Source organism: Ailuropoda melanoleuca, chromosome 5 (assembly GCF_002007445.2).
Source record: "Ailuropoda melanoleuca isolate Jingjing chromosome 5, ASM200744v2, whole genome shotgun sequence".
In the NCBI taxonomy this organism is placed as follows: Eukaryota; Metazoa; Chordata; class Mammalia; order Carnivora; family Ursidae; genus Ailuropoda; species Ailuropoda melanoleuca.
This window is the reverse complement of record NC_048222.1, coordinates 31,686,028-31,812,592: the sequence shown is the minus strand read 5'-3', so window position 1 is coordinate 31,812,592 and position 126,565 is coordinate 31,686,028. Positions and strand designations below refer to the sequence as shown.

General features: G+C 52.4%; 3 protein-coding genes and 4 long non-coding RNA genes across 16 annotated transcripts; 4 read left to right on the top strand and 3 right to left on the bottom strand.

The window, feature by feature from the left end:
• Positions 1 to 8,071: 8,071 nt before the first annotated feature.
• On the top strand, positions 8,072 to 11,432 carry LOC117802326. Its single transcript, XR_004625472.1, has 2 exons — positions 8,072 to 9,958; positions 10,045 to 11,432. It is a non-coding gene; the product is annotated as an uncharacterized LOC117802326 (long non-coding RNA).
• Positions 11,433 to 14,574: 3,142 nt separating this feature from the next.
• On the top strand, positions 14,575 to 36,117 carry LOC117802325. 3 transcript variants are annotated; one of them, XR_004625470.1, is made up of 4 exons: positions 14,575 to 15,265; positions 25,976 to 26,086; positions 33,314 to 33,397; positions 35,717 to 36,117. It is a non-coding gene; the product is annotated as an uncharacterized LOC117802325 (long non-coding RNA). The 3 variants fall into 3 exon arrangements; XR_004625471.1 differs by lacking the exon at positions 14,575 to 15,265 and adding an exon at positions 22,586 to 22,811; XR_004625469.1 differs by lacking the exons at positions 14,575 to 15,265; positions 25,976 to 26,086 and adding an exon at positions 33,057 to 33,195.
• On the bottom strand, positions 25,744 to 51,788 carry FGD2 (FYVE, RhoGEF and PH domain containing 2). Of its 5 annotated transcripts, none has more exons than XM_034660652.1 (16): positions 51,516 to 51,787; positions 48,002 to 48,236; positions 46,332 to 46,412; positions 45,271 to 45,419; positions 43,403 to 43,559; positions 43,051 to 43,189; positions 42,454 to 42,512; positions 42,058 to 42,204; positions 41,287 to 41,379; positions 35,577 to 35,659; positions 35,461 to 35,491; positions 34,956 to 35,048; positions 34,248 to 34,379; positions 31,478 to 31,624; positions 30,772 to 30,918; positions 25,744 to 26,064 (listed from the first exon to the last, which is right to left on the bottom strand). In XM_034660652.1, the coding sequence occupies exons 1-16, from the start codon at positions 51,581 to 51,583 to the stop codon at positions 26,032 to 26,034; spliced, it is 1,794 nt and encodes a 597-aa protein (XP_034516543.1). In that variant the 5' UTR covers positions 51,584 to 51,787; the 3' UTR covers positions 25,744 to 26,031. The 5 variants fall into 5 exon arrangements, with proteins under 5 accessions (XP_034516543.1, XP_034516542.1, XP_034516541.1 ...); XM_034660651.1 differs by lacking the exon at positions 25,744 to 26,064 and adding an exon at positions 26,095 to 27,373 and having other exon boundaries at positions 51,516 to 51,788; XM_034660650.1 differs by lacking the exon at positions 25,744 to 26,064 and adding an exon at positions 28,287 to 28,501 and having other exon boundaries at positions 51,516 to 51,788.
• Positions 51,789 to 59,595: 7,807 nt separating this feature from the next.
• On the top strand, positions 59,596 to 62,869 carry LOC109488519. Its single transcript, XR_002141511.2, has 3 exons — positions 59,596 to 59,824; positions 60,981 to 61,127; positions 62,531 to 62,869. It is a non-coding gene; the product is annotated as an uncharacterized LOC109488519 (long non-coding RNA).
• LOC117802324 lies at positions 61,481 to 67,374 on the bottom strand. Its single transcript, XR_004625468.1, has 3 exons — positions 67,035 to 67,374; positions 62,222 to 62,457; positions 61,481 to 62,066 (listed from the first exon to the last, which is right to left on the bottom strand). It is a non-coding gene; the product is annotated as an uncharacterized LOC117802324 (long non-coding RNA).
• Positions 67,375 to 67,381: 7 nt separating this feature from the next.
• MTCH1 (mitochondrial carrier 1) lies at positions 67,382 to 84,924 on the top strand. 2 transcript variants are annotated; one of them, XM_034660647.1, is made up of 12 exons: positions 67,382 to 67,726; positions 71,463 to 71,547; positions 75,036 to 75,142; positions 75,654 to 75,731; positions 76,117 to 76,174; positions 76,521 to 76,572; positions 78,059 to 78,118; positions 80,195 to 80,339; positions 82,462 to 82,509; positions 82,686 to 82,753; positions 83,027 to 83,102; positions 84,083 to 84,924. In XM_034660647.1, exons 1-12 carry the CDS (start codon positions 67,406 to 67,408, stop codon positions 84,152 to 84,154), a joined length of 1,170 nt encoding a protein of 389 aa, XP_034516538.1. In that variant the 5' UTR covers positions 67,382 to 67,405; the 3' UTR covers positions 84,155 to 84,924. The 2 variants fall into 2 exon arrangements, with proteins under 2 accessions (XP_034516538.1, XP_034516539.1); XM_034660648.1 differs by having other exon boundaries at positions 67,406 to 67,726; positions 80,195 to 80,288.
• A 3,160-nt stretch (positions 84,925 to 88,084) lies between these two features.
• PI16 (peptidase inhibitor 16) lies at positions 88,085 to 99,812 on the bottom strand. Of its 3 annotated transcripts, XM_034660646.1 has the most exons (7): positions 99,640 to 99,812; positions 95,082 to 95,303; positions 92,856 to 92,965; positions 92,484 to 92,572; positions 91,185 to 91,841; positions 90,827 to 90,966; positions 88,085 to 88,926 (listed from the first exon to the last, which is right to left on the bottom strand). In XM_034660646.1, the coding sequence occupies exons 1-6, from the start codon at positions 99,796 to 99,798 to the stop codon at positions 90,845 to 90,847; spliced, it is 1,359 nt and encodes a 452-aa protein (XP_034516537.1). In that variant the 5' UTR covers positions 99,799 to 99,812; the 3' UTR covers positions 88,085 to 88,926; positions 90,827 to 90,844. The 3 variants fall into 3 exon arrangements, with proteins under 3 accessions (XP_034516537.1, XP_002930583.1, XP_011215674.1); XM_002930537.4 differs by lacking the exon at positions 88,085 to 88,926 and having other exon boundaries at positions 90,065 to 90,966; XM_011217372.3 differs by lacking the exon at positions 88,085 to 88,926 and having other exon boundaries at positions 90,065 to 90,966; positions 91,314 to 91,841.
• Between the last annotated feature and the right edge of the window lie 26,753 nt (positions 99,813 to 126,565).

Sequence of the window (126,565 nt, the reverse complement as noted above, 5' to 3'; positions counted from 1 at the left end):
GGATCACGCCCTGAGCTGAAGGCAGGCGCTTAACCGCTGTGCCACCCAGGCGCCCCAAGACGTTTCTGATTCCAGCACAGCAGAGCTGATGGAGCGGGGACATTGCTTCCAGCCCCCTTCCGATGCCACCAGTTTTTCTGGACTCCTGTTGGAGTTTGGGGCGCGGGAGGAGCCCTGCATTCTTCTTTGTCAGTTCCAGCTTCCCAGTGTCAATGGGAGGAGTGCGAGGGAGCATCCTGAGGCTTTGAAACCATCCCGCTGTCTGTGGCAGCCTGGAGAAGAGGTGCCATAGAACTTGAGAATGGACAGGCCTCCTGGAGAGTTAGCATTATGGAATGAAGATGCCATGGGAGTGAGGGCAGCAGGGGTGGGCCGCGGTACTGGAAGACCTTTGGCCTGGTGTCTGCGGGTCAGGAGGGAGAGCAGACGTCCTGTCGAAAGGGCCTCCCAAGAGACCCGCCACTAATGGTGTGATCCCTTGTTTTCCCTGGAAGAGAGTCCTGCCTCCCAAGTGGCTGAGAGCTGGCGGGAGCAGGCACGTCAGCGCGGGGCCGCGGAGCGCCTTCCACCCACCCGCTCGCGGCCCAGCCCAGGCACACCGCCCGTGGGCCACCAGGCTCCCGGGTTCCCAGGCTGACAGCCTCCTGACCCCAGGTGCAAACAAGGGACTTTCGACACGTGAGCCTGACATGGTGTCTGTGGCCGAGACGGTCTCTTGTCAACCCAGACAGCGGAGGAGAGAGTAAGAGCCGGGATGGGGGCCCTGGCTGAGCCCGCAGGGGCGGGAGACTGGGCCTGGGAGTGTCCCCAACCCCAGCAGCTGGGCCAGCCCTTCTCCCCCTCATCGAGACGGAGGCTCCAGGACTCAGCCGCCTGGTTTCTCCTCCTCCACCAGGCCTGTCACCGTTTCCATACGCAGCCGTGTCTGTGGGGGTGGAGGCTTTTTCCAGACATGTATTTAAGTGAGGAGAGAAAACAAGGCGAGTCACCCAGGATTCGCCAAGTCAGTAGGCAGGAACACAAGCCGGGAAGCCAAAAATAAGACACCGGTGAGGGTCACCCCGTGCTCCTGAGCGGCTGGCAGTTCCCGGCCCGCACGGAACGCTCTGTAATCACACTTTTGTTTGAGGACAGCTCTTGATCCCAGGGCCTCGGTCTCCTGGTCGGAAGGTAGCAGAGCCCTGCTTGTGGGCAGTGAGTAATGGTGACTCAGGAAAATTCACAAGGACACAGGGAACACCCCCGAAGTCATCTGGGGACATGCCCTGGTTCCCCCTGCCGGTCAGGGAGTCAGGAGTTCTGGGCCCCATTGTACAGGAGGAATTTCTAAAGTTTTCTCTGGAACTTTGGCAGAATTCTACAGGATCTTTCAGAGGAAGTATTAGACTTTGGGTGTTTTTCTGGGGGAAATTACTAAAAATTTTTCACCTTTACATCTATTTATGAATTCTCTTTACCCTGATGGAGCATTTGTCACTGGTGCGAACAGTACTCCAGAAAGCAAATGATGACAGTAATAACAGCAGCTAACATTTACTTACTCCTATGACGTGCCAGGTCCTGATCTCTCCGTGCATTCTTGTGTTCCATCATATCTAAGGCCTCGTCGGTCTTCAGCTACAGCGTTATTGATGTACCTACCACTAAAGAATGCTGCCGGCTAGGGGCACCTGGCTGGCTTGGTCGGTGGAGCATGTGACTCTCGGCCTCTGGGTCGTGAGTTCGAGCCCCACGTTGGGTGTAGAGATTACTTAAAAATAAAATCTTAAAAAAAAAAAAAGGATGCTGGCATGCCATTGATTTTAAGATTCCAGAAATGTTAAAATAGGAATCTTAGGATTAATGATATGCAGTAACTAATCTAATTCTCAGCTGTCCTCCTTGCTTTAAAGATGGGTAAACTGAGGAAGAGAGAGGTTGAGTCAACGTGCTCCGACGTCACATAGCAAGTATGTGCTGGAGATGGGATTTGAACCCAGAGTCAGCCTCATAACCACTGTGTTATATTGCATCTGAGGAAGTCGTAATTGTCCGTGGGCAGACGGAGGGAAGGACACATAAAAAGAGGGGAAAAAAGAGGACCCGCCCTCTACTCCCTCCTCCTCATCAGCCCCAGGGCCAGTGTTGATGTCCCTTTTAAAACCTTCTCCTAGAGGCGCCTGGGTGGCTCAGTCAGTTAAGCATCTGCCTTCTGCTCAGGTCATGATCCCAGGGTCCTGGGGTCGAGCCCCATATTGGGCTCCCTGTTCAGCGTGGAGTCTGCTTCTCCCTCTCCCTCTGCCCCTCTCCCTGCTCATGCTCACTCTCTACCCCTCTGAAATTAAAAAAAAAAATCTTAAAAAATATATATATAAACTTCTAGATCTTGATCCTCCTCTCATCCCCAGCAGCTAGCCCTCCTGGTTCTGTCCTTCCTCACCTCTCTCTTACTCCTGCTTGGACTATTGCAGTAGCCTGTAAGCTGTCACCCTCCTCCAATTCCCCCCACCTCCAGCACAAACTGAGTCAGTGTCATCTTCCAAAAATGTGAATCTAATCTTGTCACTCTGTTCCAAAACCTCTAAGGGCTCCAAATCCTGGGGAGCATTGGTCCATTCACTCTTCTGTTTCAGCACCTACTCTGCTGGGCTCAGAGGATATAAAGGTGAGCAAACCCCAGCATGGTCCACGGCCATGGTCTCATGGAGAAGCAAGATCCCTCAGTGGTCAGATATGACCCAGTGTGAAAATGCTTCCTCAGGGGCATGCTGGGCCCACGGCAAGGGGCATCTACTCTGGGGTCTCAGGGACCACTTGGAGGATGAGTGGGAGTTCACTAGGCAAAGATGGCAAGGATTCCCAGGCAGAGAGCACAGCATGTGCAAAGGCCCAGAGGTGAGAGAGGGGTTGTCGCAGAGTATCAGATGGGGTATATTCCAGATTAGTCTAGAAAGACAGGCTTTTGGGGCAGACAGCTGGGCAAGGTTGGCCTCCCCTTTCTTGTTTGGCCTCTACTCCCTTTTCTTCCCTCCCCCACAACATCCCTCTGCAGTAGGTATTTATTTTCCAAACAAGCATCTTCTTCACACATCTTCCACAGGCAAACTCATCCTTCCAGACCCTTCTCAGTAAAACACCTCCCACCCTTCACTTAGCTCTTGGAGCTCTGAGCCAGGCAGGAGAAGCCTGGGGAGCTGGTCTTGGGTTCAACTGGCAGGGGGTGAGGTTGGGGAATTGGAGCATTTTTACAGAATTCAGTTGAGTAAAAGCCAAAGTTCTTATAAAGGCCTACAAACCCCTGCACGGTCTGAACGAGCCCCTACGTCTTTGACCCTATCTTCCATTGCTGTCCCCTCGGCCACCTGCTCCAGCTACACTGGTCTTCCTGCTGTTTTTTCAGTAGGCCCCCCACGCCTACATTCCTACCCCAGGTCCCTTGCACTTGCTGCTCCTGGTATACCTTTTTCCCTTCCTTATCTTCCTCTTCATCAGATTTTGCTAGAATATCACCTTCTCAGAGAGGTCCCCCAGAATCATCTATTTAAAACTTTGACCTCTGTCTCGCACTCCCCCTGCTTTTTTTCCCTGCGTGAGTCACTTATTTATTTGTTTACCGTCTGTCTTTCCCCACAGGATTGTGGATTCCAGGAGGGCAGGAATCTGGGTCTGCCTGGTTTACTCCATACCCCAGCACCTGGCACTGCGCCTGGTATCCAGTAGGCACTCAATCAGTACCTGTTGGTTGAGCGAATGAATTCTGAGCTCTGACTGTGTGCCAGGCAGGCTCCGCCTCGGGTGCTGGGGAGGCCAGCGGGCTGAAGGAACAAGGTCTCTGCCCCTGCGAGGCTGCCGGCCGAGCTGGTTCTGGCGGGCAGTAGGACAGGTCCCTGACAGCCAGGTGAATCCTGGGTGAATCACCACTAATGAGATGGTGAGGGCCACGCCAAGCGGCTTCCCACACGGGCCGCCGACAGGTCGCTGCCTGTTGCCAGGAAACTCCTTAATAAGGATTGAACAGGACCCTGGGCTGGGGCTGGAGGAAGTGCCCGCCCCCCCCCCCCCCAGACCCCACCCATTCCTGAGGCCTGAGTCGCTCACCGGAGCTCCCCCACCCCTAGGCCTTGGCCAGACGCTAGTTTCTCAACCTTGGCTCCGAGATTTCCTTCCTAAAAGGAGTTTCGCTCCTTGGGTCCCACACCCCTCCTGGGCAGGGCCTGTTCGTCAGCGAGCCCTGTCCAGGTCACTGAGCCTGCAGAGGGAAGGCAGCCAGGCCTGGCTGGGCCCCCCGGGCACCTAGGAAGAGTCAACCAACCAACTGCCCAGCGTTGATTCAGCATGTGGTTGGGATCAATGGGGCTTTAAAAATCTGACTGGAGCGTGTGAAGTGATCTTGGTGACCACATCCCAACTGCCCCACCGGAGCCTTGGGCCTACCAGAGTGCCTGCCTGAGCCCAGGCAGGGTGACTGTCCCAGGGCAGGGCATCGATTTCCATGAGGCTCCATTTCCTCATCTGCAAAGTGGGGCAAAGCCTCTTGCCCTGTGGGCGGCTGCAGGGCCAGGATGAGATCACGGGTAGACAGAGAGAGGGATGCAGGTGGGTAGCCAGGCCTCTGCCCCGCAGCCCAGAAGATGTGGCCCGTGTGGCAGATGTCTGAGGCCAAAGCTGGCCAGGCCCTGTCCCAGAGTGAAGGCGGCCTGTCCATCAGTCCCTCCCTCCCTTCGTCTCAGGTCAGGGTCCATGAGGCGCCAGCAGGCCCTCCTGCCCTGAACCCAAAGAGCCCGACCCCAGCCCTCTGTCCAGGTCTGAAAGCCCCGCCCTCACTCGTTCGCTTCACAGTAACACATGTAGCTTGCAGCGAATGTGCTTGTTGGTCAGTTATCAGACGTCCCAGGGGCACTGCTCAGCGGCTGGGCACGGTGCCCGGGGGCTGGGCGCAGAGATGGGGGTACACAGTGCGGGGGACCGGCGGACCCCTCGATACACCGTGTTCGACCACAGCAGCAAGGCACTCATTCACGCCCATCTCTGTGGAGGGCTCCACCAGTGCTCCCAGTGGGGAGTGGCGGCTAGGGGGAGGCTGGGTGTTGGGCAGAGCCTCGCAGGGGAGGGGCAGCCTGCGCAGGGCTGCCTTGTGCCTTGCTGACCCACATTTGTCGTGTAATCCTCACCGCTGCTGTGTGATGCCGGCCACACTGGCATCATCCTGCCCACCTTATAGATGGCACACCCAAGGTCCGAAGAGGCGAAGTAACTTGCCCAAGGCCCCAGTGATTGTGAGTGGCCAGAGCTCATCTGGAAACCCAGTCTCCCAACTCCCGTGCAGAGGTCTCTCATATCCTGTCTCAAATTTCTTCCTCTCCTCACGTATTCATTTGTGTGGCAAACACTGCACAGGGACATGCTATGTGTGGGGCACTGTCCACCAGTTGTCGATGGGGAAGCAGCAAGCAGACAATAATCAAGTAAGTGAGCGGTACCCCATAAAGAACACGACACAGGGTAAAGCAACAAAGAGCGGCCAGGGTGCTATTTCAGGCAGCGTGGTCAGGGAAGGCCCTTCCAAAATAGGTCTTATTTGCTTGTGGTTGTTTTCTGAGATGACATTTGAACAGAGGAGCCCTGAGGGTATCTGAGGAAATATGCTGGGCAGAGAGAACGGCAAGTGCAAAGGCCCTGAGGCAGGAGTGTGTGTGGGGTATTCTGAGGAGCATGAGGGAGCTGAGTAGGTAAGGGAGGGAGTGAGAGGGAGTGAGGTCAGGAAGGTCATGGGAGTGGGGGAGGCGTAGATCCTTAAAGGCCTTTATGGATCATAGTAAGGTCTTTGCTTTTACCCCCAGTGAGATAGGAGCCACTGGGGGGTTTTGAGCAGAGGATTGACCTGGTTTAGGTTAGGTTTTAAAAAGATCTCCCTGGCTGCTGTGCAGAAGAGACTCTAATGAGGCAAGAGGTGGGCATGGGCAGGGGGACACTGACAGGCCAGTGAGATCATCTAGGCAGAGATGGGCCAGGTTGGCAGCAGTGGAGCGGGGAGAACTGGTCACATTCAGGATATTGTGCAAGTAGTTCCACCCGGGGCGCCGGGCGGCTCAGTCGGTGAAGCATCCAATTCTTGATTTCCACTCAGATCATGATCTCAGGGTCGTGAGATTGGCTGTGTTGGGCTCTGCGCTCAGTGGGGAGTCTGCTTGACATTCTCTCTCCCTCTCCCTCTGCTCCCCCCCCCCCGTTCATGTGCACGTTCTCTCTGTAAGATAAATTAATTAATTAAAAAAAAATAAGAAAAATAAAAGGAGTCCCAACAGCCTTTGCAGACAGACTGGACATGAGGTACGGAAGCGAGGGTGCGGCAGCAGCCCTGGCTCGGGGGGCAGGAGCGCAGCTGTGCCCAGGCCGTGTCGGCCAGAGGGGCCCGTCCTTCGCCTGGAGCATGGCACGGGGCACGGCACTGCCTGGACTGACCTCCACATTGGACAGTGCGGGGCCCTTCTTCCCTCCCCACGGCTGCTTGGGCCGCCTCAGTTCATTTCAAATGTTGTGAACTGTGTTCAGCAGGTGCTGTCACCCTCCTGTCTCAGGTCTGTCAACCCTCACACTGGCTTTAGAAAAGCACTTTATCCATATGCGTCAAGAGTCTTAAAACTTTGCATGCCCAGAATGAATGAATGAATAAATAAATAATTAAGTAAATAAATAAAATTTTAAAAAGAAATCTTTTCGTGTTCTTTGACCCAGTGAGTCCCTTTCCAGGAAGTTCCCCCTGGGGAGGTCACCTGAAATGCAGGCAGCGTTTCCTAAGGTCATAAGACCCCCACTTAGACTGTTGTGCAGTCCTTAAATTCACGTTTCCTAAGCGTTTTCGTGGCCAAGGACAAGACGTTGGGTCAGGTGGACATTATGCACGAGACGTGGAAACACGGAGAAGAAATTGGTTGGCAGCGACGGTCTCTGAGTGATCAGATCTTGGATCGCTCTTCCCATTTCTTCTTTCCATGTTTCTGCATTGTACTGATGCTCTAAGATGGACGTGCGTTGCCTTCACGATAATTTGATTAAAAAGCAGTATTTAAAAAAGACAGAGAAAGGAAATGTGGGTTCCTGGAAGCTGAGAAAGCACAGTGGCGGCCGAGCTGGGAACAGAGAACCCATCGACCCATCCCTTGGAGGGAGAGAGGCAGCAGCCACGTGGCGCTGGGCTGTCCTGGTGTCAGCGGCCGGCCTAGGGCTCACCCCCTCCACTGTGACTGCTCAGGGCTGGAGGAGGGAACAGAGCCAGGTTCAGAACCCCCCACTTACCACCCGGTTCACCCTCCCCGCCCCTGCAGCCCTCAGAATTTGCTGCTTCTCCTCTGCTCCCATTACATCTCACCAGAGGCCCGATGCTTTTGTTCCTGGCCTGTCTCCCCTGACTGCCTGTGAGCACCCTCTACCCAGGGGTTCTCAGAGTGTGGTCTCCAGATGGCAGCAGTGCAAATTCAGACCCCACCTTAGACCTGCTGAGCAATCTATGTTTTAACAAGCCTCCCAAGGTTAGTTTGAGAACCGCTTGTGCCTTAGGGCACAACCCCACTGTGGCCTATGTTCTACAGTGATTGAATCACTTCACAAATGGGCTTGATTCCCACTTCACGAAGAAGTGAGTTCAGAGAGGAGAGGGAACTTGCCCAAGGTCACACAGCCAGCCAGAGGCTGAGCTGGAACTTGGAGCCCATGCTTTTATTCTAACCTTCAGGCCTCGCAGTTGCTTGGACTTCGGCCTCTCCTGCGAGGTCGGCCTTGGCATTGGGCATATGGAAGGCCGCCGACGTGGGTTGAACTGGAGTTTGGGCGCTGTGGCGTCAGAGCCCTGGCTGCTCAGTTGAAAGACAAGACTGATTCCCCGTGAGACCCCGGGCAGGCCTGGTCCCCCCGTGGGATAAGGGAGGCTGCTCTGCGCGCCTGCTGCGGCCCCTGCGGTGGTGACAGGCGGAGCCGGACAGGGAGGGCGACACTGCAGCGGAAGGGCGCAGCGCCACCTGCTGGCCCAAAGCGGCCCCTCGCCGATGCCGGCGCTACACGCAGGGCCCCGCAGACACACGTCTCAGGGACACCGTGACAGGCGTGCAGGTGGCTCCTCCCACTGCACGTGGGCGTCCACATCCACACATGGATGCTGGGCCTGTGGGCACGTGGGGCAGATGGCACTGGCAGATAGCCCTGGATTCGCCCATTTATTCATTTCTTCCCCTCACAGAACGTTCACGGAGATGTGCCAAGCCCTCCGTCGCGGTCCCCCAGGCTCCTACAGCCTGGGTGATGGTCAAGAGACTAGACATCACAGGGTGAAGTGGATTAGGGTCCTGGGCGTGGTGCAGCCGGTGAGGTCCCGAGGGCAGCCCCTAGCCCATTTGAACTGGCGTCGGGAGCAGGGAATCCCAGGAAATCCATGCCTGGCGAGGGCTTAGGTGAGCGGGAGACCGCCGGGCGAAGGGGGCCGAGGCTCCTCAGATCAGAGCTCAGAGGAGGAGCCGGAGAGGAGAGCTGGGGCCCTCGGCGAAGGGTCTCGAACCCAGGCCACAGAGCCCGGACTCTGTGCTCCAGGCAGTGGGGAGCCATGCAAGGTGTTCAGCGGGGGCGCTACGGCCAAATTCTGGAGCCTATGATACCGACGCGTTTGCACGAAAGCTTTGGACCTGAGGGTGTCTCGCCTTCTTTTGGGGCTGGGCCGGGGCTGTGATCTGCACCTGGGTACCGCTTCTTGTTGCTGTAGCAGCTGCCCCTGGGAATGTCTGAGAGGGGGATAGGCACCCCAGTCCCCAGAGAGAAGCCCGTGTCCAGGCTAGATATGAATGAAGAAACAGAAGCCGCTGTTAAGTCAGGCATCCCTGTGTGTGCAGCAGATAGATGCCTTTTCTGCACTTGGTAGGCTCCGAGGTGGCGGAGACGGTGTGGCCTCTTCCAGAATATCACTCCCTGTGCCCACTGGGTACCCCAAAGTACCCTCCCACTGGAGAGCCAGTGCCTCTCTGAGGGGTGGGAACTAGATTACATGAGTTTTGACAGGTGGTGAATACAGTGGGGGTTCTAGAACACAGATAAAAGAGCGATTCAGTTAAGAGGCTGGGGAGGGGGCGGACAGTGGGGAGGGAACCTGGCAGCTGAAAGGGAGGGGAGCAGCACAAAGACCCCAAGGAGGGGGTGGCAGGTGGTGCTGGAGAGAAAACGTTGGCGCTCCTCAGTTCTGCTCAGGAGCCTAGCTGAAGGCCATGACTTTGGCAATGGCTCGCTCTCCACCAGCCTGGCCCCCAGCCTGGCCCCCGGCCTGGCCCCCGGCCTGCGGTTTTCCTCAGTAGAGAAGCAGTGGCAGCTTCCGAGAAACCCCACCAAGACTTTCCTGTCAGGGCAACTCCAAGTTCCTCTTACTGAGGAAGGGGAAGTGGTGGAGTTTCTCCTGAGGGCTTTCAGTTTCTTTCTAAGAAGCTGGAGTGACCCAACCCGAGGGCCCTTGGCCGAGCCAGATGTTAAAGGGAGAGACCTTTTGTCTTCAGGGGCTTTCCCACCTCAGTTCCAACCAAAGCGTCTTTGTTGGGGCCTGGTATCAGAAGTTCCAGAAGAGGAAAGCAAGGACGTGTGTTTTGCAGGCCCTTTCCCACGGCCCCTCCTTTCTTCCTCTCCAGGGACGCAACCCCAAGCCCTGTCCTGGCTCCCCCTGACAGGCACAAATGCGGCCTGCCTTCCCTCAGGGACACCAGGGTAGGAAACTTATTTCCTCAACCCTCAAAGCCAACCTCAGCTCTGAGTCCTGCTTCCTCAGGGCTCTGCTGGGCAACTGAAAAAGCTAACGGACACGAAGAACTGACAGACAACTTCAGCTCAACGCTGATTTCTGGCCCAGGGGACGTGCCCACTTTGGAGGCCCACAGCTTCGCGAGGACACACTGTGGGAGCCCAGAGAACTGAGTGCAGCCTTCTCAGGAAGACCCACTGGCTTGGGGGTGAGGTAAAAGGCCTTACGTAGTCGAACAATAGCCACCATTGATGGTAAGCCAAGCGTTTTGCATTAATTTCCTCCTGTATTACCCACAGTGACCCCGCGACGAAGGTACAGTCATGATCCCTGAAAACAAGCCACCCGCCCAGCTCACAGCCCATGAGCCCCGTCTTCCCCGTAGACCTCTTCTCAGAAAGGCGGGGAAGGAAGACTGACCCTCAGAGGAGTTGGCTGGAAAGGTCCAACCGCCCATATCCCGAAGATACTCACAGCAGCGTGTGCCTCTCTGAGAGGCGAAGAACAAGCTGTTGAATGAAAGCCACGTTCCCAGCGCTGGCCTGGCTGGGGCTGTCCCCAGGGTGGTAGGAACTCCCCGGCCCTCTTTTATTTTCCTCTCACGGGCATCGTTCTTTGCCAGCACGTGCGTTATGGGGACAGTGGGGGGACTCCCCCAGACCGTGATGCTGTTCCATTCAAAAACATCTGCCTGGAGGTCCGCTGCTGCGTGACTCACACGCTGTGGAGGTGGCAGGGAGACGCACAGCTGCCGGTCGGAAGGGCCTGACCCAAACGAGAGAGGATGCTCAGAGGGTGGCCAGGTTTAGTAAATAAAAATACAGGATGCCCAGATACATTCGATTTTCAGATAAACAACAACATTTGGGATATCCTTCACTAAAAAAAAAAATGTTGTTTATATGAAATTCGAGTGTAACTGGGCATCCTGTTTTGTATCTGGCAAGCTTAGACACGCAGCACCTGGGGCAAAGCCCCTGCCTTCCCCAGGGTCCCAGCGGGGGTTTGTTGAGAGCGCGAGACAACACAGCTGGGAGAAAACCACTCGCCTGGGATGAAAGCAAACCCCGGACTTGGTCAGAGAAGGGTGGAAACACTCTGCTTCAAGGGTTCCTCCTGAGTAATTGCAAAAGCCCGATCTCAACCTAGGGCAGAGTTCTGCGTTCAAATTCCACAAAAATGCGTGGGTGCTTCTGAAGGAGACTCTCCTTTCTCTGGCCTCCAGTTTGATCATCTCTGTAATGCGGGGAGATTTGGATTCTATGATGGCTGAGGACTTCCTAGCCCTTGGTTTTTCCAGCCCAGGGGAAATCTGCTGGAAGCAAGAGAAGGTGCAAGCTCACCAAGGAGCAAGTTTAACGAGGAGGAAGAAGCCAACTGTGCTGGGAAAAGTGTGGCCGTCTCACCCTACAGCTCCGAAAGGGGACTGGGGCATTGCAACTGGACATTGGGTGCTTGGGGGGGGGCTCCTCTTGGGTCAGGCACACCCGGTGCACCTCGGACCTCCTTGGAAGGGGCCCCAGGGACCAACCACAGCTGTGTCCATCTCTGCGGTGCCCGGGACCAGCCACCTTTTCAAACATCCATGGAAACACTTGAGCCACAGTGGGGATTGTTCCTACCTCCAAAATTAGAAAAGCATATTATAAAGATGAAATGATTAAATGTCTACAAAATGTTAACCAGATAATTGCAACTCAGCTTCTATAGTTTATGCAAATAATGTGTGATGTGACACGTGGATGCATTTGAATATATTTGAGGGATGTGGCCTTTGAGAATAAGAATGCCCAGGGCCTTCACTATTTTTTTTTTTTGAAGATTTATGTCTCTATCTGAAAGAGAGAGAGCAGGGGGAGGGGCAGAAAGAGAGGGAGAGAAGCAGACTGTGCTGAGTGCAGAGCCCAACGTGGGGCTCGATCTCACGACCCTGAGATCATGACCTGAGCTGAAATCCAGAGTCAGATGCTTAACTGACTGAGCACCCCAAGAATACCCAGGGCCTTTAAAGCCCCACAAAGGGCAGTCCCTGGGATGTGCTGACGTCAAGCAAATTCCCTCCAGACCAGCCACTGTATTCCAGGATCTGATGGCCGTGTGGGGTGAACTTTGGCAGCCGGCCTCTCTGGGGAGAGAGGTGGTGGGCAGGTCCAGGAAGACTCCCTCTGGGAGGAGTGTCAGGGTCCCACATGGTCTGAGGAGAGGGAACTGGAAAGATCATGCAGAGGCCTCAGGGCCAGGCTGCCCCTCCATGTAGGGCTGTAGTCTTGGCAGGAAACTGGAGACCACATCTCGAATCCCCAGGCTGGATGGATGCCAGGATTCTTCTGGGCCTCCGCCTGCTGGAAAGGCCAGGGATGCTAACGTGCAGCCAGCAGTGGTGGCACTAAGGGGCGAGGGGTGCCCCCCCTAATCACCATCAGCTTCATACCTCAGAGCTACCAGCAGAAAAGAATAGTCTTCACCGTGGACAATGGGTGTTTTCTCAATCTTACGTGAAAGCGTATCCCTGGGAAACTCGGTGTATCAGTTTGCTAGGGCTGCCGTGACAAAGCAGCACCGCCAGCGTGGCTTCAACAACAGACGTGCATTTTCTTTCTTTTTTTTTTTTTAAAGATTTTATTTATTTATGCGACAGAGATAGAGACAGCCAGCGAGAGAGGGAACACAAGCAGGGGGAGTGGGAGAGGAAGAAGCAGGCTCATAGCGGAGGAGCCTGATGTGGGGCTCGATCCCATAACGCCGGGATCACGCCCTGAGCCGAAGGCAAACGCTAAACCGCTGTGCCGCCCAGGCGCCCCCAGACATGCATTTTCTAACCATCCTGGAGGCTAGAAGTCTTAGATCAGGGTGATAACAGAGCTGGTTTCTACTGAGACCTCTCTCCTCCTCCCTGGGTCTTCATACAGTCCTCCCTCCGTGCCTGTCGGTGTCCTCATCACCTCTTCCTCTAAGGATACCAGTCCTATTGGATTGGGGCCCACCCACAGGACCTCATTTTACCTTAATTACCTCTTTATTTATTTGATTTTAAAGGATTTTATTTATTTTAAAATTTTAAAGATTATTTATTTATTTAGAGCATGCATGCAAGCAGGGGAGGGGCAGAGGGAGAGGGAGAGAGAGAATCTCTAGTGGACTCCTCACTGAGCCTGACGTGGAGCTTGATTTCATAACCCTGAGATCAGGACCTGAGCCGAAACCAAGAGTCGGACGCCCCCTTAATTACCTCTGTAAAGACCTACCTCCAAATATATCATATTTTGAGGTACTGGGTGGTTAGAACTTCAACATACAAAGTTGGGGGGACACCATTCAGTCCATAACACTCAGTGATTTTTAACCTACAAATGGAAGTGAAAACAGTGTGCTGACTTTGTAAATGCAGGCTGGAGACTCGTCCCAAGATCACTCCTTAGTGATGACCACCTTCCTCTAGAAATTCTGGAGCCTCTGCTGCCTACAGTTTTGATCAGGAGTGGTTGGGTGACACAGCACGCTGGACGTGGCCCCCACTGGCCAGCGGGCTGGGATGAGATCAATGTTGTAAACAAAATGCTAGGACTTATCAGGGTGGGCCCTGCTCTCTACCCAATGATTCATTGGTTCAGGTCTAGTGATCTTTGCTCTTGAAGAACTGTCTTCTTTAGGGGCGCCTGGGTGGCACAGCGGTTAAGCGTCTGCCTTCGGCTCAGGGCGTGATCCCGGCGTTCTGGGATCAAGCCCCANCCATGTCTGGCTCTTTTGCTATGAGCCTGCTTCTTCCTCTCCCACCCCCTGCTTGTGTTCCCTCTCTCACTGGCTGTCTCTATCTCTGTCGAATAAATAAAAAATCTACAAAAAAAAAAAAAAAAGAACTGTCTTCTTTAAAAACAAAGTTTCAAATTCTCTACCCAGAGCTGCTATTTATAGGATCATCCATGAAGCTTAAAAAAAAAGTCACAAACTTTTAGCCTTTGTGTTTTTGTAAACGTGGCACATGTTTATTGTTGAACACCGATGAAGCAGGAGAAAACAGAATTAACAAGAATCAGACCTCCCAGAGATAATCACTGTTAACATTTTGGTTTCTTGTCTGTCTCCATGCATGTGTCTTGATCTCCATCTACGTTTATATGGTTAAATTTACTTTAAGATAAGATTAAGCCGCACCATTTCATAACTTCTTGTCAATTGCTATATCATGATCCCTTCACTGGGCACAGAATTGTTCTCTCTGGCACCATTTTCAGTAGTGGCGGATTATGAGAGAGGCCATTCCACAAACTTCCTATCACTGAATGCTTGGGTGCTTTACCATTTTCACAATATTAAAGCTTATTTATTTACCTATTTATTTATTCAAACAATCTCTACACCCAGCGTGGGGCTCGAACTCATGACCTCAAGATCAAGAGTCACACACTCCTCCGGCTGAATCAGCCAGGCGCCCCACCATTCTGATGATATGAAATGACGCGGTGACAACATCCTTGTAGCTAAATCTTTGCCATGATTATTTACTAAGTATAAATTCCTAGAAGTGAAATTTTCACATGGAAGAGAAAGAACTATTTAAAAATTTTACACTTTATTTATTTTTGAATGTATTCACAAGGTTCAAAATTTCAAAGTCATCTCCCCACCTCTGTTCTCAAGTCACCCACCTCCTCCCCAACCAGAGACAATCACTATTACCAAGGTCTTGTGTTCTTCCCAGAGATATTTTTCATGTATATACACACACAAGTATAAAATACCAGGTGTATTCTTGGGGCCCCTGGGTGGCTCAGTTGGTTAAGCGTCTGCCTTTGGCTCAGGTCATGATCCCAGGGTCCTGAGATTGAGCCCTAAGTCGGGCTGCCTGCTCAGTGGGAAGCCTGCTGCTCCCTCTGCCTCTCAGCCCCTGCTCATGCTCTCTCGTTCACTCTCTCTCTCTCAAATAAATAAATAAAATCTTTAGAAATATATAAGTGTATTCTCTATAAATATGCATATGGACATATACATACATTTCTCTCTATGTATACATATATCTATATACATAATTTTTTCACAAATGGTAGCATCCTCTATATATTATTTTGCACTTTGCATTTTTTACCTAACGAATTATCTTGGAGAACTTTCCATGTCAGTGCCTCATTTTTTTAACAGCTGAATGGTGTTTCATGATAGGCAAGTACTGCAATATATTTAAATAGTCCCCTATTGATGGACATACAGGTTGTGTATTGATTCTATATGGCTGTATAATAAATTACTCCAAAACACAGTGACAAAAAAAAAACAATAAAAATTTATCTTCTCTTAGGTTTTCTGTTGATCAGAACTTTGAGTGGGACTGAGCTGGACGGTTCTCACTTGAGGTCTCTCATGAGGCCACAGTCAGATGTTGGCGGGGGCTGCTGTCATCTGAAGACTCAACTGGGACCGGAGGATCCATGTCTAAGGTTACTCATTCTTGTAACTGGCAAGGTGGTGCTGGCCGAAGGCTGGCAGCCTCAGTTCCTCTCTGCATGGACCTTCCTATGGAGCTGCGTGAGTGTCCTTCTGACTTTTACAGTGTGTTTATCCACGAGGCCAAGGTGGAAGCTCCAATGCCTTTAATAACCTTAGCCTTGGAAGTCACTCATCTTCACTCCCACTGTATTCTATCGGTTGTGGCAATGACAAAGGTTTGTCAGATTCATGGGGAGGGAATAGACCCCGCCCTTCAATGGAGGAGTGCTAACATCACATTGTAACAAGAGGGTGGGAAATGAGTTATATTAGTGCTTCCATCTTTAAATATTATTTTTGAGAAGATTTATTTGTTCATTAGAGAGTGAGTGAGCATGGGGGGGGGCGAGGGGAGGAGGCAGAGGGAGAGGAAGAAGAAGACTCCCTACTGAGCAGGGACCCTGACATGGGACTCGATCCCAGGACCCGGGGATCATGACCTGAGCCAAAGGCAGACGCTTAACCGACTGAGCTACCCATTGCCCCAGTGCTTCCATCTTTAGGAGGTTTAATCTGCCATATGCCATTGCCAATATTTTGCTGTTATGAAAAAGTATTGGTAACTACATCTTTTTTTTTTTTTAAAGATTTTATTTATTTGACAGAGGTAGGGACAGCCAGCCATAGAGGGAACACAAGCAGGGGGAGTGGGAGAGGAAGAAGCAGGCTCATAGCCGGAGGAGCCTGATGTGGGGCTCAATCCCACAACGCTGGGATCACGCCCTGAGCCGAAGGCAGACGCTTAACCGCTGTGCCACCCAGGCGCCCCTGGTAACTACATCTTAAAGACCTCTGATAGGTATTACCAGATTCCCTCCAGAAAGTTGTACCAATTTAGACTCCAACCAGTGGTGTTTGAGAAAGTCCATTTCTTCACATCCTTACTACAACTAAGTTTATCTTTTAAAAATCTTTGCCAATTTGATACTCAAGAAATGATATCTCGTTGTAAAAAAAATTCCTACTAAGAAAGTGGAAGACCTGGGGCGCCTGGGTGGCTCAGTTGTTAAGCGTCTGCCTTCGGCTTAGTGCATGATCCCGGGGTTCTGGGATCAAGCCCCACATCAGGCTCTTCTGCTGGGAGCCTGCTTCTTCCTCTCCCACTCCCCCTGCTTGTGTTCCCTCTCTAGCTGGCTGTCTCTCTCTGTGTCAAATAAATAAATAAAATCTTGAAAAAAAAAAAAAAAAGAAAGTGGAAGACCTAAATTTGAGTATCGCTATTTGTTGGGGCGGCCATAACAAAATACCACAAACTGAGTTGCTTAACCATATAAATTTATTTTCTCCTAGTTCTGGAGCTTGGGAGTCCATGATCAAGGTGTCAGTAGGGCTTGGTTCCTCTTGAGGCCTCCCTCCTTGACTTGCAGTCACCTTCTTGCTATGTCCTCCATGGCCTATTCTCCTCGTGCATACATCTCTGGTGTCCCTTCCTCTTTTTATAAATTCTATTGGATTGGGGCTCACTCTTCTGACCTCATTTAACTTTAATTACCTCTTTTAGAGGCCCTGTCTCCAAATATAATCACATGGGGGATTAGGGTTTCAACATATGAATTTGAGGTGGGGAGGGACACAGTTTAGTCCGTAATAGTATCCCTACCAACTTGTTGAGTGATCCTGGGACTGTCGTATAAATCTTTCCTCTGTTTCCTTGTCTGTTTAACGGAGATAGGCCACATTCCTCTTCCTCACTGGATTGCCATGACATTAAATTACATGTGAAGGGATTCAGAGAATATAATTATTAACACATAAGATATTTGTAATTCTGGGTCTCACCATTCTGAGCTTGCCTAACATGAGAGACCCTTTGTAGACTCATGTGGTAACCGTATAAGGGCAAAGGGATAGATAAGTTGTCTGTCGCTGTGTAACAAACCATCCCCCAATGTAATGACTTCAAACAATGATCTGTTATTTCTTGTGGGTCCGTGGGGTGGCTGAGTGGTTCCTCTGCTGGTCTTATTCCCGTAGCGGCAGTCTGCCGACCGCTCAGCTCACTTGGGTGGTCTAGAACAGTCCGGATGCCTAGCCTTTCTCTCCGTGGGGTGTTTCATGCTGGGCTTCTTCACATGGTGATAGAAATATTCAGAAAGAGAGGGGCGCCTGGGTGGCTCAGTCCATTAAGTGTCTGCCTTCAGCTCAGGTCATGATCTCAGGGTCCTGGGATCCAGCCCCAAGTTTGGTTCCCTGCTCAGCGGGGAGTCTGCTTCTCCCTCTCCCTCTCCCTCTGTGTGGTGTGTGTTCACTTTCTCTCTCTCTTTCTCTCTCAAATAAATAAACAAATCTTAAAAAAGAAAAAAGAAAGAAACATCCCAAAAGAAAGAAAGCAGGACCCCCACCTCAGAGGCTGTACAACAGTCCTGCCACATCCTATTGGTCTAAGCAAAGTCCCACCACAAACCCTGGCTCAAGGGGAGGTGAAGTGGATCCCACCTGTGGCCGCGGAAGCAGCCCAATCACGCTGCAAAGGCGCATGCGCACAGGGGTGGGGCTTCTTCTGTTGGGGGCCATTATTGTAACGACGCTCCACAAAGCCCACCTGTGGGGGTCCACACAAGCCACACGTGCATCCAGAGACCAGTGAACTTCGGCTTTGCTCCTGACAACAGCCTGGCACCTGCCAACTTGGTCCTAACTCCATTCTCAGCCAGTCCAGCTCTGCTCTGCCCCTTGGTTGTGTCTTGGTTTGCGGCCATGTTTATGATCGTTGGCCTTGCTGATGCATCTAAAGGCGTTGATTTGGATTATCTCCTAGACTTCCCGCCCCTGACTGCGCCCTACTTTGCTTCCTGGAACTGGCTGCCCAGCCCAGCCCAGCCCCCTCAGCTCCCTCTGGCAGGGCTGACTTGCCCCCCCCGTGGGAAGTTCGTACACCACCGGGAGATTCTCTTGACCAATTTCCCAGGAAAACTGCTTAACGCATCTGAAAGTACAAAATATTTTTTTCCCTTTTATTCACGCCAAACTAATAAGCTCCAGCAATTCAGGCCTTTGAGGTATTCCACAGTTTATGATCCAAGCTTTAGTCACTTTTTGGGGGGGGGGTTTCTCTCACAGAGGTCCTTTAGAGCTCATAAGTTATTGAGAATATAAACCCACGATATTGTTACTGATAAGGGCTATGAAAGGAAAAGCTCATACCAATTAGACAGAACGTCCCAGGATGGTCTATAGGGTCGGCTGTGAAAAGTTCCATGAATCATCTTTGCCTAATTGAATCATGTTTTTTGATGTAGTGGCAGGACTTGCCACCTAAGGACCCTCAGATGGTTAGAAGGCAAAGCATAGAAATATTTGGTAATAAAAATTTGGATTTTATATAAATCCAGTTTTTGTAAGGGGCAGCTTTTTTGGTAAAGATATTAATTTGCTAATTATTAAAGTGATTCTAGTGGTTTTTCTTTTTTAAGATTTTGTTTATTACTTGTCAGAGAGACAGAGAGCACAAGCAGGGGGAGGGGCAGGCAGAGGGAAAGCAGGCTCCCCACTGAGCAGGGAGCCTCCCACAGGGCTCCATCCCAGGGCTCTGGGATCATGACCTGAGCCGAAGGCAGAGGCTTAACCAACTGAGCCATCCAGGCGTCTCTAAAATGATTCTAATGTTTTAAGATGTAGTGTTAAGTAAAAAAAAACCAACCAAACAAACAAAAAACACAAGGTGCACGACAATTGCATAGTTAAGTACTTTTTGTATAAAAAGGAGAGCACACACATACAAGATAACATAATGTAACATAACATAACTTTGTGCATTTGTGTGTGGTGCACCTGTCTCTTTTCTTTGGAAGTATCTATAAGAAACCAGTAATATTGACTCTTCAGAGAAAAAAAAAATGGGTGTCTGACAGCAGGATGGAAGGGAGGTTTTTCAGTTTATCCTTTGTCCCTTTTGAATTTTGTACAAAAATTAATCAATACTGTGAGAGCGTGTCTTGCCTGAGGTGGGGGGCATGAAGCAGCCCTCCAGCGTGCTGGAAAAGTCCTGGGTCTTGGTGTAAGTGGTGGTGATGTGGGCGAGCAAATGTGGAAAGTCCTCCATCAGTACACTTAAGATCTGTGTACTTCCCTTTAAGTTATAGTTTCAAAAGAGTGATGTCTTTTCACGAAAAAATATTAAATATATTTTAAAAAATAATTTTTTAAAAGACAAATCAAGTCAGACCAGGATTTATGGCCGTGTTCCATAAAAGTAGATGTGTTTCTGGAAAGTTTCCTTATTCCAGTTTCTAGAAACTGAAGCATAACTTCCGTTTGGTTCCAACTATAATGTCTAAGATGTATTCGTGGACTTAATTCCCGTGTTAGTCGGATCCAAGCATTCGAAGCCTGCTGGGGGGGGGGGCGCCTGGGTGGTTCAGGTGGTTAAGCATCTGCCTTTGGCTCAATTCATGATCTTGGGGTCCTGGGAACGAGCCCCACTTTGGGCTCCCTGCTCAGTTCTCTGCTCTACCCTCCCCCTGCTCATACTCTCTCTCTCCCTCAAATAAATAAAGAAAGAAATACACACATAAATAAAATCTTTAAAAAAAAGAGGCCTGCGAGGGCACACCCTCCACCCTCTGAGTCTGCGCTTGGTGGTGGGAGATAGGGACAGGTGGTGAGTCTCCCTGGAAAGCTTGGCAAATAGGAGCCCAGGGGAGAGGAGGGGAAGGAGTCACACTTCCCTAGCATGTCCATAACTGGGAAGGAGCCCACTGGGCACCACACGCACAGGCACAACTGAGGCAGAGAAGACTCTGAGAGGCAAGAGAAAATGAAAATTGGAAAACAGAACCGTATGCTAATCATCCATGCGTGTACTCAGCATTTGACTGTTTTGAAGCCCTTTTACACCCATTAGATCCTTTGACCCCGAAACAAGCCTATGAATGGACGGAGCACGTGTTGGTCATTCCATTTTATGAATGAGGAAGGAAGCTGGGGCCTCCGGACTGAAGTCACAAGGGGGTGACAGAACCAGGACTCAAAACCATGGCTTTTTTGTTGGTTTTTTTTTTTTTAAATGATTTTATTTATTTATTTGAGAGAGAGAGAGCAGAAGCAAGGGGAGGGGCAGAGGGAGGGGGAGAAGCAGTCTCCCCGCTGATTAGGGAGCTGGACGCGGGGCTTGATCCAAGGACCCTGAGATCATGACCTGAGCCAAAAGCAGATGCTTAAATGACTGAGCCACCCATATGCCCCCTTTTTAAAGATTTATTTATTCATCTGAGAGACACAGAGAGAACACGAGCACGGGGAGGGGCAGAGGGACAAGCAGACTCTATGCTCAGCAGGGAGCCTGATGTGGGGCTTGATCCCAGGACCCTGGGATCACGACCTGAGCTGAAGTCAGACGCTTCACCGACTGAGCCTCCCAGGTGCCCCTCAACACCACGTTTTAAAATGCTAAGTCTGGGGGCACCTGGGTGGCACAGCGGTTAAGCGTCTGCCTTCAGCTCAGGGCGTGATCCCGGCGTTATGGGATCGAGCCCCACATCAGGCTCCTCCGCTATGAGCCTGCTTCTTCTTCTCCCACTCCCCCTGCCTGTGTTCCCTTTCTCGATGGCTGTCTCTCTGTCAAATAAATAAATAAAATCTTTTTTTTTTAAAGATTTTATTTATTTATTCGACAGAGAGAGAGACAGCCAGCGAGAGAGTCAACACAAGCAGGGGGAGTGAGAGAGGAAGAAGCAGGCTCATAGCAGAGGAGCCTGATGTGGGGCTCGATCCCATAACGCCGGGATCACGCCCTGAGCTGAAGGCAGACGCCCAACCGCTGTGCCACCCAGGCGCCCCAATAAAATCTTTAAAAAATAAAAAATAAAATGCTAAGTCTGATGTGCTTACTGCTGCTTCCCAGAGGGGTCACAGAACATCTAGGAGCAGCTCTGCTTCCCTACTGTGTGATGTGGGGCAAGTTGCTGAATCTCTCTGTGCCTCCTTATTCTCATCTGCACGATGGAGCTGGTGTGAGGATTACATGAGCTGATACGGGGAAAGCACATAGTAAGTGCTCTCTTTAAAAGTTAGCTCTTGGGTGCCTGGGTGGCTCAGTCAGTTAAGCTTCTGACTCTTGGTTCGGGCAGGTCATGGTCTCAGGGTCGTGGGATCGAGCCCCATGTCAGGCTGTGCGCTCAGCGGGGAGCCTACGTCTCCCATTCCCCTTTCCTCCTCCCCACTGCTTGTGCTCCCTCTCTCTCTCTCTCAAATTAATAAACAAATAAAATCTTAAAAAAAAAGTTAGCACTTATATTTATTCCCAAAGATAAAGAGGGGCATGAGGAGAATGGCAAAGATGAGAAATGAGAGAATCGTGGAGAGAAGAGGATGAGAAGAAAACTCAGAGGCACAATGGCAATAGCATGTCCACTCACGGCTCGGACAGTGAGAGCGGGAGGGGGGTGGCCCACAGAGGTGAGGGTCAGGCCAGGAGCACCAGGAGGAAGGTGCCTCCACCCCCACCTTGGCCTCCAACCTGCAGAGGCTCACTGTTTGCATAGGCCTAAGGCCAGCTGGCAGCCGGCCCAGGACAGCGCGGGGCCAGGCAGGGGAGAAAACAGAGATATCGGGCATCTGGGCCACCCTGGAGGGTTGTAAGCTCAAGGCATGGACAAGTGGGCTGGGGTGGCTTCACTCAGTCTTTTCTGGAAGCCAGGCTGGGTGTCCAATGGTAAAAATGAGTTCATTTTTAAGAGGGGCTGATTTGCCAATTTCCATAGTGTGAATACACTCGCCATGACCAGTTTCAAACAGAAGCAGGGTCCGGGGGTCCAGCCACGGGGGAGAGGCAGGCAGCAGTAAGGAAAAGGCCAAGGCATGAGGCCACAGAGTGAGGGGCCCCTCGTCCCGGTCCCTGAGAAAGTCCGCAGAAGTGCCACATGACCCTGCATACACCATTTCACCTCTTTGACCTCCAGTCACTTCAGTGGAAGAAAAACAGCACCTGCCGTGTTGGTGGCCTGACGGAGAGAGTGTGAGTCCAGGCCAGAGAATATTTTTTGAGCGCTCGCTATGTGCTAAGTTCTGGGATACAGAAACGAATAAAAGGGGGTCAGTGGTAGGGAAGGGCAGGCACGAAGGCTCTAGGACCGAATCTGTGTGGCCGTAGCAATGATTCCTAAGGACGGCGACGGCCTTGCAGTATCCAAGCCTCACGGTTCATTCCAACAGTGCCTAGAACTTGACCGAGGACAGACTACGTATGGGCCAGATGCTGGGAAACATGGTGAATGAGAGGCAAAGTCCCTGCCCTCCAGGAACTTACATTTTTATTTTTATTTTTATTTTTATATACTTTTCTAAAAGATTTTATTTGTTCATTTGACAGAGAGGGAGAGAGAGCACAAGCAGGGGGAGCAGCAAGCAGAGGGAGACGGAGAAGCAGACTCCCTGCTGAGCAGGGAGCCCCAGCGTTGGGCTCGATCCCAGGACCCTGGGATCATGACCTGGGCCGAAGGCAGACGCTTAACTGACTGAGCCACCCAGGCGCCCCAGGAACTTACATTTTTACTGGTGGAGGTGCATACTAGTCTTACCGCAAACTAGGTCAAGCAGTATCGTTGCAGTGTGACTGCGGGAGCGAGGCCGTGACGAGGTGCTCCAGGTAAGGCAGGTGGACAGGGAACCATCCTGTGAGGCAGGCACTGAGTGAAGTAGGGCATGTGGCATGCAGATATCTGGGGAAGAGTTTCCTGGTGGGCAGTGGGAGGGAGGCATCAGATGGACTTCAAATCATGATGCCTCTGGAGGGTTGGGACCAGGACCCTGGACAGAGGGGTGGTGGGAGGGTCGGGCCAAATTGCGAAGAACTCCTTTGTCGGCTGTTTGGAGTAGGACCACCAGGGATAAGTGTAGGAGCCTTCCCCACTCCCTAACCCTCGCCCCAGAGAAGGTGGTGGCTCCGACCAGAGTGGTGGTGTGACGTGTGAGGGGGGCCTCCATTTAGAATATGAAGGTAGAAGCAACCAGACTTGCTGGAACAAAACTGTGCGGGTACTTAGCTCCAGAAAGAACCAAGCTTGTAGCAACTCCCAGCTATGGAACCCCTCCTGTGAGCCAGGAGTGTCCCTGCTTTCTCTCCTTTGGTTTTCACACCAAATCTGCAACAGGGCGTTGCTCAATCTAGTTACCATAAGCAAACGGAGGCTCAGAGAGATTGAGTGACAAGCCGATGTTCCACAGCAAGCCCACAACATAGCTGGCATTTGAGCCTTTCAGACCCTCGTGGGCACCCTTCCCATCATACGAGCTGCTGCTGGGACTTTGGAAGGATTAGGATTCTACCTGGCACATAGTAGGTGCTTAAATGATTATGAGTTTGCAAAATGTTTACTATTAATGGCTTATTTTTTTTTTTACATTCATAAACTCACCCCCAACTTTATTGAGGTATAATTGACAAATAAAAATTATATAGATTAAAGGTGTATAACGCGGGGTGCCTGGCTGGCTCAGTCAGTGCAGCAAGTGACTCTTGATCTCGGGGTCATGAGTTCAAGCTCCACGTTGAGTGAAGAGCTTACTTAAAAAAAAAAGGTGTAAAATATATATTTGATACATTCATAAGCTTTAAAAAGACTGTGAGCACAACACACACCCCAGAATGGCTAAAATTAAAAACAAACAAAACCCCTACTGTGCCAAATGCTGGGAAGCGTGCGAGCAAGGGGGGCCCTCATCATGGGTGATGGGAATGCAAAATGGTACAGCTTCCCTGGAAGACAGGCCGGCGGATTCTGAGAACGTTAATCAAATGCTTACCGTGTGGCCCAGTGATCCAATTTTATTTTTATTTTTTAAAAGATTTTATTTATTTATCTGAGAGAGAGAGTGAGCATGAGCAGGGGGGAGGGGCAGAGAGAGAAGCAGGCTGCCCGAAGAGCAGGGAGCCTGATGTGGTGCGGGGCTCGATCCCAGGACCCCAGGATCATGACCTGAGCCGAAGGCAGATGCTTAACCGACTGAGCCACCCAGGAGCCCCCAGCAATCCGACTGTAGATATTTACCCCAGAGAAATGAAAATGTATGCTCACACAAAAGCCTGAGCATGAGCGTGCAGCTCCTAGCAGCGTTTTTTCCTAATTGCCGGAATAAATGGAAATAACCCAAATGTCCTGCAGCTGGTAAATGGGTAAACGAGCTGTAAGGGGGTGCGAGCGAGCAATGAAAAGGACCGCACGGCTGACTCAGGCAGCAACAGGAGTGATCTCAAATCCATGGTTCTGAAGAGAAGCCAGACCCAAAAGGCTACATACCGTACGATCCCGTCTATGTGCCATTCCGAAAAAGACAGTGGTTGCCTGGGACTGGGGGAGAGGGGAAGGGGTGACTGCAAAGGGGGGCAGCACGGGGAAACTTCTGGGGGCTTAGAGCTGTGCTGTGTTTTCATCGTGGTGGTGGTTACATGACTGTACTTTTGTCAAGACTCATAAAACTATACAACGAAGGGTGGATTTTACTGTATGTAAATTACACCTCAATAAGCCTAGNCACCCCCCTCCCCCCCATCCCTTAGGGACCGGAGCCAGAGCTTGCAGGCTCCAGAACTGGTCCAGCCTTTTTCTGAGTGGGCTGTCTCTTGGAATCACCAGCAAGCTTGAAAATTCTGATGCCGCAGCCCCAGCCAAACTCAGGGGCTCTTATTTGGGCTTGGGGTGCAGCCTGGGCATTGGGAGTATTATTGAAAGCTTCCCAGGTGATGTTAATGACCTAGACGCTGAGCAACCTTAGAGCAGGAACTATGAGTTTTTTCTACTTTATATCCCCACGTCCTCCATAAATACGTGCATTGCAGCGCATGTGGGAAAGAGCTGATGGCCGTGAATGCCTGTAATAATCACGTGTGGCCGCCACCGTGCTGAGTGCTGCACACGTATTCATTCAGTTGACACCCCAGTCCCTAGAGAGGTAGGACCATGGTTATCCGTCTTTGACAGATGGGGAAACCCCCACACAGAGTAGTGAAGTCTTGCCCAAGACCACATAGCTGGTCAGTGCGCGAGCAGTGCGGTGGCCCGGACCCACTAAGCTCTGGGAGATACTGCCCCCTAGTGCCAGCTAGGGCCAGGCCGGGGAATCAGATGGGCCTGGGTTTGAATCCGAATTCATTCCTGACTTACAGGCTGGGTGACCATGGACAGGTTATTTGGCCTTGCTCAGCTCCACCTTCCTCATCTGTAAAACGTGTTGCTTGAAATGATGTCAAAAGGCTGTTACGGAATGAAATGAGATGATGGGTGCCAAGTGCTCCCTGCGTAATGAAATACTCCAGCACTGATGAATACAGCAAGAAATAAATGAATGAGGGGCGCCTGGGTCCACTCAGCCCTCCAGAGATGCCCCCACCCTGGCATCTGCTGGCCTCCCCTCCTCTCTCTGAGCTCCCCCTCCAGGGTGGGGGTGCATGGACACCAGAGCCACCAGACTACTAGGGGAGCCCCCGGCTTTTTATAGGTAGGGACCTTTTGTAGAAGAAATCCAAAGTCCTTAGAGTCTTTGCTGCCTGATAGCCAGAGCCCGGGACGCACAGTGTCAGTGAGCGAGTGAGTCCAGGATGAGGAGCTGCTAAGAGAGATCAGGGGCTCCTCTGGGTCACACTGGGCCATTTGAGCTCCCAGGAGAAGATCCTCAAGGACTACACCCTCTCCTTGTCCCTGGCTTTCTGGTGGGACCCCGAGTTCTGCCAAGTGCAGGCCTTCCCCTACCTCTTGGTCACTACACGTTTCCAGGTCTCCACACTCATTCACAGACTAACCTGGGTGTTTCCAGGTGGCGTTTCCCCGTGGCTGCTGGGGCTCGCAGCCTCCGGGCTCTGGTGCTGATGCCTAAGCGTCCCTGCTCAGTAGAATGTCGGGCCCCTGGAGAAGGAGGACAGAACAGGTGAGTCTTCCTTTGTTTCTTTATTTCCCCCTTAACACGGGAAAGCACCTTTGTTCTTGGGATTATAGAAGTAATATATGCTATTGAAAAAAAATTCAAATACTACAGAAGCATCTAAAGAAGAGAGCAAACCAACCCCTCCGGACGTAGGTTGGGAAGCCCCTTAGATGGTGCGGATTTTAACTATCTTCATCCAGGCAGGACCGGAACGTTCCACCGCCCGGTGGTTTGGAATGCTGCCCCTTCTACCCCGTCTCATGTGACCGCAAATAAGTTACTCAACCAGCAGTGCCTCGGTTTCCTCATCTATAGAATAAGGATCTGAATATAGTATCTCCTTCTAATGTTACTAGGAATCAAATGAAATTATCTCCTCCGAGGCCTTAGGACAGTGCCTGGTACATGGTGAGTATTTAGAAGTGTTCAGAATCCTGGGCCGCCTGCGTGGCTCAGTTGGTGAAGCGTCTGCCTTGGGCTCAGGTCATGATCTCAGGGTCCTGGGATCAAGCCCCACGTTGGGTTCTGTGCTTAGTGGGGAGTCGGCTTCTCCCTCTCCCCCTCACCCCGCCCCCACTCGTGCTCTCACTCTCTCAAATATGTATAATCTAAAAAAAAGAAGTGTTAGCTCCTTCTGCTGTTACTCTTCACTTAACACCTCACGCCGTCTTCCCAAGGCAGCACATGAGATTCAAGCCTTCTCGCCCAACGGCCGAGCGGCCCCCCTGCGTCTATGAGTCCCTCTGGATGGGTGTGAGTTTACCGGCCTAGGTCGCCTCATTTGGGTGGGTATTTATGTAGTTCTCAACTTGGGGGAACTATTGTAAGTGATGTCCAGAAGTGTGGTCACACTGGCCAGTCTGTCTCCTTGGGGGAAATTCTCGGAATGAAAACTGTAGGTCAAAAGGTTAGCATGCCGGGACGTGCAAGCTCAGAACTCCGGCGTGTGCACGGCTGGAGAATGTGGGCACGAGCAGGGCTCCGTACTTGGGTCTCCTCCTTCTGTTTCGAGCGTGCTTTGCGCCCCATCTCTGGGATGCCAGCTCCCACGTTTCCATTCCCAGCCCAAACCTGGTGCCGGGGCTCGGATGCCCGATTCCTCACTGGACATGGCCACGAGTGGGCGCCTTAGCGGTCGCTTGTCCACGGCGGAGACCTGATGCGTTGCTGCTCTGCGACCTGGCCTCCCAGGGCCCAGGGCTTCCTCGTCTCGGTCAGCACACGCTCGCGGTTCAGAGCCCCTGCTCAGAGTCTCCTTTGGCTCCTTCCTCCTCTCTTGCCATGTTCACTCTGTAAGGGAGTCTCTGCTCTACCTTCAGAATAAATCCAGAATCCAGTCCCTTCTCGTCACCTCTCTCACCTGGATTGCCACAACAGCCTCAAAACCGTTTCCACTCTCACCCCGCTCAGTCTAATGCAGCAAGCAGCAGGGGGATCTGTCAAACAAATCACATGCCCCCCCACCCCCACCCCAACGACTCTCCGTCTCACTCAGCTCTCAGCAGAGCCTGGTATCTGCCTCCCCCAACCTCACCCCTAGTTAAGCGATTATCTGATGACGTCTCCTTTTATCTCCTTCCTGCCCTCTCTGCTCCAGACACACTGACCTCCTCACGGTTCTTTGCATGTGGCAGGGAGGCTCCCACCTCAGGACCTTTGCACTTGCTGTTCTCTCCTCCCAGAATGCTCTTCCCTCTAATATCTGTGTGGCCCCCTTTCTTACTTCTTTCCTTAAGGTTGTTTTTTATTTTTTTTTTATTTTTATTTATTTATTTTTTTTTTTTAAGGTTGTTTTTTAAACACCAACTTCTCAGTGAGGACTTCCTTAATTTTCCTTTAAAAACAGACACACACACACACAGACCATTCTCGTTTCCTTTCTTGTTCTTTTCTTCCATAAGGGTTTGCCTGGAACTGAGAGGTTTCCTGGGACCCGAGAACTTTCTGTGTGTGTGTGTGTGTGTGTGTGTGTGTATTTTAAATTTTATTTATTTAAGTGATCTTCACACCCAGCATAGGGCTCGAACTCACGACCCCGAGCTTGAGAGCTGGATGCTCCACTGACTGAACCAGCCACATGCCCCTGAGAACTTTCAGTTTTAAAACTAGGAAAATCTGGGATGATTCGTTACTCTATTTAAGCACTTGTCTCATCTGATCGGCTCTACATTTTACGTATTTATTTTGTTATAAAAGAATATAAATTCCAGGAAGGCAGACATTTGTGTCCGTCTCGTTCGCTGCTGTCTCCCCATTATGGGAACTGCGTTTGGCTCCACCAATATTTGTTGAATGAAAGAATGAACTCATGGCCAGCCTGGTTCCAGAGAGATCCCGCCAATGAGGTTTTCTTGGGCTTTTTAAAACACGCTACAGCAGGGAGGAAGCCTCAGGGTGGGGGCAGGCAAACTGCTGGGCCTGGAATGGGGCAAAGATGTATGGCTTGTCCATTTTGCCTTTTTTTTTTTTTTTTAAGATTTATTTATTTGTTTGAGAGAGAGAGAGTGTGTGGGGAGGGGCAGAGCAAAAGAGAACTGTTAGCAGACTCCTCCCTGAGCTCAGAGCCTGACACGGGGGGCAGATCCCAGGACTCTGAGATCGGACTGAGCCCCAGCTGCGCCACCCAGAGGCCCCCGCTTTGCCTTCTTTAAGGGCAGAGCCTGGCGGTGGCCGGCTGCCGGGAGGGAAAGGGCTCAGGGTGTCAGGCCCACACTGGGGCCACTGCCACCCCTAGTGGTCCCTTAAGGAAGAGCAGCCTCAGCGTCGAGCCTGGGGCCAGACAAGCGTGTTCCTGCCCTCTCCTCTCCTCCCATCTTTCCCCTCTTTCCCTCCCCTGTCTGCTTGCCTGATGGAAAGAGTTGTTTGTTTGTTTTTAAAGATTTTATTTATTTATTTGACAGAGAGAGCAAGAAAGCACAAGCAGGGGGGATGGGGGAAGAGTAGAGGGAGAGGGAGAAGCAGGTTCCCTACCTGATGTGGGGCTCGATCCCAGGACCCTGAGATCATGACCTGATCCTAAGGCAGAAGCTTAACCATCTGAGCCACCCAGGCGCCCCTGGAAAGAGCTTTGATGTGGCTCTGACACCCACCAGCTGTAGGACCTCAAGCCAATGACTAAACCTCTTTGGGACTCAGTGTCCTCATCTGGAAAATGGGGATTATAACTCCTGAGGGTGAAATGAGATAATTCACCCAGCACGCTGCCTGGCCCAGCAGGTGTTATTATTTATTATTCTGATTACTATCATGCCTGGCGCTTGACAGGTGCTCAACCGCAGCTAGCGTGCTCGCTCTCTTCTTCATCTGGGTGGCCCACACTGAGACTCGGGATGACACTCCCAAAGCACTCTGTGCCTCCCTCATCCTGGACCAACGAAATCAGAAATCCCTGTAATGGATATGGGCAGTGGTATTTTTTAAATTTTTTGTTGATTTTTTTGGTCTTTTTTTTTAAGATTTTTTTTTTTATTTCCCTGAGACAGAGAGAGAGAGCAAGAGCATGAATGAGGGGGGCGAGCAGCAGAGGCAGAGGGAGAAGCAGGCTCCCCGCAGAGCAGAGAGCCCAGATGCGGGGCTCGATCCCAGGACCCTGAGATCATGCCCTGAGCTGAAGGCAGACACTTAACTGACTGAGCCTCCCAGGCGCCCCTTCATCATTTTTTGTTTTGTTTTGTTTTTCGAAGCTCTCCAGGTCACACTCATATGCAGCCCAGGTGGAAAACCATACCGTGACCAATAGTCCTGGGTTTCTGGGACTTTCCAAGGATTAGCACTGTAAGTCCTACGCCCCAGGAACCCCCTCAGCCCAGGGCAAACAGGGGTGCTTGGTCACCCCCTTCCCAAAGGAAAAGCCCCACGTTTTCTGAATCCCAGATCAAGACACACAGTCTGGGTGCCAATGACTGGAAATTGGTTGCTCGTTTGTTTTTTAAAGTTCATTTTTTTTTAAAGTAATCTCTACACACAACGCGGGGCTCAGACTCATGACCCAGAGATGGAGAGTCACATGCTGTACAGACTGAGCCAGCCAGGTGCCCCTGGAAATCGGCTATTTAAGAGCCCAGCTGGGAGTAGTGGATCACAGGGGCCACAGCTCAGCCTGGGCTCTGAAGGGGAGAGTGGCCCGCCGTGGGGCAGTCAGACAGGTCTCCATCATTGGGCCCCCTGGGGCTCCAGCCACTGGCCGCCCGCTCCATGGCCTTCACCCAGCGGTCCCTCAGCTCCTCGGTCTCAGCCTTGAAGGTGTAAAGCTGGCCTGACTGCTGCAGCTGGAAGACCCGGGGGTCTGCCTGGGTCCCCGCAGTCACCTGGTAGCCCAGCAGGGGGATGGAGGTGTGAGCCCGCATGTCCTGGGGGGAGGAGAGAGCCATGGGCCACTGTCTTTCTGTTCAGCTCCACCGCCTGGGACAGCCAGTTTGAAGCCACATACCCACCCCTCGCTCCCCAAACACCCATGAAGCTGGGCGGACTGGCGGGAGGGCATCAAGGAGGAGGAGGACTGGCTTCCCGCTGGGCAAAGCTGTTGGGACCTGGAGTCTGGGCCCAGCTCTGAGAGCCTCTAACCCTCTGGCTGGAGGGAACCGCATCCTCACTGGGTCTCAGTTTCCTCCTCTGGCATATGGGGCCACCAGTACTCCCCCCACACACATACCGCAAGAAGGCCAAGGTCTGGGAGGCACGGACATTACCTGAGGGGCAGCGTAGACATAGAGGACGAGGGGGTCGTCCCGGGGGATCACACACCAGCCCCGGGGGCCGCTCTTGCCCCACTTGTCCCCGACCAGCTGCAGAAAGCTGCACATGAGGCTCTGCTCGGACCCTGTCATGGACTTTTTCTAAAATCCAGAGACAGACAGACTGTCAGGGAATGGAGCACCCGCTGTGTGACCGACACTGGACCGAGCGTTGGACAATCACTCCTTCTAATCCTCGCGGCACCCCTACAAGTGTTGTCCCTGAGCCTCAGGAGGTCCCATCAGGGGCCTGTGGTCATGTAGCTGGTCGGTGGCAGAGCTGTAGTCAAGCCCCAGCCAGCCCGAGCTTGAGCTTGTGGCAGGTGCTGAGGGGGGGCTTACCACCTGTGAATTGCCCCAGGGAACAAGACTGGGGCCTGAGAAGGGAGCGGGCTGTGTGGCCTGGTGGGCCCGGAAGGCATGAGCAGGGAATGCGGAAGACTGGACAGCGGGCAGAGGTCTGGGGAAGGGAACCACCTTGAAACCTTGGAGCTGCATTCAGCTGGACCGTGCGGGCATCTTCCCGCACCTCCCCGGGGCCGCGGGCAGAGAGAAGGATGGGAAGTGGGACCCCGGCTGGCTGGTCGCTCAGCACCGAGGGCGGGGCCAGCAAGCGGTGGGCGCCCGCACACCTTTGCCAGGGGAGGCCTTGCGCCCTCACCTCCAGGATGCCCCGCCTCTTGTCCTCCTTGTTCTCGGGGAGCACGTTTCCAGTGAGGAAGGTGAAGCAGCGGAAGCAGACGCGGTTGGGCCTGTTGCCGTCGTATCTGAGCTCAGCCCGGTAGTCGGAGCACTTGGCACACACCACCTGGGGGACGACGGGCAGGAGGGGTTGCAGCCTGCGGTGAGGCAGGGGAGGGCCGCACTGGTGCCTTGGCCTGGGAGGTGGGGAGCAGGAGAGCACCCACAGACAGGAGGAAGACAAAGCAAACTTCGGGAGAGGAATGGAGGCCGAGACAGGTGGTCCCCCGTGCTGGCAGAGGCCCAGCCTGGAGACCGTGGCATGGGGGGGGAGAGCTCAGGCTCTGCGCTCCCCCAGCCAGGGGCTCAAGAGCTGGCCCCCCTGCAGGTGCCTCTCGATTCCCCTTTTGTGAGGGTGGCTCTTAATCCTAGGGGCTTCCCTGCACATCCCTGCATCTAATTCACTTCTCCAAGCTCTCTCTGCCCTCAGCCATCCCCACGATCGTCCCAGCCTCCCCACCAGGTGACAGCTCTGGGGCCTTTCATCCTCACCTGACAGCAAGGGGGCAGTGACCTGCCCAGGGCCACTCCACTCACTGGCAGTCGCTGGCCCTCCACTAACAGGACAGGTATTTAAAATTCATGGTTTAGCTTTAAGATTCATGCAAATTCTGTATTCCACTCAAGACTAGAGTCAAGTGTGTTCTAATATAAAAATGATGGGCTGGTTATTTTTTCCAGGAAGACCTGTCATGTATATTTGGTAGAGTGCCCCCCACCCCAGCCCAGCGTGGAGAAAGCCTCCAGGCAGGCCAACATGGATCATGCTGGGGCAGGGGGGTGCAGGAGAAAGAGGCATGGCAAGACTCAGAGAGAAGCATGGGGTCTGCAGGATATAACTTCCGGGGAGACTGGGGTGTCACCATAAGCCCAGGATGTGGGGTTGGAAATGGGGGGACCAGACACAGACCAGGGGGCCCATCTGGGTGGTGGCCAGCACAGCACGTGGCCTGGGAGGGACCCACAGGAGAAGGCCTGGCCTGCCCCACCCTCACCAGGATTCCCGTTTGGCAGGTGGGGAGACAGAAACTGGGCACCCAACCACTGAAAAGATGACTCACAGAACACAAAGGTCTGAGCAGGCATGAGAAACCCTGAAATTGGGCCAGGGATATCTCACAGAGCCCCACACAGGGGGCTTCCACTACCTTGGGAATATTTTACTTCACTGAGACTTGAATATTTTTATATTGCTAGTGTGTATTTATTTTCTCCTCCACCAGCTTTTTAGTTGGAAAAACTTCAAACCTACGACAAGTTGAAAGAATAATACAAGGATACCACTCCCAGCAAACTCACCAAGTGTTAACATTTCTGCCACATTTGCTTTATCTCTCTCTCTCTGTATTTTTTTTCTGAATCATTTGAGTATAAATTACAGTCATCATGACACCGCACCCTCAAATGAATAGCCGTGTCTCCTAAGAACGAGGGCGTTTTCCTGCCCGTTCATTGTGTCACTATCACACGTGGGAAATTTAACATCGATATGGGATTACCGCTCATGGTCACATTTTCCCCGAAGTTCCCAATAAGGGCCTCTGTGGCTGGTTTTGTTTCTCCCATCCACGATTCAATCAAGGATCCTGCATTTCATTTAGTTGTCAGAATGTTCTATTTCTTCCCTGTACTTTGAAGGTAGGTACATGGTATTGTTATTCTTTGTGCCTCTTTGCAGTTCTTAATTATTTTAAATAAGCTTTTAGGAACTACTTCCCGAATTGCAAATGTGAATTGACTCAGCCCTTATTTACAGACGTGAATCACCAAGAACAGCAGCTAAGGCCCGGATCCTTTCTATTCGGCTCTGCTAGAACTCATCGCTTACGTCTGAACACAGGTGTGTTCCCAGTCCTTGAAATTTACTCTAGGCCCCAACTGCCGTGTAATACATTTTGGGGACACCTCCCTGACTGGCCCCAACCTGCCCGGCTGGTCTCCTGTCTCCTGGAGGTCATTAAAGACTGAGGTCCTAAAGGGCTTCTCTGTTTAGAGTAAACGGAGGGGGTTGTCAGGTCAACAGAAAACAGCTCAAGGGCGCCAGGTGCTTAAAAAGCAAAGCGAGATGTGCCTCTGATAACCGGGCCTGAGCTGATAAGAGGAGCGGACAGGTTCCTTCCTCAGTCAGCTGGGGGCTGCTCCTCCAAGGCCTGAACTGCTGAGGAAGGAAAGGAGGAGCTCGCTACCACCGCCCGGGTGAGGAGACCAAGGCACAGTTAGCCACAGAACCGAGCGGGTGCTGGAGGGCCGAGGACTTCCCGGAGAGGAGGGGCCCCTTAGGCGAGGTCACTCAGACGGGAGGACGAGCGTGGGGCTGGTGCAGTGGTGGGTGCAAGGCCTGAGGGGGGCCGAGTTTGCACGCCCCACCTGGAATGGGAGCCCATGTCCTGGTGCTGGGTCTGGGGCTCTCCGGAAACCATGGTAAGGGCGGATGAACGCATCGGGCTGGTTTGGGGGAGTGTCTTGGGCACCTCCTCTCACCCCTGTGAGCCCTGTTTCCCCACGTGCAGGGATCGCAGAAGCCCCTGTGTCACAGGGGGGCAGCGTGAGGTCCAAACAAGGCCACTCACGACCCTGGGCCAGAGGTAGTGTCCCGCGCCTCCGGGTTGCAGGGAGGCCAGAGGGGCCCTGAGCCGGGAAGACGGAGGCAGAGGAGGAGCAGGTGGACAGGTGCGGGCGGGACGACTCACGTAGCCGCAGGCTCGGCAGTGGTGGCGGCGGCGCGTCAGGGCGTTGAAGGGCTCCCGGCAACGCATGCACATGGTGACCATCTTGTCCCGGACCCACTGCGGCGCCCGGAGGCCCAGCTCCCCCGACTGCAGCTGTTGGGCGGTAGGGTGGGCGCTTCATGACCCCCTTCTGCGCGCTCAGTCCCCCTGCTCCTGGCAGGGGTCACGAGCACTGTGCTTCCCAGGGGCTTTCCCATGAAGCCCACCGACGACAAAGACCTCATGGCGGGTCAGGGACTACTCCTCCCCTTGTACAGGTGAGGAAGCTGAGCCCAGAGAGGTCAAGGGACTCCACAAAGACACCCAGCAAGCCAGAGTTTCGAGCTCAGAGTGGAAATCAAGTCCCAGACACTATCCTCTCCCACCGCACTTGCCTCCCACCTTCCCCTGGTCTTAATGTTTCTTGGGCACTTTGAACCCAGACCTGCACCGCCCCACAGCCTGAGCTACACAGACTGAAATCCTTCTCAGGGAGCGTTGCACAGAGAGGCTCCCAAAGGAAATTTCTGCTAACGGGAGAACGTTTGGCACTGAGCCTCTGATGTGGGGGTGGGTGGGCTTTCTCAGGTCCCTTTCAATCAGTCCTGGTGGGTGACACTCCCCTGCCCTCCAAGCTGGGCTGGGCAGAGCAAGGAGAGGGAAGAGGCAAGATGCAAAGGCTTCATTTACCTCCTGCTCCTGGGTGTCTCCCTCAAGGCCCTGGACCGCGGCCTTGAAGGTTTCATTCCGCTTCTCGATTTGGTCAATGGCCGCTTGGCAGGCCTAAGGGGGCACGGGAAGTGGTTAGGGGGCGACAGGGAGGGCGCCCTCATCTGTCCATCTACCCACACTGTCAGCAGACATTGTTGGAAGCCTGCTGGCTGCCAGGTGCTGGGTTCTAAACACACCCCGGCTGACTCAAGGGAGGAGAAACTGTTAGCCCCAGACGACAGATGTGAAAAGTGAGGCTCAGGGACTTTAAGTGACCTGCCCAAGGCCACCCAGCGAGGCAGTGAAAGGCAGCAAGATCTGAACCAGGTCTCATTCCAAACCACCACAGAGCAAGTCCCGAGGAAGCATGAAGTAGCTGGGCACACACACACACACACACACACACACACACCACTCCCTCCCCCCTCAGCCTGGGTGGGGAGGCTGGGTTCAGGATCCCAGGGGCCCTGGAATGTTCTGATACCTGTATCCAGGAAATCATTTCCTCCTGGGACCTGCTCGGAAAGTGAACACAGGTGTTGAGGAGACCAGCCGCCCCCAGGGTTCCCGCCCAGCCCGCCCCCCCAGCTCCGTGCGTACCGGGCCTGCAGCTCCAGAGTACGCTGCTTCCCCGACACCAGGAAGGAGTGCGGGAACTCCCCATCAGTCAGCTCCCGCACCTGCTTGGGAATGAGAGGGACACGACCCGTGCAGACTTGTCACACCCTGCCCCCCTCCAGGCACTGTGGGGTAGATGGAGGTGGATCGTGCCCAAGGAACAGTTCGAATTTGAAGGACAGGCATCAGGACCTTCTCCATGGCCTCCCTGAGTCTGTGGAGCCACGCGAATGCCCCTGCAACCAGGCCGCGCTCCGAGCACACAGGACGGCAAGGCTCCTGGAATTTTAGCAGCAGCTACGTTGACTCGTGTGAGGTAGGAGTGACAGTTTCCGACAAAGGATTCACCGAAAATGGAACTTGGGTCATCAATTGGGTTTGGGGACACGACTTTTTCAAGAGCAGACCAAAGGCCTAGAATAAGACCCTCTATCCCATACAGTGAAGGAAGAAGTTAGTTGCCCAATCCAGGGATCTGGCAGACCCCCCGCTTCCCGTCCTTCGCTGTCCTCCTGTCCCGGAACCCCACAAGTCCACGGCCATTGTGAAGCCTGCCAGGCGGCGCTTACTACGTGCCGGCCGCTGAGCTCAGGGCTGTCCATACATGTTCTCAACTAACTGGTACAGCTGCTGCTTCCACCGACCAACCCTAGCGCTCAGCCGCTGCGCACTTCCCACTGCAGCAACCGCCAGCGGCAGTCTCGCGTAGCTGAATCTGGTCGGCCTCTAGGCGGTCTGCCGGTTTACAAGACATATGGGGGACCGTGGGACATGCTGAGTGACACCTTAGGGGTGCAGTCAGCAAAACCCAGACTGTGAGAAACGCTCCTGGAGAATGAGCTGATTTCTTCAATTGATGCATGAGAAAAAAAGAGGAAGGACGGGATGTGTAACGGACTAGAAGGGATGTCAGAAACTCTTCCCAAATGATTCAAACACATCAGCTGTGAGAAGACATTTGCGAGTCAAGGAAAACCAAAGGATCTTAATATTATTAAATAATTAGTATTAATTTGCTAGATGTGATAATGGTACTGTTGTCACCTTTTGTGGCAAAAAAAAAAGAGTTCTTATCTCTTACACATACTGAAGTATTTATAGGTGAAATGATTATGGGTCTGAGATTTGCTCTTAAATAATCCCGTGGAAAGAGGATTAGGAGGGGGATGTTGGGGAAACAAGACTGGCTTTGAGTTGACAATTGTTGAAACCAGGTGATAAGTGTGCAGGGATTCCTTGGGCTACTTTCTTGGCTTAAAACTGTCCTTACGAAAGAGTTAAAGAAAATCTTCACCGTAATCTTGGGAGAGAGATGTTACACCCTCATTTAGGAGATGTGGAGATGGAGGCTCAGAGAGGGCAAGAGACCCGCCTGAGCTCACACAGCAGCTAAAGGACAGAACGAGGATTCGAATTCAGGGTTTTGGCCCCCAAGGGAAAGGGGGAAGAACATCTACTCCTGCCCCACTCCCAGAGTCCTGTAAGCACAGACCTGTCCCAGACAGTGTGGAGAGTCACAAAGAGAAACTAAGACGTAGACAAGAGCCCTGGTGTGGGGAACTTTGTTGGTCCACCTGCCACTCCAGCGGCTGTGTGCAAGGGGCAAAGAAGGGCTGGATCTGGGGGAAATGGGCCTGCCTGCACCGGGGAAGAGAGAAGCTTTCTCCCTGGGGGACAATATTGGGGAATCTGGCAAGACTCCATGACTAATTGGTGAGGGAGAGGGGAGAGGGAAAGCAAGGAGAAGTCTAAGGTTTGGGGCCCAGAGGTAACAAGAAATACGATGCTTCTAGTAGAAAAAGGGGAACTGAGGGGAGCTCCTGACCAGAGCGGCAGGGATCACCTCTGCAGAAGGGCAGGATGAAAGCTTCTAGAGGACATTTCCAGGGTCTGCTGTGCCCAGTCTCGACCACTCCCCAGGTCTGGGCCAGTTCAGGCCCCTGCTAACCCGTACAGTGCCTTTGTGCTAATTAGAAAAAGACACCCTTCTTCAAAACACTTTACTGACATCTGTTGGCAAACCGCATAATATTCAGATTTTGTTGGAACAAGACGCTTGACTGCCATCTGCCGGACAATGAGAATTGTAAATAAACAATCCGCGATGTCGGCTGTGGATGAGGCGTGCTCATCTTAGGGGAGGTGTGCTTGTGCAGTGCCCAACCTACACAGTTGTACATGGAGACTCTAGGTATGTATGTGCCTGCATCTCTTCCTTTTTCCCAGGCCTGCCTTGTGCAGGATGGCACAACATTAGGACCAACTCAGACCTTGGAGAGAATCAGCTGCTGAGAGCTAGGCCTCCCTGCTATCCAGAAAGGAGGAGGCCAGGGGGAACTGTCCTGGTGGCCAAAGGCCAGAACTACCTTCAGACTGCACTCAGAAGATGGCTCCTGTGCAGATGGCGGGTGGGGAGACAGCCCTGCACCTGCCTGGCCTGTGCCGTTCAGGAGAAGGTGCCGCACAGCGTGGGAGCGTCGGACACTCTGTGCAGGAAATGTGCTCAGTGAGGCTGGCAGGTGCCAGGAACCCAGCATGCACTGATGCTGTCGGTCCTGTCTCGTGTATTTCCTCTTTAGGACTCTGTTTTGACCTCTCTATTTTTTGGCTTTTCTGTCTGTCAATCTCTGCTCCCCTTTTTCTATGCGTGGGTCTCCGCCAGCCCTAAGACAGGGCTGCCTGTCTCCATTTCTGTCTGTTACTCTCCATAAACCTGCCTTTCTCAAGCTCACTCACCAAGGCTCCCAGACATACAAGCCTGCACACACCCTGGCCTCTGGGACATTCTGACCACTCAGGAAGGGAAGCTGAATGCCCTGGTGTGAGGGGCTGCATTCGTAAAAGACCTCAGTCGGCTCAGGCACAGGGAGGAGGCTGGAATCCCCACAGGGGGCCCAGGTCCCCCATTGGCCTTCAACATACTCAGGCTGCACCCCACTTGTGGGCCCTTGATTGGGCACCAAATGCCAGGCAAGCCCAGTCAGGAGCAAGGGCAAGCTCTTCCCTGCTGAGGGCTCTCAGAGGCCCAGGGCTTCTCCAGAGGACAGAGGGTCCTGGCTTAACTCCTACCTGCACCTCCCTCCTGGAGCAGATCCTGGGACAGGGCGGGGGAGGGGGTGAGAGGGACACGGGATGGGGGAAATGCAAGCATACCAAGATAGGCTGGACTTGACCTCTGCTTCTCCCAGCCCCAGAGCTCAGGACACACTAGGGCTCAGGAGTGATCAGAGAGTTGTCAAGAAAGTTCCCCCCGCTCCCTGATTTACTCCACTACGCCTGCAATTCTGCATAAACTTTGCCCCTCTGAGAGGAAGCCTTCGTAGGAGACAGTCCGGTATGGGGATTAAGTACAGGGACTCCGGACTCTGTTTCACCTGGTTTGATTGCTGTATGACCCCAAGCAAATTATAACCTTTCTGGGCCTCGGTTTCCTTTCAAAAGAAAGCAGGGGAACCCGCTCACACTGTTGGCGGGGATGCAAACCGGTGCAGCCATTCTGGAAAGCAGTATGGAGTTTCCTCAAAAAGTTAAAAATCGAGCTACCCTACAACCCAGCGATTCCACTACTGGGTATTTATCCAGAGGACATATAGAGATTCAAAGGGGCACCTGCACCCCAATGGTTACAGCAGCAATGTCCACAAATATGGAAAGAGCCCAGATGTCCATCAACAGATGAATGGGTAAAGAAGACGTGGTTTATATATACGATGGAATAGTCCTCAGCCATTGAAAAGAATGAAATCTTACCATTTGCAACAACATGGATGGAACTAGAGGGTATTATACTAAGCGAAATAAGTCAGTCAAAGAAAGACAATTATCATCTCACTCATGTGGAATTTAAGAAACAGAACAGTTGAACATAGGGGAAGGGAAGGAAAAATAAAATAAGATGAAAACAGAGGGGAGACAAGCCGTAAGAGACCCTTAACCATAGGAAACAAACTGAGGGTTCCTGGAGGGGAGGTGGGTGGCAGGATGGGGTCACTGCATGATGGGCATTAAGGAGGGCACGTGATGTAATGAGCACGGGGTCTTATATGCAACTGATGAATCGCTAAATTTGACCTCTGAAACTAATAAAAAAAAAAAGACCTAATTTTTTTAGAGCCATTTTAGGTTCATAGCAAAATGGAGAGGAAGATACAAAGATTTTCCATATACCCCCCCCACGCACCCATTATCAACATCCCCCACCAGATGGGGACATGTGTTAGAAGTGAGGAACCTACATGGACACATCATGACCACCCAGAGTCCACAGTTCACATTAGGGTCATTCTCGGTGTTGTGACTTCTGTGGGTTTGGACAAACGTGTGACGACGGGTTTGGCTATAGCATCACACGAAATAGTTCCACGGCTCTTAAAATCCTCTGTGCTCCACCGATGTGTCCCTCCCCCCCTGCTAAACCCTGGAGACCCCTAAGCTTTTTACTGTCTCCGTAGCTTCGCCTTTTCCAGAGTGTCCGAGAGCTGGAACCATACTGTGTGTAGCCTTTCAAACTGGCTTCTTTCCCTTGGCAAAATGCACTGAAGAAGGCTGCCTGCCTTTCGGTGGCTTGATAGCTCCTTTCTTTTTATCAGCGGATACTGTTCCGTTGTCTAGATGTGCCACCGTTTACTTCCTTATTTTTTTAAACGGGACTAATTACAGATACACTCACACACAGGCAGGTACCTAGATGTCCCTCAGGAGCGGGCTGGCGGAGTGAATTACGGCACTTGCACACCCAGGGACACTCCGTGGACACCCGCAGAAGGGTGGAGGGCTCCGAGTGTCCCGACGCGCACCGATCACCAGAGTTAGCACTTAGGGAGAAAAGCGGAGTGCAGAACAGTGTCTATGGGCAACGGTTTCACTCTTTATGTGAAACCTGAGTAAGGAAGCCATAATAAATATATTATTAGTTGTGTCTGTAGAGACTACCTCCGGAAGGCCTCCTAAGAAGCAAAGTCTGTCTCCAGGAAGGGGCCTAGAGGACAGAGTGGGGAGGACACTTCTCATTGTATGCACTTCTTATATTTGATTTGGGGATGTGTATTATCTCTATTTTTAAGTAATGAAAGTGTTATTTTTAAAAGAAAGAAAATGAAAATGCAGAGGAAACTAACAGCCCTTCCACTATAGGGATATATGAGAGTCTGATGGGGTAAGGCAGGGCCCAATGCAGGGGGACCAGCCAGTCAGTGGGCACTATTATGGGCTGCTGTCCCCACTCATTTGTGGCCATCTCTGGCTGGGGACACACACTGTCCAGCAGCGGAGCTGACAGTGTAGACCCCTACCCTCAGAGTGGGCCTGTGGCCTGCCGCGGTAGCACCCCCTGGGAGCTGGTTAGCAATGCGGAGTCTCAGGCCCCGCCCCGGACCTACTGAATCAGGACGTGCATTTTAACAAGACTCCCAGGGGCCTCATGCACGTATGAACGTTGTCAAAGCACTGGGGTGGTTGATAGGGAAAGCAGACAGAGGCCAGGCTGGGGTGGGCACGGCCCCAAAGAGGCGGCCAGGCCTGTGCGCGCCCACATGGGAGAGCTCTGACCCCAAGCGCTGCCACCTCCACGTTGGCCCAGGATCTGCCAGGTTTGGGTTCTTGGACTGAGAACTGAGCACGGACCATCCTGCTGTTCCCCATACTCGATCCCACCCTTGGGACGAAGCCTGACAGTGGGTCGGGTGCCTCTCACCTTCATTCCGGCCACATCGATGCGGGTCCTCACCTGGAACCGGGCGCCCACCTGGATGACCTTGGGCACACAGCACAGCAGCGTGTTGTTGAACTGCCGGAGACACAGAACGGTGAGCGGGTGCGGAGTGGCGGGTCGCGAAGGATGGGGAGCAGGGCTTCCCTGCGAGTGGGTGGAGCACCCCTGCATCTCCCTCTCCTCTGGCCACGCTCTGGGCCAGCTCACAGGGGTCACAGGTGTGATGAGGAAGGGGTCGTCTAGCCTCCAATCCAACGGGGATGGTCACCGAAGGGTCTCCATGTCTGTGGGCATCCAACTCACAAGGCCTTTCTCACGGGGGCTCAGGGCCACAGGGGCTTATGGGATGTTGCTGCTCCCTCCCCCAGACCGCCAGGCAGGACCGGTTTCCAGATTTCCAGGAGACCCCCTGGCTTCGTTAGTGCAAATCTGGGTAGTTCTTCTTAGCAGCTAACCTAATTCCCTGCTTTGCGCTCCCTAGAGTGCAGTTCAAAACCACAAGGTTTGGAGCCAAACAGACTGGGTTCAAATTCTGACTCTGTTGCTTCCTAGGGCCTATCTGAGAAACCCCTCAGTTGGAAATCCCTGAGGCCTAGAGGCAGCGTATGACTTGTCTCAGAGGAAGACCGAGATGCAGGCTCTTCCCCGTTTCTCCTGCAGTGCCAGATATGCAGCAGGCAGGCAGGACCTGGGGCAGAGTGGCCCCTGGACTGCCCTCTCCAGCGCAGGGAGGGCCGCTTAGCATCCCCATACCAAGAAAAGGTAGCGCTCCATGGGGTCGCTGCGGCGAAAGGAGATTTTGAGGACGGGGCCCTCACGGAGCAGGGTGTTGGAGGGGTCCACTATGTCGTCCTCGAGGCCCAGGCGCTGGTACACGTCCCACAGGTCTTGCAGCCGCTCCTGGGACAGGGAGTGCACCCTCAGCCGAGGCCAGGCAGGGTGCACCTCCTTCTGGAAGGTTTGCCTTGTGTGGACAGGGACGGGAGGTGAGGGGGAGGACAGCAGGGGGCCAGGTGTCACGGGGCGGGCGGGATCAGGGGAAGAGCAGATAGAGACCTGGGTGGGCTGGGGGAGGCAGAGAGGTGCAGGGAGGAGGAATAGGGCCCCTGGGGATGCCTGCTTCTCCCACCGGGACGGCCTGCTGCTCACCATCTCAGCGATGGCTGCGTTGGAGTGCTGAGCGGCCGAGAAGATCACATCAAGAGCTTCTGAAGGGAGGCACAGGGCCAGAATTATCTCCTGAAAATTTGGGGCTGGGGGCTGAGGCAGGAAGTCCTTGAGGCTTAACAAAGTGGCCTCAGGGCCTGCTACGAGTGACCATAGGAGCAGCCTGGCCCCGCACATGAGATGACTGGATGATGGGGGCCGTTTCCCACCCAGAGTGGAGAGACTGGACGCCACTGAAAGACAGGGCTTGGCATTGGGCTCCTGTGACTCTCATTGCTCCCCAAACCAAGCCGGACCCAGGTGTGCTGTGGAAAAGAGCATGGGCTTTGGCGCAATACAGGCATGACTTCAAATCCCAGCTCTGTCCCTTTCTGGCTGTGTGACCTTGGGCAAGTCGCTTGATCTCTCTGGGCCTTAGTGTCTACAAAAATGGCTAATGGTATAGATAATGTCTATGAAGTGCCAACAATCAATGTTGATAGCTGATCGTTATTCTGACCATTTTAGCAGGTGCTCAATCAATAAAGGGGAGTGGCTCCGACCTCCCTAGCCCCGCGCACTCCCGGGGGGTGTCCTCACTCTGAGCATCGGCCCGGTCTGGGGCCTGGGCTGGCAGCTTCTGGACGTACTCCTTGAGCAGCAGCTCATAGCGGGGGATTCTCTGCACAGGTTCCAGCATGTGGTGTTGCAGCGTCAGGCTGCCGGAGGCCTCGCTGCCCTTGGGGAGAGAAGCAAGGAGGAAGAGTGTGGGGTGAGAATGGGGAAGGGCGGCCCGGGCTGCCAAGAGGGTGGGGGGAGTGGGTGGGGCGGGCTGGCACTGGAGCTGTGCAAGCAGCAGAGCCGGAGGTGCCCCAGATCCCTCGGGGAAACCGAGGCAGTACACCCTGGGGATGGCGGTGCGGGCTCGGCCCCAGCCCTCACCCAACCTCACCTGAATGCGGGTGATCACCTCCTGGAATGGGGCAGACTTGTCGGTCCAGGTGGCCAGCAGCTCCATGGCTCGCTCAAAGTTCTTGACATACTCACTGTACATCTTCAGGAACGGGGCCAGTTTCTGGATCACGTCGCCGATGCGGGGGGTGGCGGTCCTGCAAGAGGGCCACCCAGGTACTGCCCCCAGCCTCAGGACCACCTCTCTTGACTCCAGGCAGGGTCAGGTTAAGCCAGGCTCTCTGAATCCCACCCTCCCAAACAGTCCTTCCGCTGCACTTCTGGGTGCAGGCATGGGACACGTCATCCTCACCCATCCGTGCATGGTCCAACCCCTGCCGACTGTGAGCCCCTGAGGGCAGATGCTGTTCTCCACCCGCAGACCCAGCGCAATGTCAGGCCTGTAGCACATGTCCTGTAACCACTTGAGGCTTCCTTTTTTTTTTAAAGATTATATTTTTATTTATTTGACAGAGAGAGACAGAAAAAGAGGGAACACAAGCAATGGGGAGTGTGAGAGGGAAAAGCAGCCTTCCTGTGGAGCAGGGAGCCCAACGTGAGGCTCAATCCCAGGACCCCAGGATCACAACCTGAGCTGAAGGCGGACGCTTAACGGCTGAGCCACCCAGGCGCCCCATGTAACCACTTGAGGCTTCCGACATAACGGGAGTGAGGGCCAAGCACCGTCCAAGACACGTAATTCTCACAACTCTGCGGGGGTGGTCATCAGCCCATCTTAGAGATGAGGGAACAGCCTCAGAGGGGTAAGAGCATGTCCAGGGTCATACTGTGGTAGGGCTTGAAGGTTAGCCCAGGAGCTGTGACAGCAGAGCGTTGAGGGGCCCCCAAGGTCACTGAAGCTGGCCTTCCTGAGTTTGATTCCCAAGTGTTCTGCTTACTCTAGCTGTGTGTTCTTGGACAAGTCACCTAACCTCTCTGTACCTCATTTTCCCATTGGAAAAAAAATGGAATGGTGGTAGGCATAGGGTCGCCTTTAAAACAACAGCAACAACAACAAATAATCCCGGGGGCGCCTGGGTGGTGCATGTGGTTAAGTGTCCGACTCTTGGTTTCGGCTCAGGTCATGATCTTGGGTTGTGGGATTGAGCCCTGAGTTCGGCTCTGAGCTCAGAGTGGCGTCTGCTTCAGATTCTCTCTCCCTCTCCCTCTGCCTCTCCCTCCTCCTCCTCTCTCTCTCTCTCAAATAAACAAATAAAATCTTTAAAAAATCTTTAAAATAAAAAAATAAAATAAGAAAAACAAGCCAACATTTTATTGTGAAAAACTTCAAGCCATCGTAAAGGAAAAAGAATATCTTAATAACCCTCTCTCTACCCCACCCTGGATTTAACAATGACGGACATTCCTCTTTGCCGAAGAATTTTAAAGGACACCTCAATCCTCACGGCATTTCTTTAGCAAAATATATAAAGCAAGTACTTCCATCACCAAATGCTTCCATCGTCTCTGAAAATGAAGACAGTTTCTTGCATCAGCACATGGGGGCGGGTTTGAAGATTCAGTGAGTTCATAGGTGTGAAGCCCAAGGCTGGGCATGTAGGAAGCCCTCAGTTAGCATCGGCTCTTTCCGCTGGCTCTGAAGTCCTGCAGCCTAGTGGGGACCTGACCCATCCCCTTCCCCAGGACAAGCGTGCATGCGCGCGCACACACACACACACACACAGCCCCTCAGTGCTCATGGGTCCAAGCCCCTTACTGTGAGGCCAGTCTGAGCCCAGAGGAGACTGTCATGGACACGCAGCAAGAGCAGGGGGCCCAACAGGCCAAAGGCAGTGTGGTGGGGGCTGCACCCTGACCCGGCCAGGGCTGCGGTCAGGGGGGCTCAGGGGTTCGTGGAGGCTCTCTCACCACTCGTCCAGCCGCCGCTGCAACTCTGGGAGGAAGAACTGGGCGTGGAACTGGTAGATGGAGGAGATGTTGGAGAAGATGAGCCTGACCACGTCCTCGGGGAAGGCCTTGCTGGCTCGGGCCTCCGTCAGCAGCTCCTGGAAGAACACCTGCAGCCCCACCGCTGGTCACTCGGCCTGAGGCAGAGAGGCGCCACCCGCACACCCGCCGGGGAGAGATGGGCACAGCTGGGGGAGGGGGGGCTTCGGGGCCCCTCTGCGGTTTGCTGGATGCTTCCACCTCTTCAATCTCCCACCATCCTTGAAACAGCCTCAGGAAGAGAGAGAGGGGGCTGTACTCGGCCACTTTACAGATGGGCACACGAAGGCCTAGAGGCTCAGGGACTTGGTGGGGGGCTGGCTGCTGATGAATGTCGGAAATGGGCCCATGTGGCGTCAGTCAAGGTCTCGGACCTCACCAAGCTAAGATCATGCTCCAGATGTGTGAATATTTAACCCTCTTGCTTGGGGCGGCGGCTGCTGCGGCTGCTGCTGCTGCTTTTAAAAATTTTATTTGACACAGAGAGAGAGAGAGAGCACAAGCAGGGGGAGCAAGAGCGGGAGAAGCAGGCCCCCCACTGAGCAGGGAGCCCAGTGTGGGGCTGGATCCCAGAAACCTGGGATCATGACCCAAGCCAAAGACAGACACTTAACCGACTGAGACATCCAGGTGCCCCTTACTTGGGGCTTCTTAAGAATGTGTGAAGGGGTAATAACGGTGAGATGTCGGGTGTGGGGGTGACAGATGAGGGTGTTGTGTGGGGCCGGAAGGGCCATGCGTGCTCTGCTACACACAAGGCCAGCCCAGGCACCGGGGGTGAATGGCAAGTGGCATTAATGCCCTAAATCCCTATTTCTGCCCCAACTCCAGCCAGCGGGGTAAAGGACTGAAGCTTCCTCGAATCACATCCCAGGTCCTAACTCTCGGCACCGTGAGGTGTCCAGAAGGGAGAGCGGAGGTGAGGTGAGGAGACCTGGATGCTGGGGCCCAGGTCAGAATAGGGTGGTGTTCTGGCGACTGACCTGGTCTAGCAGATGGAGGCGCGCCACATAGGCCTTTTCCGTCTCCAGGAGCTCCTGGACGATCTTCTTTTCCTCAGGCTCCTGCAGGCAGGTCGAGGGGAGAAAGAGGAGAGAGACAGCTTTGGTCTCCTCTGATGCGCACCCTGGGTGCCGTCTCCAAAGATGTCCCAGTGAATGCCCACCTCCTGGTGCTCATGCCTTCCCACCATGCATCCGGGCTGGCGCTGGGATCATTTTAACAAAGAATGGGGCAGGAGTGAGGCTGTGCCAGTTCTGGGCCTATGGCCTAAGAGGCCTGGAAGCTTTTTGGAAGCTTGTGCTCTTGGGAGCCATGAACCACCACATCTGGAGGTCTGGCTGCCCCGATGGAGAGGCCATGTTGAGAGGAGAGGCCCAAAGACCTCACTTATAGAGAGAAGAGCCAAGGGCCCAGCCGTGCCAGCACCCCAGCTGAACCCAGCTTCTACTGTCCCTGCCTAGGCACCAGGCTTGAGAATTGAGCTATGTTGGGCATTCCAGCCCCGGCCACCATCTGACTGCAGTCATGGGAGAGACCCTATTATGGACTGAGTTGTGCCCCCCTCCCCAAATCCATACATTGAAGCCCTAAAGCCCCAGTAGGACTGTATTTGGAGATAGGGCCCTTGAGGTGATAATTACAGTTAAATGAAGTCATAAGGGTGAGGTCCTAATCCAATAGGACCAGTGTCCTTAGGAGAGGAGGGACAGACACCAGGAGAGTATGTGCATGAGGACACAGTGAGAAGACAGCCATCGATAAGCCAGGACCAGAGGTTCACCAGAAACCGACCCTGCCAGCACCTTGATCTTGGACTTCTGGTGTCCAGAACTGGAAGGAAATCTATTTCCAGTAAGCTACCCTGTCTGTGGTATTTTGTCATGGCAGCCCCGAGCTGACTACCACAAGCCCCAGGTGAGACCAATAGAAGAACGATCCAGTAGCGTTCCAGTCAACCCACAGAACTGTGAGAAATAATACATTGTATTCAGCCATCACATTTTGGAGTGCTTTGTTACGCAGCGACTGGTAACCAGAACGTACTACTATGATCACCACCCCCCTTTTGTAAATGAGGGAACAGGCGCGAAGAGGTTAAAGAGCTTTGCCCGAGGTCACCCAGTTAGGAGGCAGAAGCTCTGGGGCATGATCCCTGGCTGTCTGGCTCCAGGGTACGCGGGATCACGCAGCCTAGCCCTTGAACTCCACAGACAAGCAAACCGACAGCCAGACCAGGGAGGGGACCCATCCAGGATCAGTCTCAGGGCAGGCTTAGCGCTAACCTCTATTTCTAGTTGGAATTATTTGCCTCCTTTGGTGGGTAAACTGAGACCACACCTGGGAAGGGTACCAGTTCACAAAATGGAAACTATCCCAAGCTGTGTGGCCTTGGATAAGTTCTTCAAGCTGTCTGAGTTTTGATGTCCTGGCCTAAAAGACTCCCACAGTGAGGGGGATGTGAAATCATGCCAACAGTGGGGTACGTTGTAGGCGTTTAATCAAAGGCTATTAAGAGGGGAGAATCTAGCTTTCAACTGATCTTTGGTGACACAAGGCCCAAGTGCTGGCTTTGGCTGGGAGAGAATTTGCTGGGAGGAGGTCAGCGAAGGGGTCCCCCTAGATCCCCACTTCTGCTCTAGCCCTCAGGCACCTGCGTCCCTGGCCCAGGGTGGGTCCCAGGCTGGCAAGATTTCCTCCAGGCCCCACTGGACAGCTTGTTCTTCAGGGAGCTCAGGTACCTCCTGCTGACCGTCCTGGGCTCAGGCCCCTCCAGGGTCTCCCCAGGGTTGGGCCCCTTCCACGGCTCTGCAGCTGGGGGAGCCCTGCACCCAGGGCGGTGATGTTCAATCTCCAGCTTGCAGACTCTGGGTGCTGCTCCTGGAGTCCTGAGGCGAACAAAACAGATATGAGGGTTTCCCGGCTGTAAAATAGGAAGAATAGCACTTCCCTGGTGGGGATTGAGGGTGATTAATGCAAATCATAGGTGTGAAGTGGCCCCCGAGAGCCTGGCACTCAGGAGGAATTTGCTAAGTAAAATATCCACTTCCTTCCCCAACGTCTTCTTGGAGGGAACTCCAGTCTTCAAAATGAGTCAGCGTAGACTTGTTTTGTTTTCTGGCGAACTACTTACTTCCCTCTTTAAAATGCAATGAGGAACCCTTCCTCTGCATACAGTGCTTTCTAAGTGGTCCCAGCCTCTTAGATCACCCTCACCTGTACACCTCACCTGTTTTTAGTCTCTGCAGCAAGTAAGGCCCTAAAATCTTAGTAACGTATACATAGAGAGAAGATGGGAGCCATGGAACACTCTACAGGGAGGGCAGAGCTGCTAAAGCTGGGGCTTTTCAATGGGAACTGTGCCCTCTGCATCTCCAGGGGCGGAGGAAAGCCTGTCTGGAAGCAGCTTCCTTGTTCCTCCAGGAATGGGTCTTTGAAGGGAGCTTTGTGTGTGTTTATCCTAGTACAGGGTCTACAGGCTGGGTAAACTCTTTAGATAAAAGAGGCCACCCTCCTGAATATATCCCACGATTTGGGTTGTGCCCATTCCCTTTGGTATGGAAAGTCTTGCAATGAGACGGACAGGCTGGTCGATGGAGGACCAGACAGGTATAAAGTCTCTAAAACTCTGAGACAGGTTTTCATTTCTGGTTTTGCAGCTAAGAAAATGGAGGTAGAGAGAGCATAAGTAACCTGCAGCTAGGGGGTGCAAAGGTGGGCTTCAGATCAGACATGCTGGCTCCTGAGCCTTTGCTCTAAACTGCCCCTCCCCATTTGAGTCAAGGAGAAATAGGTCCAGAGGGTCCACGTGTCTGTCCCGAATCACACAACTGGTTGGCAGTAGAGAGAGAGAGGATTGGAAGCCAGTCCCCAGTGGCTCCTCATGGTCTCTCTACCCCTGCCTGGCAGGGTGTCCTCAGCCCGCGGAAATAGCTGAGCCTCGGGCTTTCTGTTCTACATTTGGTTTCAGCTTCTGCATTTCCTTCCAAGTGTCGCGGCCAGCTTCTGTTTCCTTTTCACCCCTCAGTTTCAGATCAGCTAAGGTGCTAGGAGACCTCACAAGAAACCCAAAGCCAAGGCTGCTGGCACAGGGTCCCTCACATGATAAGGGGTGGCTCTCACCCTGCGGGCAAGGCCTTCTCGGACCCCATTCTGGTCTGCGGGCTGCCTCCTCCTGCCCGGTATTGCCTGGGCACAGCACACATGCCGAGGGTCTCCACTGGGCATACCTGGCCTGTTGAGTTGGGTGGTGCTCTCTCCCCACACCCCAGGGGGCGGGCGGTGGGCCTGGAAGGCCGTGCCTGGAGCTGTCCTTGGTGCTGAACTAGGACGTGCCTGGCAAAGAACCCTGGGAGAGGCAGGGTAAGGTCACCAGCTCAGGAAGCTGAACTGCCCTTCTAGGCCCATATCTATGCCACATCCACCGTGAAACCCACAGAAGTCTTTGTCTGCTCTGAGTGCCCTCAGCACAAAATCTAGGCTCCTCTCAGGATATTTACTGTCTATGACCTGGCATCACAGTAATTCCATGAGCTTAATGTCCAAAGACAGAAATCCTCCCAGCAGGGATCATTCTTTTGGCTCCTGTGTCTGTTATGGTTCCTGGGTGATGCTGTGCTGTGCCAACCACACCCCCTTCAGGACTGAGGCTCTCTTCCCCCAGCTGCTGGCAGTATGGTGGCAGACGGCTACTGACTGGGTCCCTCTCTGGGAATTGCCCTCCCTGGAAGACAGCTGCCTCATCCCAGATTAAGTCCATATCCAATGACTAGTCCATGTAGGGGTACAAAGACTCCTTGCTTCACCTCAATTAGAACAACCTGAGGGACATCTCAGCTCCAGAGCTCCTTGGGACAGGCTGAGGCCTCTGTTGCAAGTACACACAGTTCAACTTCTCCCAATGCTGCATCCCTCACCCAACAGGTGTCATTCCGAAAACTATCCCCAGTAAATCTACTGAGCCAATTTCTACCTTAGAGTCTATTTCCAGAGAATGCTACCTACTACAGTCCCTAACACAGTCCTGGGTTTAAGAAATACCTGCAGAGGGATGCCTGGGTGGCTCAGTCTGTTAGGTGGCTGCCTTTGGCTCACATCATAATCTCAGGGGCCTGGGATCAAGTCCCACATTGGGCTCCCTGCTCAGTGGGGAGCCTGCTTCTCCCTCTGCCTGCTGCTCTCCCTGCTTATGCTCTGTCTCTCTCTCTCTGACAAATAAATAACTAAAATCTTAAAAAAAAAAGGAAGAAAGGAAGGAAGAAAGAAAGAAAGAAAGAAAGAAAGAAAGAAAGAAAGAAAGAAAGAAAGAAAAGAATTGCCAGCAGAGTAATGTCACACAGACACAGACAGACAGACAGACACACATACATACTACCCCTGCCAGGGCCACCAATGACCTCCACACACATGGCCCAGTTTTTTTCCCTTCAGATGGAAGCCCCTACATACGAACTTAAAGCATTCTAAGCCTCCCTGCCTCTCTGTACATCCAGCATCTCATCAGAAATGGGAATAGAAATAGACCTACCCTCAGGAGGCTGTTAGATAATTAAATGAAAAAAGTCACACAAGTCACTTAGAACAGTGCGCCAAAGGTAGGCTGCTCGTACATCCGGGGTTGCCTGATATAGTCTCAGCTTTTCCTATTGCCCCCTCCCCTCTGCCAAAAAAATTTGATGGCATCCACTTCCAGTTTTAATTGTGCCCTGATTTGAATGATAAATTATATGGTTGTCCTACTTATAAAGAGTAAGTGCTTGGTAAGTATTACTATTATTTCTGAGGGAAGGCAATGGGTGGAGTCCTGCAGCCCAAATGCCGTTGGGCCCACCCACGCTCACTCGTAACTACACACGTCTGGATGTGTGTAGGGGACAAACATACCAGCGCACACACCCTCCCCGCTGCCCAGCTGCTGGGGCCTGACCACACTCCTCTATGTTGCAAGGAGCCCAGGCACTGCCCAGACTCTAAGGATGGGCCCAGAGAGAGAACTGCTCACCGTGAGGGCCCAAGGTAGCCTGGGCACTGATCCTCAGCCTGAAAACTGGAAGGGCCTGTGCTCCGGGGCGCGGCGGTGGGTAGAGGAGGGCCCAGACTGAACAGAGGAGCTAGAGAGAGGCCGCCAGTTGTCCCTGGCGACCCTTCCCACCCCCACCACCCCATACCTGTTGTTCTCAAACACAGTCACCAGGTTGGACACAGATGACAGCTTCTCCTTACTCTCTCCCTCCATTCTGCAGGCCTCCACGGTGGTCCTCAGCTACCCCTGAAGCAGGGAGGGAGGCCTCCAATCAGCACCCCTCAGCCACCCCCACCTGGGGTCACAGAGGGGCTAAGGCATCCTGGAATGTGCTCTGGGTCTTTCCAGAGGGCTCAGTAGGCCAGCTCCGGGCTTCAGAGTAAGGAAGGAGGAAGTGGTCCCAGAGCCACAGCCCCAAAGGGGAAAGGCCCGTGCTTCCTCACAGAGGGAGGAGCCCACGTGGGCCCCACCCCTCCCTCACAGGGTCTGACCTTTCACTCCTGCACACCCCATTCCACATGCCACCCTAAGGGGGCAACGGGGCCCAGAGGTAGTTTCTGGAGCCAGCCCATGGCCGATCTTGGCCAGCCACACTTTCTCATAAGACCTGGTGGATTTTACTTAAGGCTTTCTCAGCAACTTCTTTTCTGCATCTGACCAGCTGCTCACTGCTGTGAGGAAACCACTTTTTTTAAAATTAAAAATAGAACACAAACCTGTTAAGGGCTAGCAGGGAGGAGAACAGAGCTGTTCTCACCTCCCCACCCGGCGGGCGCTCATTTTAATGGCTGCTGTCTCCACCTCCTTGCCCCAGGGGAGAGCAGCTTCCTCCCTGAAACTCTGCTAATAACAGCTAACGCATGCTCTCTTTAGTGCTTTACAAGCATTTTCTCATTTAATCCCACAACAGCCCTATGAGGCCGGCCCTATGACTACCCCCCTTTTACAGAAGAAAAAACTGAGGATCAGACAGATTAAGTAACTTGACCAAAGTCACCCAGTGAGGACACAAGAGATGTCAGATTTCCAAAGCAAAGGTGAGCGACCTACAATTCCAGCAGAGATTTGGTTGAGAACCTGGATGACCAACCACATTCTTGCTGCATCATCCTCAGACTTCCTGGCTCTCAGCATGCTGGCTTGTTTCTGCTGGAAGCTTCCTCTAATCACCCTCTACCACCGGGTCCCCCAGCCCTTCCACCACAAACGTCCATCCGTTGTATTCCCCTTATTCCAGCCTTGCTGGCCCTTCAGGGCTCTCCCACTGGGTTCTAGTCTCACTGGTCCTGAAGCAGGGCCCTCCATTGAGATTTGTCTTTGTCCTGGAGCATAGGGACTTGATTGCTGAAGTGCCTGGCACCGCTTCACGCTCCAGCACCTGCAAACCCCTGGGGCCTTACACACCCACCTGCCTCACCAGCTCGAGCTTTGAGCTTCGCTTGAGCAATTTCTTCTAGAAAATGCCTGGCTCCTCCCCGCAACCCTAAACTTCAAAACCCTCTTCACTTTTTTTTTTTTAAGATTTTATTTATTTATTCATTTTTTTAAAAGATTTATTTATTTGAGAGAAAGAAAGGGAGAGAGAGCGTGTGGGCGGAGGGAAGAGGGAGAGAATCTTCAAGCAGACTCCCCACTGAGCACAGAGCCCCAAGCGGGGGCTGGGGGGGCGGTTTGCGGGGAGAGGCTCTATTCCACCACCCATGAGATCATGACCTGGTCAACCAACGGAGCCACCCAGGTGCCCCAATCCTCTTCACTTTTTGTTTTCACTTTTTATTATGGAGAATTTAGAACACATGCAAAAGTAGACAGAATAAAATAATGCACTCCCATGAACCCATAACCCAGACCCAACAACCATCAACTTGCGGCCAGCCCTGCCTCACCTGCAGCCACATTCACTCCTCCTATCATCTTGCAGCAAATCCTAGATGTCAGACGATTGCACCCATGAATATTTTGGTGTATATCTAAAAGATAAGGACACATACATACGCTCACACGCACACATCCGTATATGGTAACATTATTCTATATGTGCATACGTAAAACATGTTATATACATGTATACACATAAAACGATATTACCACTACCATATCCCAAGAGCTGTTTACCAATAATTCCTCAATATAATCGAATACTGAGTCAGCACTTAAAGTGCCAGTTTCCTCATAAATGTTGTCTGCTATGGACTGAGTCCTCCCCTAAAATTCATCTACTAAGCCTTAGCCCTCAATGTGTCTGTATTGGGAAATAGGGCTTTTAGGAAGTAATTTAAGCTTACATGAGGTCATAAGAGTAAGGTCCTTTTAAGGACTGGTGGCCTTCTAAGAAGAAGAGCAATCTCCTCACACCCACCTCTTCCCACAGACTGCACACTCTCTGAGGAAAGGCCCTGTGAGGCTAACCAGGAAGAGACCTCACCGGAAACAGAACCCCGCCAGGGCCTTGATCTGGAACTTCAAGCCTCCAGATTGTGAGAAATAAACAGCAGCCTGTTATAAATAAAAAGGCAGCCTGAACAGACTCATCCATCATCATTTTTTTTTTTTTAATTAGGAGTTAGGGGCTCCTGGCTGACTCAGTCGGTAGAACGTGTGAGCCTTGATCTCGGGGGTCGTGAGTTCGAGACCCACGTTGGGGGTAGAGATAACTTAGAAAAGTAAAAATAAAAATCAGGACCTAAATAAAGTCCGTATGTTACAATGTCCCACCTATGAACTCTCTTTCCATTCACAGGTTTACTTCATTCTTTTTGTTTTCCCACACAATACAGCTAAGAGAACACCGGGTTGCTGGCCTTACAGGACCCATGGTCAGGACTTCGCCGACTGCAGGCCTGACCTCTGGATTTCTTGTCCCTGGTGGTTCGGTCTAGAGACTTGCTCAGGTCCATCTTGAAGTTCCGCATTTCCTGGACGTTCTTCCCAGTCTGGGGAGGCCTCGCTCCTTGGTGCTCCTCTTCCCTTGACTGCAGGACCCAGTAGCCTCCTGTGCCTCCCACCAGACTGTATACTGGCTCCCTGTGGGCAGGGCGTGTCCCCAGGCCCTGATCCCCAGCCCAGCCCAGTGTCCAAAACATAGTGGGACCTCAGGAGGCACATGTAATGGACAAAGGTTACACCCAGAGCCCAGAGGCTCAGACCTCGGCTGCCAGTGTCTTGGGCTTCTAGAGCAGAATGGAGGCCCAAACGGCAGGACCTGCCTCTCACGTGGGGCCGGGAGAGGGCACAGGGACACTGGCAGGAGGCCACCTAATAGCCCAACTCTGAACATGGCACAGGAGCCATTAGAGCTGCCTCGGCCCAGGAGGGAGACCCATGATACCCGCACCCAGAGCAATCTTCCAGGGCTTTGTCCCCCTGGTCCCCCACTTCCCTGACCTCAGCCCCTCACTGTTCTGCCGGCCTTCCTCCCTGACTTGCGTCTCACCTGCCGGCACCACCCAGGCTCTGTGCCAGCCCCGTGGCCTCGCTGACATGCGGCCTGCACCACCAATTTAGAACCCACCCCCGGGCTCCACGGGTACCTCTTCCTGCCTTCCCCCTCAGCCTGAGTAGGCCCAGCCCCTTCAGGACATCACCAGGCTCATGTCCCACCTTCCCTTCCAACTGAAAGCCAGAACAAATCCCAGATTCTTTGGTATGCCCTCCGGACTCTCGCGGTCTGGCTCTGATGAACCTTCCCAGCCACGTCTTCCAGGTCTGGATTGCGACCTTGAGGGTGGCTCCGTGCTGTGTCACCTGAACTGAGTGGAACCGCAGTTCCAGAATGCTCTCCCCCGCAAGCTGACCGTGGATTCAGCATGGGCCGCAGCCGCCGCGCTTGCTCCCGAGGCCATGCCAGTGTAGCTCACACTCGTTGAAGGGAGTCTGTGGGTTCTGCACCCAGCCCCTCAGCCTGTCTAGCTCCCAGCTCTGCTGGGTGTTTAGCTCCGGGACAAACGGTGTCGGCTGCTTTTGCAGTCACCTGGGTCATTGAGGCTGGTGGCTTGGAGGTGGCGGCCCGTCCATCCTGCAGAACCCCGGCTCTTCTTCACTGGTTCGGTTCATTCTCCCCCCCCCCTACCCCCGGTTTCACACCCATCTTCCCTTCCTCACCGCCTGTGTGAGGCGCTCAGACTGAGAGGCATCAATTCTTTTTTTTTTTTTTTAAAATTTTGTTTATTTATTCGACAGAGATAGAGACAGACAGTGAGAGAGGGAACACAAGCAGGGGGAGTGGGAGAGGAAGAAGCAGGCCCATAGCGGAGGAGCCTGACGTGGGGCTCGATCCCATAACGCCGGGATCACGCCCTGAGCCGAAGACAAGACGCTCAGACGCTCAACCGCTGTGCCACCCAGGCAGAGAGGCATCAATTCTTTAAGTAACTTGCCTGGGGCACCCCAGTGGCTCAGTTGGTTAAGCATCTAACTCTTTGACTTTGGCTCAGGTCATGATCTCAGGGTCATGGAATCGAGCTCCAGGTCGGGCTCCGCGCTGGGCGTGGAGCCTGCCTAAGATTCTCTCTTTCCCTCTGCCCCTCCCCACCCTGCTCTTTTATGTCAGAAAATAAAAATAGAAGATTCTCTTTGGGGGCGCCTGGGTGGCACAGCGGTTAAGCATCTGCCTTCGGCTCAGGGCGTGATCCCGGCGTTATGGGATCGAGCCCCACATCAGGCTCCTCTGCTATGAGCCTGCTTCTTCCTCTCCCACTCCCCCTGCTTGTGTTCCCTCTCTCGCTGGCTGTCTCTATCTCTGTCCAATAAATAAATAAAATCTTTAAAAAAAAAAAAAAGAAGATTCTCTTTAGGGTGGGGGGATGGGCTAGCCCAGGGATGGGTAGTAAGGAGGGCACATTTTGCATGGAGCACTGGGTGTGATACGCAAACAATGAATCGTGGAACATTACATCAACAACGAATGATGTACTGTATGGTCACTAACATATCATAATAAAAGAAGAAGAAGGAGAAGAAGAAGATTCTCTTTAAGTAGCTTCCCTGTCGTAGAAGGTCAAGTCCCAAAGTCTCTATCACTCCTGGTTGCTCTGTTTCTTTCGTCAAATCTGACCTGTTTGCTTTGGGCCCATAACTGAGCTTCACTGCTCCTCACGTGTGGGATGGGGATGGTTACAGCGCCAGGCTCCCATGGTGGTTGTGCAGACTCCGTGGGACAGTAAAGTGTAAGGGCTCAGAGTAAGGCCTGGTACGGAGTAGACACGCGGGGAAGGGTGCCTCCAAACACTCTTGCTCCTGACCGAAGACTTTTGCTACGGTTACCCATCAGTTCCTCTTCCCTGGAATGTCTCCACCCTGTCAACAGCCTGTTCACTGCCTCCAGGAAGCCTTCCTTGCTAACTACCACCGTCATTCCTTTCCCTCCTGAGACACTCCGCGTTCCTCTCTATTTACTTTGATCTCTTTCGCCCCGTTATTAAGTCTTGCATGCAGTTACCAAGCATTTCTTGAGCACTTACTATGTGTCAGCATTAAGATAGAAGTTATAGATGAAACACAGTCCCTTGCCCCTTAGCTCATAGTTTAATGAGGAAGATGGGCCTGTTAACCACTGAAATATGATGTGGAAATGCTTTGAACAAGGGACGGGAGAAAGGGCATCAAAGTGCAGAGAACAGTGGGTGCTATTAAGGAAGTCTTCCTGGCAGAGGCAACCTGAATGGTGAAGGATGAACTAACTCTCCAGGGGGACAAGGTAGGAAAAGGCATTCAAAACAAGGAATAGAGGGGCGCCTGGGTGTCGCAGTCGTTAAGCGTCTGCCTTCGGCTCAGGGTGTGATCCCGGCGTTGTGGGATCGAGCCCCACATCAGGCTCCTCTGCTGGGAGCCTGCTTCTTCCTCTCCCACTCCCCCTGCTTGTGTTCCCTCTCTCGCTGGCTGTCTCTATCTCTGTCAAATAAATAAATAAAATCTTAAAAAAAAACAACAACAAGGAATAGAGCACCCGGGGGGTTCCGTCGGTGAAGCATCTGCCTTTGGCTTAGGTCACGATCTCTGGGTCCTGGGATGGAGATCCTGTCAGGCTCCCGTTCAGTGGGGAGTCTGCTTGTCCCTCTCTCTCTTCCCCTCTCCCCTGTTCCTGCTCTTTCTCTCTCTCTCTCCAACAAATAAATAAAATCGTAAAAACAAACAGAGAGAAGGAACAGCACATACAAAGGTTGTGGACTTGAGAGACCAAGGCTAGATGGGGAAGAAGGGCAGACAGTCTAGCACATCTCTGTGTCCAGGGGCTGGGGAGTGGAGGGACACAGGCTGAGGGGAGGCCGGGGGTCTGGCCCTGGCAGGCTCTGTCTGCTGAGCTGAGGCGCTTGCGAGCCCAGAGAAGTAGGTACAGAGTTTTAAGCAGAGGAGCCCCTGATGCACTGGGCATGAACATGTCTCCCTTTGAGCAACATCTCCATTTCAGGGCTCTTGGGGTCCTTGGCATGGGAAGGCTCCTGCTTTCTCTCCTCTGCTTTCAAGCCCCAAGGAGGCTGGAAGAGCTCAGTCCCCTGCAGCCCAGACCCAGGGGGCAAGCTGGAGGGACAGAGGCAGGGAGGGAGACCCAGGCAAGAACTGCAGGGCTGGGCAGTCACTTGGCTGGCTGTCAGGAACGCTCTGCCCTGGGATGCAAAGAGGGCTTTGTGTGCAGGCTAGAGACATCCAAGGGGCCTCTCGCTGGCAGTCCTGGAGCCGCAGGGGGCATCCGGGGAGGGGGGCTGCCAGGGAAGAAATGTCAGAATCTAGGACCTGGATGTGGTGTGTGTGATATGTACATGTGCTGCGTGTGTGGCATGTGTGCGATGTGTGTGGTATGTTTGTCTATGTGTTGCGTGGTGGGAGGGTGGTATGTATGTGTGGATGTTGTGTGTGTGTGTGTGTGTGTGTGTGTGTGCACACACAGGAAATCTCCAGGGGTTCACGAGGGCATAGCTTTTTCAAGGGGGAGTTCCCAAGGCTCCCCCTTGCCCCCAGCCCCGCCCCCAGCCTCAGTGGAGCACAGCACCTGCTGAGAGCTTAATGGCCTGTGACAGACTGGCTGGTGAGCGAGTGGGATGATGTGGCTCCAGGAAAGGCACAGGCAGCCAGCTGAAACCTGTTCCCCACGGCTGGTGCCGCCTTGCCACCCCACCCCTGGCCTGCTACCTCCCAGCCCCTCTCCCCCCTCCCCCCATTCATACTCTACCCCACTACTGGTCTTTGGGGGCTGTCGGGCTGGGGGGCCATGTGGGGGCAGAGGCCACACCACCAGTGCCACTGGCCTGCCTTGCCAGTCCCTGACTTAGGGGGAGGAAGCTTCGTAGACTCCACTCCCCTGTCCTCCCCCAAACAGCCAGAATTTTCCCACTTGTCCCTCAGCCGGAAATCCCACCAAAGCCTTCTCCTAGGAGGCCTCCGTGCTGCCTCCTGCCCCCTTCCGCGGGTGTGGGTGCCAGGCCTCGGGTGGCCGTCTGCCTTCCTACTGTCACCTTTCCCGGAAAGCCCCCCCATTTGGCTGCTGTACCCCCGCCCCTTTGTGGTCTGGGTGGTCCTACACATTTTTGGGCTGCGCCGTGTCATTTTGCAGAGCCAGCTCGCTCGGAGGGGAACACAGGGAGGCCAAAGCAAACGCCCTCAGTGTGTGCGAGCCCTGGCCGCCCAGCAGGAGGGGCTGCTAGAGGGCGCGAAAGTGGCTGAAGGACAAGACAGCAAATGTGTGTCAGCCCTGATGTGGGTGGCCCCGAGGACGTCAGTGAACACAAACAGCTCTTTCTTCTTTGGCGTGCGTGCGAACGATCAGGTTTCCAAGTCGGCAATTCTCGGGGCTGGGGCAAGGCTTGCGCCAGGCCCTGGCACCCACCCCACTATTCAGGAAGGACTCAAGGTCACCAGAGGCAGGCATCAGGTGGGGCCCGGGGAGGCGGCCTGGGAAACCGAGAATGAAGAGGGAGGGGAGGCGAGGGTGAAATCGCAGCGGGGCTGGGCTAACAGTGATGATGCAGGAGCAGGAGGCAGGAGGTAGGCCCCTGGGAGGCTGGGAGGGGGCAGAGGGAGGGATCATGTTTCTGGGGGAGAGGAGGGGGGCCCCTCTGCAGGGCCAGGGCCTGAGTCTGAGCCCAGAGACGCCAGAAGGGAGCCAGCCAGGCAGGGCCAGAGCCCAGGAACGGTGCCAGCCCGTGCCTGAGACGACGCCCAGAGCGTGAGCACACGGCCAGCGAGGGGGGCCTCACACCCTGGCTCACTCCTTTTATCTCCACAGAGCTGTGGGCCTTTCTCGAGGACCACTAAGGGCCTCCACAGCAGCTCACGGTGAAACCCGAGCAGTTTGGAGGGGGTTGACAGGTTTCCGAGTGGAAAAAAGGGGACATAGTGTTCCTGCACAGCCAGCTGTCCTGCCCACGGAGACCTTTCTTCCGACTCACTTCCCAACCTGAGCTACCTCTTCCCGTCTTCCCACACGACAGCGACAGCGACAGCAGGACTTATTCTCTGCCTGTGAGCCCCCACCCAGCGCACCTGCTCTGTTACTAAGCTCCCTCGCACACGTTTCCGGCAGTGCTATTCTGTAACCCACCACGCATGAGCCCACTCAAATCCAGTTCTCCCCTGAAAGAGCAGCACGATTCCCTTCTTTCTCCCCACCAGCTTTCTCCCCTCCTCCTTTCAACAGATAGCCCCTGTCCTAGGAACTTGGGAAAAGAGGACAAAGGATATGCCCAGAGCTTGCCTGAGGCCTTAGTCCCTACAGAAGCCTGCGAAGGCAGGACCTCAGCTTCTTTGAGCCCAGGTCCCTGGAAGTGAGCACAGTGCCTGCCATGTAGTAGGCCCTCCCCAGATCTCTCCTGAGTTGGCCACAGGACATTCTGAGCACATCGGAAGGGGTCGTGGAAGAGTGCAGCGCTCTCTTTCCTCAATCTTCTGCCCCCTCTGAGTTTGGCTGGGTCTCCCCCAGGGCTCCCTGAGTGCTCCAACGTAAGTGAGCCGCCACCCTCCCCAGTCCCCACAGGAAAGAAAGAAAGCTGGCTGAATGTCCACTACTCTAGTCTTTTCGAAGGGTTACCTTCCACTGGTCTACATTAGGGGTATGTCTAGTTTATGTCTCACTGGGAGTCATAGCCAAGTCCACAGCCAATGGCCTACGAGGCCCAACTCCCTGATCGCATTTCTACCCCTCATCGCTTTCTCACTCTGCTCAAGCACTTGGCCTCCTGTCTGCCTTCCAACCTGCCAAATGCCCACCTCAGGGCCTTTGCACTTGCCACTCCTCCTTCCTAGAACTCTCTTCTGCTAGATAGATATCTGCATGGCTCAGTCTCTCGCCTCCTTCAAATCTCTGCTTTAATGCCACCTTCTCGCCAAGGAGAAGGTGGCATACCTTTCCTCTTTCCCACATACTCCCCAAATTGCAACCCCGCCACACATTCCCAGTCCCCCTTCCCTACTTTATTTTCCTCACTTCTCACTTTCTCGTGTACAGATTTTTTGGTTATGTGTAGTGTCTGTCTCCCTCACTAGAATGTCAGTGCAGGAAGGCGGGTGTTTTTGTCTGTTTTGCTTACTGCTATGTCCCCAGCATCTACAACAATGCCTGGCCACACAGTAGCCAGGTTGAAAGAATCAGGGGGAATTTTTACTTTTTGTCCCTCTTGAGCTCTCACAGGGCAGAAGCTCCAGGACATCCAGCTGCATGCACCGTGAGCCAAAGCTCAAATTCTGCCTCTGGTCCCTGCTGGAACCCCAGCCCCAGTCTTCTGGACCAGATGCACCTTCCACTCCATCCCCAGCAGCAGGCGTCGGGGTAAGCCACAGCCCCTTCACTGCCCTGCTCCTTTAGCACAGGCAGGCACGGGAGTTACAACCTGAGGAGGGAAGAACACGGGCCACAGCACATGACTTTTCCCCTAGTCCAAGGAAAAGGTGCCCTAAATAGCGCTTCCTGAGAAAAAGAAATGGTGCACACTGGAGTCACCAGCACAGCTTTCTCAAAACATTTTAATTTTTATTTATTTGTTTTTTTTAAGAAATAGAACACGCGCACGCATGAGCAGGGAGAGGGGCAGAGGGAAAGGGAGAGCACCTTAAGCAGGCTGCATGCCCAGCGCAGAGACCTTCGTGGGGCTCGATACCACGACCCCAAGATCATGACCTGAGCCGAAATCAAGATTCAGATGCTTAACCGACTGAGCCACCCAGGCGTCCCCAAAACGTTTTAATTTCCAGACTCCACCCCCAGACATTCTTAGTCAACTGTCTGGGCTGAGGACTAGGAGCTTTTTTTTTTTTTTTTTAGCTCCTTTAGTGATTCTAGTGTACCAGGGTAGGGAATTAGGGGTCCAGGTAATGCCCTGGCTGGGTTCTGGTATGCGTTGATGTCTGAAATCTTGCTGAGCACCCAGAGTGAGCACAGGTACCCCGAAGTGCCAGCTGGCCTCTGGTTCCTCCAACAGGGGGAACTGTGGTCACGCATGGATTTTCGTCAGCCCACCTTACACACGCACACACACGCACACACTGCGCTACCAAAGACCAAACCAGAGAAGGCACAGTGTCAACTAGGATTTACAAACCCCAGTGCCAGGTAGAGCCACGCAGTACCATTACTGGTGCCAGCTGGCGTGCCGTCGAAACGTGGAGAACCGTGGACTTCTCCTGAGGTCAGCTTTTCCTCTGTTACAAACTGCTGTTGTCAGGATGGAATGCAGGATTCCTGGTGCCAGATTTTGTTCTTGCTTTTTCCCTAAGAGAATTTAAATTCAGGAATTTTAAATGAAACAACCCATCCTTTCCCTTAAAACTCCCGATGCTGCCAACGTGTCGCTACCCCCGTGATAGAGTCGCTGACCCGCCGCATCTCACAAGGCTGACCCCGTTAGAGTGGGCTCAGGATCTCACAGGATCGCTTTGGGGCAGCGTCCACCATCCTTCACGTTCAGGATAGTCGGAATTGCTGGCTCCCGGACCACACAATGTTCAACAGCTGCTCCCTCGGCTCTGTCAGGACTCCCCTGAAGTTTCATGAGAAAGGCTTGTTGCCGAGCTGTGCTGGTGTCCGTTCCCACTGGCTTGCGCAAGGGAGTCGTGCCTATCTCTTCCCAGCTCCACGCCCGGTGACATGTCACATTTGCAGCCTGAAATCAGTCACAGAATATTTCCACCTCGTGATTTGGCAAGTGCTACAAATCGGAATTTTTTCCTTCCTAGAGAACCTTCCTATCGAATTTACCAGCATGCTTCTACCTACAAGGATTCGGACTCTGCCAGGGGCTGGTAGGGTAGCAATGGAGAAAGGAGTCGTTTTGTCTCTCTAGTTACATAAGGATTCTCACGAATATGTGCAGTTGACATTTTGACAGCACCTTCCCCCGGATACCCACTAAGAGGAAACAAGAATCTTTGTCCTGAAATAGTTTCTCCTCAATTAAGGAATCACGGTCATCCAATAAAATGCCCAGGTTTTAAGAGTACAGCTTGGTGAGATTTCCCAAGTGCATCCACGTGTGTAATCACCACCCCAACAAGGATGAATGCATTTCTACCCCCTAGAAATTTCCTCATGTCTCTTTCCAGTCATTGCTCCCCCATAGGTAACCAGTGTTCTGATCTTTATCTCCGCAGACTAATTTTGCCTATTTAAGAACCTTATATAAACGGAACCATACAGCAGGCACTCTTTCGTGTCTGGATTATTTCACTCAGAATAATGTTTTTAAGGCTCATCTGTGCCTTTGCCTGGTATCAATAGCTCTTTCCTTTGCTGGGCTGGACAGTCTCCCATGAATGGTACCATCTCTCTTTTTTTTAAAGAAGATTTTGTTTATTTGAGAGAGAGAGAGAGTGAGCATGAGTGGGAGGAGGGACAGAAGGACAGGGAGAAGCAGACTCCCTGCTAAGCAGGGAGCCAACAAGACTGGGGTGGGGGGGGGGACTCTATCCCAGCACCCTGGGATCATGACCTGAGCTGAAGGCAGCCACTTAACCGACTGAGCCACCCAGGCGCCCCTGAATGATGCCATCTTAATCCCTAGATTCACCCAAAACTCTGGACAAGGGCCCATTCATGTTTGATTTTTATGGACTGCAGCAGGAGAAGAAACTACTCCCACCTCTTGGGACAAACAGACACACCTTTCTCTACCGAGAGGAGAATGGCAGGGCAGAGCACAAAGCGAGCAGGCATTTGATCCTTTGACACCAGGGTGAGCTCGGTGCTCAGTGAGATGCCACATCTCCCCTGGGGCCTGTTAGTCCCAAAGCTGTCTCCCATGCTTCTCTCAGAAGGCTTAGTGATTCCTCATGCCAATACATTCCTGGTGACTTGCACAGTATGCCAGGATTCCTGAGAGGATCAGTTATAACGTACCCTCTTTCGGCATAATTAGATCAAGAGGTGTTTCCTGAATTGGGTGGCTCTATCTTAGCACGCTTCTCTGCTCCCCTAATTCAGAGAGTTCCCCTTGGACAGGAATGGGCTGGGCAGCTAGTGAGAAGCCCCTTACTGCTTGGGTGGAAGCAGCCCTACACCAGCAAGGTAATCAACCAGCTTTGCACAGAACCCCAGGGCTCCATGACAGAAGGAAGGCCAGTGCTCCCCACCCCCACGCAGAGTGAAGGGCATGAACAGAGACAGCAGCCAGAATGCTCTCACCCAGAACTAGTAAACAGGGAGCCTACATCTGGAAAAAGCCCATCTTCTTTAAAGCAGGGTAAATTCTCCAATATCGGGTGTGCTTCGCCCCTCCCCTAATCTGGTTAGTGTGATGTCAACCTAGTTGCAATAATGGGTACTTACTATTTTGTATTCTCTTTTCATTGAAAGAGCAGTTCCCCACAAACCTCCAGGGATTGGTGGTTTATATACTTGGTAATTCTCAAGCTCTACAACAGTCTTATTTCCTCTTTTTTTTTTTTTTTAAAGATTTTATTTATTTACTTGACACAGAGAGAGACAGCCAGCGAGAGAGGGAACACAAGCAGGGGGAGTGGGAGAGGAAGAAGCAGGCTCCCAGCGGAGGAGCCTGATGTGGGGCTCGATCCCAGGACTCCAGGATCACGCCCTGAGCAGAAGGAAGACACGTAACGACTGAGGCACCCAGGCACCCCTTATTTCTTATTTCTTAATTTTCTGCTGTTTGATCCTACTTGGAGGCATATGGATCTTCCTAAAGTTTTCATTCTGTAAGTGCTGCTACCGGTACAATTTTTAAAAGTATTTTTGCTTATTCATTCATTTTCTAGAAAACATTTAGTGGGTTTCTACCATGTGCCAGGCACTGTGCCAGCATGAATAGGACAGTCCTACTCTCAAGGAATTTATAATCTAACAAGGCAGACAGACAAGAAAGGAGGCAGCCACAATACTGCCCGGTAAGTAATTGCTGTGGATGGTAATGGGACCACAGGGGGCCACTAATCCAGCCCAGAGCTAACTGTTTTATAGTTCTAAGTACTATTAAGCATAAGTACTTAAGTATAGCTCTAAGTACTATTTCTAGGTTGCTCAGTAGAGGGAATCCTGAGCAAGATTTTCTTTCATTCAGTCATTTCAATAAGTATACTTCTCATTTCTAAATGATCTGTTTGATTTCTTTTCAAATATCCCTGTTCTTTTTTTCACACTATCCTTTTTTCCAGTAGTTCCTAGTCTTTATTTTTGCCTTTACTTGAAAATACATATCCCCCCTTAAAGTCTCTTCCAGATTGCCTTATTACATCCAGTTACCGGGGCATATTAATCCTCCTGTTTTGTCCATTCACTTTCATGATGGAATGTGTTTTTGAGTGGTTTGTAATTTTTTTACTGTGAGGATTTTTTTTTTCTTTCTCTTGGTGTCCCTGTGAGCCCTGGGCTGTAGAAATATAGCTATGGTGCAGTTTGCATTTGCTTCTGCTCAGATCCCTAGAGATATAATTGCTTTAGCTGATCAATTTTTACTTTAATTTCTTTGCTTAGGGAAACTGTTCAATCACTTAAAATCAACTAACTGAACATTTACTGTATGTATGTCCTCATATTCCCATATTCCGTGCCGAGGAAGATACAAAACAATGCAAGGCAGCTACGTTGTAGACAACACAACACAATGGAGCTGCCGTCCGTGGAACCACAGGCTCAAAGGACCAAATACACACAAGGAGTTAGGTGACCGTTTAAGTAAGACAGAGTAACAGGCCTAGCAGCGAACACCAGTCAAGTTCAGAAGGAAAAACAGGTGGAGAAAGAAGGTGAGGAAAAGCCCAGAAAAGGAGGTTTATGTGAAGAAGTTTCAGAAGTAAGGGGAGGTACACTCCCCTCCCAGCGCACCCCCCCATCCAGAACCCTGACTTCTGGGTGGAGAGTTAGTGTGCTGCTGCAATGTTACTTGAGGCTGTGAATGAACTTGACTTTCAGGTTTCTGTTCCGAAAGCTAAATCAGAATCCAGGCAAAAGGAAGTCATTTAAAGTGCTCTTGGGGGCTAGCAGTAGGTTTGATGAAGGTTGTGTTTGAAGGCGAAAACCTGTAACTTGAAAGGGCTATAAAGCTTTGTAGGGATTGAGACCAGAACAAGCCTGGGTTAGAGAGCCCAAGGAGGGGAGAGAGGAAGGGAGGGAGGTAGACGGGCAGGATTTGGATGTGGGCAGTGTAGGGAGTATTCATTGTCAGGCGTGGCAAGGAGAGAGGTGGCTTTTTAGGGGGCAAGGCAGGAAGGGAGTCAGGGCAGACTGCAGGAAACCCGGACCAAGTGGTCAAAGGCGTATGTCTATTCTAAACTTTTTCACAAAGAACACAGGATAAGCACCTGCAAAGGGACCAGGTGCCCCACTGCTGTGTCCTTGCAGACTCTGGGATACTTAATCTGTTCCATATAAACGTTTTTTGAGCATGTCCTCTACCAGCAGGGCACGTTCCAGGTGTTGTTGGGGGTGAGGGTGGGCATGGTTACAAACAGTTTTTTCTTTTTTTAAAGTAGCCTCCATACCCAGCATGGAACCCACTGGGGCTGGAACTCACCACCCTGAGATCCATACCTGAGTAGAGATCAAGAGACAAGAGTCGGAGGCTTAATCGACTGAGGCACCCAGGGCCCCCTCCAGAATCATTGAGTTGACGTGTTGCAAAGCCCTTTAACATGCCTGCCATGTAGTGAGCGTGATTTGAGGGCCAGTTATCATGACTCATTTAAATGTTAGACTTTCCATGCCTAGCACAGCGCCTGTGTATCCTCCCATTTAAAGACTGATTAAGGGGCGCCTGGGTGGCACAGCGGTTAAGCGTCTGCCTTCGGCTCAGGGCGTGATCCCAGCGTTGTGGAATCGAGCCCCACATCAGGCTCCTCTGCTGTGAGCCTCCTTCTTTCTCTCCCACTCCCCCTGCTTGTGTTCCCTCTCTCGCTGGCTGTCTCTATCTCTGTCAAATAAATAAATCTTTAAAAAAAAATAAAGACTGATTAAAACCCTCACCCCTTAGTGAGGGACATACGCAAATAATTTAGGGCAAAACACTTTCCTAACCCTGGGCTCTAAGAAACGTTCGCGATGGCTCAACTACAAAGGAGGGTGACCACAGTCGCTAAGGGGCTCCTTGATTTGACTTAGTGGGGAGGATAAGGGGTAAGACACGACTGGAGAGCGCGGAGGAGCTCAGCCTGGGGGAGGAGGCCTCGCAGGCCGCAGCGCCTGGGCTCTGGGCCGCAAAAGGGCGGGCCCAGAACTGCGGAGAAAACTCACCAAGCCGGGGAGGGGGCTTGGAAGAGCCTCAGACCATACTGGGGGCGTCTGGGTGGCACAGCCGTCGAGCCCCGCCCCCGCCGCCATCACGGGGGCGGAGTTTCAGGGGGAGGGCCCGCCCGGCGGCAGGCTTCACACTCCCGGAACCCCCGACCCGAGCCCCCGCGACCACTGACCCCCGGCTTGCAACCCAGCGTGGGGTCAGGCCTCAATCCCGCCCGAGGGCCACATCCGGCGCGTACCACCCGCCGCGCCACACACCCGCGCTCCCCCGCATTCGCGAGTGGTGCGGCCCGGCCCGCCCCTGACGCCTGCTAGGGGCGGGGCGCCCTCCCGTCACGTGATGGGGAGTGACCTCGCCGCCCGGCGCCATGGGGGCTTCGGACCCGGAAGTGGCGCCCTGTGCTCGCGGCGGTGCCGCGGGGATGGCGGGAGCCGGAGCAGGAGCTGGAGCTCGCGGCGGAGCGGCGGCGGGGGTCGAGGCTCGGGCTCGCGATCCGCCGCCCGCGCACCGTGCGCACCCGCGCCACCCTCGGCCTGCGGCACAGCCCTCCGCCCGCAGGATGGACGGCGCGTCCGGGGGCCTGGGCTCCGGGGACAACGCCCCGACCACCGAGGCTCTTTTCGTGGCGCTGGGCGCGGGCGTGACGGCGCTCAGCCACCCGCTACTCTACGTGAAGCTGCTTATCCAGGTGGGGGGCCTGGGCGCCGCAGGGAGGTGGGGGCTGTTGTGAAGGTGACAGGCTGGGATCTGGAAGAGGATGGGGGCAGAGAGTCATTGGCGACGGATTTGGGGATAGGGGCGTGGACGGCAGGTTTGGTGAGCTGAAGGAGTGGGGGAGGAAGGAAGCGTTGAGGGGTTTGGGAGTGAAGGAAAGGGGACGAAGGGGTAGAAGCGACAGATTTGGGAGAGGATGGAAGGAACAAGGAATTTGGTGGGTGCAGGGGAGGGGTCGAAGGAATAGAGAGAGGGGTTTGGAGGATGAAGGAAGGGAGGCGATGAACTTGGAAGAGGAGGGAAGGGGCAGCATTTAAAGGGCGAGTAAAGAAGCAACAGAATGGGGGAGGGGCAGGAAGTTTTGGCGAATGGGCGGGGAGGAGGATTGGGGGCCAAATCAGCGTATTAGATGGAGGGCACATATTTAAAGGGGGGGGGTAGCAAGAGCTCTGGATTTGCTAGAGATGGATTTAAAGCTGTTTGAGGGGACAAAGGGCTGGAGGCCAGGGCCGAAAAATTAGGAGAGAAGAAAGGGCATCAGACTCGGGGGAGGCGGGGGAGGGAGGAGACAGTGGATTTAATGCTGGGGGAATTTGGTGGAAGAGGGCGAAGGCAAAGGATTTAGCAGGGGAGAGCTATGCGTTTGCAGGAGAAGGGGGCTCTGGATTTGATGGCGACGACAGATTTGGTGGGAGGAGGGGGCAGGGTGACGCGTTTTGAGGGAGGGGAACAGGGCGACGCAGTGGAGGAGGAGTGTGATGGCGATTTGTCTGGAGAGGGGACCGAGAAGGAGGAGGCTTTTAGAGGGAAAGGGATGACGCATTTGGAAGAGAAAATGAAAGTCACAGTTGGGGTCGGGAGATGGGACTCGCAGTCCTTGTTTGGGGGTATAGGTTATGGAGTGTTGGAATTGGGCAGAAGGGGCAGTTGGGACATGGAGGCAGAATAGGTAGAGGCTGGCAGAAACTGAGACCAAGGTAGGGATGACTCTGGAATGGAGCCGTGCAGGGGCACTTGGTATATATGGTGGTGGCCAGAAGGCCTTGCAGATGAAGTGGGCTGCTTGAGAAAGGGAGAGATGGAGCTGGAAGGAGGCCGGGTGGAAGGAGTGCATTTGGCAGAATTGGGTGGACGAGACTGAGATGGGCACTGTTTAGATGGGGGTGGTTCCAGCCTGGACTGATAACTGAAGATTTCGCCTAGAATTTTCCAGTGAGGAGGGGGGTTGGGGGGTGAAAATTGACATGGAGGCCAACCAAGATTTGAGGTTTGAGTTGAAGCAAATGGGCGCCAGACTTACTACTGTCTCTATAACTGGGCCGAGCGAGTGGGAGATAGAGTTGGCCTGGGAGCAGCTGAAATCTGGGGTCTGAGGAACGGGGCAGTCGATTTTTAGGTGTGACCGGGAATATGACAAGGAGTGAGGAGATTGAGTCAGGGACATGAGGGTGCCTGACCGGCATCTAACGGTGACTGAGATTGAGACTGCCATTTGGTTATAATTTGGGAGTGAGGGCTGCTTTACTTAGGGAATTAGGGTTGTATTTGCAGCAGTAGAGATTACAGGTTTGGGAGGGAAGGGGGGGCTTTGGAACAGATGCTACCTGAGAAATAAGGGTACCAGGAGCTGAGTTTTTTTTCATCTGATGGAGAGAGATTGGGTGAGGGCAGGGTTTTTAGGGTGGCAGATAGGAGGGTCTGTGGGTAGAGGATGCTGGAGTGCATAAGGAATTGGCGGGAGCGGGGAGGGGGGTTTCATGTGAACAAATGAGAAGCGGCTTCATGGTGGATTTGGTGTATAGGTTTGAGAAGAGAATTGAAACACGAGTAATTTGAAGAGGGAATTGGGAACGAGGAAGACTAAAGGGTGAAAAGAACTGGGTGGGTGAGGATGGGTGACAGAGGTAGTCTGTCTGATCTGAACCCAGCTGGTGCTGAGTGTAACATGTTTTAGGGTGAAATCTTCATACGTACAGCTTGGGAGTCCCCATAGTTGGCAAAAAGGCAGCTCCGGTTTGGGGGGCAGGTGGCAGGATTGGAGTGGCAGATTTGGGGGTTGGCTAGATCGAGTGAACAAGAATGTGGGGGCCTCCGATCGAGGTCCTTCCGAGTCAAGTTTCAGGAGTTGGAGATTTGAGGGTGATGAACTGGCTTGGCCAGTGTTTGAGGCGGAGCCACAGCTCTGGCTGTGGGGAGGACGGAGTTAACAGATTTGGGGATAGGGTGCATGTGACTTGGGCACAAATAAGGGAAACTTGAGGATGAGGGGAATGGGGCTGGGATATGTGCCTTTGATAACCCCAGGTGGAAGTTAAAAAAAAAATAGACTCAATAGATTTGGGGGCCCTGGGGTGAAGGGACACAACAGATTTAAAGGTGCAGGTGGAATCGCTAGGACTCCCAAATTGTGGCTAGACTGAGACGGCAACAGAACGTTAGTAGCTCAGACTTGGAGATGAGGGTGTAAAGAGAATACCGACTATAGAAGGGAACAAAATCAAAACTTAAGTCAGAACCTTCGAGCATTTATCCGAGAAGGGGAAAGGTCTAGAGGGGGAGGGCTAACAGCTCCGGTCTGCTGGCTCATCCCTTTCCTTCAACTCCCCTGGGCTAGAATGTTTTTTGTTGTTTTTTTTTAATAGAAGGTGGCTTTGTTTACAGTCAGTGATCTGTCGTGTAGCTCAAATCACATCCACAAAGGACAGCCAGAACTTTCAAAAACACTTGACTAAGGCGAAGAAGAGAGGAAATTGGACCAGGGAAACGGCAGAAGCATACCTAGTCCAGTTTTTAAGGCAGAGCTTCCCAGCCCTGCCATTTCTGCTCCCTCCTACATCCCAAAGGAGCTGCTCTGGTCCAGGGGCTTGGCTGGCTTCCTTTGAGGGACAGGGCTTGTGTCCTGGCCCCCTGCCCAGGAGGGGGACTTCTCGCACCCCACTTAGGTGCTGGTCCCCTAGAGACCTTGCCTCCTGCCGGGCGACGGAGAGACTCTCCTCGTCAGTTGGCAGCATAATAAATGGCCTCACTCCTCAGGAGTGACGCCTCCGCTCTTCAAAGGGGTGTGGGTGGCTGTGGCCTCACCCCTTCCCCATGAGTTTAAGGGGTACTGTAATTATAACCAGTGTCTACACAGCAGGAATTACGATAGCCCGACAGAAATGAGGGGTCCTTCTGTCACAGGGATACGAAGTGATCGAGATTAGAACACGGATGAGGGATTGCTTGCGGAGCAACCGGGACTGGAGGTAACAGTTTGCTCTGCCCGGGAGGGCCAGGTCTGTTGGCCTCTGCAGTGGCTGCAGGAAGGAGCTTGAGTGTGGGGTGCACTGTGGGGTGGGTTACTTGGAGCTGAGCTGTCTGAAGTTTGGGACTGAGAGGTGGGGGTGATGTGTTTGGGTGTTGGCGCATTTGGGATTGAGATTGGACTGAAATTTTAGTCCAGAGATGGGAATTACCTGAGATTTATTCTGAGGTGAGCGCAGGGTTCGAAGTACATAAAAAGGGGGGTTTCCGCACTGGAAATGCCTGGAATTTGAAGGTGAGAATGTGGGGGGCAGGGTGACTTGGATGACATTTCTGGCACGTCTTGCTGAACACCGAACAGAAGCAACGTCGGAATTTGCGGGAAGAGGCGAAGGCCTGGGGGCCTGAGCACCGGGAGCTGGGTCACCAGAGAATCTGACCTCCTTTTGTATCTGTTGCTTCTGAAGGTGGGTCATGAGCCGATGCCCCCCACCGTTGGGACCAACGTGCTGGGGAGGAAGGTCCTCTATCTGCCGAGCTTCTTCACCTATGGTGAGTCCGCTTCCCAGGCAGAAAGGCCACACGGACAAAAAAGGAGCGTCAGCTGGGGAGCAGGCCCAGCCAGCCCCGGGGAACACGCAGGGCAGCGTGGCACCCAGTGTCCGACCGGCCCGGCTGGGAGGAGGGGATCAAAGGGTGACCAGAGGCAGTGGGGGTTGCGGGGGCCGGAGCAGGTGAACAAGACAGCTTTGATCCAGCTCTGCCGCCTGCGGTTCCCAGATGCTGGCCCCTGTCATCCCTGCCGCCCCAAGCTGTGCCTGGAAGCGGGGGTCCGGGGAGTTTGCTCTGAGCAGTCTGGCCCCGTTACCAGTGTTTCTGCCTTCCTTTTTCTCCAGCAGCAGGCCTCTTTTGGCAGCTTCCTGGGTTCTTCTCCTTCCCTCTTTCCCCTGCGTTCCCGAGGCGGTGGGCCCTGCTCTCCTCGCACTGGGTACAGAGCAGCCAGCCCCGGGGGCGTGGCGCTTCACCTCCGGCCCTGAGCGGCCACTCGAGCTCGGCAGACCGCTTCGCTGGCCCCGAGCTCCTAGTCTGCAAAGTCGTGGCAGCTGCTTCGTCCAGGCCCTTCATGCAAGCACCCCCCAGCCCCTACTGGCAGGGGGGTCTCTCCCCAGAAGCCCGCCCCAGGGGAGCTTGCCCGATGACCCCTGAGCCCACCTGGCTGCCTCTTACTGCTCATCTCCAGGCCCCCCGGCGCCGGCTGGCTCAGGCCATTCCGGTCCACAGTCAGTGTCTTTCTCCCAGGGCCCGCCCTCACTGGACTTCTTTAAGTGTGCCCTTGCTGTTCATGTTCACAGCCGGGCTGATCCCCCTCAGGCTTCCCCCACCACTTCTGCTCTTCATACCTATTTGGGCAGTCCAGAATGTTCTCTGAAAATCTTTCTGCCAGATAACCTGGGGCTTTGCTTCCTGTCACTTTTTTTTTTTTTTTTAATTCCACACACTCTTGGCAGAATCTGACGTCATGTTTCTCTTCCATTTTTGCCACTGTGACGTTGAGTAGCCCAGGGCCAGGCCGAACCTGTCATTTTGTGGAGAAATATGTTCATGTTTGGTTTTATTTAGATATGGTCTGTGAAGGGGAGGGAGAGGTCACAGAAGTAGGCAGGTACCCTGACCATCGCACAGTGAAGCCAGTGTACAAAGTTAGCGCTGGGTTTGTGGGAAGCTGGAGTGGCGGGCTGCCAGGCCCTCCATTGTGGCTTCTGTGCGTGCTCTGGCCATATGAGCGACCCCGGGTTAGAACCCAGCCTGACTCTCCTCATGTCACACAGTCCTTCCCGAAAGGACTCAGGGTGAAAGGGTCTTGACCCACATCTTGCCTCTTGCAGAGATGAGCAGAGTTCTGAGGGGCTCCTGGTCACGCCCTGTATATAAACGTCATTTCAGTCCAGATGTAAACAGATGGCTGTTGGGCAGTTCTGGATAACCCTGCCTGCTTTCACTTGAGCGAGGGGGCTCAGCTGTCTGTCTAGTGTCTAGACAACATCTATTCCTCTCCCGGTCATGATGAAAAGTGCCACAGCTGTCATGACATTCTTTGGTGTAACAGAATGAACTTCCTGGAGAGTTTTCCAGGGACTGCAGAGAAACCATGGAATAACAGAGCCCCTGGCTGGCTGTGGGGCCCTTTGGGCCCCCAGAGGCCCCCGGAGGGATTTTTCTGTACCTTTCTCTGCTCTCACTTACTCATAAATCACCTCTGAGATAGGAGAAATAGGGGTCCTTTACTCCTTTTTTTTTTTAGAGTTTATTTATTTATTTGACAGAGAGCGAGATAGCCAGAGAGCACAAGAGGGGGAAACAGCAGAAGGAGCAGGAGAAGCAGACTCCCTGCTGGGCAGGGAGCCCGATGTGGGGCTCAATCCCAGGACCCTGAGCCGAAGCCAGTTGCTTAACCGACTGAGCCACCCAGGCGCCCAGTCCTTACTCCTTTTTTACTGGTGGGCAGATTGGATAGAAGGAGGCTAAGTGACGCACTCGAGATCACACTGAGGCTTTATCCTGCCTGCCTCTCGTGCTGCCTGGAGCTCCCCTCCCCCAAAATAAACCTTTCTCCTACCTGTTCACTCTGTGAAGCAGGGCACCCTGCCACGTCACCCACAGTGTCCGGTCCCCTCCTATTCCTCTCTTTCCAGCCCCACCCGCATCTCAGAAAACCAGATACGCAGGGATCAGGTGCTCTCAGGCCCCGCTGAAGGCTGTTTTAGCAGTGACATTGAATTCGCTGGGTTGGCAGACGTGGTGCAGTAGAGAGAAAGGCACTATTGCTGGTTCCTGCCACTGCGTGGTGCTAAGGAGCTGAAGTTGGGTCTGGAAGGGCAGCACAGTGTCTGAGAAAGTTCTGGCTTCTAGGGATGCAGGTTTATAAGAATACATCACCTTTTTGAACATAGTTTAAAAGTTTATATTAAAATAATGGAACGTTGGAGCGCCTGGCTGGCTCAGTCGGTCGAGCATGTGACTCTTGATCTTGGGGTTATAAGTTCAAGCCACACATTGGGTATAGAGGTTACTTGAAAAAATAAAATCTTTAGAGGTGCCTGGGTGGCTCAGTTGGTTAAGCCTCTGACTTGGTTTTGGCTCAGGTCATGGTCTCAGGGTCCTGAATTGGAGCCCCGCATCACGCTCTGTGCTGAGTCCTTGAGATTCTCTCCCTCCCTCCCTCTCTGCCCCACCTCACATGCACACGTGTGTGCACGCTGGCGTGCACTCTCCCTCTCTCTCTCTCTGTCTCAAATAAATAAATCTTAAAAAGAAAAAGAAAAAAAACACTCAGGTAGGGTCTAGCTTCCCTGACCGCTTATGTTTTTTCTGTGGAATAGTTCACTGGTGCCTGTTTCGGTTACTTTTCCACTAGGTCTGTTGCTCCCCCCATTCGTAAATGCTAATGGGTACCAGCTGGGGGCCTGGGTGCGGCACAGTGACAGGATGAGGATGGCCCTCTCCGTGTGCTCAGAGGATGCTCTTGAGTCTTCCTTCCTTTGTCCCTTTTTTCCTCCCTTAGGTTGCAGACTTCATCATCATTGCCTGTGGGCACTCTCTGCCTTTTCCTTCTTTTCTTGCCCCCAAGGAAAACGTTTTGGTTTTTTTTTTTAAATTAATTCATTTTTCCAGCGTGGGGCTTGAACACGCAACCCCGAGATCAAGCGTTGAATGCTCCTCTGGCCGAGCCAGCCAGGCACCCCAAGAGAAACATTTTTTAAAGCAGCAAAATTGGTTTCTGGGCTGTAGCACTGAAGTTGCTGAGTTGAAGAACTGTAGCCGAGCTTGCCGAGTATTTCTTCAGTTAAAATATGTGAATTTGTTGGTCGAAAATAAAAAGAAATACTTCGGGGTTGGGGCCCGATTGCTTCTGGAGTTTTGGATAGATAGCCGCTCCTTCTGTGGCTGAGGGACAGGCCGCATCTGGTCTGGGTGTGAATGTGACCCAGAGTGGGTATGTCTGGGCCGGGCGTGACACGGCCCCCCCTGTTTTCTTATAGCCAAGTACATCGTGCAGGTGGATGGGAAGATAGGGCTCTTCCGAGGTCTGAGCCCCCGACTGATGTCCAACGCCCTCTCCACGGTGACCCGGGGCAGTATGAAGAAGGTGAGCCTGGGGTGAAGCCAGGAGCAGTTGCCTGAGGTTCCCCCAAGTTCCCTGCCAGCCCCAGAGGCAGCTGTGTGCCCTAGTCCATTTCTCCTTTTCGGGGCTACACCCTAGCACCATAGCCAGGCTCTAAACCCTGGTGGTCCAACACTGCGTCTCCTTGATTGGAAGGGTCCTGCCTCATAGACTTCCCGCTTGCCCACAACTGTGACATGAGGCAGGCAGGGGCTCCCCCCTCCCCCGCCCCGGGCTCCAGCCCTGGGGTTACCAGAAGTAGACCCAGCTACAGGGGAAATAGTAGGAGCTGGTTCCTGTCCCTTAAGTGTGACATTTAAGAGGCATAGCTATACTTTGCTTTTGGCCCCCCTTTCTTTTGTTTTGTTTTTTTAATTAAGTAAGCTTGACGCCAGTGTGGGGCTCGAGCTCGAACTCACAACTCTGAGATCGAGAGTCGCATGCTGTATTGACGGAGCCAGCCAGGCACCCCACTCCTTTGTTTTTTGTATCTCAGGTTTTCCCTCCGGATGAGATCGAGCAGGTTTCCAACAAGGATGACATGAAGACTTCTCTGAAGAAAGTAGTGAAGGAGGTGGGTGTCTGGAGTTGGGAGAGGGAGAGGCCCTGGGACGGGAGTCTGAGTATTTCTCACCACCGAGTCGGTGGGTCCTTGAGAGACACGGATTTGGCTCCCTGTGGGGGGGGGGTGGCTAGGGTGGGACATGGAAGGAGCCCTGTAAGGATGCTGGAAGGAATACCAGAAAGCCTCTTGGCTGTCATGGGGCCCAGTGCAAGACTCAGCAGCACTCCTGGGGCGAGGGATTGGGTGGCTGACAAGTGGGGTGATCCAAGGTCAACTGACCCCACTGGGGGCTGTGGGAATCCCAGTTTTTCCCCTGCAAGAGCTTGTGGTTCTCCCTGGGTGCCAGTTCCCCGAGAGAGGGCAGACCGAGTCCCCACCCTCTGCTCTCTTCCAGACCTCCTACGAGATGATGATGCAGTGTGTGTCCCGCATGCTGGCCCACCCCCTGCATGGTGAGCCCCCCCAGTGGAGACTGCTTCTGGAGCTGTGGGGTATCCCTCGCGGACTGTAGCTGGGCGGTGGTAGATCACCAGGAGATAGAGGTGGGTGGGGGGTCTCCCACTGGAACCACACTGAGGAGCGGTCAGCAGGGAGTCCTGTCCGGAGGGAGCTGGGGCCCTTCCCAGGCAGAAGAAACGGGATGCCATGGTCACAGGGTATGACAGGGAATCCCCGAGGCCCTCCTCCCCTCCTGCGCTGATACAGGCCACGCGCGGTGGCCACGGCAGCGGGCACCCCTCCGCTGGGTGCCATGGGCTTTGGCCACCGTGTCACCCTTGTGTGTTTCTTTTTCCTCAGTCATCTCAATGCGCTGCATGGTCCAATTTGTGGGACGGGAGGCCAAGTACAGGTGGGTAATTCTTCCAGGACTGGCCCGAGTGGCCCTGTCACCACTCAGAGTCTGCCAGGACAGGCCGCGCTGGGGTCAGGTGCTGTCCCTCTTCCGCCCTCGTTCTAATGTGCTAGCATCAGAAGAATGTGGCAGGGGCATTTGCTCCTCTCCATCACGTGTTCAGGGCTGCCCTGGCTGATTCCGACAGCCCTGCAGAGGGGGCGAGTGGGAGTGGAGTTGGCTCGGATTTTGCCCCTTTGGACTGGACCCCCTAGTTATGCCCTAACCATTTAGCTCATTTCATTTTCTGCTAAGAGGCTTCCCACCCTCTGGGTGTGGGCCCATCCCTTTGGGTGTTCACCATTTACTTACCCAGCATCTGCCATGCCCGACCCTGAGCTGGGAGCTGTGGGGACATAGCTATGGGGCCACAGCCCTCCCCCATGGCAGTTAGGCCCTTCCTGCCCCTCTGAAGCTCAGTGCAGGACAGCAGGTGGAGCCTAGAGGCACGTGGCAGGAGGACAGTCTCTGTGACCCTTCCCCAGACTCAGTTCCTGGCTTCCGTTGTTTTCTGCAGCTGTCTTGGGGGACCACTGCCCCACGCAACTCTGCTGCCCTGGCCTCATTTTGGGTTCACTAATGGGAAATGGGCCCATTCTGCCAAACTGAAACGTGACGTTGGTCGACAGGACCAGGAGGGGATGATCTGGCTCAGAGCCTCAGTGGGCCATGCCACTGTTGACGACGAAGGGCTGTGGGGCCTGGCAGGGCTGGGTGCCTCGGGAGCAGCGCTAGCCGGGCTTTGGCTCCCACCATCTCCATCTTTCTTTTAGGTTTCCCCTGCCACCTAGGCTTTGGCGGAACCCGTGTAAGACAGGCCACTTGGCATCACTGGCCACAAGTCCCACAGATTGGTCTTGAGCCTCTGTTGCATTTCACACCTAGGGCACCGGCCCGTCCTTTGTTCTCTGAGCTTCTGCTGGGGAGGGCCGGGGGCCTTTTCCCAGGCTGCATCTGGGCTCTCTGGTTCCAGGGTCTCCCACAGGGCCCCGTGTTCCTTCTCTGCCCTGTGGGCAGGTGGGTCCCCACTCACCACCCCTCCTGCTGTCCCGCTGTCGGGCATTCAGCCTTCTCTGCTGGAAGGTTACTTCAGATAGAGACACTAGGGCCAGGCAGGAGAGCAGCCCATTGCCTTTGCAGTAGCCCAGACCGGAAGGCTAATTCCCAAATTCCAGATCCACAGAAAGCAGCAATAGGGAACCGCTAGGCTTCTGTCCTGGGGTGAGGGCTTTCCCGTCTCTGAACTGTGTGAATGCCCCTTACCCCCAGACAGGAGCTCTCATCTTCTCTATTTGGGTTCTGCCTGGTAACAGAGAATCCCCCCTCCCCATCCCCGCCAGGACTAGGTGGCTCTGAGCAGGCATGGTGGGCTCTCCTCCACACCAGGGGCTGGGTTTCTCCAAGGCGACGGGCGACCTCACACCCTTGTCTTCCTTCTTCACAGCGGTGTGCTGAGCTCCATTGGGAAGATTTTCAAAGAGGAGGGGCTGCTGGGATTCTTTGTGTACGTGAGTTTCTGTACCCTCAGCTGGCCACGTGGCGTGGCTCTACTAACCAACGTGTTCTCGACCTCTTGGGCCGTAGCTGCCAGGCGCAGACTAACCACGGGGCCCTGCCCTCCCGCGTAGCCATGTTCCGGCTCCGTAGAGCTCCGCAGCACGTGTGAGCCACGGATTACCGGGACCAAAGCTGCTCGGCCTTTTGCAGATCACGGCTCACACAGACATGGTACTGTTTGTCCGGCACACGGGGGAGATGGACTGACTGGCCCGTGCGCCAGCCCCTGTCCCTTGGCCCTGGGGATGGGAGTGGGCCGATCTTCCTGAGCCGGGGTACTCTGTTTAACATGGTGGGTGTTCCATGGAACAGTCCACATCTCTGGCTTCTAAAAAGTCAGGACACCTGTCTGCTGGGCCTGCCCTTGTGCAGGGCAGCCAGTGGCGGGGGCCCATTGCCTCCCGAGGTCCACAGACACCTGCCCTTCTCGGTGTCTCACACCCACCTTATGTTAAAACAGAAAGCTTATACTGAAAAGTCCGTGTCCCGGTGGAACAAGCCCCAAGCAGACCCCAAAGCCACGCTCGACGGCTGTCTTTTTTTTTTTTTTCGCCTTGTTAAGGTCTCGGCAGTGGCAGACACCCTCTTATGTTCGTGACGTACCGGATAATGGGGTTCTCTGTTCGTTCACTGTGGTTTTGTAGTTGGTCAGGGGTGTGTGTTTAGGGTCTCATTTAACCAGGAAATGACCACGTAGGTGCACGTGTGTGTATGCGCATATCTACTATCTGGTTCTGAGGGGGGGGGGTTTCCCCCAGGGGACACTCAAAGTGTCTGGAGACATCTTTTGGTTGTCACAGTTGGCAGCTAGTGCAGGGCAGAGGTCGGCCCCCCACAGCGACGCGCTGGCCGGTCCTCCGTGTCGGGAGTGCCAGGATTGCCAAGGCTCGGTTCGTACACACACGCACTTGCACGCATGTATCCGTGTGTATGCGTACGTATGTGTATGTACAAATACACGTGAATAAGTATTTGCTTACATGATGGGTACATCAGTCCCTGAAACGACACAGCGCCCCCTCTGGCAGTTTTCACGCTCATTGTGTAGAGTCCTTGTCCTGGGTGTGAAGAGATTCCGACCCAGCACATGCCTCCTGGTCGGGTTCTGTCACTCTTCACATACTTGCGGACCGGGTGACCCCTGTATGTGTTCATGACACCGAGAAGGCACCAGAGCGCGTGTGAGGGTTCGTCTGAGCCCAGGTGGGGGCGTCGAGATTGGAGATGGTGTTCCTGAAGCTTCGGTTTCTTCATTGCCCGTATCCCCTAAATGTGTTGCATATGTTCTTTTGAGCTCTTCACATATTTTGAAATGAGAGTTTCACAGATTCAGAAATCTCTGCCGCCCCTCCCAGGAGATAGCCGTCCTTCTGGAGAGTTTTCCAAGTCGCTCCATATCTAAACAAGCAAATTAACACATGGAAAGAAACACCAGTAGCACACAGGACCCATTGATCTCAGTCTGGCTTTTTGCCCTCAGCCCTATATTGTCAGGACCTTCCGTAGTAGTTTGTAGGGCTGTTTCTTCTGAAGGCCACCCAGTAACAGTCGGCCTTCCTTGCCGAAGCTTGTATGGAATGTCTTCAACGGAACATTCTAGGGGTGAAGACCACAGATGCATCAGGCAAAGTGTTTTGTGAGAGTGGATTAGGTAAAGAGGCCAGGAGACAACTGTGAACGTGTAGACCGCATTTCATAATCTGCGTGTGAAAATTCCAGATGTAGCAACATTCACATCTTGAGGCCTAGCCTCCGTGGTTTGAAAACCACTGGTGAGATCGTATTCTAATTTGTGGCGTCAGATGTGGCCTGCAACAACCCCCTGTGGAGAAAAGAACACTGCCTTCCTGGTGTGGATAGCTGCTGGCCCCCTGTGGCCCCTGCAGGCTTTTTTCCTGAGGCTGTGCTTTGAATATGCTGCCGTTTTGAGTTTGGAACATCCCTGCCTCCTTCCTGGGCGTGGAGCCCCCAAGAAATGGTCCCCTCCCTCCCCCTGCTCATCTTTACTCACCTTGTTTTTTAGTGGCTTAATCCCTCACCTCCTGGGAGATGTGGTTTTCTTGTGGGGCTGTAACCTGCTGGCCCACTTCATCAATGCCTACCTGGTGGATGACAGCGTGAGTGACACCCCAGGGGGGCTGGGAAACGACCAGAATCCAGGTTCCCAGGTTGGTTGGAATAAGGACTTGTCAATCTTTCCATGTACTGCTGATTCCCAGGGTCTGGGGCAGACTGAGGACCCTGAGATCCTTAGCACCAGGCCCTGAGGACTAGAGAGGGTCTCTGGGAAGCAGTCTAAGAGAACCTCCCCCCCTTTTTTTCTAAGATTTATTTATTTCAGAGATAGAGCACAAGCTGGGGGAGGGGCAGGAGGAGAAAGAGTCCCAAGCAGACTCCTCACTGAGCTCAGAGCCTGACACGGGGCTTGATTCCTAGATCACTGAGATCATGGCCTGAGCCGAGGTTAAGAATCAGATGTTTAACCGACTAAGCCACCCAGGCACACCCTAAAAGGACCTCTTGTCCTGGGGTCAGCTTTGCCTCTGGGGAGAGTGGGCTCAAGATTGGAGATTCACGATCCGTAACCAGACCTGGAGGAGTTCATGGAATGCCCATCCTTGGGCAGCTTTGGAAATAAAACAGACCCCAGCTTATCTAAGGCAGCGACCCAGCGATGACTCAGGAAATCCAGACACAGCCTAGCTAATAACCCTTTAACTTTTGCTTAATGTTTTACGCTTTTCAGAACCCTTACGTGAACATGATGACATTTGATCCCAACAGCACCCCAGTTGTGAAGGGAACAGTGTGGGTGTAATGTCCCGTTTTACTGGTAAAGAAGTTGAGACCCAGAGATTGGAAGGCTCTCCCGAGGCACTTGGCTAGGAATCAGTAGGGCTGGGACTAGGTCTTTCCCTGTGCTGGGCCGATGGCGCTTGCCCCGCCCTGAGGCTTGTTAGGTCGCCTGGGCAGTGCCCCGCGCAGGCGCGCCCCGCTGTTTGTTAGCAGTGGTCTGCAGAGCCTGAGCTGCACGCACTTCAGCAGGCTGCGTCAGGCACGAGGAGGCGTTAGTCCTTCTAAAAAGTGCTTGTTTAAGAAAGGTGTCTAGGGACCTGATGGGTTAGGGAGTTGGGGAGCAGTGATGGGCAGGGGATTCCCGGTAGCTAGACATTCTAACAGAATTGCAAACCCCAGGAGGCTAGGTGGGCTGGGGACCTGTCTGTCAGAATCACCTCATGGGGTGGGTGGGGGTTCATAGTCTGCCTGCGTCTGTGTCCGGGCCCCAGAATGGCAACTCGGGGGTCGTGTGTGTCTGGGCATGTGTCTGTATGGTGAAGAACGTCCCACCCCAGCTGAGAGCCTCTGCTCAGAGGGAAATCGGGTCTGGCCATTTGACTTGGGTAGGTGAGTCCTATTGGCCTTTCAATGTAAGCAAATTTAAGTGGTTCCTTAGAGACCAGCTCGCACATACCCAAGGCCCTGCCCTTTCTTCACATATACAACAAGGCTGGGACGTGGGGGTGGGGGTCCCACAGCTGATTGGCTTTCTCCAGCTTTACAGGAGGGGGTTTTCAGGTGCTCTTCTGTGTGTGGCCCAAAGGCTAAGACGAGGTTGCCATTCACGCAGAGGGCTAAGCAAGCCTCCATCCAAGGTTACAGGGTACCCACCTGCTAGGATGGCCATGGCACAGGAAGCCGCAGGACAGGGAGCTCCCCCTTCCTAGCGAGGGGCTCTTTTCTGGGCAAAGTAGAATGCAGATGCTGGGGGTCCGAGGGGGGTGAGAGCTTGGTGAGGTAGGGGGTGGCAGTAAGTTTAGAGTTGCCTCTCACCTTTTGCTGCAGGACCAGGATTCTGTGTCTGGGGAGTTGGCATGGGTGTCCGGCTTTTCAGTTAGTAAGCATTTACTGACCCCCGACCCTGTGCCAAGCCCCTGGACACTGATCTAGGCAGACAGGCCAGACCCTTGGAACTCACAGCTCGGTGGGGCACACAGGCCAGCAGCCAGTGATCTCTGTTCCTCACCATCCCTGGCTGGGTCTCAGAAGTCAACTTCTGCCTCCCAGGGCTTCTCTTGGCTCTGGCTCCAAGGCAACAGAAGCCACTGGCGGGCCCTGAAAGGGAACGCAGTATATGCAGCAGTGTGAGGGGAACCGAGCCCAAAGGGTGTATGAGGCCAGCGTAGGGGGTGAGGTTGGGAGGCCACGGACCAGGCAGCTTGGGGCAGGGGTGCCTATCTGAAGGGCAGCCCGAGGTACCTGTAGCAAACTGGTCTTCCTTTCTGTCTCCAGTTCAGCCAGGCCCTGGCCATCCGGAGTTATACCAAATTTGTGATGGGGGTAAGTCAAGCCCGCGGCTCAGCCAGCTGCCCTTTCCGCTGCCCTGTGGGCCTGGGTGGGGCTTAGGAGGCCAGCTCTAGCGTTGGCTGGAGGCAGGCCTGGGTGTAGGGTGTTGGCACGGAGTCGGGACCAGTGGGGGTGGGGCTCACTGCCACTCAGGTCTCCCTGGGTTTCAGATTGCAGTGAGCATGCTGACCTACCCCTTCCTGCTGGTTGGTGACCTCATGGCTGTGAACAACTGCGGGTAGGCGTGCACCCCTCCCCCAGGCACCCTGCCAGGGCTGTGGGCGTGGGGGGTCCAGCTCAGCCTGTCCAAACTCTGCCTTCTCCCGCCTGGTCTGCCACCCCCGCCGCCCGCCAGGTACCCTCTGGGATTCACCGCGCCCCGCTGTTCTGCATCCATGGTTTAGTATGTGGGTGGGTGCAACTCCAAGTCATTCCTTGAGATCTCCTTTTCAAACTTGGCCGAGCCATTTCCCGTTGTTCAGGGGTCTAACGTGCCCTCCTTCCTGGGCAGGCTGCAGGCCGGGCTCCCCCCGTACTCTCCTGTGTTCAAGTCTTGGATCCACTGCTGGAAGTACCTGAGCGTGCAGGTAAGCAGGCTCCCAACAGAAGAGGTTCCCCCCCCCCACTCTTCCCCCACAGCAATCAGGCGAAATGGTTTTGTGGGCTTTACATTGTGTGAAAGGTGAGGGATTGTCCTGGGATCCAGTGTTGTCATAGGGAGGATAAAGGCATTTTCATTAAATTTTCACTTTATTTAGAAAGGATTTGAGGTTGCTAGATCTGAATTTACTTACAGGTTTTATAGTAGACACAGTCTCCTTCTTCAACTCTCAAAGACTCTTAAAGGAGGACTTGGAGGGAGCCCATGGAGTAGGTGGTGAACCCCAAGATCTTAGCCCTTGAGTAGCAAGGCTGAAAACACAGTGGCCGCTGTGTCCAAGGCCTACCCCTCCCTTCTGCCAGACATCCCGATGCCCAGGAGAGCCTGAGACTTGAGCTGGGCCATGTGGCGAGGGTGCCACTCTCAGGATTTCGTGTTCTCTGCCCACGCACCCTCCTGCTGGCTTGGAGCTCCTGGGCCCAGAGGTCACAGATCCAGGCATCTGGCCCAGGGCAGATCCTTGCCTTTGCCTAGCCTTGGTTTGCCTCAAAGTAAAACCAGCACACTGACAGGCTTCAGGGCTGAGAAGAGAACGGGTGGGAGGGAAGCAAGGGGAGCAAGAGGCAGACCCCATTCTTCCCAGCGGCTCCAGTCAGGTCTACGTGCATCACATCCCATGGGCATCAGGGAGTCCCAGAAGTCTCTGAAGCCAGAAGGGGGATGAGTCTCCTCTTTGGGTCCAGTGACGCTGGACGCCCTGTGACGGGAAGCGAATCACTCCCTTGTGCTTCAGTACAGGGCATATTCTGACCTTGCCCTCTAGGACTGCCAGCCTGTGCCCTCCACCTCTGACCCTGGGGTCTCTGAGCAGCTGGCCCCTCCTTTGCCTCATGCTGGCCTTGCTCTGGGGCAGGACGAGAAGCATAGCCTCCCCGTTCACTGACCTGCCCATTCCTTCCAATCCAGGGCCAGCTTTTCCGCGGCTCCAGCTTGCTTTTCCGCCGGGTGTCATCAGGATCGTGCTTTGCCCTGGAGTAACCTGAATCCCCTGAAAAACCCACAGCGTCTCGGCCTGGCCACCGTAGGGGGGGCCTGACCACCTTGGGCACCCTTCTCATGCGTCCATCCCAGCAGCACCTAGATGTGCTCTGGCCAGCAGGGCTTCGGTTTCCATATTTGCCGTGTGTCTGTCCAGAAGTGGGGGTTGGGGGGGGAGGCTGCACTCCAGTGGGTGGGTTCCTGTTAGACCTGGGGAAGGTGGGGTGGGGCTAGGGAATTGGGGCAGAAGCCCCTTCCTTCACAGATTTGCCGAGTCTGCCCTGTGCAAGGGGCCAGAGAATGGCTCGTGGAAGCCCAGGAAGGATGGGAAAGGCTCATGGGGTCAGATCCCACCCCCACCCCCCACTCATACCCACGTCAGCCCCAGCCGTCGTCCTGCAGCTCAGCTGGGAGCACCGCTCTCCTGCTTTGTAAATAGGGCATGATCCCCTTGCACGAGGCCACCATCGTGTCCAGGCCTGTGCTGGGAAGCTCTTGCTAGGTGCTGCCTTCGTGTTTCCAACAGTACTTCTCTGGCACGAAGGCAGCACCCTCTGAACGGGCAATCATGTGACTGCTCCGAACGCGTCTCCCTCAGCAGATGCTCGTCGGTTTCGTGGTGAGGCTTTGCGTGCGGGATCTGGTTCCCTGCGCCGTTGTGAACACCCAGAAGTTAGGCAGGCCAGTGTTTCTCATGCTATTTGGTTTAAAAGCTCCCGGCAAGATTTGACCTCGTCTCCCTCAAATAAACGTACTGGTGGTGATTTGGAGTTTTGTGGGAGCGTGTTATTTTTATGAACGCAGCAGCTAGGCGCAGGGCCCTCCTCAGCCGTGCGTGCTTGTGTGAGAAGGGTCAGGGGCGGCTCCGCCTGGGGATGAGACGTGCCGGGCCTTGGTGTGGATCAGCCGCGGGGGAGGCCGTCGGATGGTCGTGTGAATTGGACAAGGTCAAGGTGCCAGTTCACAAAGCGACAGCGAGGGCACAGGCCTAGGAGCAGGAGGGCAGCGCTGGAGAGGCCCTCCCGGCTTCAGAAGATGCTCCACCCGCTCCCGGTCAGCTGAGCACCGCTTGCCGGTGACATTCTCAGAGTCATTTGGTATAGCGGTCACGTGGTTACAGCGGAAGGGGTAGAGTGGGCCCAGCTGAAGCCCTGAGCTCTGCCTTCTGTGGAAAAGGCAGAGCTCCCATAATTCGCTTCTGCTCAACACCAGGGTTACAGACCAGCAGAACTTACAGACGGAGCCCCTCTGGGTATGACGGGTTTCCATCTGATGGGGTTTGAATAGCAGTTGGGGTCCAGCTGAGTTCCCCCAGTGTTTCTCTGCTCTTGTTCTGGGGAAGTAGTTTCAGAGAGTTGGGGGTCTGGTGACTTTGGTCCTACTTCTCCCAGGTATGGGCTGGGTCACCCCCAGGGGAGGCCCCTGGGGTGCTTTGGCAGAACCGGTTTTCCCCAGTGGCCTAGTAGCAGTTGACTTGAGGGCAGTTTACTTTGTGTATCCTTGGTCCCCGAGAGCGCAGGAGCGTGCCTGCGTGGGCGCCCTGGAAGGGTCTGTTGGTCGAGGTCCCACACTCACTTCAGACTGCTGAAGCGCCAGGGGAGGAGAGCACAGGCGAGCAAGGTGAGCGGGCCGGGCCTCGCTGGCACCATTTCTTCAGAGAAGGAAGGCCCTTCAGAGGCATGTCTGCCTCATGGCACGCGACCTTTCTCCAGCCCAGTGTGGTTTCCCGCCATAGCACTGACCACTGTTGGGGGGGTGATTCTTCTTCCTGGTGCTCCGCCCTCAAATCCTGTCTTTTCACTGATTCCTTCCTCTGGTCCCCCAGGTGTAGGGCACCCTGGAACCTGAGCTGAGCTGGCTCTGAAGAGCCCCTCCCTCCGACAGCCATCCCCTCAGACATTCGGAGAGGCCGCCTCTGGTGAAGGGTGAGCGGTAGGTGGGCGTGGCGGGTCACCCTGAGGAGAGCCGGTGCTGCTGCCAAGTCGTACCTGGGGACTTGTGAATTTCAGGGTCGGGACTGCACTTTCCAGGCTGTCTTCCACAGCCAAAAATGGCCAGAAAATCCCTTTGATGCCCTCAGTTTTTAGTTGAGCAAAGCACAGGTTTTCCCCCTAATGTTTTTCAGTTCAGTATTCAGATGTGGGTATTGAGCATGTTAAATGCTCCCTTTGCTGGAACCTTCTGTGTTTGAGGGCTGAGGTCTCACCATTGGAGGCCCTGGTATTTCCCTGTCCTGGAAACTAGAGTGACGGGGTTTTTAGCTGAGTTGGATTGGGGTGGGAGGGGAGCTGAGCTGTCAGCAAAAGGAGGGGTGACAGGAGTGGGAATGTCCTTGTGGGGAGTGAGTCTCTGTCCGCTCCTCTTGGAAAACCCAGTTCTGATGGACAGGCTGGGAAATCCTCTGATAGGCCTTTTGGGGCCCCCTGTAGTGAAGCCTGAGTTGGCAGTGGTGGCCTGTGCTGGGTCCTACTGTGGCCCTTGTTGCTTTGCCAGTGCCCTGATGCCTGGGAGCCACGCAGCACAGTGCTCCCCACTCTGGTCTTTGAGGCCTCAGAGTGCCAGCCACCCTCCCCTCTGAACATGCCCTCTTAGCTTCATGGACTTGTGTGGACACGTCCCCTCTCTGCCCATTTGTCACAGCCTTGCCTGACTAGTATGGGACACCATGTCTTGTTTCCCCAAAAATGAACTTCCAAAAAGGTCCCAGCTCCTGGTCTTGGATGGCCTCTCTCCATGTGACAGTTTCCTGAGGGCTGGCCACGGACGTTCTTGCTCTGTAGGACATGGGCAGAGCCCAGCCCAAAACTCGGAAAGATGGGTTTGGCCTTACACAGTCCAGCTCTGCTCAGAGGCTACCTTACTTGACCGACAACCTCATAGGACCGAGGGCTAGCTTGAGAAAATAGGCCCAAGAAGGGAAGGACCCCTGTGCTCAAGGATCGCAAGTTGGGCCATCATCTGAAAAATGTGATACTCTGTATTTAGAATAAGAAACAAAGGCATATGACCGTTTCAGTAGACAGAGAAAAAGTATTTGACGAAACTCAACAGCCCTTCATGACAAAAACACTCAAAAACCTAAGAATATAACTTCCTCACTCTGGTAAATGGCATCTCTAAAGACCCATAATTAACATTAGACTGAATGATGAAAGACCTGATGTTTTTCCCTTAAGATCAAGAGGAAGACAAGGATGTCTGCTCTTGCCATTACTCAGCATTGTACTGGAGGGTCCAGCCAGGGCAATCAGGCAAGAAAGTGAAATAAAAGTTATCAGGGTTAGAAAGGAAGAAGGAAAACTATCTCTGCAGATGGCATGATCTTGTGGATAGAAAATCCTGGGGCACCTGGGTGGCTCAGTCAGTTAAGCATCTGCCTTTGGCTCAGGTCATGATCTCAGGGTCCTGGGATCAAGCCCGCTTCTCCCTCTCCTTCTGCCCCTCCTCCCTGCTCATTCTCTCTCTCTCTCTCTTTCTCTCTCAAATAATCTTTTTAAAAAAATCCTAAAGAATCCACTAAAAATACTGTTAAAACTAATAAATGAATTCAGCAAGGGTACAGGATATAAAATTGATACACAAAAATCAATCATATTTCTTTACATTGACAGTTGAACAAAGTGAGAATGAAATTAATAAAACAATTTCATTTATAATAGCATGAGAAAATAAAATATGAACAAATTTAACCAAAAAAATTGCACAGTTTATACTTTGAAAACTTCAAAACATTGTTGAACACAAGTAAAGACCTAAATAAAGGTTAGGTTGTTGGAAAGACAACCTATGTTCATGGATTGGAAGATTTTGATGGCAAATTACACAAACCCTATCAAAATCTCAGCCGACTTCTTTGCAGAAATTTGATAAGCTGACACTAAAATTCAAATGGAAATTCAAGGGATCCATAATAGCCTAAACAATCTTGAAAAAGAAGAACAAAATCAGGATTCACACTTGACAATTTCAAAACTTAGCTAAAAAGTTATGGGAATCAAGGTGGTGTGATACTGGCATAAGATAGACATATGGATCAATGGGACGGGATCAAGAGTCCAGAAATAGTCACATTTGAGGTCAGTTGATTTTGGACAAAGGCAACAAGACAGTGAATGGAGGAAGAATTGTCTTCAACAAAAAGTGCTTGGACAACAGGACATTCACATGCATGAGAATGAAGTTAGACTCCCACCTCACACCACATACAAAAATCAGCTAAGAATGGATCAAAGGCTGAAATACAAGAATTGAAACCATAAAACTCTTAGAAAAAAGCATAGGCGTAAATCTTTGTGACTTCGGGTTAGGCAGTGGTTTCTTAGATACAACACAAGCACAGCAACAAAAGAACAAATAAATTGGATTTCATCAAAATTAAAGACTTGTGTTCAGAGGACATCCTAAAGAAAAATTGACAACTGACAGAATGAGAGAAAATGTTTTAAAATTACATATCTGGTAAGGGACTTGTATCTAGAGTATATAAAGAATTCCTACAACTCAGTAAGACGAGTACCCCAGTTAAAAAATGGGCAAAAGCCTTGAATAGACCGCTCTCCATAGACGAAAGCCCAGTAAGCACACGGAAAGATGTGCTTGGCATCATTAGGGAAATGAGAACCAAAAGCACAATGAGCTACTACACACATAGGATGGCTATAATTTTAAGAAGATTATGAGTGTCGGCGAAGATGTGGAGAAATGGGAATCTTCATACGTTGCTGGTGCGCAGGCGCGATGGGCAGCCACTTTGGAAAGCAGTCTGGCAGTTCCTAGAAGAGTTAAGCGTAGAGTGACCGTGTGACCCGCAGTTACCATGCAACAGTGCTTTTAGGTATATACCCAGGAGAAAGGAAAACATGTCCACACGAGAACTTCTACCTGAACGTTCACAGCAACAGCGTTCGTAATAGCCAACAGGCGCCAACCACCCGAACGTCCACCAGTTGACAAATGGATACATAAGATGTATTCTATACAAGGGAATATTATCTGGCGATAGGAATAAAGTACTGTCGCATGCTACAGCACGGATAGATCCTGGAGCGATTATGCTGAGTGAAAGAAGCCAGGCAGAAAAGGCCACCTAGTGTATGATCCCATTTATACAAAATGTCGGAACAGACAAATCCATGGAGACACTAGATAGGGCTTGGGGTGCAGGGGGAAGGGGGAGTGGCTGCTGATGGGGATGGGGTTATTTGGGGGTGGAGAGAATGTTTTAAAACTGCTGATGGTTGGACCCCCCGTGAATATACTAAAAACCGTCGAGTGGTACACTTTAAGGGGGCGAGTTGTATATGAGTTGTTTACACACACACACACACACACACACAGTCTCTCCTGCCTTGCAGCACTGTACCGTCCTGCTCTGCCCCCCTGGGGGAGTGTGTGTGGGACTCCAGAACACTTTCTCAGGATTCCTCCAAGCACGCAGGGCTGGCAAAGCCTTCCGGGCTGGTGTACCAGATGGGCCCCGGGCAGCAGCCCTGTAAAAAGGCTGTAGGCCACTCCTTGATTCTGGGTCTAAAACCCAACTAAGCCCCCACCAGTGACCCCTGGAGATGGGGGAGTGAGTCAGCCCTTGGCCCTTCCTCCTTCCTGCGGGCTGCCTGAGGTTTGAGTTGGGGAGGGGGACAGTTTATAGGAAGGAAAGGAAGGGTGCCCCGAAGGACTGGGTGGGGTGTGCGGGGAGAGGGGGTGTGTAGGCGAGGGAGCAGGTGCGGGGGCGGAAGGGGAACCTCTTCAGGGCCTCTCAAAGAGCCCTCCTTCGCCCAGCGCCCCTCATAAGCACAAAGACTCGGTACTCTTACACAGGCTTTATTCAGGAGTCGGGCTGCTTCCCTTCCCTGGTCCCTGCCTGCCCCCCCGCCCCTCCCCACTGTAGAACCCCATTCAGGTGGGGCTTGTCCTTCATCTGCCCCTCACAACCCCCCCCCCCAGCTACACCAGCAAGTAGGGGGAGGGGACACTCAGGGAGAACCCCTACCTGCAAAGGCAGATAGTCCCCAGCCCGGTAGGCAGGGATCTCCCCTGAATCTCCGCCCCCCTCCCCAGGATTGTGATGGGAGGGGCAGGAGGGGTCTGGGCCAGGTGGCAACCTGAGCTCATAGCCAGCCAGGCCTCATGCCCCCAAGATGTCTGTGGATGAGGGCACATGCCCTGCGGCCTTTCCCTCCCAGAGGGCCTTCAGCCAAGAAGCATCTCGTCTGGGGGGCGGGGGGACAGGGTGGGGGAGGTGGCAGAAGGACAGCTGACCTCTTCAGCCTGGGAAGGCAGGAGGTACTCCTGGGAACAGCCCCAGACTCAGATGCCTTAAGGAAGAAGCTAGGGGACTAGGAGGGGTCAAGGGGTTTCTGGAAAGCACTGAGATCTTCTGTCCCCAGGAGAGCAGAACCACGGCCACAGGACAACAGGAGAACGAGCACAAATGGCCACAGGAACACTGCTCAGAACATTCTGCAGCTAGCTGAGGGGTGGACCTCCGCAGAGGCAGAGGCACTCCTGGGGCGGTACCAGGCACAGGTCACTGGCCCGGAGTCTGGCCAGAAGCTGGGGTCAAGGGGGGCTACTGGGCCACAGAGCAGGACCTGCCCAGGAAACTGTGGCCTCTTACTTGGAGGAAGACAATCCAGAGTGGGCATGAGGCCAGGGCCCCCCACCAGGCCTTGCCTTTGAGTGGTGAGCCCTTCAGAAGATTCCAGCCAGCACCAGGGGAGGCAGTAGAAGCAGTCCCAGAAGGGGGCCCCAGATGTGACCAGGGCCCGAGGTCAGCCCTGACTTGACGCTAGGCTTTTCAGGGCCCTCTGCACCTGTGGGGAGGGAGAGGCTTTGTCTCAGTCTGAACACAGTTCTGTGCGACCTCCCACCCTCCCTGCCGGGCATGCAAGTGGGGGCGCAGCAGCCAGGGAGGAAGCTGTTAACCCAGGGGCCGCATGTCCCGCTATGCCTGTAATATCAATGCTGGGGTCAGGGTGCTGACATTCTGGAGACAAGGAGGGAAGGTGGGACGAACACCTACAGGCCTTACCTGGCAAAGATGACTGCAGAGCCAGGGTACGCCCACCCACGGCATTAGCGGTGGCAGAGGTATTGGGGGAGTTGGACAGGGACTTGGAGGAGGTGTGCCCCGTGTGGTCCAGTGTGGCCGGCAGCTCACCTGTCTTGCCCTGGCCTGGAAACACTGAGGCCAAGACCTCACTGGAACGAGACAACTCGGCCTCAGCCTTGCCCACCTTCTGGGAGTGGGGTAGCGGCTCCCGTGTCCCTGTCAAGAACACCTTGGGGTGCAGAGAACTCTCTGTCCTGCTGGCCTCTTCGTCTGCCAATTTGGAGATGGGATTATGAGTCGATTTGGGGAAGATAGCTGGCCCCTCATCCAGGGAGAACAGGCTGTGAGTTGCCAAAAAGGGAGGGACCTCAGTTGTTAAGGAAGGTGGAGACTCTGTTGCCATGGAGAGGGAATCTTCCGTTGCTAAGGAAGATGGGGCCTCGGTTTCTACAGCAGGTGGAGCCTTGGTTGCCAGGGGGCTTGAGACCTCCGTTACCAGGGAGGATGTGGTTTCCGTGGCCAGGGAAGAAGGGATACCGCTTTTCCTGGAGCCTGAAGCTTCAGTTGCCAGGGAAGACGGGGCCTCAGTTACCAGGTGAGGCAATTCCTGAGCCTCTTCCGGGCCTATGATGGGTTCTGACAAGAAACAAGGCCTGGCGTTAGTGCTAGAGCGGGACCCCCACATCCGTCACCCCACCACGATCAAGGCGAGGCGACCAGATGTCCTACGATGACGATGACACACAAACACACATCCCCTCCAGAGATTACGTCCTTCATTGATAATAAATGTTATTTTATTATAACATTTTGAGTGTCTCCTCTATCCACCTCCTTGTCCAGATCTTCCTCTCCGCACTCACACAGCCACTTTTTTCAGGGGACTCGCCAGCTAGATGCCTATGCCTAGCACGTCCACCGCGTCCCCTTCACGTCCACCTGGCCACGCCCACCACCAGGACCCGCCCACCAGGGGGAGCCCTTTCCTCTTGCCACGCCCACCTCGCCCTGCGCTTGCCCACCTCTGTCCTCCGCCCTTCGCTCGGAGGGTTGAAATCCGGTCACTTTGAATGACAGGGTGCCAAAGTGCGCAAAGAAAGCGAAGTGGGCTTGGGAACGCGGATAGGGTGGGCCCGCAAAGGGCCCCCGAAGGTCAAGTCCCGCCAACCCCTCCCGCTGCCCGTGCACCTCTCGGGAGTCCCGGGAGGCTCTAAGGACCATGCTGTCGGCATCCCTTGCCGCCCCTTCGTACTCCTCCCCACCCCACCCCCAACTCACCACAGAGGGAGTTCTCGCAGCGGTAGCCGGAGGGACACAGGGAGCACGGAGTCCCTTCCTGGTAGGGTCTCTTTCCCTTCACGTTCCCCCTGCGGGAGGCGAGGACGATGCTGGGGGCGGGGGCGGTCCCTACAGACCCCTGTCCCTATCCCTCATACACACACCTAGGCCGGAAGTACCCCTGGGTCTTGCTTGCTCTCAACTAGCTTGCTGGGCCAATGAGAGTAGACTCCCATCGCTGCCGTCGCAGCTCCCGCAAGGGTATGGGGTTTAGGCCCCAGACTGGCCCCACCTATAATCTTCAACTGCCCAACTCAACCCCCCTCCTTGGCTCTGCCCATCCTCTACCCCCAGGGCTCCCTGGGCACTCACGGGGGCTCATAGTTGCAAACCAGCAATTGAATATTGATCTCCTCAACACCCTGGAGCTTCTCACAGAAGTGGGAGCCACAGCCAATCCTCTCTGTCTTGGCCCAGACCACCTGAGGAAGGGCAAACCCAACAGTTTAGCCTGGGTGGGACACCAGTAGCTAGTGTCTCTCTACACCCGTCTTCTATGGGTGGGGAGAGGAGGATCCCTACATCCTGTCAGATCCAAGTCTCTGAGGACACGCAGCTTCAGAACAAAACTCTGAACAGGGGGTTTGGGAAGAATTTGTCCTGAACCACACACACTAGTTCACCAGGCCTTTCTCTGAAAACCTTCTTCCCTTTGTACATACCCTCATGTGTTCCTCCTGCGCATTTTTTTTTTGCAACTTCCTGTGCATTTTAAACAGGGGGTATATCCAAAGAAATGAATCCCAAATGGGAGAGTCTTAGATATCAACAACAAACAAAATCCAAGGAAGAGAACAGAAGGAACCATTTTGAATGTAGAACTCCACCCCCCCCCACCCCCGCCACATCACAAGTGAGTAGAGATTTGCTCTGCTGTTTCTAACTTTGGGTCTCCTAGGTGCTGGAATTCTGTCTTAAGTATAAAATTTTATATATTTTTTTAAAGATTTTATTTTATTTATTTGAGAGAGAGCACAAAGCAGGGGGAGCAGCAGGGAGAGGGAGAAGCAGACTCTAGGCTGAGCAGGGAACCGGATATGGGACTTGATCCCAGGACCCTGGGATCATGACCTGAGCCGAAGGCAGATGCTTAACCGACTGAGCCACCCAGGTGTCCCAAATATAAAATTTTAAAAGTCAAACAGCCTTTGTGCACCACCATGGGCTGAGACCAGCAGCCTCCCCTTGCTACTTCTAGACCTGGTCTGCTCAGGAGTCACTCAAATGGAGGGCAGTTTTTGTTGTGAGATCTGGCTCTGGCTGTTAATTCTGCACACATCCCCAGGACTTGTTTTTTTCTGCTCAAGTTAGCTTAGAATACCACTGTTGGGCATCTCCCAGGCAGAAATGACCTCAGAGTGCATGTGCACTCAGCCCTGGAGAACGTTGGGGTGGTGGGCCGCAGACCCATTCCTGCTGGGTGTTGACAGCAATCCTTGCAGGGGGACGCGTGTGTGTGTGTGTGTGTGTGTGTGTGTGTGTGTGTGTTGGGGTGAGGGGAGTGTAAGAGGTGGCAGGTTACGGAGGGAAGGGGACAGGGAGGGCTGCGGGCCCTCACAACTTCTTCATCTGGATGGGCGATGTCAGGATTTCCTTCCCCAAAGATTAGCACTAAAAATACCACTCAAAAGAAGGACTGGGAAGTGGAATTGGTGGATATGGGTGGGAAGAAAGTTAATCTTCCTTTTTCTTTTTTAAGAAAAATTGTCATGTTATTGTTTGAACAATAAGCACTGGGTGGAGAGGAACAAGACTTCACTAACACTAATGCTAATTCCCCTACACACCCATATACACACACCCGTACAGCACCCGCACCCAACATCTCTTATCTAGAAACTCAAATTTTCAAAATGCAGTGAGAAACCTGACATAAGCAAGAAGCGACTGTGAGGGGCAGGAAGTGATCTCGAAGGCTCCCCGAAACCTTCACTCAGTGACGATTTCTCTTATTTTATACATGGCTTTTACAAGCAGAAGAAAAGTTAAACACATACAACTGTCTATTTGCTTTATCGGTCCCTGGCAGGTTAGAAGCAGACACCACGAGAAATGACAAAAGAGGGACAGTGAGAGAAGCCAGAAGTGGGGGGCAGTTACCGCGGGGGCAAACAGGCCTGCCTGGGGCCAGAGGACAGGGCCGCTTAGAGGTCGGTCAGGACTGCCTAAATGATTACCGTCCACGACACTGGCTCTGCGACACCTAACTTATGTCCCTCCAGTAGGAGGAGGCTGAGAGGGGCCACCTAGATTTTCAACCGACTGTGGTTCTTCAAGAGTCACCTGAACACGGTTTAGGCAGTTTGGGAAGCAGGCTCCGTCAGAGGCCTGGACAACACAGGAGCTCCTGGGGAAACACGACGTCTACGAAGGGGCTCGGGGGCTTAGAGTGGGGGGTTCCTTGGCTCCGAAGCCGGAAGGGGAGAGGCGGCCCCTCCCCCTGCTCATGCGGCCCCGCCCATTCACCACGTAGCCCCGCCCAGCGCCCTGTGGCCCCGCCCAGCGCCCTGTGGCCCCGCCCGCCCGGCGGCCTCGCACCTGCGTGTAGTGGCCGCACATCTGGCCCTGGTCGCAGGAGGCGGCGCTGAGGTTGTAGTGCTCGCGCTCGTGGTGCCACTCCTCCATGGCCAGCGGCACGTCCAGGCCCTCCTCCGTGATGGCGAACAGGTTCTCGCCGCGCCGCCCGCGCTCCTTGTTGTGGCCCCACACGCACTGCTGCGCGTAGGCCTTGGCGAAGGCGGCCAGCTCCTCGTCCCACCTCTGCGGGGCAGGTCGGGGAGGGCGGTGAGCGCCTTGCGCTCGGGGGAGGCGGGGAGAGGGGGTGGGAGAGGGAGGTGGGGATCAGAGAAGAAGGTCGAAGGTGTCCTAGGGGCCTCTGGAGCCCGGAGACCCTCCCTTCTTTAGGGGTGACTCTTGGCCGTGATCAGACACAGGTCTGTGCTCCTGGAGGGCTTCTGTGGGCAGGTGGGAGGGTTCCACGCCAGGCCACGGAGTTGGCTAAACTTGGGACCATGCACCAGCTGTGATTTTAGACAGATTGCCTCACCTTTCTGAACTCTCATGGGGCTTTAGGAAGAATAAATGAGATGATGTTTGTGACAGTGTTATTATTAATTAATATTGATATCCTTCTGTGTGAAAGGAGGGCAGCCGTGCTCCCAGCCGTGCACCCAGGGCTGCCTGACTGCTCCTGAGACCACAGAATTCCCAGTGACGTGTTCAAGGGCTGCGTTGTTTATTCTGCCGCCCTCCACCCCCTCACCCACACACCATAAATATGACTTGGGGCGGCCAGCATTCCCCGCTCAGGTCCCACTCTCCCCTTGGGGTGGGCCAGCCTCCACGGCTTTACCATTTCCAGGCTTCCCTCCCAGGTGCTCTCAACTCTTGTCAACTGACAACCCCTTTTCCCCAGAAGATTGTCTCTGTGTGACCCTCGCTGAGAAGCCTATTTCCAGAGCCTTGGCGTCTCCAGGAGCTGTCAGATCCCAAAGGCATGTTATCCAGGGGGGGACCTCAGGTGAGGCTGCAGGAGGGGCTATGTTAGGTGAAGGGACCTCTGAGATTCTGTGTGTCCCCGGTTGGGAGGACGGGCCCAGTGTGGGTGGGAAGAGGGATTAACAAAGGATTGACGAGAAAGGCCTGGATCCCATTAAACTTCGTCCTTGGCCTCTCCTAGAAATGGACGGCCTGGTGGGAACTCTTGCTCCACCCTCTGGCGGCCCAGCCAACTGTGGGAGCCAGACAGCTTATGAAGTGCCAAGAGCCTGGGTGACCCTGAGAGGAGGGGATTGTGTGGCTCTTCACACACACACACACACACACACACACACACACACACACGGTTCTCAGGAGCAGCTGCCTGGGGTGGGGATGGGAATACAGGGCTGGGACAGCCCCACTTTGTGACTATGGGTGAATCCCTTTCTCTCCCTGGGTGTTTTGTCCCTATTCCCTGAGGTTCTCCCAGACTCTGGCCGTAAGGGGAGTTGGGGAGTGGGAATGCAGCAGGGTGCGGGGGTCAGACGGAGCTGTGAGCTCCCGTAGGACAGTGGTGGGGACCCAGTGTGGCGCAGTGCCAGTGCGTGGCAGGTGCTCAACAGACGTTGTCAGCCCTTGATGACAGAGACAGACCCTGCTTTCAGGCCGGCTGGGAGTCCTCTTCCGAGTGGGTGTGTGGAGTCCCACCCGTGGAGTCATTCCTGCGGGTCTCAAGGCTTCTCAGTCTTCCAGAGACCCCTGTGGATTTTTGAGAGTCCCGGCACCCCCCCACATTGACCGCATGGTCACCGTCTGAAAGCAAGCCCATTCACTCATTCACTCACTCAACAGCACTGTGCCAGCCCGGAACCGACAGCAAAGACCGAGAAGCCCAAGTTCATATTGCCGCAAACTGCTGATTGGGCCACCGTGTGGTAAATGACAGATTTGCAATGGGCCCCGTAGAGGCACGGAGGACGGCCATTTAGCCCAACCTGGGGGTGGAGAAGGAGGCACTAAGCTAAGTGTTGAAACTGAGGCATCGGTCAGGTGGAGAGAACAGAAGGCACAGCATGAGCAAAGGCCAGAGGTGAGAGAGCGTTTTGGCTGGGGAAGGAAAAGCTGTTGAGGTTACTGAGGGAGAAACCGAGCAGGAGAGGAGGCTGGAGGCGTCAGCAGCGGCCAGATGCGCAGAGAGCCTTCTCAGGAGCTGGAGCTTTATCCCGAGCCAGTCAGGAGCCAGTGGGGGCCACTGAAGGGTGTTGAGCAAGGTCAGGCCCGTGTGTTGGATTATTCATTTTGGCAGTAGAGGCCAGAGGCTGAGGAAGCAGGTAGGGGCTCTTCTAGGAGTCCTTGGGAGAAGTAATGAAAGACTGGACCAGGATCGTACCAACGAACAAGGATGGGGGTATAGGATTCAAGGAAAATTGAACCTTCTGGGAGGTAAAGGTGTGATGATTAGAGGTGGAAGCTAGGGGAGAGAAAAGAGTTCATGATAACTGCCACCTGCCTCACCCTGGACCCATTCCCTCTTTTGTTAATCAAGCACTAATTGAGCCCTTACTGTATGCCACACACTGTTCTAAATGCTTTCTACATATTCACTCATTTAACCCTCATAACCATCCTACAAGGGAGTAACTGTGTTGTCATCATCTTCAATTTACAGATGAGGAAGCTGAGGCACAGAGAGGTTAAGTAACTTAGCCAAGGTCACGCAGCTAATAAATGGCAGAATCAAGATTTGACCAAGGCCACCTGGCTCCAGTTTCTGTATTTACCACTCCTGAGGTTGAGCCTGAGTGTTGTTCGCCATTTGTCCTGGTGTCCCAGTCTGTCCCTTCCTCCCATCACTTCCCACCAGACAGCAGCATATCCCCTGAGTATCTGAACTGCTTTCCAGAATGTTGCCCCACCCCCAAGGACCACCTCTGTCTACAAAGCAGTTCCTGGGTGGGTAGCCCCCAGCCTCGGCCAACAAGACTGCAGGGCATCGGGGATCTACAGATGGGGAAACTAAGGCTCAATAACGCGTTCCAGGCCCCCATCAGGCAGCCCTTGGCGGAGCTGGTAGCGGCATCCAGAGCTCCCGATCTGCCGGCTGCAGTTCCTGGTTGCTGGGCGACAGGGCTTGAATGGTGGTGCCGTGTGCATTTCTAGAGGCCTTCCTTTTGTCACCCGTCCTCCTGTCTGACCCCCAGGGTAGGGATTGCCAGTCCCAGGTGATAGATCAGGAAATGGAAGCCTCTGAAGGTAAAGGGACCCACCCAGAGTCACTTTGCCAGACGGAGCAGAGCTCCCGCAACTCCAGTCCTGGGCCCTCAGGCTCGCTGCTGCGTTCCCCCAGGTGTGACCTTGCTCTGGGGCACTAGCTGTGGGGTCCCTGGACACTGCTCCTGAACCTCCCAGACACCTGAGGGTGGCCGGAGAGGATGGGCCTGCTCGGCCCTCCACGGGGCAGGGGGTGGGGGCGAGAGGGGTGAATTTCTAATTTTCTCTCTCTCTCTCTTTCTTGCTCTCTCTCTCTCTTTAAAAGATTTTATTTATTTGAGACAGAGAGAGCGAGAGAGCGCACGAGCAGCCTGAGGGGCAGAGGGAGAGGGAGAAGCAGGCTCCCCGCTGAGCAGGGAGCCCGACACGGGGCTCAATCCCAGGACCCCATCCCAGGACCCCCAGATCATGACCTGAGCTGAAGGCAGATGCTTCACCGACTGAGGCACCAGGCGCCCGACTTTATGTCTTTCATCTTGAGCATAAACAGCCCGCCCCTAACCCTACCATCAAATAGCTCTTGCTCTCGACACAGGTAACCGCCACCCCAAATTCGGCTTCTGTCCTCCGTACGCACGTCTCTGTATGTCCGCTACATCTGCATGTGTCCCCACAAGTTTACAGGGGTAGTGTTTACGTGTTTGTAAACCTTATGTAAGCATACCCTCCAGTATAGATGTCTTTTGGGGTTTCATCCCCCAGCCCCGTCTGTGTTCTATCTGGGAGATTCAGTCCCTGTTGATATATACGTAGCTCTAATGGTGACCCCATTTTACAGATGCGAAACTGACGGTTCTTACGAGATTCAGGGACCCACCCCAAATTGCAGGTCCTGCTGGGTGACGAGACAGTTGTGAACTGTGTGATGCGAAGCCCTCTCTGTTTCTGGCTCCTATTCTCGCCCACCTCCTTGTACAGCCCTCCTGCCCTCGTGCTGGGACGCAGCCCACTGCCCTCCTTTCCTCTCCTCACTGCCTTGGAAGGCATCTGAAAGACCGTTTTCACCAAGGTGTTAAGAACTTCCAGTGTTCCCCCATCAGGGGCACCTGCATTTTAGGAAGGGGCTGGAAAGGAGCCACTGGAGTGGGAAGCTGGGGCTCTCAGGCCTGGCTCTACCAGCTGTGACACTTGAAAGCCCCTGAGGGACCAGCAAGTCCCTCTGTGCCTCAGTTTCCTGCTCTGTAGAATGGGGCTGCCGCTGGGGACCTGTGAATTGCATAATGTCTCTGTCACTGACCAGAGAGATGAGTCTCTGAGGTAGCTTCGGCTCGGGGTGGGAGGGATCGGGGGGGCCCAGCCCAGCCCCCCCGCAGCCCCGCCGGTGAGTGGCCCTGGCCGCACTCACCATTTGCAGCATGTCCGCGGCGGGAGGGGACACCTGTGCCCGGTAGAGGTTGTGCAGCTCCACCATCGCGCGCTTCTCATCGTCACTGAGGGCGCCGGCGGGGCCCACGGTGGCCGCCAGGAGCAGCAGCAGCAGCAGCAGACTGCAGGAGCTGTGCATGGTGGCCAGTCTTCCCAGCCTCTCCCGGCCAGGGGTCTGGCAGCTGGATTTAAAGTCCTTCCCACACAAGCACCACCCTGGCTGGGGCGGCGGGAGGGGCTGTCTGCAGGCCGGCCCGGCTCACACAACGTCTCCAGGAGGGCTGGGTGCTTGGGTCCTGACCAGAGCTGAGTCCACTCCCAGCATTTATCTCCCCTCAGAGTCCTTGGCAAAAAAAGCCTCCTTTCTCTTGGTGACGGGGGCTCAGGCCAAGTGCTGTGTGTGTTCCACACAGTCATGGACAGGTCCTCAGGGGCAAAAATATAGTAACCCAGGTCGAACCCGCTGGTAGGAGGACCCTACCTCTGAGGATTGGGCAAGGTGGGGAAGCTGTGGTTGGTGTGTGGAAGGATGGAGGGAGGCAAGATGNGGAAAAAAAAAAAAAAAAAAAAAGACAGGACAACCAAAACCTGAATCGTGGTTCTGCTCCTTCGCTGGCTATTTTTGGCAGTTTTCTTAATCAGATCAGTGGCAGTAATAGTACCGACCTCATAGGGCTGGAAGGAGGATTAAATGAGATCAAATGTGTGTAAGGCACCAGTGGAGTACCCGCCACTCAGTAACAGTAGACAACAATGACCCCCATGGCATGGCCCGGGCCGGCTCCCAGCCCCAGAGGGAGGCAGGACTCCTGCCCACAGGAGAAGAGACTGAGGTGTTTCCCACTCTAGTTGTATCCTGGAATAGGGCTTGTCGCTATGGATAGAACGATGGCTTCTGCGTACCCTCCGTGAACACGTGTGCTTCAGGTGCTCATTTGGAAGTGGGATGCAGGGCCTTTCCTGCTCTGAATATCTAGAAAATAGAATGTGTCTGTTTTTGAAATCAAGACAGAGCAGAAAAGCAGTGAGATGAGCGAGCTGATGCAGCAGGGGTTCTGAGGGGAGGCTGTTAGAAGGGAAATAGGCCCAGTGGCCAAACACTTGCACTCTAATGACCATGCAGGGCAGGGACCAAGGTCCTGGCCTTCATGAGGCAGGAAGTTGAAACCAGTACTCTTGGGTTGAGCTGGGATCCTTAAAGCCTGCACTCACAGTGAATGCGGACCCAGAAAAAGCCTCCTCACTGGCTTTGGAAGATGGCAAGAAAACCTGTCTGCTTAGGTCTCTGGGTAAAACTAAAAGCAAGAGCAAAACCAAAAACAACTTGGATCACACACACACACACGTTAGAACTAATTTAAAAATTCAGTGAAGTTGTAAGGTATGAAATGAATACACGAAACAAGTGGTATTTCTATATACTAACAATGAATAACCCAAAAAGGAAATTAAGAAAACAATTCCATTTACAATAGCAATAAAAAGAATAAAATACTTAGGAGTAAACTTAACCACGGAGGCAAAGACTTGCACATTTAAAACTACAAAAGCTGCTGAAAGAAATTAAAGAAGACATGAATAAATGAAAAGACATCCCATATTCATGGATTAGAAGTCTTAACACCACATTCGGCAACTACAGTCAGTGCAATCCCTATCATAGTCCCAATGATGGTTTTTTGCAGAAATAAAAAAAATCCATCCCAAAAAGTCATATGGAATCTCAAAGGACTCCAAAGAATCTTGAGAAATTGGAACAAAGTTGGAGGTCTCACATTTCCTGATTTTAAAACTTACTTCAAAGCTACAGTAATTAAAACAGTGTGGCATTGACATAAAAAGAGACAAACAGACCAACAGAATAGACTACAGAACCCACTAATGAACTCTTGCATATATGATCAAATGATTTTTGACAAGGGTGTCAAGACAATTTAATGGGGAAAGGGCAGTCTTTTCAACAAATGGTGCTGGGAAAACTGGATATCCACATACAAAAGAATGAATTTGGACCTTTACTTTGCACTATATACAAAAATCAACTCAAAATGGATCAAAGACCTATGCATAAGAGCTGAAACTACAAAACAAGAGAAGAAAACACAGGGGAAGAACTTCATGACATTGGATTTGGCAAGCATATTTTGGGTGTGACACTAAAATAAAAGGCAATAAAAGAAAATATAGATGAATTTCATCTCCAAGGATGAAATCAACAGAGTGAAAAGGCAACCTGTGGAATGGGAGAAAATATTATCAAATCATATATCTGATAAGGGATTAATATATATAAACAACTCCTACAATTCAAGAACAAAACAACCCAAGCAACCTGCCAAAAAATGGACAAAGGACTTGAATAGACGTTTCTCCAAAGAAGATATACAAGTGAGCAAAAAGCACATGAAAAGATGCTCAACGTCACCAGTCGTTAGGGAAATGCAAATAGAAACCACAGTAAGATATCACTTCATACCCTTTGGATGGCTATTATAACAACAACACTCCCCCCGAAATAGCAAGTGTTGGCAAAGATATAGTGAAATTGACACCCTTGTGCATTGCTGCTGAAAATGTTAAATGGTGCAGCCACTGTGGGAGACAGTGTGGTGCTTACTGAGAAAAACTAAACAGAATTACACCATGCTCCATTTTGGATCCATTTTGGGTATATGTCCAAAAGAAGTTAAAGAAGAGATTCAAACAGAGTGAAGCACCAATGTTCACAGCAGCGCTATTTGCAATTGCTAAAAGGTGGAAAGGACCCAGATGCTCATCGGTGAACACGGATAAACGAAATGTGATCCTTGCACACAATGAAATATTATTCAGCCTTAAAAAGGAAGGAAATCCTGTCACAGGCTACGACCTGGATGAACCCTGAAGACGTTCTGCTAACTGAAATAAGCCAGATACAAAAAAGACAAATATTGTATGATTCCACCTATAAGAGGGACATAGAGTAGTCAGATTCATAGAGACAGAAAGTGAAATGGTAGTTTCCAGGGGCTGGAGGAGAGGGAAAATGTAGAGTCATTTTTTAATGGGTACAGTTTCAGTTTGGGAAGATAACCAAATTCTGGAACCAGATGTGGCGATGGTTGGACAACAGCGTGAAAGTCATTAATGCCACTGAACTGCACGCACGGAAATGGGCACGAGAGTATTTTTTAGCATATTTTACGACAGACAAACAAAACTAGGGAATTATTTATTTGAGAGAGAGCTCAATCAAGGGGAGCGGCAAAGGGAGAAGCAGGCTCCCCACGGAGCAGGGAGCCTGACGCAGGGCTCAATCCCAGGACCCTGGGATCATGACCTGAGCTGAACTGAAGGCAGCTGCTTAACTGACTGAGCCACCCAGGCGCCCCAACACTTGGGAATTCTTTAATTGGTCCCGAGTGGGCTGGATATTGAGTAGTGGTGGTGGTGGTGGGAGTAGTCTCAGCAGAAATAAGGTAAAATCATGTCTGGAGGGAGCATTCTCGCCCCAGGCCGCTCGGGCCATCTGCGAGGGGAAGCAATCCCCAGCTTTAGTGCACAGTCAGGAACTATAAAACACACGAGGGACTGGGCTCCTGTGAGCAGCAGCATACAACACAAGTGGGAGGATTTCCGTCCCCCCAAATTTGAGATAATAGAACAATCTGGAAGACTTTCAAATAACTATATTAATGATGAGGAAGGAAATAAATAAGTAGCTGGAAAAGGGAGAAGGCAGATTTGGGAAGTAGAGTGGTGCGTGGTGGGGAGAGAATTTGAAGAGTTCAGGAAAATGGGTCAGTCTGTGGAATAGAGGAGAACCTCCAGGGTGAAGTCTGGGTGCAGGAGAAGGGCCGGAGCGGCCAGATCCCACCACGGCCCAGCCTGCGGGGGCAGCTCTCCCAGCATGCTTAGCTGATGAAGCTGCGAGCTGGGTATCTTTCCTCTAAGGACAGGAGAAGGTGGCACGTGCCTGACTGCAGCTAGGGCTTGAGATAGAAATAAGGAGACTTAGAAGAAAACTTCCCAGGGAGTGAAGTGCTGAGACCCAGCCTGGAAGGGGCTGGGCAGAAGCGGAAAGGACAAGGTTCTCAGATGCGCCCCGGGTCAGAAGCAGCCAGGGTGCTCAGGGCACCCTGTGTGGCCACCCCCGAGGCAGCTCTGCAGGCTCAGTACCCTGGGCAGCGTTCACTCGCTCCTCAGTCAGTCAGCGAAGATTCACAGAGCTTCTCAGCTGTGCCGGGCGCCAAGCTGGGTAAGATAGACCCAGGCCCCAATGTCATGAAGCAGGAGACCCGCCAGGAAACATGGGTAGCTTTGTGGAGAAGAGTGTGGGGCTTTCTAGCTGGGTAGCCCTGGGCAAGCTATTTCCCCGCTTGCTGCCCTCAGTTTCCTCATCTATAAATTGGGCTTAGAACAGAACCGACCCCATAGGATGGTTGGGAGTGTTAAATGAATTAATACCTGGGTAGGTCTTGGGATAGTGTCTGGCACCTTCTAAGTGCTCACTGAGTTAGCCAATATGAATGTATTTATTATTATTATTATTATTTTTATTATTATTATTATTACAGGTGGGAGAATTAACAGGGCCTCAAGTTGTAGCAGAGAGAGAGGAAAAAAAAAAATACAGCAGCCTTGCTCGCCTTTTCCCCTGGGCGGCTGGAAGGGAAGCACATGCGTAACTCTGTGGGGCTGGGGCGCTGGTGTGAGTTGGGGCTGGTGGGGGGAGAGAAGGAGGAGCCTGGTTTGCCGGAGAAGGAAGAGTGAATTGAGAACAAAGACTTGGGAGGTTGACCGGAGCTGGCCTCCGTGTCTGGGGACTAGGGCGAGCTGCCAGAAAGGCCCGCTCTGCACGTGCACATTCCCGAGTGGGTCTCAGAGCCCTTGCCACGTGGGCGACCTCACTGACTCCTCCTGTGACAGCTCTGAGGTGGGTCTCATCACCACCGCACACAAGGAAACGTGCTTAGACAGGTTCTGCCCCTGACGTTGGGGGCGGCTGGGACCAGAGCCTGGGACCTGCCGCTAGGGGGAGCAGGAGAGCGGGAGAGCCGGAGGTTGCGAGCCGCCAGCCCCGAGAGAGCGGCGGGGAGGACCGGAGGGGAAGTCGGGGGAAGGGAAGAGGGAAGGAGAGGGGGAGGGAGAGGTGACCGAATCAAGCACATGGAGGATTGTCTGTGGTTTACAGCCACTGTGTTTTTATCTATAAACCAAGATTGGGAGGAAATAAATATTTTCTTTATTATTTTTAAATTTTAATTAATAAAAAGTTATATATAATTTATTTCTAAATATAAATCATACATTTATTTATTTATTTATTATTATGGAGTGATTATCAATACATATTTTAAATCCTTTCATTTCGATAGCAATATATTTCCACCACAAAATAATTAAGCTACAGAGGCAGAAAACATTCCACCACTAGTATTTTCTTCTTATCTCTGAGCAGGTGCTCCTCCAAGTGTGGTCGGCCCAGTGCCATCCTGCCAGATGTTCATTACTGCCCCTCGGCACAGCAGGTGCAGAGAACAAGAGCGAGCCTTGAGAATCTCTGGCAGCAACCCGGCGTAGTTGTTCGACATCTGTGGAATCTGTGATGTACAAATTGGGGCTTGTATTTTGCATATCCACTCTTCATTTCATTTTTTTAATAGTTTTTTTTTAACTTTTTATTTTGAAATAATCATAGACTCACAGAAAGCCACAAAAATAACACAGCGTTCTATGGATCCTTTGCCAGGCTTCCTCTCACAGGGACATCTTCTATAACCGTGGCCCAATATCAAAACCAGGAAAGTGAGGTTGGTACAGTACTGGTAACTGAATGACAACTTCGGCCAGATGTGACCTAGCCATGTCTGTGTGGGTGCATACGGGTGTCCGTTTGTGTCGTTCCCTGCACTTTGTCCTCACGACGACCAAGACACGGAACTTGAAGCAATGCTCTGCTGCTACCCCTTCAAAGTCTTGCACGTCACCCCTAATGCTGTCCCTGGCAACCACGACTTTGTTCTCCGTAGCTATAGTTTTATCATTTTAAGAATTCGTGTAAATGGGGGCGCCTGGGTGGCTCAGACGGTTAAGCATTTGCCTTCGGCTCAGGTCATGATCCCAGGGTCCAGGGACGAAGCCCCTTGTCAGGCTCCCTGCTCAGCGGGGAGCCTGCTTCTCCCTCTGCCCCTGCTCGTGCTCTGTCTCTCTAAAATAAATAATAAAATCTTAAAAAAAAAAAAAGAGTTCGTGTAAATGGATTCATACAGCATGTAGGCTTTTGAGCTGGGCTTTTTCACTGAATACGAATGCCCTGGAGATCCAGCCACGTTGTGACAGGTGTCGACAGCTCACCCCTTCCTCTGGCCTGAGCAGTATTCCATGGCAGAGATGTACCCAGTTTGTTTAAACTTTCACTGGCTGAAAGACATTCGGGTTGTTTCCATGTTTTGTTATTATGAATGAAGCTGTTATGAACATCACGGACAGGTTTTTGTGTGAACATGAGTTTTCGTTTCTCTGAGATAAATGCGCGAGACTGTGATCACTGAGACGTATGGTAAGTCCGTATTTAGTTTTATAAAAATTTCAAACTGCTCTCCGGCTGCGGTGTTTGAAGGATCTAGTTCCTCATGTCCTTGTCGGCATTTGTGGTTGACTCTATTTTTTACTCTAGCCACTGTTGTGGGTTGAATTGTGTCCCCCTGAAAGATATGTTCGAGTCCTAACCCACACCTGTGAATGTGAGCTTGTGTGGGAATAAGGTCTTTGCAGAGGTAATCAAATTAAAGAGAAGTCATCTGGGATTAGGGTGTGACTGGTGTGCTTCCAAGAAGGCCGTGGGAAGGCACAGACACACGGGGAGGAAGGCCATGTGACAACAGAGTGACGCAGCCTCAAGCCAAGGGACAGGAGGATTGCAAGCAGCCGCACGAAGCTGGAAAAGCCAGGAAGAATTCTTTCCTTGCCCTCAGAGAGAGGTGGGCCCTGCCAACACTTTGATCTCAGTCCTCGAGCTTCCAGAACTGTGAGAGAATACATTTCTGTTGTTTGAAGCCACCCAGTTTGTGGTCATTTGTCGTGCGGCCCCAGGAACCCTCTGCAGCCCCCCCCTTTTTTTTAAAGATTTTTTTTTATGTATTTGAGACAGAGAGAGAAAGCATGAGCAGGGGGAGGGGCAGAGGGAGACGGAGAAGCAAGGTGGTCCACTGAGCAGGGAGCCCGATGTGGGGCTCGATCCCAGGACCCCGGGATCGTGACCTGAGGGGTGAAGGCAGACGCTTCACCGACTGAGCCACCCAGCACCCCTCACTGCAGCCCTTCTAACAGGTGTGTGGTGAGGCCTCATGAGGTTTTCATTTGCATTTCCCGGTGGAAGGACAGTGACCGTGACTTTACATGCTTGCGTGCCACCGTCTTTGGTAAAGGGTCCGTTCGTGTCTAATGCCTGTTCCTAGTTGGATTGTTTCTGTTTTTTTTTCCACTGTTGAATTTTGAGAGTTTTTATTTATTTTTTTTTAAGATTAGTCAATTTATTTGAGAGAGAGAGATGGAGAGAGAGACAGTCCTAAGCAGACTCCAAACTGAGCAGGGAGCCTGACGCGGAGCTCAGTCCATAGACCCTGAGATCACTACCTGAGTCGAAACCAAGAGTCAGTCGCTCAACCAATTGTGCTACCCAGGCGCCCTTCAGAGTTTTTTTTTTTTTAATTTTTTTTTAAGATTTTTATTTATTTATTCAACAGAGATAGAGACAGCCAGTGAGAGAGGGAACACAAGCAGGGGGAGTGGGAGAGGAAGAAGCAGGCTCATAGTGGAGGAGCCGATGTGGGGCTCGATCCCACAAAGCCGGGATCACACCCTGAGCCGAAGGCAGACGCTCAACCGCTGTGCCACCCAGGCGCCCCCTTCAGAGTTTTTAAAAAGACCGGTTCTTTGATAGATGTGTGTTTGTCATTTATTTTTACGGTATTTTACCAAACTGTTGGTTTGTGACGGACTGGAAATGTTATGAAAACAAACTCGTCCTTCTCCTCTGCTAGTTTGAGAAGCCCAGTCCTAGTATGTTTCCCTCCTCCTTCCTTAATGCAACAATAGCACCCGTACCATGTTGGCTTCTGACGTTTGTCCCCCAGAGAGTTCGTTGTAAATACTTTCTCCGTATCTTTATAACCACCAGTCACAGTGTTTGCACTGTATGCCGGGGAAGGGCTGTGTATAGCTTCCTCGGCCGGTCCCCAAGGTCAGACATCAGCCTATTAACCACTGGGGGACTTAGGGACAACTGTGACTCACTGGCCTTTGGGCACAAGGCCCTTTCTTATATTTTGGATATTATCTTTTATCTTTTAGTTCCCGTTCTCACCATTGTAGCCAGCTCACTCTTTTATTATTCTGGTGTCAGAGTCAGGCCAGGTTGGCACATTTTTTTTTTCGATTTTATTTACTTATTTGACAGAGAGAGAGAGAGAGAGCACAAGCAGGGAAATTAGCAGGCGGAGGGAGAGGGAGAAGCCGGCTCTCATCTGAGCAGGGAGCCTGATGTGGGGCTCGATCCCAGGACCCTGAGATCATGACCTGAGCTGAAGGCAGTTGCTTAACAACTGAGACACTCACGCTGATACATTCTTCCCTTGCATGGAAACAAAAGGTCACTGGCACTGAATGGACCCCCCGCCCGCAGTCCCAGCCACTTGATGGTTCAGTGATAGCAAAACTTTACTTCCTTTTCATCCCAGTGGCTCCAAAGCAGGAGCTGACGGTGAGAACAACAGAGATCCTTCTAAAGGACAAGGGCCTCAGAGAACATCAGAGAACCACGTCCAAGAGTGGAAGCCAGTCTGCTCAAAATGCTGAAGAGACGGTCCTGAATTAGGGGGTCATAGAGAAGAAAATGCCAGGCCTCCTTCCCTCACACCCATTTGATTTATGCCTCTTCCCGGTCCCTCCGGCCGCCAACTCACGTGGAAACTGAAGTCCTGGTTTTTCCAACCCATGTGTGGAGCAGCTGCGAACATATTCCCCCTCTACCCCACCCCTTCGTCCTGACTCCAAGTATTGCCTCTCTTCTGGTTTCCCTCATCTTGCTTCTCACTCTCGTCAGCCCTGATCAAGGGCCGCAAGACCTGCAGCTGGTCGTGGACCACCTGGGCAGGTCCGCCGGAACCCCTCCCAGCCCCTCTGCCCAGCTTGTTGGGGAGCGAACGGGTGGGGGATGGCTCCCCCCCAAGGCTGGTCACTACTGTCATTATGGGGCTTCTGTTGGGGGGCTCAGGAGACTGGAAGCCTCTCTTATTCCCCTGCCCCTACAGTGCCTGGCACTTACCTGGCTTGTGGAGTAGCTCCCTGCCTTTGCCTCCCCTTGCCCCCAAATCCTGGGCCCCAACACCTCCTTCCTGTCACTCCTACCTCAAACTAAATTTGATACCTGTGTATGGGAACCCTGCCAGCCCCTGAGAGTTCTTTCTTTCTGAAGCAGTTTCAAGGACCCCTCTCCTCAGTCTTCTCAAGGTGTTGGGGTGTGGGCGGTGTCCCCGGGGAAGGGGGCCACCATGGAAGGGCCACCTGGCTCCTGTGAGCCGGCAGGCCTGAGTTCTGGAGGGAATGTGCCTCACTCACCGGGAACCCATCGCACCTGTTCCTCCAGGCCACTCTGGGAAGCCCACCTTCTTTGGACGGTGAATTATCTTTGTGCTTCTTGGTCCCATCTTCAAGACAGGGCCCAGGTCTTTGTCGTCTGGGGGGATTCTCCAAGCCCAGCCAGGACAGGGCAGCATATAGACCGGGCCTGAGCAGATTTTTCCTAACAGCAAGTAGAAGCAATTTCATTTGGTTTAGGTATTTTTCAGTTAAAAAAAAAAAAAGACATCTGAAGGATTGAACTCACTTAAAAATAAGAATGGTGGGCTCAAAACTTGACTCTACAGATAGGACCGATATGTTAAAAAGAATGCCCGCCCTGTCTCCCAGTGATCAGGAAGGAGAAAGGGGAGGAGGGAGTCACATAGATGGAGACCTAGAGAGAGGCCAGGGAGACCCAGAGAGAGGCCAGGGAGGCCGACTGAATACCAGAGGAAGGGCGAAAGAGCAGATCAAGGGGGTTCAGAGGCAGAAGCAGGTCGGACCCATCCAGGCTCTAAACCTGTCATTCACTAGATGTGGCAAAATCACTGACCCTTCTGACTCCACTTTGTTCATCTGTAAAATGAGACCCTAACACCTGACCTCAGACTTGCTGGGGTGACTCAATAAAAATGAAGGCCAAACACTTAGCACTTGGCAAATGGTAGCTGTTTTGAAGAGATGGAAAGAGGCAGAGGGTTCCCAGTTATCCCAGCAGGGGCCGAATGGGATCTGCTAATTTGGGGGGGAGGGGGTTCATGGCTCTGGGAATGGGTGCTGAGGGGCTCTGAGGAGAGGGTGTCCCCCCAAGGCGGGGACCACGACGACGTATTACCCCAAAGAGAAGGGCCTGGCTGCCTAGCTGACACCAAATACTAACCAGGCCACAGCTCCTCACAGCTCCACGGAGGCTCCCTTTCCCGTGAAAGGCCAAGCTCGGCCAATGCCCAAAGCATGTGGCCGGGAGCCCTTGGCCTCCTCCGGGCTGGGCGCCTGGCCCAGACCTCCCCTGGGCCGCTGGCCTCCTGGTGCAGACAAATTCCTGACAGAGCACAGCTGTCCCAGGCCTCACTGGGACTCTAATGGGACGTAAGTGGCCCTCTTTGATGGGGTTGACCTTGCTGTCCCTGGGTCTTCAATCAGCTGGGACCTGTCAATTTAGGCTGACTCGGCTCCAGTTCTATGCAGAATTTGCGCAAACCCCTTCATGAATATGCATGCACCCTTGACTTAAAACTTCCTGGTTCTGGAGAGACACTGCTTTGGGAAACACTCCCTGTGTTCTCCCAACTTGTTGCAAGGAAATCTCTTCCCTTCTCCGCTCTTTGGCTTGGTCGTGTCTCTGAGCTTCACACCCACCAAGAAGGGAACCCAAAATTTTGGCGACCCAGGTAGGACCTAACCCTTTGGGGTCCTCCAGCTCTCACCAGGTGATGCGGTGGGCAGCTCTCCCAGGTAATGCTGTCTTTGTTGGGGGGAGGCTGCGGGAAAGGGCCTAGGAGAATCCCTCTCAGCACTGATTTGCTGGGTCCTGGTACCTCGACTCGCTGCATGGACTCAGCGGCTGCTCTGATTATCTTAATCAGAGTCCCTTCAGAGAGGCGAGCGGCAATTACCCCACAATTCGGCATTAGGGCTCTGCCCCCATCTCAAGGGGGGAAAGGAAGGACTCAGGGTCTGCATGGTTAATCTGGTCTGGTCAGAGTGGCTCAGAGAGTCTGAGGGATTTGTCAGGGAGCAAGAATTCTGGTCCCCTATCAAGGGGCCTTGTAGCTGGACTAAGAATCAAATTGACATGAGACAGATTAACAGGGGGAAAAAATCAAATTTAATAGCATATGTAAGGGGAATCCACACAGACATGGAAATTTCCAAGACAGCTAGGCAAAATAAGGTGTGTATGTCATCCTGAACCAAGGAGAAAGGGGTAGAGGTCTGGAACTCCAGAGGAAAGGAATGTCATTCACAGGGCAATAAGAAGAAGGGGTGTTTAGTAAATTAGGTGTTTGCCCTGGTGTACAGATGGGCCACTCAGACAAAATTTGTCTCTGGTAATAACCCTTATTCTGGGAAAGACCCCCGGTATAGATTCCTCTAAGTCATTAAAGGAGGGGCAAAGGTTTCTTTTGAGTCCGCAGGATCTCAGATCTAATTGCCTTCAGCTCAAAATAATCTTCATGCCGGAGTGGCCCATCTCGGAGCGGCTACCCTCGGCTCCTGGAGATCATAAACGTCCCTGTCTTCCTGAGTCCTGGAGGCTGATCATGGAGGCCTCGGTGAGATCGATCACAGGTTCTGGGAAGTATTCGTAGAGAAGCCCCAGTTTGGTAAACCTGAGCAACCCGATTGCGTGCTTTTAAATTATCCACTGGAGAGGCACCTGGGTGGCTCAGTCGCTTAAGCGTCTGCCGTGGGCTCAGGTCGGACTAAGGTCAGAGTTCCTCATTGGGTTCCTTGCTCAGCGGGAAGTCTTGCCTCTCCCTCTGCCTGTTGCTCCCCCTGCTTGTGCATTCTCTCTCTCTCTCTGACAAATAAATACATAAAATCTTCTTTAAAAAAGTTTTTTAAAAAAAATTATCCACTGGAGGCACCTGGGTGGCTCAGTCGGTTAAGCGTCTGCCTTCAGCTCAGGTCATGATCTCAGGGTCCTGGGATTGAGCCCTGCCTCGCATCGGGCTCCCTGCTCAGGGGAAAACCTGCTTCTCCCTCTCCCTCCACTGCTCCCCCTGCTTGTGCTCTCTCTTGTTCACTCTCTCTCTCATATAAATAAATAAAACCTTAAAAAAATTAAATTATCAAGCATACTTACGAGCTTTCTGGAGAAGGAAATTTTCAGTGGGCTCAGAGCAGCCGAATCTGTGTCTCCACTAACCCTTATTATAGACCTCTTGGCAGTTGGAGACAAATCCTTTACAGAGATCCAAGGATATGGGGAACCAAACATCAATTCTGCCAGACAGCCTGTTAGGGGGCCTCCTGAGTCATTGGAAGCTTTTTGAGTATACCCCAATGACAAAGAAAACTTGTTTTCTTTTGTAATACAGCCTGGCCTCTGCAGATGGCCAGGAGAAGGGGCCAGAAAACGGCTTGTTAAATTATAATAGTGTACTCCAATTAGAACTATTTTGTAAGGAGGAAGGGAAGGGGGACGAGATCCCTTATGAACAATGCTTTATGGCCTTCCACCAGAAGGAGTTATTGCAGAGGAATGTGGGTTCAAGCCTATCCAACTACCTAACTCAAGAGATAAGACCATGCTCTTTTGGAGGGACCCCTGAAGACCCCTTAGACTTCCCTTTGCCCCGGAGATCCCGAACAGCTCCCCGGCCTTCAGCCCCATCTGCAACTCTGTCCCCTCCAGATCCTGAGTCTGCCAGATCCGCCCCGTTTCCTCTCCTGACGCATCTAAACCGCCTCCACCTTACTCTGACCAGGGAAGACTAACGGCGGACGCCCTGAGCTCAGCCCCGCCACTAACAGGAGTGGTAACTCTTATCGGAATGAGAACACTTGCCCTCTGACACGGGTCCCAGATGGGAAGGCGATGTGATCACCATGCAAGGCCCCTTCTCCCGCTCAGACCCGCACAGCTGGAAACCCGAGACTCCCGGACTCAGGGCAGACCCGGAGGGCTTTGTGCATCGATGAGCACTATTGTTATGAATCATAAACCCACCTGCGGGGACATTCAAAGCCTGTAACTACCCTGCTTTCAGGGGAAGAGAAGGCGCTGTCTTGCTCAGAGTGAAGGAGGATGAGACCAGCGGGGTGCTATCCGGCCAGGCCGTGATATGTGGAGACCCGCTGAGGAGTTGGTGGCAGCCACAGACCCTCACTGGGACCCAAATGCCAGGGGGGACAGGGAGAGCCTGGAACAGGATAGGAACCAAGCCCTGAAAGGTATGAAGGCTGCCGATTCAGCCAGTGAACTGGGGCAAGGTAGGCGAGGTATGTCAAAGAAAGGATGAAAATCCTTCTGCCTTTTTGGAGAGATTGCAGATCGCCTTGGGCGATACTCCCCCTGGGCCCTGAGGATCCAGGAAGTGCAGTGGTAATGAACATCTGTGTCATATTTCACAGTTCTCGGGTATTCACCGCAAACTTCAAAAGATCGCCGTAGGACTCAACACCCCCACCTCCCCATGGACTGCGGTGGCCTTTAGGGTCTTCAATAACTGGGATGTGGCAGAAGAAGAAAAGGAGGACAAGAAGAAGAAACAGACTGTCCTGCAGGCAGGGGCGTGGCCGGCCACCCTGGGTGACCCATGAGATGGGAAAGACACCCGGGTGAGTGCCCCCTGCCCCCTGCACGGGAGCCGCAGGCCACCAGCAAAGCTGGGACCTAGCCAGTGTGCTTATTGCAGAAAGGAGGGACATCGGAAGAGGGGGCTACTCTGACTGTCTCTGGTGGTGGAGGGGGCCGAGCTAAACCCTCCTCTTTCCAGCTCCCCAGAACCGAGGAGGGAGATTGACAGATCGGGGGCTCCCCAACTGCCTCTTCTGAGCACCATCCCAATCTCCCCCATGGAGCCCCGGCTTCCCTTAGAAATAGAGGGAGAGCCAATTGAGTCTTTCCTGGCTACTGGAGCCACATTTTCAGTGTCGACGGCCCAAAAGGGCCCCCTCTCCAAGACAGAATGTAATGACAAAGGGGTGTCAGCAAAGGGAAATACAAGAAAAGTTTTGGAGCCTCTGACCTGTGAAATAGGTTCAAAACCTTTAAAGCATCCCTTCTTGTGTGTTCCAGAAGACCCAATCCCTCTGGCAGGGGAGATCTGCAGGTCGAATTGGGAGCCACTTAAACTACATTTAAACTAAGATCAAGTTGGGATCAATGTGCCCAGAGCACGGGGCGGTGGTGGGGGCTACACTTCCGGTGCTCCTTAATGTGGATCCCTCTGTGCCAGAACCTACTCCCACCCACATCCTTGATCAAGTGAGGCCAGAGGTTTGAGCAGGAGAGAAAGTAGGCTGAGCTGTGAATGCGCAGCCTGTGATGGTTTTAAGGAAGTCAGTGGATCGCTGGCCGGGAGTCAAGCAATGCCCTCTTCGACCAGAGGCAGAGAAAAGGGTAGACCCAGTAATAAATAAATCGCTAGGCCAAGCTTAGTAAGACCCTGCCGATCTCCCTGCAACACCCCGATTTTACCTGTAGAGAAACCAGGAATGGAAGAATATCGGTCTATTCAAGATCTAAGGGCAGTAAATGAGGTGACACAGGTTACGCATCCTGTGGTCCCAAACCCCATACTCTGCTCACCTCCCAAGCGACAGCAGTTTTTATACCGTCCTGGACTGTAAAGATGCTTTTTTCCGTACATCCCTAAGGAGGACTCGCCAGAGCTGTTTGCCTTTGAATGGAAAGATGGCCACTTGCCAAAAAAAGCAGTAGTATTGTTGACTGTTAAAAGAACTTGCTATCTTTGGGGAGATCTTTTTCTTTTATTTAAAATTTTTTCTTTCAAAGATTTTATTTATTTATTTGAGAGCAAGAGAGTGTGCGCACAAGCGGGGGAGAGGGGCAGAGGCAGAGGGAGAAGCAGGGTCTCCACTGAGCAGGGAGCCCAGACTCAGGGCTCCATCCCACGACCCCGGGACTATGACCTGAGCTGAAGGCAGATGCTTCACTGACTGAGCCACCCAGGAGCCCCCCTTTTTTTTCTTTTAAAGATTTTATTTTTTTCAAGGAAACTTCACACCCACCGTAGAGCTCGAACCTACAACCTCAGGATCAAGAGTTGTGCTCTCCACCGACCGAGCTGGCTAGGCGCCCCTCTGGAGAGGTTTTGGGTCAGGATTTGAGAGGACTGCACTTAGAAGAGGGGACAGTCCTCTAATCTATTGATGACATTCTTATAGCCAGCCCAACGAAGGAGGGCTCAGATCAAAATACGAAAGAGGTTCTGAATTTTCTAGCAGAGAGCGGATATAAAGTCTCAAAGACAAAGACCCAGATATCTAAGACAAAGACCCAGATATCTAAGACAGAGGCCAGGTACTCAGGGTACTTCATCTCTGAAGGAGGGGAGACTCGTGAGCCAGGGTGCATGTTGCCGGAAAGACAGTGTTAATACCAGGCTTCGGCCCCACCTCTCAAGAGCACTGTTGAGTTTCGGGGCACCCAGCCGAGGGAGGATTGGCAAGTAGATTTTGCTGGGTTACCTCCTGCATCAGCTGGCTTCAAATACCTCCTGGTCCTGGTTGACACTTTCACTGGCTGGGTTGAAGCTTTCTTTTGCAGAAGATAAAAAACCAGGGAACTAGTTAGAGCCCTCCTACAGAATATTATTCCCAGGCTGGGGCCGCCTCGAACAGTTCCAAGTGACAGTAGGCCGGCCTTTACCCCCAAGGTGCTGGCCAGAGTTGCTCACTCCTTGGGTATAAAATGGAAACCACGGGGCACCTGAGTGGCTAAGTCGGTTAAATGTCTTTCTTTGACTCAGGTCATGATCCCAGGGTTCTGGGATCGAGTCTAGCATTGGGCTCCCTGCTCAGCGGGGAGTCTGCTTCTCCCTCCGTCCCTCCCCCTGTTGTTCTCTCTCTCGTTCTCTCTCTCTCAAATAAATGAATACAATCTTAAAAAAAAAAAAAAAAGAAATGGAGACTGCATGCTGCCTGGAAGTCTTCAGGCAGAAACGAGCAGGCCAAATAGACCTTGAACAAGACACTGGCCAAACTGTGCCAGGAATCCCATGAACCGTGGCGAAAGCTCTTGCCCATGGCTTTAACCCATTTCCAGGAGGCCCCCCAAAGAAAGTAAAGACTCAATTCCTTTGAAATGATGAATGGGAGGCCGTTCCCAGGGACGAACGGGGCCCCACCTGAAGTAAATGTGGAAACAGAAAACACTGTGAAGCATATAGTACAGCGAGGGCAAGTTGTGACCCGACCAGGCCGCCATGCCAACCTCAGCTTCCGGGCCCCAGTTCATCCTTATCAACCAGGACACCGGGTATCCGTAAAGACATGGAGAACAGGAACAGCCTCGGCTCGATCAAGCGCTTACGGAAGGGGCCTTACCGAGTAGCGTTGGCCACTCACTCTTCCCTTCAGTTGTATCTGCCAGCCCACAGGAAAAAGAGCAGCAGCAGGGAGGGGAGCAGAGGAGGGGAGCAGGCAAACTACAGCTGTGAGCAGTGTTGGTTCTCAAGCCCCTCTTCAGAGGGGCTTCAGTTCCTAAGAGAAAACTAAAGGTAAGTCTAAAGCCTAAGTCTCTGTGGGAATTGTCTTCTTTCCTCCTATCCTGTGAATGGGACAAAGGCTTGGAGCCTACGGATGCCTCTCTCACCAGCCCTCTAAAGCCCAGCAAAGAAAGTGAAACTTTCCTCTTGGTTGTGTGCTCCACGGAATCACACTGGGGATGAGCCAAATATAGAAATACCCCCCGTACTAGAGGTCTTTGTAAGTGTTCCGGTTAAGCCAACGGATAAAACTAACTTTCTCAATGTTGCTGCCTCTGGGATCCCCTTCCGAGACAGGAGAATCAGATGCAACTTACCTTGAAGTGGTGGGAATAGTACACACCTTGCCTTTCGGTGCTGCCATATGCTTGTGTGGTCTACATAGATGGGGACCATTGCTTGGACCTTGCCAGCTTCCCTTTGCAATTACGCGGTAGCGTACAAGCCCGCTGACCACTCTGTAGTTCCAGCAAATACAAGCACCGCTTATAAGGTTAACGCAAGCCTCGCTTGGGGTAAAAAAAAGTATAATGCCTCTGGAAATGGGAAGCAGAGTTAATCAGAACTAATCTAAATGGGATTGAATGGGCTATGGATCAATAGTCTGGTAACCCTTGGCAGCTTGTAAATGGCTCCCCTGAATATGACCTGACCAATTCCACCCCTCCCCATCCATGAGCATCCCTCAGCTCATGCTCTACTGTAACCTGCCACTGAGCCCATACCCACCTTCCCCGCCCTCTGTGCAGATGACTCCATGCCAGGAACAAGAACAGAGGGTATAGACCCCTGGAAGCCCAGGGACCCTGCTGTAAACACTGATACTTGATCTGCAGAAACTAACCATACTTGGATCTGGGCCCAAGGGTACCCCACAGCAATCACCCTAAAGGGTATTGGTTACTTCTTCTGTGGAAGAAATCTCTTGCTTACCCTCCCACGAAAATAGAGAGGGTCCTGTATGGTGGTCTTCATTCTGCTGGAGGTTTATTTTTATTTTTTATTTTTTTTTAAAGATTTTGTTTATTTATTTGACAGAGATAGAGACAGCCAGCGAGAGAGGGAACACAAGCAGGGGGAGTGGGGGAGGAAGAAGCAGGCTCACAGTGGAGGAGCCCAATGTGGGGCTCGATCCCATAACGCCGGGATCACGCCCTGAGCCGAAGGCAGACGCTTAACCGCTGTGCCACCCAGGCGCCCCTCTGCTGGAGGTTTATAACATGACTTCCCCAGGACCAGCAGCCTCTGTCCCTAACTTGGGTTCATTCCTAGCTACCACTCTAAACAGATCAGGAGTCTGATTGGGGGATCCGGGCTAAGAGGGATGTGGATTTGGGCATCTTAAGCACAAACAGCCCCTTAATAGACCAGAATGGTCTTGGTCATACTGTCTATAGGGGCCTTTCCTGGTTCACTGAGATCCCAGAGCTGGAAAAGTCCATCAGAAATATATCCATTCTTATTCAACAATCTTGGAAAGCAACAGTAGTGGCAACAGAATCCCAGAAAACCGCCCTGCATTCTCTGGCTGAGGTAGTATCACAGAACAGAAGGGCCCTCAGCGTCCTCCCGGCCCGGGCAGGAGGTCCCTGTGCTCTCCCAGGAGAAGAGTGTTGTTTCTACATCAATACCTCTCACCAAGTTGAAGAAAGCCTAGAGGTCATAAAAAGAAACATAGAAATAGGGGCGCCTGGGTGGCTCCCTCAGTTGAGTGTCTGCCTCTTGGTTTCAGCTCAGGTCGTGATCTCAGGGTCGTGGGATTGAGCCCCGCATCGGGCTCCCCACTCAGTGAAGAGTCTGCTTGAAGAGTCGCTCTCCCTCTGCCCCTCCCCCACGCTCTCTTTCTCTTTTTCTCTCTCTCAGAAATAAATACATCTTTTTTAAAAAAGACATACAGAAATATTAGAAAAAAACTGAGCCATGGCCTTGGGACTCAATCTTTGTCTATTTAGGGGATGGTTTTTGTGGTTATGGCCTTTGATGGACCCCTGTTAACGCTTACACTACTGTCCTTTTATTGTTTCGCCCACGCTTCTTCAGACTCCAGTAAATCTTGTCAAAAATTCAGCTTCAGCTTGTTCTGCTGAAGGGACACCCGGGGAGAACAAAACTTGTCCAGCTTTAGCAAAATTCTCACTCACTCATTCATTCGCTCACCCCTAGGGAGACCACATGCCCATTCTCAGCAGGAAGCAGCTACAGAAAAATGACCTTTGACCCTTCCCCCAAGAAGGAGGAATGATCTATCTCAAGGAGGGACCTTGTAGGCCAATAAGGTTAGGGGTCCCCGGAAATAGAGAGACAAGACATGGCAGGAGAAGTCATTTTAGGCCCACAGCCATTTTTTCACCTCTGTCTGACCGGCACTACCGGCCAAGCATGTTTCTTGCAGGACTTCCTGGGATGTGTAGAAATTGCAGAAGAACAGAATTCAGTAGTTAAGGATTTTAAGGGAACAAAAGAACGTAAGAACGTAAGACCGAACAGCCACTACCAGACCAGGAGATAGCCTAACCATAACAGGGACAGAAACCAGCGCTGTTTCAAACAGAAAAATTGACCTGATGCATTCTGGAGTCGAAATCCTTCAAAAAGGATTTGAGGGGCGCCTGGGTAGCACAGTCGTTAAGCGTCTGCCTTCAGCTCAGGGCGTGATCCCGGCGTTCCGGGATCGAGTCCCACATTCAGGCTCCTCGGCTGGGAGCCTGCTTCTTCCTCTCCCACTCCCCCTGCTTGTGTTCCCTCTCTCGCTGGCTGTCTCTCTGTCACATAAATAAATAAAATCTTAAAAANTTAAAAAAAAAAAAAAAAAAAGGATTTGAGCCCCTTTGAGCGCTCAGATACCAGACATAGTAGAGGCTGCGAGTTGAGGATGCCGACGCTTGCTGGGCCCTCGTGACTTTAATCAGCTGAAACCTGTCAACTTAGGATGACTTTTACTTCAATTCTATAATGAATTCCGCTTTGTGTAACCCCCTTCATGGATATGCAAGCAGACTTAGCTTACCATTTCCCCAGTGTCGGGTTATATGCAACCGATGAATCGCTAAACTCTAGCTCTGAACCAAGTAATACACTCTATGTTCATTAATTGAATTTTTTTAAAGATTTTATTTATTTATTTGACAGAGAGAGAGACTGCCAGTGAGAGAGGGAACACAAGCAGGAGGAGTGGGAGAGGAAGAAGCAGGCTCCCAGCGGAGGAGCCTGATGTGGGGCTCGATCCCAGGACTCTGGGATCACGCCCTGAGCCAAAGGCAGACGTTTAACAACTAAGCCACCCAGGCACCCCCATTAATTGAATTTAAATGAAAAAAAATTGAATACAAAATATTTCCCCCAATGTCTTTGTGTGAAGAGACACTGCTTTGGGAAAGATCTCTGGGGTTCTCCTGACTCATTGCAAGTAAAACCCTTCCTTTTCCTGATCTTCGGCTGGGTTGTGTCATTGGGCTCGACACCCACCAAGAGGAGAACCCAGTGTTAGGTAACATCTTCAGGAGTATGGGTCCCAGCTTGGTTTTGGAGCTGGGGCTGGGGAGCCTGTGGGAAGGGGCATGTGGTCAGAGTGGTGGCGGCTGTGGCCAAATGTAAATCAAAGTAAAGATCAAAGCCAAAAGTAAATTAAGGGCTGATGATTCTCAAACACCCCTTTCACATTTGTCCTTCCTTCTCAGGAACCCAACAGCTCCTACCGCCTGTCGCATCCGAGTTCAACTCCTCTGCTTGGACCCAGGCCCCCATGACCCGGCCTACCCTATGACAGCCTGTGTTTGCCAACCTCCTTCCAATCCTCTGCACACATCATTCTGCTCCCACCTCTGTGACTTCATTGTCCAAGTTAGGCTCCCATCTCATCATGCTGGAACGCCCATCTTCCTGCCCCTCCTTCACATACTGAAGTCCATTAATACCTGTGAGAGCCTTGCTCAGGCCTCACCTTGCCTGGGAGAGTTTTCCCTCTGCAGCATCCATTCAGGAAATGTTCATGAAGAGCCTCCCCTCTGGGAGCTCACAACTGGTTTTTGCCGATGACTCCAGTCCACACTGTCCCCAGGCTGTCCGCACTCCCCTTGCAGCTTAGTGTGGACGCAGCTGTGGAATGGAGACATATGTGGGTAAGGCGTTGCCAAGAGTGAGGGGCAGGCACAGGAGGCCTGAAAAGACAACTGGAGGTGGGAGGACCAGCCACAGCGTCAGCCTGGCCCTCGGCTCCCAGCATCGCTGTCCTGAAAGCCCCGAAATGGGTGCTTCCCCGGGCACTGCCAAGAGACTGATGCATATAAACAGGGATGCCTGTTTATAGACTCACACTTCTCTTGTGGAGACGCATCACATGGGAACCCAAGTATGCTTGCTGTATTTTCTTATATTTACCAGATTTTGTTAACGTAGTTTTCAATACTTTCTCTTGGGGGTGGGGGTGGAAAATAAGATTTTTTTTTTTTGAAAATAAGATTCTTTTTAAAAAATTTTTTATTTAGTTATCTGAGACAGAGAGAGAGTGCACAGGGGAGGGGCAGAGGGAAAGGGGGAAGCAGACTCCCTGCCAAGCAGGGAGCCCAATGTGGGGCTCAATCCTTGGACCCTGGGGTCCTGACCTGAGCCAAAGCCAGACGCTTAACAAACAGAGCCACCCACGTGCCCCAAGATTCTTTTTTTTTCTTTGCAAACAAGAGAAAATGGAATACAGCAGGTAGTTAAGAAAATATGAGCTCCTGATTAGGACAGAGTGAAGAAGACTCGAGGTCAGGAAGGGAAGGAGAGAGAGTCTCAGTTCCACCTAGTGAGGACAGTCCTCACTTATGAAAGAGCAAACATGGTGCTTTTGTAGTGAGCACTAAATGGTTGTGGAAATCAATATTTGGTTAATATGATAAAATGTTAGCATTTGTTAAATTTTAGTGGTGGGCACAGATGCTGTTGGAATTGAGAATATACCCGGATGGTACAAACGAAAGACCTGGCCAGAGCAGTCACATTCAGCACAAGACACTGAAAAAACCGGTATGGTAGCTACACAAATATATGGGGGAAAAACGGAAGAGAGGAACACGCACATGTCACTGACAAAAACCAAGTCTAGAAGAAAATGTCATCTAAAGAGCAGAAAAAAAGTCCCCATAGCATGCTGAGCTATAGAAAATTAAATAACAACATGGTTTCAAGAAAATAAGCAAAGATGAAATGACAGAATGACATCAGAGAACAAACTGAGTGCGCTTTCATAAAACTAACGCATCAGAAATGACAAGAAAGTGGATATGGTTGAAAAAAATAAATTGATCTAGAGGGCAGGCTTGAGAGAATTATGGGAAATAAGAAAAAAGAAAAGTACTAAACAGAACACCATAGTGGTAAAAGATCAAAATCATGAAACAAAGGAATAAACACAGAGTCCGAAACAGAACACCCCACAAATGGAAAAGAAAAAGTATTCATAAAGAACACATACAAGTTGTAAAGAGACTAGACCTGGAGAGTTCTCCTTACAAGGAGAATTTTTTTTTTCTTTTTATTGTATCTACACGAGATGACTGATGTGAACCAAACCTACTCAGTAATCATTTCAAAATATCTGTAAATCAAACCATCATGCTGGACACCGGAAATCTATACAGTGACATAGTTCAATTATTTCTCAATAAAACTGGAAGAGAAAAAAAGAAAGAAAATATAAGCCATCTTCCCCCCAAAGAAGAATGGAAATGCGACTCAGAAGAGCATACTTTATTCCAGGAAAAACTGCTAAAGAACCAGAAAGATAGAATTCTTCAGGCAGACACATTTAAAAAAAAGGAAGAAGAAAATCCCCTTCATTTTAAGGGGCACTCTGAGGCTGGCCCGTCTTGTTCCTACCAACAGTCAACGCTGCCGCATGACAATGGGGAGCTGTCCCAAAAGTTCCGAGCAACAGGAAGTGTGATGAAAGAATGTTTTACTCAGGGCGCCTGGGTGGCACAACGGTTAAGCATCTGCCTTCGGCTCAGGGCGTGATCCTGGCGTTATGGGATCGAGCCCCACATCAGGCTCCTCCGCTATGAGCCTGCTTCTTCCTCTCCCACTCCCCCTGCTTGTGTTCCCTCTCTCGCTGGCTGTCTCTATCTCTGTCAAATAAATAAATAAATAAAATCTTAAAAAAAAAAAAAAGAATGTTTTACTCAGCCAAGTTGCATCCAAGTATAAAAACTGCAGAAACGTTCTCCAACACAGAAAATACAGTGTTCGTGAGCCATCCTTGAGGAACTTTATGATGAAATTGAGCTAAGTAAGAGTCTGAAAATAATTCAAGGATGAAAAAGTGACGGTGAAAGTACCAGGAGTGAGTCACAAGTCAGCTTAAATATAAGATGAGGGCTAAATAACGTGAATTACAGTTTCAGAGCAGAAGGCAATGTACAAATTTTGAGAATATCAATATACGTACAGATTAACACAAACTGAGAAGCAGAGGAAGACAGAAGGTGAGAGAAAGAGCAAGCGATGTGCTCATCTTTGGAGCCTTGAACAACGCCATCGAAAAATAAAATCTTTTTTTTTTAAAGATTTTATTTATTTGAGAGAGAGAGAGAGCACGCACACGTGTGAATAGGCGGAGGGAAACGGGGAGGGAGAGAGAATCCTCAAGCAGACTCCCAGATGAGCGCGGAAAATCTGATTAAGAATCATTCTAGGGGCGCCTGGGTGGCACAGCGGTTAAGCGTCTGCCTTCGGCTCAGGGCGTGATCCCGGCATTATGGGATCGAACCCCACATCAGGCTCCTCTGCTATGAGCCTGCTTCTTCCTCTCCCACTCCCCCTGCTTGTGTTCCCTCTCTCGCTAGCTGTCTCTATCTCTGTCAAATAAATAAATAAAAAATCTTAAAAAAAAAAAAAAAGAATCATTCTAGAGGGGCGCCTGGGTGGCACAGCGGTTAGGCGTCTGCCTTCAGCTCAGGGCGTGATCCCGGCGTTATGGGATCGAGCCCCACGTCAGGCTCCTCTGCTATGAGCCTGCTTCTTCCTCTCCCACTCCCCCTGATTGTGTTCCCTCTCTCTGGCTGTCTCTATCTCTGTCGAATAAATAAACAAAATCTTTAAAAAAAAAAAAAAAGAATCATTCTAGGGATGCCGGGGTGACTCAGTCGGTTAAGCATCTGTCTTCGGCTCAGATCATGATCTCAGTGTCCTGGGATTGAGTTCTGCATGGGGCTCCCTGCTCAGCAGGGAGGCTGCTTCTCCCTCTCCCTCTGCCCCTCCCCCCCCGTTCATGCTCTCTGTCTCTCAAATAAATAAAATCTTTTTTTAAAAAAAGAATCACTCCAGTTTCTTGATGTTTCTCATAATCTTAACCTCAGAGAGATCTTTTAGGAAATAACATTTTTTTTTTTTGTGGGGAAGAAATGCCTACTTTGGTTTCTTCTTCTTGTTGGATTCACATAAAATTGCTTTTATTCTTTAAATAGCAATGGCTAGTCCATTTTAATAAAAGCATTTCTATCTCCCCTTGCTAGAAGCATCCTAGGGATGCCTCGGATACTGTTCATCTAATGTTATTAATTATCTCTGGGTGGAGATTTTCATATGATCACGTGAATTATCTTCAGTTCTTTATAAAAAGAATGTATCACTTGACAAAAATAACAAAGTCATTATTCTGGAAAAAATAAGTGGTGAAATATGTCTTCAACAGTGTGTCGGAGGCTTGTCAGTTGGACTTACTAAGAAAGCCTAAAGGACATGTGTCATGTTGGAGGAATGTGCACTAATAAGCTGGAATTCAAACTGGGCAAAAGCAGGGACATATCAAAGTTCACAAATAGTATCATGGGATAGGAACTGTGACTTCGAACCAACAGCAACCCGGGTGCAACTTGATCTACAGATTCCACGCAGCCCCCACCAAAATTTCAGCAAGTTATTTTGTGGATATCGGCAAATTGATTCTGAAGTTTTCTTTTGTTAAGATTTTTTAAAAAGTCATCTCTACACTTAACGTGGGGCTCGAACCCACAACCCCAAGACCAAGAGTCGCATGCTTTACTGACTGAGCCCGCCAGGAGCCCCTGATTCTAAAGTGTATGTGGGGAGGCAAAGGATCCAGAATCGCCAACACAGTATTGAAGGAGAAGAACAAAGTTAGCAAACTGACATCACCCAATGTCAAGACTCAGTAGAAAGCTGCAGTGATCAGAGCGTGGTATTGGCAAACCAATAAGACAAATGACCCGACAGAAACAACAGAGAGGCCAGAAGTAGACCCATAGGAATACAGGCAGCCGGTCTTCGACAAAGGAGCAATGCCAATACAATAAAGTGAGGATAATTTTCTCAAAAAATTGCGTTGAAATAACGGAGCATCCACATGCAAAAAAAAAAAAAATCGAGACCCCGACCTTACACCCTTCATAAAAATCAGATCCTACACCTGAATGTAAAACACAGAACTATACAACTAGAAGATAACATACGAGACAATTTAGATGACCTGGGGTACAGTGAGGCCTCTGTGTACAATGCCAGAGGCATGACCCAGGAAAGACACAGTGAGAAGCTGGACTTTATTAAAATGTAAAACTTCTGTAGTACTGAAAGGCAATGTCAAGAGAATGCAAAGACAAACCACCGAGTGGGAGGAAATGTTTCTAAAAGATACATCTGGGGCACCTGGGTGGCTCAGTCCGTTAAACATCTGACTCTTGATATCAGCTCAGGTCTTGATCTCAGGGTCGTGAGTTCAAGCCCTGCATTGGGCTCCACCTGGGCGTAGAGGCTACATGAATGAATGAATGAACGAATGACTGTTATCCAAAATATACAAAGAACTCTTAAAACTCGACAATAAGAAAATGAACCACCTGATTACAAGGTGGGCCGAAGACCCAGACGGGCACCTCAGCAAAGACGCTACACAGATGGCAAGAAAGCATATGAAACGATGTTTAACATCGTTGAGGCGACAATGAGGTTTCACTACACAACTATTATAACAGGCCAGATTGGGAACACTGACAACACCAAAGGCTGGTGAGGGTGTGGTATAACAGGAACTCTCATTCATTACTGGTGGGAATGCAAAATGGTAGCCATTTTGGAAAAGTTTGGCAGTTTCCTATAAAACTAAACATTATCCTTACCATACGATCCATCAATTATGCTTCTTTTTTCTTTTTTTTAAAAAAGGCGCCCCATGAATTATGCTTCTTTGGGTATTTATCCAGCCGAAATGAAAACTGTGTCCATGGGAAGAGATCCACACAGATGTTTACTCATAAGATGAGATCCACACAGATGTTTACAGCAGGTTTACTCATAACTGCCAAATCTTGGAAGCAACTAAGATGTCCTTCAGAAGATGAGTGGAAAAACTGTGGTGTATCCAGACAATGGGTAATCATTCAGCACTAAAAAGAAGCGAGCTATATGGGGCACCTGAGTGGCGCAGTCATTAAGCGTCTGCCTTCGGCTTAGGGCGTGATCCCAGCGTTCTGGGATCGAGCCCCACATCAGGCTCCTCCGCTGGGAGCCTGTTTCTTCCTCTCCCACTCCCCCTGCTTGTGTTCCCTCTCTCGCTGGCTGTCTCTCTCTGTCAGATAAATAAATAAAATCTTTTAAAAAAATAAAAAATAAAAAGAAGCGAGCTATCAAGTCGTGAAAAGACATGGAAGAACCTTAAATGCGTATTACTAAGTGAAAGAAACCAATTTGGAGAGGCTATGTACCGTGTTAAGTCCAACTATCTGACATCCTGGAAAACGCAAAACTATGGAGACAGCAAAAAAGATCAGTGGTTGCCAGGGGTTAGCAGGGAGGGAGCCATGAATAGGCAGAGCCAAAATCCTCTGGCAATGAAACTATTCTGTGTGATACTGTAGTGGCGGATACATGTAATTATACATTTGTCCAAACCCACAGAATGTGTAACACCAGGAGAACCCTAATGTAAACTATAGACTTTGGGTGGTAAAGGTGTGTCAATGCAGATTCGATTCTAACAAATGTACCATTCTGGCCAGTAGCGGGCCAGTTGTGTTGGTGGAGTGGGGTGGGGGGCAGATAGAAGGTGTGTAGGAACTCTTTCTGCTCAATTTTGTTGTGAACCTAAAAGTGCTCTAAAAAAACTAAGTTTTGTGTTAAGAGAAA

Coding starts and splice junctions, on each gene's coding strand:
- MTCH1 (XM_034660647.1), top strand. CDS start 67,406: ATGGGGGCTTCGGACCCGGAAGTGGCGCCCTGTGCTCGCGGCGGTGCC. Junction 71,548..75,035: donor GCCGAGCTTCTTCACCTATG/GTGAGTCCGCTT, acceptor GTTTTCTTATAG/CCAAGTACATCGTGCAGGTG. Junction 82,754..83,026: donor ATGGCTGTGAACAACTGCGG/GTAGGCGTGCAC, acceptor CTTCCTGGGCAG/GCTGCAGGCCGGGCTCCCCC.
- FGD2 (XM_034660649.1), bottom strand. CDS start 51,583: ATGGAGGGAGAGAGTAAGGAGAAGCTGTCATCTGTGTCCAACCTGGTG. Junction 35,492..35,576: donor ACTCTGGAGCTGCAGGCCCG/GTACGCACGGAG, acceptor CTTTCCGAGCAG/GTCCCAGGAGGAAATGATTT. Junction 30,919..31,477: donor AGAGGCGGGGCATCCTGGAG/GTGAGGGCGCAA, acceptor TCTGGATTTTAG/AAAAAGTCCATGACAGGGTC.
- PI16 (XM_034660646.1), bottom strand. CDS start 99,798: ATGCACAGCTCCTGCAGTCTGCTGCTGCTGCTGCTGCTCCTGGCGGCC. Junction 92,966..95,081: donor TGTGCGGCCACTACACGCAG/GTGCGAGGCCGC, acceptor GCCCTTCCTCAG/GTGGTCTGGGCCAAGACAGA. Junction 91,842..92,483: donor CTGCGAGAACTCCCTCTGTG/GTGAGTTGGGGG, acceptor GTTTCTTGTCAG/AACCCATCATAGGCCCGGAA.